The sequence below is a fragment of the Lacerta agilis genome, chromosome 4, assembly GCF_009819535.1.
Source record: "Lacerta agilis isolate rLacAgi1 chromosome 4, rLacAgi1.pri, whole genome shotgun sequence".
Classification (NCBI taxonomy): domain Eukaryota; kingdom Metazoa; phylum Chordata; class Lepidosauria; order Squamata; family Lacertidae; genus Lacerta; species Lacerta agilis.
This window is the reverse complement of record NC_046315.1, coordinates 38,647,770-38,791,948: the sequence shown is the minus strand read 5'-3', so window position 1 is coordinate 38,791,948 and position 144,179 is coordinate 38,647,770. Positions and strand designations below refer to the sequence as shown.

At 42.3% G+C, this 144,179-nt stretch overlaps 5 protein-coding genes across 11 annotated transcripts; 1 reads left to right on the top strand and 4 right to left on the bottom strand.

Annotated features, from left to right (window-relative positions):
• Positions 1–10,054: 10,054 nt before the first annotated feature.
• On the bottom strand, positions 10,055–19,514 carry LOC117045590. Its single transcript, XM_033146791.1, has 6 exons — positions 19,384–19,514; positions 17,932–18,207; positions 14,976–15,230; positions 12,954–13,091; positions 11,283–11,399; positions 10,055–10,521 (listed from the first exon to the last, which is right to left on the bottom strand). The coding sequence occupies exons 1-6, from the start codon at positions 19,442–19,444 to the stop codon at positions 10,337–10,339; spliced, it is 1,032 nt and encodes a 343-aa protein (XP_033002682.1). The 5' UTR covers positions 19,445–19,514; the 3' UTR covers positions 10,055–10,336.
• Positions 19,515–24,595: 5,081 nt separating this feature from the next.
• LOC117045096 lies at positions 24,596–36,791 on the bottom strand. The gene is made up of 5 exons (XM_033145878.1): positions 36,407–36,791; positions 35,701–36,009; positions 31,693–31,782; positions 26,947–27,096; positions 24,596–24,935 (listed from the first exon to the last, which is right to left on the bottom strand). The coding sequence occupies exons 1-5, from the start codon at positions 36,738–36,740 to the stop codon at positions 24,802–24,804; spliced, it is 1,017 nt and encodes a 338-aa protein (XP_033001769.1). The 5' UTR covers positions 36,741–36,791; the 3' UTR covers positions 24,596–24,801.
• Positions 36,792–46,497: 9,706 nt separating this feature from the next.
• On the bottom strand, positions 46,498–84,984 carry ILDR2 (immunoglobulin like domain containing receptor 2). Of its 6 annotated transcripts, XM_033146787.1 has the most exons (11): positions 84,673–84,984; positions 77,728–77,783; positions 75,663–75,995; positions 74,667–74,786; positions 60,501–60,557; positions 58,778–58,924; positions 56,796–56,975; positions 54,002–54,115; positions 51,200–51,410; positions 49,247–49,987; positions 46,498–47,601 (listed from the first exon to the last, which is right to left on the bottom strand). In XM_033146787.1, the coding sequence occupies exons 2-10, from the start codon at positions 77,759–77,761 to the stop codon at positions 49,261–49,263; spliced, it is 1,923 nt and encodes a 640-aa protein (XP_033002678.1). In that variant the 5' UTR covers positions 77,762–77,783; positions 84,673–84,984; the 3' UTR covers positions 46,498–47,601; positions 49,247–49,260. The 6 variants fall into 6 exon arrangements, with proteins under 6 accessions (XP_033002678.1, XP_033002676.1, XP_033002677.1 ...); XM_033146785.1 differs by lacking the exon at positions 77,728–77,783 and having other exon boundaries at positions 84,673–84,983; XM_033146786.1 differs by lacking the exon at positions 77,728–77,783 and having other exon boundaries at positions 49,300–49,987; positions 84,673–84,981.
• Positions 84,985–95,523: 10,539 nt separating this feature from the next.
• On the top strand, positions 95,524–110,216 carry MAEL (maelstrom spermatogenic transposon silencer). Of its 2 annotated transcripts, none has more exons than XM_033146783.1 (11): positions 95,524–95,828; positions 97,762–97,867; positions 100,457–100,612; positions 101,052–101,093; positions 102,221–102,348; positions 102,934–102,988; positions 103,069–103,210; positions 104,197–104,259; positions 105,398–105,530; positions 107,861–107,942; positions 109,539–110,216. In XM_033146783.1, exons 1-11 carry the CDS (start codon positions 95,784–95,786, stop codon positions 109,640–109,642), a joined length of 1,056 nt encoding a protein of 351 aa, XP_033002674.1. In that variant the 5' UTR covers positions 95,524–95,783; the 3' UTR covers positions 109,643–110,216. The 2 variants fall into 2 exon arrangements, with proteins under 2 accessions (XP_033002674.1, XP_033002673.1); XM_033146782.1 differs by having other exon boundaries at positions 95,526–95,779.
• Positions 110,217–118,167: 7,951 nt separating this feature from the next.
• GPA33 (glycoprotein A33) lies at positions 118,168–143,564 on the bottom strand. The gene is made up of 7 exons (XM_033146781.1): positions 143,268–143,564; positions 132,815–132,969; positions 127,109–127,322; positions 125,036–125,200; positions 121,201–121,311; positions 119,860–119,983; positions 118,168–118,346 (listed from the first exon to the last, which is right to left on the bottom strand). The coding sequence occupies exons 1-7, from the start codon at positions 143,305–143,307 to the stop codon at positions 118,205–118,207; spliced, it is 951 nt and encodes a 316-aa protein (XP_033002672.1). The 5' UTR covers positions 143,308–143,564; the 3' UTR covers positions 118,168–118,204.
• Between the last annotated feature and the right edge of the window lie 615 nt (positions 143,565–144,179).

Sequence of the window (144,179 nt, the reverse complement as noted above, 5' to 3'; positions counted from 1 at the left end):
GTTTGCCCTCTCTTCTTTTTTTTTGAAAGAATAAGAAGGGAGATATGAATTACAATCCTCTAAATGGGAAGCATGCATTCTTCAAAGAAGAAGAAAAAAATCAGCCTCAAGATATTGCTACAGAAGAAGGGGAGGTCTGGCTTGTATTCAATTTCCTTCCTTTTTTGCCCCCATGAATAGAACAGAACAGAAGCCACCCTAGCCGTAATGGAAACCATGCTAACTGCCCAAGATACAGCAAATATGCTTTAAGAAAACTACTCCATACATGCTCAGAGGCATGTTTCTTTTCTTCATTATTACTTCACAGATTTCAGGACTCAACCCCAATAGTAAAAACACAAGTCAGGTGGCTACAAATGTACACAAAGGAGACCTTTCATTTTTATTTTGAAAATGTGTGTTGTTGTCTTTTAATATTGTAATTTGCTATCTGTTTCATGTGTCCCAGGACTGATTGTAAATTTCTGACTCCTCAGGATTTCCCACAGCTGTATTATATCCTTAGTTTCCTTGATTTTGAAAACATGTCAGATTTTCAACAGACAATGTTGATGGTGTGAAAATGTATTTACTATTATGGGTTGGATCCAGACCTAGCCATACTTGGAACACATCCATGGAAATCAATGGGAAATGAATTACTCATGATCCAACCCTGTATATTTCTTCCATATAGATGCTGCTTTTCTATTAAGGTAGCCAAGGAAGTTTACTACTTTAAAATACCAAAATGAGAAAGAAGAAGAGAGCATAAAAGCAGCAAATCTCAAAGTTTTCACAGGCTGTTTGATAGTCCCTTTAGGAGCCTTTAATCCCTTGATCTGGATTTTTCTCTTTGGCCTTCCTTCTAGCCGCATGTTTTAAATAGGCTCTTGGGAAGGTATGAGGAGAAACTCCCTTTAAAGTTATTTCTAGCTATTGTTGATCTCCTCAGAAGCTCCTTGATGTAGGCTTCTTCCCTTCTTTCCTAGTGCAAATCATAGAAGGGCATACCTTAAAAATCTGCATTATTACAACAACAGATGAGCCATCAGTTTTGTGAAGGGCCAGCTGTGTGCCATAGAGTGCGTACATCCTTGGGTACCATTTTGATTTTCTGCCTCTGTCTTGGGCTGACCCTGTTGATGTGGCTGCCACCTGCTGTTCAGCATCACTTACACATGCTCAAGCACTCCCAATAAATCCACTACCGGGCAATAGGCCTACCTTTATTGTTGTTGTTGTTGTTCAGTCGTTCAGTCGTGTCCGACTCTTCGTGACCCCATGGACCAGAGCACGCCAGGCACGCCTATCCCTCACTGCCTCTCGCAGTTTGGCCAAACTCATGTTAGTAGCTTCGAGAACACTGTCCAACCATCTCATCCTCTGTCGTCCCCTTCTCCTTGTGCCCTCCATCTTTCCCAACATCAGGGTCTTTTCTAGGGAGTCTTCTCTTCTCATGAGGTGGCCAAAGTACTGGAGCCTCAACTTCAGGATCTGTCCTTCTAGTGAGCACTCAGGGCTGATTTCTACCTTTATTAGGACCACCCAAAACGCCACAGTTCTCCAAAACTAGATGTTATACACAAAGGGGGTGGAAGGTGGCTGTTAAGCAAATTGGACTGGTCTTTGCAGTCATGGGGATCTGCAAAACAAAATTAATTTTTTTAAAAAAAAAAATCCTTCTAGTAGCACCTTAGAGACCAACTAAGTTTGTTCTTGGTATGAGCTTTCGTGTGCATGCACACACTTCTTCAGATACTTCTTCAGATGGGGATCTGCAGTCAGACTTCATGCCATGATGGGAGACTGCAGACTGACTGGATTAGTCTTGGCTAAGTGGTGCTTGCAGGTATCAGGTTACATCCAGGATTCTGGGATGAAGCAGCAGTGGCTGGTTCCTGCCTGGCTGCGTTCCAGATCTGTTTCATGCTGTAAGCAAAACACACAGCTTCCTGGTTAGGCAGAAAGCAGGATTAAGACAAAACGCGCCAGTCTTTATGTTAACAAAGGTGGAGATTAATTTTGAGTGGTGTGCGATAGAAGCAAACTTAAGCCTGAAAAATGCAAACTTCTGCTTCACATTTGAAGAAATAGAATGACAATTTGATTCTACAACACAGCCCTTAATTTCTTTCTTTTTTTAATGTGAAAGTATGTCCCACACTGCTCAGTTGGGCTTAAACACCCTTGTCTGTGTGTTTTATATTGCCTCACTCCAAAGCATTTTCTCACATTATGTACCCTAGTTGTAAAAAATGGCATATTTCCACACTTAAGACCATGAATGGACTGTTATAGTTTGGGGAACCCCACCCCCAAACCCTAGAAATTAATAAATGGTAGGATTTTGATTATTTGGGATATGAAGGGGGAAATACCAGCTGCAGAGGAACTCCTGGGCTAGCCTACATGAAACAACCTGGCATTAAGAAACTACAGGGCCATTGAGGGCCATTCAAAATTCAAAAGAACTGTCCTTCCTCACTGCCCTGAGGTGTGAAGAGAGAAGGTTGGACGGTTGCCAGGATAACTTGGGATGTGACAGGAGGAGTTTGGGGCCTTTAACATGAGGCTTGGAATAGCTGATAAAAGGGGCAGAATGCAGCATCGCTGAAGGCAGGCTAGAACTCCAGTGTTTCAATGCTGGGGAAGAAGAGCCAGAGGTTTCTATGCACATGCATTTCTCCATCAAGGCAAGCAAGATGCAATATCAGGACACATTCCAGCCAGGCAAGAGCAATTGAGGACAGTGTCCGGAACAGATCTGGTGAGAAGTGTAGCCTGGAGAGGAGCATGATGAGAAAACATATTATCCACTAGATGGCACCATTACCATTTCCTTGTAACCACAGATAAAACATGGTTGCGTATAGTGGTTTCAAAGTCAGTTAATCTAAGGACTTGTCTGCACCATTTCAGAATTCACCAGGGACTCAGCTGTACAGCCGGAAATAAAACGTTTTAAGGTTTGTAAAGTGCAATATACAAATGTGACACTAGATGGCAATGGTGAGCTATGACAAATTCAATATATTTTTCAAAGTGTTTTTATTAAAAAAAAAAAACATTTTCACAGTGTTTTCAATGTGTGTGCAGATACCACCCAGGTAGTAAAAGGCAAAAGATTTATATGATCTGAAGAGAAAACAGAGCTTTCTTTTTCTTTTTGAAAAGCAAGGATGTTTGATGCCTAATGGGTTTGGTTACAAATTGTAATACTAAAGGGGATGGGAAGAAAAATGAAACCAAACAAACATTTCACTTTGTAGGTTGCTTGCGCCTTCCTCTTTTTGCGGGAAACACGTGATGTTTGTACTGACCAAGTGACATACTGGTTTATCTGGAGCTAAAATCTGCTTTTCTACTAACCAATAATAACAAAAAAGTTTTCCCCCCTAAATAAATTACATGCCCCTTTGCTGTGTAATGTGCATTTGCCATATCAAGGATTTGGGGTTATCCCATTTTCCCCTGCATCTTATCTCCTCCTCTGTGCTACTTTTCTACACTCCAGAGCACCAACAAGCCCAAAGCCTCATCTTTTCTCCCTGCTTCTTCAATTTGAAAAAGCTTTCCTTATTTCTTTTCCTCCTGTTCCTTAGCTCCCGTTGGTGCGTGCTTATTTGTTGCAAGGCATTTGAAGCAGCAGTGTGCGATGCAGTCTAGTAATAATGAAAAAGCAATATGACGAGTCTCAATAAATAATAATAAAAAAACACACACACTCCTTCTCAGCTCATGAATTTCCCTTCTTTCTGCTGCAAGCAGTACATGGTGGGAGGTTTGGTGTGGGAGTTGTAGTGTGGTTGCTTATACCAATAGTTACAGGTGTTGGTCAGCTGTCGTCGAAACAACAACAAAAAAATTTCCTTCCAGTAGCACCTTAGAGACCAACTAAGTTTGTTGTTGGTATGAGCTTTTGTGTGCATGTGAAAGCTCGTACCAATAACAAACTTAGTTGGTCTCTAAGGTGCTACTGGAAGGAATTTTTTTTATTGCTTATACCAAGTCACTGGCAAGATATTAAAAATAGACAATCTTACACAAGATGCGGAACAAAAGTAAACGCGTGTCGTCCTTGGACAATGATATGTGGGAACAGTGAACAATCTAGATAGCTATGGCAGCGCAAAGGGCTGTGGTGCACAAAACAGATTTGGAAAATGTGAATTTTCAGCTGTGGTGCAGATGAGTCCTAAATTTGCAACCGACACCAGGCTGATAGATGCAAACCAATAGCGTTCCTTCTGACCCCTGTGGACCAAACCACATGGTGTGGATATTTCATCAAAAGCCTCCACAAAAAGAAGGCCCCTTTTTAATATAGACATGCACAAGATTCAGCTGAAGCCTGAGCACTGAATAGAATTTGGCCAGTTTTTTGGAGGGGTGTCCTGGTGTCCCCTAAGCTAGGTTGAGGCAGCCACTGATTGCCTTGGGTCAGGTGGCCCAGAACAATTTGGTGTTGTCAGGGTGAGGGGCATCAGGCAGGCAGGAGAGGCACTGAGCAGGAAGAAGGAGAGGTCAGGCAGGGGAAAGGCAAAACCATGAGAAGACCTAGGAGAGTAGGGACATACCTGACTGGTTGTGCCTTTCACTTAGAACAGTTGTGGTTGAAGGTGAAGGGCAGTGTCTTGGTGACAGAAGTCTGGTGCCCCAAGGAGAAGTCGTAGATTTATGAGCAGGAGGGATGCAATATCTGGAAACCAGCAGAAAATAAAGAGCCTGGAATGTCACTCCATGTTGAAGATTGTCACACCAAGAAGACCAGGGTACCAGCTGAGTGGGTGTGCTGTCTCTGATCACATATGCACACAAGTATGCACATAATTCTATTTGTATGCCAGCTTTCCACAGTTCAAACTATGCTCCAGGCAGCTTACAACATGAAAAAATACATGACTGCAATGTAACAGAAATAGTCAGTATATTAAACAAGTTCTGCATAAATGAAATCTAAATCTAAAATAAAGATACAAAAAATGAGTAGCAATAACCTCCCGCCCCACAATAATAATAAAAAATCCAAACAACACCCCAGCCCAAGAGTGTGTTCAGCTTGTGTAGCTGGAGTCAGTCAGGGCCTCAACCTCCAGGGCTAGGTGGGAAAAGGCATGCAAGGCAGGGAGCAGGTCTTCCAGGACTCACAGCCTAGATGATAAGGGCCAAGGCTTGCTCTAGGATTAGTCCATCAGTTGCAAGCAGCAATCTCCAAGAGGTAGAAGAGAGCTTTCAACTGATTGACTACAAATCAATGTCCCTAGGAATTTCAGGTCACTGCTGTTGCTGATTCAAGGAGAGTGGTATGATTAGCACACCATCAATGTAGATATGAACCACAATCATCATCAGATGGGTCACCAGGACCTTAGTGAAGATCCTGGGTGTGGCCAAGACTGGTATTGGTGTGGTCTACAACTGAACCTCAGGGAGGGGTGATGTCGTTGTAAGAAAATGTCTTACCTGGTACCATTTTCACAAACAATTGAGCAACAGGGCCACGTACTCCTCTTTAAAGAGTGCAGACTTTCATTCCTTTATTACATTAATGCTAGTCAGTGTGAGAATGAGTTAGTCTAAGCCAATCTCTAAGCAGATCTGTTGTTTGCTTTCATGTTGCCCTCCGGCCCATGTTTTACTTATTTTGTTTGTGAGATTCGCCATGTCTGTTAGAAGATGCTCAGAGGCATATGTCAACTAGAAGCAGGAAAGCAATACAGTAGAACAGGAACATTCTGGCTTATGAATGCCCACACACCGGCCTACTCTGGGGCACCAGCAATCATCATGTATTGCCCAGATGAACATACAAAATTGAGCCTGACCTAATAATGTTTGGAACAAGTTCAAAGCAAACAGTTGTTTTATGGAGCCAGAGATGCTGTAAACTCTGTGGAGAGAAGCCAAAGAAGAAAGCCAGTATGAGGACTAGAATGAGATCAGTGCCCAAAAAGGACAGGGCTTAGAATGAGAACCAATAAAGAAATTTTGTGGAAACTTCTGTTTCTCTAAGTTTGCCGCAGTGTTTTGCTGCCCCCTAGTAGCAGATATGTAAAAATGCAGTTCATAAAATAACTTGTTATTTTGATTGCTGCTGGCTGAGCAAAATTATTTACGGTTGACTCTTTTATGTGCACTTACAAAATGCACATAGAGGCTGAAGTAATACAGTCTTTAGAACTTCTGAAAGCCTGTCCATCAGTAACAGTTGTTGTTCCCCCACACACACACCCCTTTTATTTTATCCTTAAGGAATGAGCAGGGCTTTGTGGCAAGCTGGAAATCCAATTTCCTGGGCCAGGGCAGCAAAATAGAACAGGAAGACGGGAGATGCTGGTTTGGTGTAATGGTTAGAGTGGTGGACTAAGAATTCACACTCAGACATGATGCTCACAGGGTGCCCTTAGGCCAGCCACATCTCATAGCCTCACCTCCAGGGCAGAGTTGCCACAAGGATAAAATGGAGGGGCAAGAACCATCTACATTGTATTGAGCTCCTTTGAATAAATTTATTTAATAATCATATAATAAGAAATAGGAGCTTTGGTTAAGTAGAGCTGAGGGAAGTGAGATGGGAGTGACTTGGCATGGTGGGTGCCACATGTACACGGATAAGCTGTCCAGATGGTAGTTTTGCTACTGTAAGGAACAAAACAATGGTCCAAATAACTTTACTTTTCCACATTATGTTTATAAAACAATATTTTTATTAGTTAGGGTACAGCATTATTTTAAAAAACACCATAGCATGAATGCAGATAAAAACATTGCAGCAGAATGAATCTCCCAGCCTTATATTGCTGAGAGAGAGAGAGAGAGAGAGAGAGAGAGAGAGAGAGAGAGAGAGAGAGAGAGAGAGAGAGAATAAAGCAAACTGGCGAGCTGTAGCTGTCAGCAGAATTTCTGAAGCTATTTTATGACTAGGCTGTCTACACGTCTACTCTAGTGCTGTAAACATGCAGCTTCCGACACGTGAAGCAAAGTGGGATTCTAGACGATCCTGTACATTAGACTAGTACGAAGCTCAAGAGGCCTGTCAAGTAACGTGCGCCTAGTCATAGGACAGTCACCACCACAGTCACATCATGGATGGCAGATAAAGACATTAGGGTTATGGACAAGCAGAGTGCAAATTGTACAAAACATCAGCAGATAAGGGGGGGGGGGTACTCTGATGTGCTGCCACCGAGCAATCTTCTCAGAAGGGGTTAGAGGAGGGGGCCTTACATCTTGGCCCCTGGCTTGGGAATCAGTGGTAAAGACATAGTAAACTATTTGGCTGGCACACAAGAAATACTAACCTAGTCCTAGCCTTTTAGTTTAAGTCTTAGAATCTCTTTCAACCTTGGTATCTAATGCAATTTCAGGGCTGTGAATGACATCACCTTCACTAGTGGGTTGGTTGTTGTTTTTTTAAGCCCAATAGTTAACTTAAAGCAATTTCATTTTGTTCTAGATACTGTTGAACTATGTACCCTAGCATGCTCTGCAGGAGGAAAGACCCATACTCCTTTCTCCTAGGAATGAGGACTTTCAAGTCACAAGGCCAAACAGCTTACCAATGACATCCATGCTCATATGACATTCAGACAGCATGGTGTGTTTTTAAAAAGCTTTTTTTATTTTAAGGAAAGCATTGTCCCCAGAATCTAACTGCAAATTCTAAAGACATTTTATGCACAAGGCTTAAAGCAGGGCCTGCATCAGTCACGCTTGTGAATGTAAAGTCTATGATGCCTATTTGTGTCACGTGTGCATCTTTTCTGCATTATCGAACATAGCTATAAATGGCAGAAGAGGCTGGAACACAAAACAGCCTAAAACAATGTGACTTATTGCTTAGTAAACATACCTGGCACACGTGCTGCACATCTAATTTACAAGGCCTATATGAGCCACAAAGATAGGATAAGAAGCCTTGAAATCGTATGTTAGATCTGAATTCTAAAATAGAATAATTCAAAACATTTGTGTAAAAATGGTCTCCTCATCAGATAGCAGTAACTGGATGTTCATGGCTCCTGGCAGTGGCAGTATTGGTAAGAGGGGTTTTCCCCAGTAAATTAGACATGACTCTGAAATTAATTCTAATGCAACTCAGTTCTGGAGCCATAGAGTGGGGTTTAGTCATCAGCATTTAATATTTATAAAAGGGTCTACACTGAACAAGGAGCCGTATGTCAAAACAAACGCATAACAAGTCCCAGCCAGGAATTCATGATCTAATAATAGCTAGTGATGCTTAGAAGCAGAGAGTGGCTTGTTTAGGCAAGGGCTGACTTCTTTTCAAAGGCAATGGAATGTCACCCAAAGTCAGTACTACTGACACTCACAGGCTGCAATCTTATACAAACTTAAAGGTAATGGTAAAGGGACCCCTGACCATTAGGCCCAGTCGCAGATGACTCTGGGGTTGCACGCTCATCTCGCTCTATAGGCCAGGGGAGCCGACATACAGCTTCTGGGTCATGTAGCCAGCATGACTAAGCCACTTCTGGCGAACCAGAGCAGCAAACACCGTTTACCTTCCTGCTGGAGTGGTACCTATTTATCTACTTGCACTTTGACAGGCTTTCAAACTGCTAGGTGGGTAGGAGCTGGGAGCGAGCAACGGGAGCTCACCCCGTCATGGGGATTCAAACCACTGACCTTCTGATTGGCTAGCCCTAGGCTCAGTGGTTTAGACCACAGTGCCACCCACGTACCTTACAAACTTACCTAGTCGTAAACCTCGCTTCTGAGTACACATGAATGGAATTGTAGTGCCATTTTCTTTAGTCTCCACCAATCTCTGAAAAAAGAACATTCTCAGGGCCATCCTGTGCATGTCTATTCAGAAGTAAGTCTCCAATGCCATTTACTTCAAGGAGTGCTGCTACCTCAGTGTATGTTCATATAGGGAGGCATCCTGTGCAGGTGGCACCCTGTATGGACGGCGCATGAGAGCAGAAGCCCATACGGACGCCGTGCCCTCAGCTGCTCTACACCTGGGGGGAGGCAGGGGCCATCTTGTCGCCCCTCCCAGAGTGGCACCTGGGACACTCTGCCCCCTCCGTCCCCCCTTCTTATGCCCCTGATAATGCCCTCTTTAGAAGTTTCTAAAACTTAATCCTAAAACCTATCTGCAGAGTATATGCCCAATTAAAGACAGCAGAGTGGCTTGCAGTGTTTCAGGCAGCAGCAGCAAAGCCTTTCTATCTAACTAAGGGCCCAAAATAGCTGTACCACAAGAAAAGTGCACCTGGAGAATCCCTCAAATTCTCCAGCCTTTCATTTGAAATAAGATGCAAGCACATCCACACAAAGGCAAAATGAAGGCAAGGAAAGAAATGGAACACCTGCTGCAAATTACAAAGAACTGCTTGGAACACTCAAGAAAGCACAATGCGTATGCAGAGAATTATCAAATTGCTTAGGCCAGTAGTCAATTTATGTTGAAAACTCCATCACAAATATGAAAACAAAACGCTGTTTCTGTGCTTCCTATTAGTCACAAACTGTGCACTAGAGCAGCTTCTTCAACCTTGTGCTTCTAGGTGTTGTTGGGACTGCAGCTCCTACCATTCATGACCATTGACTAAGGTGGCTGGGGGTGATGGAAGTTGTAGTCCAACAACATCTGGATATCCAAGGTTGGAGCTGGAACATGTGCTGGGAAGCATTTTTGCACCATTCCTTTCAAAGGGGCATACAGCAGTGGGCACAGGGATCCCTACTTTCTGCTAAATGGCAGCTGGATGGAACAAAAAAGGTTTAGAAATGGAAGCTCGGTTTGTGTCAGAGCTTGCTTCAGAAGGGGATGACGTTGGGCATCTCTTTGGGCCTGTAAACTGGCAAAGGGTCCACTGTCCAAAGAGTGCAACTGACCTCACTTTCCACATTCTCTGTTTTTGTGCCTCATACCGTGATATGATTCCAAACATCCCAGTACAGAACTCAACCCTCTTCCTGGAATGTTTGGGGCATTTCTGGTCCTCATTCCAATATAAAATGTACTTTGGGACTCCTGTATGGTATTTTGCCTGTTGTGTGTCTGTGCCTTGACAGAACCAAAAAAATATGGGGTTTTGAGAAGCCTGAGGATTGTCATAGAGACAGGAAAAATTCATCAGATTGTTTGAAGGTTAAAGGTCTTTCACATAGATCTGTCATATTTAATTCGAAATCTAATTGCTACATGGAGCAAGGATACCACATTGGCCCATGAGGACTATTTTTAGGTGGATTTGTAGATTTGGCTAACTGTAGGCAGGTGTTTTTTAAAGGACATTATTATTATGGAGATAACATCATGGAATGAAGAAACACCAATTCCCTAGACTGTAGGAAAGGTTAAAGGGAACACATCTGATCAAGCATCAATAGGATCAGGGAAACAATCATCCACCGTTTCCAGGGCTTCAGTGTCAACCATGACTTCTCGAAACTCTGTTTCAACATTTTCTTCTGTTTTAGTCTCCAATACCAGCTTAGGTTGAACTGTAGGATTTGGATCCATCTTGTGCTCTGGTTTAAAACTCTCACAGGTCTCAGGACCTTTAAAGGAAGGACAAGTTAGAATGTGCTATAAAAATTTATTGACATAGTCTCAGATCTCAATCTTTACTATAATCTTCAACAAAGTCTTCATTTCAACTTCCCTTTTGCTGTTTTCTTTTTTAATTTTTGATTTATAGATCTATATCCCATCATTTAAACAAAAACCTCCTCACAAAGCAGTACATAATGTGTGTCAGTCAAACAACTAAATAATAATAATCATTATCAAGTAAGAATGTAAGAATGTAAGAAGAACCCGCTGGATCAGACCAAAGGCCCATCTTGTCTAGCATCCTGTTCTCACAGTGGCCAACCAGATGCCTGAGGAAAACCCACAAGCAAGACCCAAGCACAAAAATACTTGTCCCACATCATTTAAAACATAAACACTAAAGCAATACATCCAAGTGAATGGTTGACAAATATATTAAAACAGACATCAGTCCCAGTGAAACCTTATAACTACAGCACAATCACAATAAAACATCTCACAAAACTTCATCAGTCCAATTGAAATCATTATGGAAGAGCCCCAGTGTACAAGCGATTATTGTGGAGGAAGTCTATATGATTCCATTTGGCCATGTGGGGAGCTGCTCTACATGTTACTCTACTGTTTTGTGGAATGGCCACCTCACAAAAACTGTTGCATGTGGCTTTTGGAGGGTCACCATTTCTGCATCCCTAAACTACACAAACACATTTAGTCCCACACAGCTTTGCTCTTTAATAACAACAACGATGACATAACTACCTACCAGGATTGGTGCTGCCAACAAGGGCATCTGTGGTTTCACAGTGGTCTCCATTAGGAGGACTCTTTGGTTCTTCACTGGAAATGGCAGACAGGGTTATCCCCTCATCCTTTTCATCTTCTGTTGGAAAGCATAATGAGAGACTGAAAGGGGGCAAATCAATTAATCAATTAATATGGGTGAGGTGGAGTTTCAGCTTTGTGGGTATTCCTTCACCAATGCTAATTGCTGTCTACTAAACTGTACCCAGCCTCTCCATAAAACAACCAAAGCACGCCCCCCAAAATATTCCATGTACAATTGCATAGTCATTGTCTTCAAAGGTTGTCATGCTTCATAGAGCAAAATAACAGATGCCCTATTTTACATCAGAGGTAGCTAACCTGTGGCCCTCTACATCTCATCCAAGAGAACATTGGTCAGGCAGGCCGAGGCTTTGGGGAGCTAAAGTTCAGCAACATCTGGAGGGTCACAGGATCACTGCTTTCACCTGTGCATTTGTTTAGGATTGAGGAATTGTTCACATGTAACTAAACTGTTGATTAGTTTTATGAGGATGAGTAAAGGGCACTGAGAGAATAAGAATTACAGGCAAAGAGCAGGAGAAAACTACAAAAATGCATATAGTGAATAGTGAGTATAAGCAGTTTAATTCCAACTTGTATTAAGGGCAAGGTCTCCAGATGGTCTCCTGATGCCCCTTTGGAATAAGATCAGTAGGTCTGGATTTTTCCCCATGTGGATTCTCCTAAACTTCAAGAACGAATTGTGGAACAGGTGCCTCTTGTTCTGGTGATGCCAGAATTGAGTTCTTGCCAGAGGCCTAATCATGCAAGGAGACCTACAAAATGTGACACCTTGATGTCAACATCACCATCACCATGATTTGTGGTGCCTGTAGGCAAAACCTATCATTGCAAAGCCTCTGTATCCCTTCTGTTCCCATGGCATATTATGAGATCATTTCTACTTCAACAACCTATGCTAAGAGGAGTGTAAGAAGTTAGGGTGAAGGATTTTGAAGGTAGGCTTGATAAGAAATCTGGAAGATAGATCCCATGGTGCAGTTCTATGATTCTATGTGCCGAAGGAGCTGCATACCTAAAAGATAGGTTAGGGGTCATATGAATAAAATCAGCTAAATGATCCTTGGTCCCTAAAACAAGAATGATGTGGCCTTAAGAGAAATATACCTTTGCAGAAATGCAGTCAAGTGTAAAACCTGAGGGGCAGGCTGGGATATGGGCAAAGGAGCCATGGAAAGTAAATATGAGCTTTATTCTGGCTGGTTGCAAAACCTGCCTAACTTCAGAAATGTCAGTTTTGTCACAGAGTGTAAACAACTGCAGTTATAGGAGGAGTTTAGATTCCTCTATAACAGCCTTTCTCAACCTTGGGTCCCCAGATGTTTTTGGTCTACAACTCCCATCATCCCTAGGTAGTAGGACCAGTGGTCAGGGATGATGTGAGTTGTAGGCCAAAAACGTCTGGGTACCCAAGGTTGAGAAAGGCTGATCTATAATAACCTATTTTTTGATAGAATGTAACTGTGGTTACAGGCCTGTGCATTGCTTATATGAGGAGTAAATGCCACTGGACTTAGTAGATTTCACTTCTACATAAACATGCAATAGGATTACAATGCAAAAAAGAAGATGGGAAACTGCTACTCACCCGCAGGCACTGGAGTGAAATGATGCTTGCTCTTCATGCAGCAGCATGTGATCAGTGAGGCAATAATGGCCAGAAGGAGAGCACCCCCTCCACACGCTACCATAATATACAGGAAGTGCGGGTGCTGCAGCAGATCTCCTGATTGAAAGAAACAACGTTATTCTTAAGCAGTAAAGAAACAGGGGCAACCTAAAGACAGGACTCAGGGTCACCACAATGTTAAAGGTGTCATTGCCTATAATATGCAAGGTGTGTGGGTTTTTTTTTTAATGCAAATAATGTTGGTGGGGAGAAGACCACTGTCAGTTATCAGAATCCTACCAGGCATGGAGAAGTTATGTAAGGATGCTTCTAGACTGCTACTCTTTGGAGGTGGCAAATTCAGGTTGCAGTCACACCCATATCATACATTTAAAGCACATCTAAAGCATATGACTTCCCCACAAAGAATCCTGTGAATAGTAGTTTGTTAAGGGTGCTTTAAATCACTGGTCTTTGGCTGATGGGTTAGGACCCACTAGGTAATGAGCTACCCTTTGATCCTTCACACCTCATTTTACTTGAAATAAAATTTACTTACAAAAGAACATGATTCACTCTGCCTCCCACTTCACTAGATCAAACTTTTTTTAAAAAAAAAACCTCTACTTAAGGCTAGAAACATTCTATTGATACATCATAATACAGTAATCCACTTTGCTGATTCTTGTGGCTGCTGTTACATCTCTCTAGGTCTGTAGAGGTTGGAGAGTGCAGAAACAGTTCCCTGTGACTGAGGGGATTGAACTGCACAGTTACCGCACTATAAATATCAAAGCCACGCACGACTGCTTGCAGTTAGCAGTCTGTGAGCAACCCATTGACTGCAATCCATTCAAAACATTCAGGAGGCAATAGGTACCCAATAAATTGCATTCTTTGTTTGCTCATTTTTATTTCTTCTGCCTGGCCCAGGACACAGACATCAGGAAGCAAAATACATTGCCAAAATGATGAATGATTTACCCTAACCATGAATGTCAGGTAAGGGAGATTTTATTGTGAGCTACTAACATTTCTGGTTATTTTGCAATGCATATCTAGACAAGAATCCCAAGATGGGGCCAAAATGGAAGCTGTGCCTTGGAGCATTCAGCTAATTATGCTGAGGACTGCTGTGTCAGTTGTGGTGCTGGTAATAGAAAGATTATTACATCAGTTTCAGATGTCTCTCGGTGACTTTTTAATGCTGACAGGCCTATGCTGTCTAAAATGTTCCTTCAGCAGCCAGTCATTTTAATGAGTGCTTTGTATTGTCTTTATTTTTATTTTCCTTTTATTTTGTCATACACTACCCTGATGCTTGTGAGATGGCAACGTTGTCTGTGTGTGTATTTCTGGAGTACATATTCAAATACGTTGTAAGATGTATTCAGACATGTTTTTCCCACTTTAACATTTTCATTAAGTTTTTCAATATATATAGGAACAAGAAATAAATAAAAAGTTGCCCCCCCCCCAAAAAAAACATCACAGTCTGGAAGAAAAAAAATAAGAATGCTGTGGAACAAAGTAAATAGTAAACCATCATTTTTCAGAGGGCCTTTCACCAAAACTCTTTAAAATAAGCATGAAAAGGGGAAGAAATACCCTCCCTTGTGTGGCTGTTAACTATTATCTATTAAGGTCCAGAAATTAAATTTAATATCCAAAAGCTTTACAAAATCCCAATATTTGCACATGCAGGTGGGACCAAATGTCCATGTTCTTTCAGATTCATGTATAATATAAAGTCATTCCACATGGCAAAGTAATGGCCACTAGTGATTTGGCCTCCCATTAGCCCCAGTCAACATGGCCAAAAGTCAGGAATGATGGAAGGAGCTGTCCAACAATGTCTGGAGAGCACCCAGTAGGCAGGGGGCTGCTTCATGAATGAAGGAAAACGATTTTGTGTTGGTGAGTCAGAGAGACAGATCTGCTGATATATAAATTCAAATAACATGTTGAACACCCATAAGAAGAAGGTGAAATATAACTTACGATCGTTACCACCATTACATGACAGCTCAATGGAGGAGCTGCTACGAGAGTTTTTCCTATGGCAAGCGAGCTTTCCCTGTACCCCTTTCCCCAAAATAATGCTCTTGCCACCATCTTTCACACAAGCATCAACATCATTTATTCTTCTCCCGTTCCGAGTCCAGTAAACTTCATCATTGACTTGACCATCTGCTTCACAGGACAGATTTGCTGTTCCATCAGGTAGACAATTGATATAAACAGCTGGAGGCTTCTCTGGGCAGTGGAATGAGAACAACAAAACAGAGAGAGAAATGTTACCATGACAGGACAGTGGGAACCATCACCTGAACCTTTCGTTTTTTTCATTTAATCCCCTATTACCTCCTTCAACTATATATAAAACATTCAATGGATCCTAATGGGTTTTTCCTGCTGTTTGCTTCCCGAGAAATTGAAAGCTCTTTGTGGTCCTTGTAAACAGACCTGCTCCTCTACTAAAATTTACCATCTTCTAAATTGGGATTCCAGGAATCTTCGAAAGCAAATCACATGGATTGCAGGTTCCTAACTTTGTTTTTAGGGTCCCAGCCCAAGGGCAGGTAATTAAGGTGAAATCCTGTATTGAAAATACAGCACAGGGGACGAGCAAACTTCAATCCATTGCCTTGCCCATGTCAATCAGACTGCTTCGCCAAACCATCAACTTCATTATGTGTTCACCATCAACTTCATCATGTCAGGAGCCACTAATGGTTGTGTGAAGTTGGTTCATATTAGCTCCAGTCCAAAGAACGTGAGCCCTCTTGTGTCTTGTTGAAATCAAGCATAACGGAAAAAGATGGGGTGGTGTTTTTTGTTGTTGTTTTCTAGATCAGAACAAATATATGGAAAATCTGGGTCACAATCCCATCTAGAAGCTTGGCAAAGGAATATTTATGGCAAAAACATCCCCATACAAAATGTGATTCTCGCAATTCAAGCATGCATTTGAAGTAATGAAGGAATTGGTGTTTCCTTCTCCCTCTTTGGCAAGTTGTATCTTCGCTGTTTAAATCCCACTTATGTGTGTACCCAAAGCACAATTGTCTTTGCTACTACATCAGTTGCAGTTCTGCCTGTTTGCCTTTGGGTGGCACTTAAGAGTAATGTACTTGAATCATAAATGCAAACCTTTCTTATGACACTTTCTTCTGTTTTAACAAACTGATCCGAGCGCGTGCAGAGCCGTCGTGTGCTTTTATTACACTAACCGGAATAAATTAGCTCCCTCCTTTAACCTGTTGTATACCAACCCACATCTTTGAACGAAAGCCTAAACTCCCATTGATCAAACCCTGTTTAAAAGGGATGTGGTAATTGTGATATTTTCCCTATATAACAGCTTTAACATTTTTATTCTTGAAATATACTACCTTGCCTATAGCCTCAAATTTGAATTATGGATGGAAACATTTCCACAGATCATTTTAGGTATCCCAACTGACAAATCAAATGCCCGACAGCCCAGCCCTACTAAGTTCAGGGAAGCGGGGGGGGGGGGGTCTTAGTCCCAGGTAAGGATGTCTAAGATTGCAGCATGAATGTTGGAAAGAGCCTTTGCATCACTGTAGCTGCTTGTCCGTAAAGGGTTTACTTGTTGTGCAGCTGTTAAAAGCCAAGGAGCCTCTGTCCATACAATAGGGAGAACATACCTTCCAACATTCCTCAGATGAAAATAGGGGCATTTCTCATTTGCCCTCCTCGACATCCCATTTTTGGACACCCCCCTGGCAGAGATTTCCTATCAGAAGGAGGGCAAAAGGGAGCCCATGGAGGGGCAATGGGATACTCCCTCACTGCTGCTTGGGACAAGTAATCTACACTAATAAAGTGCAAGTGTCTATGCGTCCAGTCCCTGTGTCCGTGGGATTGCGCTACTGCGCATGTGCCCCACGGACAGCCGTTGGGACTTGGAGCGCAGAGACTTCGGGCGGCCGAGCGAAGCTGTTGAAGCAGCGGGTGTGCGCAGGCATGGACGTACTTCTAAGCGGCAGCGGCCATTACAAGTGGCGGCGGGCGAGCAGTCTGTTTTTAAACATGTTTCACCACATATGTTCTAGCGCCCGTTAATTTAATGGGTTTAATGCACTAGTAGTAGTAGTAGTAGTAATAATAATAATAATAATAATAATAATAATAATTTATTTATATATACCCCTCCCATCTGGCTGTGTTTTCTTAGCCACTTTGGGTGGCTTCCAACAGAATATTAAAATACAATAATATATTAAACATTAAAAGCTTCCCTAAACCAGCTCCTCCTCCTCCTCAAGCTTGATGGCAGCAGCACTGACAGGGGAAATATGGACATTCTGGGATCAAATCAGAAGTCGGGTTGGCTTTCTGAACTCCAGGACTATCCCTGGAAAATCTAGACACTTGGAGGGTATGTGAGAACCTCAGAGGACTTGGGTACTCTGAGGCAGACTGAGGGCAAAGCACATAGCCAATATGTGTGGCCTTCTTCTTCTTCTTCTTCTTCTTCTTCTTCTTCTTCTTCTTCTTTTTATTATTATTATTATGAATATATTCTAGTTATATTACCTGGCTGGAGAACTGCTTTGCAAAATGAAAAGAAGTGCAGATTTTGAAGGATGGCTGTGTTTTGGTTCATGCATTGTTTCAGGAAGTACAGATACAGTGGTACCTCAGGTTACAGACACTTCAGGTTACAGACTCTGCTAACCCAGAAATAGTACCTCGGGTTAAGAACTTTGCTTCAGGATGAGAACAGAAATCGCACAGCGGCGGCAGCGGGAGGCCCCATTAGCTAAAGTGGTACCTCAGGTTAAGAACAGTTTCAGGTTAAGAACGGACCTCCAGAACAAATTAAGATCTTATCCTGAGGTACCACTGTAAAATGCAAACAGGTACTGTATTAGATGCAAATGAAATCAGTTCCCATGAAAACTGATTCAAATTTATCCCTACTTACCACACACTTTGAGCAAGAAAATTTCACTGTCATTTCCAAAAGCAAATGTATATTTCCCCTCATCGTTTTCCGATAAATTCGTCATCTCTACGACCTCGTTCCTCAAGCACAGCCTTTTGTCACAATCATTGCAACAGTCCATCGTAAAATTCTCCGGCTTAGAGCAGTTTGTTTCTTTCATTACTGTGGTGTCACTTAGGTTTTTAATTTTCAAAGGGAAAGAAACATTGCCACCAGTGTCACCAAAAAGCCGTTTGAGGTTCATACAGGTCACACCTGCAACAGTAATAAAAGATTTAAGTAGATTTTTTTAAAAAGCAGTTTATAAACACAATTAAATAAATAAATACATATTGAAAACCAGAGTAAGTCTCATCAAAGAGGTAACACTTTGGTCACAAACAGAAAAAGATGAGGAACCTCTCAGTCGAAGAAAACATCTGAGAATTGTATTCTTCGTTTTTCCCTTTTTAGCTCATAGCTTCATATTATTTGAGTGAAAAGTCAGGGTGGGGGGTGGAATCAACTCAATATTGGTTACTAAGATTGAAAGCCTTAATTCATGAAATAGTGCAATTCATAAATTTATATGAGAGCCGATCCTTTCGGAGGATACTTGCTGAGCCATTGCTGCAAATAAATGACCTACATGTAGCTTTTAATTCAGGTAACATTTAATATATTTTTACAAGAAAGTATGTGGTTTGTCGGTTACATAAGTGTTGTTTTTCATGTAGCTTAAACTGTCACCCATAGTGTGTATGTATTCGAATTCATTACTCATTGGCCTCAAAAAAAAAAATCGTTCAATGACTTTATATGGTCCACAGATTTATACTTATTACACTATAGAATGTTTAGCAATGGAAATAATCACCACCTACTTAGTATTTTTATAACAAAAAGAATCTAAGCAGTGTTTGCAAAACTGGATGAATTCAGACTAGTTACTTTCTCTCGCTACAACTCCCTGTCTCCAAAATCATGCACAGATATTGAAAAGGACTTGGAGTATTGTTTTCAAAAGGATTTTAAACTGGAAATCTATGTACATGGGACTTGGGCCCCTGAATGATTTGGGGATGTTTTCATCTAGTATTCTAAATTATTTGCTCAAGGTCACACCGAGAGACAAGAAAAGGATCCTGGAATCATTGTGTTGACCAATACCCCTCACGAAAAGCCTCGCAACCTCTTATTTCTCTTGCATTTACAAATGCAGTACATCAGGAGACACGGTTGCAATTAGTTTATGAGAAAATCTGTCTTACTTTGGAGTGACTGACCATTTTCATGCTTTGGCGGTTATGACACCAGTATTTCCCCGAGTCCCGTAGACTAGCCTTCCTTTAAAGGAGAGGGGTGGCGGGGGTGAAATCTGAACGAAGAGGGTCATTTCTGCTCACCTAGGCAAAGCAATGCCAATTTGATAAAAGAAAATTCCCCACTTACCATCAGTAATGGTCAGAATCACCAGCACGCATGGCAAGGGAAAAGAAAAGCGGAAGTCCATTTTAAGCACCTTCTTGCATCGTGTGCTGAGAAGACGATCTGGCTTTGCTGTTAAACCAACGTACTAGTCAGGAAATGATGTCAGAAGCAGGAATTTAAAAAAAGAAAAGAAGAAGAGCATATACTGGAGGGATACAAGACTAATGTACAGTCAAAACAAAGCAGAAGGGGGTTTGGTTGACTGACTTCATGCTTTAGCCACATCACCTTGATGATCTATTTCTATGTCCCTGTATGCAGGAACTGGGGTGTGTAAGAATGAGATTCAGAAGGAGAGATGAAATAGTGCTCTAAGCAAGTTCATCAGAGCTAACAGGACAGAGCTAGAATCATAGAATCATAGAGTTGGAAGAGACCACAAGGGCCATCCAGTCCAACCCCCTGCCAAGCAGGAAACACCATCAAAGCATTCCTGACAGATGGCTGTCAAGCCTCTGCTTAAAGACCTCCAAAGAAGGAGACTCCACCACACTCCTTGGTAGCAAATTCCACTGTCGAACAGCTCTTACTGTCAGGAAGTTCTTCCTAATGTTTAGGTGGAATCTTCTTTCTTGTAGTTTGAATCCATTGCTCCGTGTCCGCTTCTCTGGAGCAGCAGAAAACAACCTTTCACCCTCCTCTATATGACATCCTTTTATATATTTGAACATGGCTATCATATCACCCCTTAACCTTCTCTTCTCCAGGCTAAACATACCCAGCTCCCTAAGCCGTTAGCAAGAATCCCAAGCAAATCCTGATATTGTGCCACTTTTTCCTATTCGTTGAAGCCCTTTGTTGACTGATATAAACACGGGAGTGCAAAAGGCAAGGCAACATAAACGATCTAATCCCACTAACAGTAGTCTTAACTTAATCGTACTGAGTTGTATTCAACTACTGTATGTCATACACAGAGGATGCCCACTGAAATCAACTAATTTTTACCCAGAGTTTACCTATTGAAATTAATGGCTATTACTAAGTTAGGACCATTCATTTCAAATGGCTCCACTCTGGGCTGGCGAGGTGAATCCTGCCCAACAGAACAAGCTAGATTCAACCATCTGAAGTGGATTCAGACCAAAAGCTGCAGCACATATCAGTAGTGTTTGTGTGTGTGTAATTACTCTATACTGTATGCTTTGAGCATCAATGATAGCTCAAAGAATTCTGTACTTTTACGGATGGAACCAGCAGGACAAGCCCCAAATGCATGAGGTCTTCTTTCTGATGACAAATATTCAACCATGAATGAACTGTGCTGTATATGAAATTAATCCAAATCTTTGGCCAATTTAGAAAAGATACAAATATGGCGCTCTATGTTAACTCAATTTGGTACAGCAGCAGTATAGTAGTTGTAGCATACATGTCGCTGTGGAAGATTATCCTGTTGCAAATACCTCTGATAATACTTTGCAGATACTCATATATGCCTCAGTTGAGAGGGTCACAGTAATGGCCCATATGTGTGTGTAATGCATGTGTGATTCCCCCACCAAAAAAGTGCACTCTCGCAAGAATGGCCAGGCCCAGCTTCACAGTCAGCATTCTAGAGAATTCTGCCCACCCACCCCCAAAAGCTACCAAACTCTGTCTCTACAGGGCTGGCTGAAGGTCAGGATAACTATTCTGTCTCTACCACACACACATACAGTGGGATGGGGGGAGGGGAACCTCGCTGTGATCTAAGATGTGACAAAAATAGCCTTCTGTGAGAAAGGCAGTGATCTGAAACTTCAGACATCTGCAGGCCAGTGGAGAGAGAGAGAAAAGACATCTGCAATTAAGAAGTCACTCTTGGGTGCACTTGGCCTTTATATATATTTTTAGACGAGTACCGTGCAACTGCAACCTATATGTAGACCCCACCATCCTGCCCTAAGTGAATGCAGTTGATTGGGGAAAGGCTCTATATTGCATCCAATAATAATTCTGGAAAGCAACTGAGGAATGAAGAAGAAACCAGCTCTCACCATTCGGGAAACATCAGATTTAGGCTAATATTTTTTCCTGGTCATTTCCATGTTTTCAATATACATTTTATTCATGTTCCAAGTCAGATGCTAAGTTGGCACTTTCTCTCTCTGAACTTTCACTTTCTCTGTCCTGGTTCTAGACTTGCCTGGTCTTCTTCCTTTAATTTCCTCCCATGGCCCAACATATCAGTCTACATATGTATTTCCACCTTCCTGGGATTGTCTCATCTTGGCATTCTTTCCAGCCTGACTTTTGTCTGGCATCCCTTTGCAATGGAATCAGGGGAAGGACCTTGAGAAGGGGGTGCCGAGTGAGGTGAGCAAGGGCAAGTCTCCAATCCAGATTTGAGGAATACCCATCACCCTCTGGTGAGCTTCCGCTGAAGTGGTAGCAGGCAGCAGTGATGCTCCAAAGATGCTCCAAAACTGTCGTTGTAAGTAAGCGCTGACACTTTGAGCACTGGACCCAGAAGAAAAATTAAGCAGGTTCCAGGGCAGTTGACAGCAATGGGTCCTGCCATGGTGTTGGGGCCCCCAACACTCGCCCAAGGATTCCAGGGACCAGTGCTGACCATGCCTGCAGTGCTTTAGTTATCCTGAATCTGGTGTCCTCCACATATTGTTGGACTACAATTCCCACCAGTCCCAGCCACCCCATGCTGGAGGACACCAAGCTGCTATGGTGCAACACAATCCGCTTACCTCTCTCTTGCAAAACCTTTCTCCTGTCTCACATTTACCATTATCAGCTTGATCATCCAATCAAGTCTATCGCCTCCTCACACACTCCCTTTGGTCTTCCTCAGCCTTGCATGAAATGGTCAAGGTGACACCACTGAGGCAGAGAAACATGAAGGAAGTAGTGTGTGGCCAGTTCATCTCACAGTCTTCCTTGGTCCCTGCTTGACTACCATCCTAAGATATGTATCCTGGGCTTACTCTAGTTATTAGTGAAACCCAGGTCCCCCCCATCCCCACCCCAAAAATACTTCTGAGGCAGTACAATGTATCCATCTGTCAAGTTTTGAGCTCTCTTCTCCACACTATTTTGAGTTCTTGTTTATTCATTCCTTCACTTATTGCATTTATATCCCACATTTTTCTCCAAGGGACTCAAGGTGACAAATATGGTTCTCCTCTCCATTTTATCCCCATGACAACCCTGTGAGGTAGCTTAGGCTGAGAGGCAGCAACTCTCCCAAGGTCATGCAGTGAGCTTCATGGCCGAGTGGGGATGTGAACCCTGGTCTCCTAGGGCCTAGTCCAACCCTCTATCCACTACACCACACTGGCTCTCACAACTGTTAGAGCTCAATACTCAGTTGCCGCAAAAGAAATCTCCACTTTATGAAGCTCTTTCATAGAGAGACGCTTTATAAAAAGGAGTGGGACCTGCCAGATGCAATTCTGTTTGACACTCTGAACAGGACTCAGCAACTGCATTTTGCATCACCTTGTTAACTTTCCTTCTGGGAATCCTGTGTTGTTTCTCACTCTGCTGCTGAAAGGTGGGGTGTTTGGCTGGCAGGTTGCTTGAAAATCTGCATTAGTCTGTCTACCTGGCCAGCCAGATAACAGAAGTCGCTTTTGGGTGGATTCCAGCAAGGGAAGTGAAACAACCATGCTATAACTTTCTTTGAGATTGAAAGTGAGAAGCTACGCTTGATAAGATTTCCCCAGTTGCATTTCATTATTGTGGGCTGACTCTGTCTCACACTCTGCTCTATGGTCACGTTTTGTATGGAAAATTTCTAATTAATTTTGGGAATTGCATTGCGTAGTTTGTCCTCGTTCTTTCATGTTAGTTTGTCTCTATCCACATGATCCATGCCCACAAGCTGTTGTACACATTGAAACTTTCTTTTTTAGTTTGTGACTCAACGTGAGTACACATTGTTTGAAAAGTTGGGCTCAGTGAGAGGGAATGTGCATTGCCTAGTACATCAGAAAGGCATACTCTATATTGACCTTCTTAAAAAAAGGTTATGATTAAAATGAAAAAGGTGGTGAATAACCCAAGGCAGAGAGAGACATTACTTAAACACAAATAAGATTTATTGAGAAAAGAAAAACAGAAATTCGGACTTATAGGAAAATCAAAGAAACGTAAATTATCTGTTTCCTAATGACTTATGCTACAATCCTAACCATTTCTACTCAGACACAAGCCCTATCGAGTTTAATGGGACTTATTCCCAAGTAACTGAGGTTAGTTAGCTTTAACCATGAATTACAATGAGCTACTTAAAAAGTGTAAAATTTCACACAAAGTATTTGGTAACAAATCAGGGGTTGAAAGCTAAGAAGTGCAATCTTTTGGCATCACCATCCAGATAAGCAAGAAGGTTCAAATTAGATTTCCAAGGACAACATTTACAGTTTCAAGATGCCAGTTATTTTGGTTCACCTACCTTTTAATCTGATGCTATTCTGACAGGCAAGTTAGCAGCTTTTACGTTCAATGTGACTATTTATATGGTCCAATGTGGCCTAAGACCACAGTCTGCAACCATAGTTCTATATCTTGGTCATTAATGAATGATTCTGAAACACTTTATACTTATAGGTTTAGTACCTAGCAAGGGGATGTGTGTTCAGTTGTGGTTTAGGCAGGAAGCAGAGTAAAAGCCAGTTGTATACAAATCTATTTTCCATTTGGGCTGAAACTTTTGACGTGAACAAGTCAGCAAGGTTTCCTTTTTTTTAGAAAATAAATTTTGGCTTTTCAATGCATACACATTTAGGAACTAAATTACAATAAAACATGTTCATATGCCATTATATATATGGGAGTTATATCCACTCCAGGCCCATTGCAAAAGCATAGCTTCAGTTTCTGTAGTCTTGGATTAAAAGACTATAGAAACCTGAAGAATGACAAGTCTATCAACTCATACCAACAACAGTTTTAATAATGCATCCCCAATAGACATAGACAAGGATAATTAATGATCAGGGACAATGCAAGAGGGAAAGTTGGATTATACACAATACAAATTAAACATTGCTTATTTTAATCAGGACAATACAGTACAGTTGGGTCTTAACAAATTACTACATATTATTGTATCTATACATAAAACTCACCCCATTTGCTAGCTTTGTAATGAGCAGTTTCTCATCATGATGAAGAGGTAAAATGGCCTTTTATTGTTTCATATTTGCGAGATTAAAATTAGTAATAATGTGGTTTTTTTTTACATAAGCGCACTTTGAAAGCCTCTGCCTAGCTACTAAATGAACTGCATCTTCTGACAAATGAGATAGCATGTTAAAACAGAATTGAGTCTCAGATGATTTCAGAATTCCATTGTCTCTTTTCCCATCATACATGTGTGCTGGGTCACTGGAAGAAATGCATATTTGTTCTCTTAATTCCATTGCATCATCAAACCTCTCACAGAACACAGTCCACAAGATCTGGAAGAACACAGTTGCCATCCCAGCAAACAGAGTTGTCACTCCTCAGTAGACTAGCACTACAACTCCTGACATTCATACACAGTGGTGGTGATAAAGCGTTTTCTTTCTCTGAACAGAAAAATAATATGTATACATCTATAACATATTTCTCACCCTGTGGTCTCCAAACTTTCCCAGCTTTCCTGCATTGCAGGGGGTTGGACTAGATGACCCTGAGTCCCTTCCAACTCTATGATTCTATGAGTTCTCCTAAAACACTAAAGTACTGATCTACCTCTGTCTAAAGGGACCCCTGACCATTAGGTCCAATCGCGGACGAGTCTGGGGTTGCGGCACTCATCTCGCTTTATTGGCCGAGGGAGCTGGCATACAGCTTCCGGGTCATGTGGTCAGCATGACTAAGCCACTTCTGGTGAACCAGAGCAGCACACGGAAACGCTGTTTACCTTCCCGCCAGAGTGGCACCTATTTATCTACTTGCACTTTGACGTGTTTTCGAACTGTTAGGTTGGAAGGAGCAAGGACCGAGCAACGGGAGCTCACCCCGTCACAGGGATTTGAACTGCCAACCTTCTGATCGGCAAACCCTAGGCTCTCCACAGCGCCACCCGTGTCCCATACAACTCCCATAATTCCTGACTGCTGGCTATGCTGATGAGATTTTATGCCCAACAACATCAGAAAGCCACACATTCACCAACCTTGATCTAAAAGAGTTGGTTTTCTCTATACAAGCCTTGCCAGAGCCAGCCCACAGACGCAGTGGGGTTGTGCTTCTGCCTCAGGTGGCAGAAATACAAGAGGTGGCACCCCATCTGCCCCACCACTTCCACCACCACCAAATTTCAATAAGAGAGAGACATTCCAGTGTGCAGTGCTGCTGCTCATTGGGTGAGAGGAGGAATTCCGGTCGTGGTGGAAGTGGTGGAGCAGGAATGGTACAGGGGCGTGGGCAGGGGGGGACAGGAGACTGCACATTCCCATTTCACCTCACGTGGTGAAATGGGATGCGCCACGCCTGGGACTTCCCTGTTTTACCACAACTCCAATTGATATATGTGCAGTGATCATGCTACAAATGCTGGACATTTCTGCTGCTTTCACTGTATAGAGAGAAATTCCACCTAGTCCAGCTTTCTGTTCTCATAGTGTCCAACCAGATGCCTATGAAGGCCCAAGAAAGTGCTGTTGTGCTCAGGCATCAGGTTGCACATTATGGGAACAAAACTTCCAAAAATTACTTTTGTAAGTGTTCCCAAATTTCATGGAGGCTCGATCGCAGTTAAGATCACTTTCAGCATATTTGTTAGAGATTTCAAAGTGCCTACGTGCAGAAATTCAGCTTATCACCTTCTGTAGCAATTACCCAGCTGGCTGTAGCAATTACCAGTTGGCAGAAAGCCAAGATCTGCTCTCTCTCCGGACCCTTAGCAACGACCTGTGATTGGTCAATGAGTTCCTAAAGAATGAGCTCTGTGTGAGAGCTTGTGTGGTGGTGATTGTTAGTGGTGTACTAAAAGTTGAGAGAGAGAGAGAGACAGAGAGGAGAGGTTTTATGTTTTGTTTCTTTTATTTGTAAAGTCTGTACATAGTAACTTATGGATACTAGTTGCTTCAATAAATACTGTATATAGTTATCCAAGTGAGTTGCTGAGTTCCTGTGTTGTGCTGTCCAGTCAATGCTCTACAGCCAGAAGCTTCAAGAAAACCTGCGGTTAACTCTGCTGTGTCCAGGACTACATTATTTCCTGACACTAAATCTTAAGATTTATATTTATATTTCAGACTTAAGCTGCTTTATCTGCTAGTCATTCTCCTTCCTCGGAAACCTGATGTTCTATGAAGATGGCCAGAATAATCAAAGAATCCTCAGCACTTTCACCATCTACAGTTCCCAGGAGGCTGGGGGGGAGGTGTTAAACCAATATAAAACCTAATATGTTTGCAAGATACCAGTAGGTATGTCCTTAGACATTTAGCCAAGCAGCACAACCTCATCTGCCTATTGCCTTATAATTAGAAAAGTCCTCAGGATGCTCAAGAGATGCTCACAGCTAAACTATTTTAGATAAAAATGTGTCCTTCCTGTCTGCAGTGTGGTTCAGTTTTGGTCACTTACCTTGAAAAGTAGAGATATTTAAAAGCATGGGGTTTTCTGTGTTGGGAGCTGCTGCTGCTGCAGTCTCTTTTTCATTCCCAATCGAAAACCATTGACCTTCTTCTGTGGTTTCTATAGCCTGTGGTTTCTGTAACTCTGGACTTGCAGTTGCTGAGCAAGAAAGCAAAAAGCAGAAAGTACAACAACCATGGAAAGTAAATGCTGGGTTAGCACAACATTAACATGTAAGGATGTTGTAACACAGGAACAAACAAAATTTACTAAGTATAGGGGAAACAGGTTTTAGCATGATTACACAAGGTTTCTGTATACTATCGGGCTCACTCCCAGGTACCAGTAAGTAGCCTTTTCTGAAGACCATAAATAGAGGATCCAAAAATCTGCCTTGGGTCCTTACTGGAGAGGGGGGGAAAAGATTAGAAACAATAACAAGATGCTTGGAAAATGTAACTTGTGGGACCTCTTGATAAATACAAAAACATAGTAGCATTTTTTGTGAGCATGTAGCTCAATGTAAGCCATGTCCATAAGAGGACCAAACTAGATAGGACCTGGGAGAAATGTGTGAAGCATTTCCTAACTGAAAAATTTGAATTGCAGGGGTGGGGTGTCCCAAATTTTGTCAAACCAGCTGCAGTGGAAGGAAGCGATCAGTTCCCCCATCACAATCTGCTAAAAACCACCCTCTCGTATCTGCTTTTTCCCCTGTCAGGAAATTTTGAGCCAGTTTTGATTGAGAAAACTACTCAAGATAGTAAAGTGTCTTCTCCCTCCTGCTACTGCTCCAATTACATTTGGAGGCAACAAGGATGCATTAAAGGAAATTGTTGGAAGATACTTGATGTGCCTCCAGCTCAGGTCTAGTTGGACCCTCAGTGTATGTGCTGCACTAGAATAAACCCTTCTGACCACCAACAGTTGCACTGAATAATCTAGAGACAGCAGACATGATATTTGAAGTTCCTTCTCTACGTGTGTGGACTCCCCACCACCACTCTGCCCCAATACCAGCACTATGCATCACTGCATACACCTGTGGTTAAAGACATTATCGTCAACCTCAATGAACACTTTTTATCTCTTTCTATTGCAAGCTAATATCTCACACACGGTCTTATTTCAGCTGGTTTTAAACATTTCTGAGGATGAACAAATCCTTACATCAACTACCCTTGCAGCAATCTTTCTTCAGTATTCTACGTTTTGATTTCTAGTGGCTAACACTGAATACTGTTCAAACTCCTTTACCGAAATTGCTTAGGGCAAATGTCCCAAACAGTTGGAGCACCAGTTGGGAAGGTGTGGAGTGCTAGACTTGGACTAGGGAGAGGTGGGATCAAGTTATTGCCCAGTCTAGGTGGCCTATGAATGCTGCCTGAGCTCCTTGGAAGAAAGGTGGGCTAATGTTTAATGTGAATAATAATAAGGAACAACAACAATTTTAAAAGATAGCAACAAGAAGGAGCAGTTGTCATATCCAATGAAGCCACAGCAGACCCATTAAGATACCAGTTTGCCCATGTCTTAAGATCTTCTGGAGAGATGCTGTTCCAAATACTCTCTTTAATTGAGGTATGCTACCCTTCAAAAGAAAAAGAGGGATTTTTTTTTCCTGCAGTGCCTCCCCAACTTTTGAGTGCCTTCTCAAGGGAGACATGTCTGGATCTGGCATGACAAGCTTTTCAGTACCAGGTGGGCTCTCCTATTTGCTCACACATGTTAGTTTGGGGAGGGAGGGATGGAATGGTTTATTTCTGTTTTTAGCTTTTGAGATATTTGTTTTGTTTTGTTTTGTTTATGTTTTGTTATGCTGATTTGCTGATTTTAAGATGTGTTTATATATTGTCCAAATTAATTATATTCCTATTTTTGGACCTGGCTCTGGAATCTTCTGTTGAAAGACAGTTAAGAAATATTTAAAAGAAACAAAAAAAACAAAAAACTTTAAAATGAGTCATGATTCACTTCCATCTATTGAATTCAGTGGTCTACTCTGAGTCGGCGGCAATCCAATAACAAATAAATAAACAAACAGCGGCTGCAATGTTTCAGTGATTAATTCATTAGACTAATGGATTTTTAAAGTATTTTAATCTACTAAAAGAGTGAATCAGGCAGCATATTTATTTATTTATTTAAATTGGTTCTTTAATGCGAGTTACTTACTAAAACTGTGGGTGGCATATGGGGGGGGGCAGCCTGTGGGCCTAATTAGACCTACCAAGCCTCCTCATTTGACTTGCAAGGCAATTTTTGCCCAGTCAAGCTCACCAGCTCTACGCCCAATTTATATGACATCACATATGGGGCAGTTCAGGACATGGCTGGACTGAAAGAGGGGTTGCAACTGACTGGCCCATCTGCAGAGATGGAGGTGGCTGCCCATGGGAGGGAGAGAAGAATGAAGGGAGGGAAGCACCAACTTGCAGAAAATATGGGGGTGCCCCCTAAATAATGCTCCATAAAGTTGGAGCATATGGGACCAGCAGTGCAATTTTATACATGTCTACTCAGAGGCAAGCCCCACTGAATTCAATAAGTCTTTCCCCCAGCAAGGCCTGTGTAGGATTGCCACCTAAAGTGCATATGGTGAATCAAGTTGCAGTAATTATAGTAATAAACAGCAGTTCAGATAGACGACAGTGCTGCCCAATGAGAAGATATGGCTCATTCACTCGCTGAATTAGCTTTGATTCTCAGAGTAAACCATGACATTACTTTCTGTTCATGATACTGTTATAGATGAGGGAAACCCCCCCACACACACACACCCCCCACCCCCAAAAAACCCTAGAAATTAATAAATGGTAGGATTCTGATGATTTGGAGTATTGAAGGGAAGATTAAGAGGCCTGTGGAAAAGTACAGGCTAAGCTACCTTCCTATCACCTGGGACAGAGGCATTAACATGACAAACGGTGTTGATGACCCATCTAGGAAGGTTCTTGTACCTGGGCAGATAGGCAGAGGTTCCCATGGTAATGGGGTGTGTATCTGAGGTGGCACACAAAGAGAGTCTTTAGAGAAAGGTGTGCTGGGAGGAAGAAGGGGAGAGCAAAGGGGGAGATCCATCTTGGGTAAGCTGTTGGAAGGCTAACTGGGAGAGGTGCCTTGTGCACTCCAGTGCTGCATTGCTGTGGGGAACAACTCCCTCTTGAAATGACTGTGCTGTAAGAGCTGGACTCACTCCATGCAGTCTGAAGATGTAAATATGCAAATAAAACAGATTTCTTAAAGCAGTCTCCACTACATATTCAATTCTCCAGAGGAGCTCAAACCATGATCATCGGTGAATGCCTGAAACCCCCTGGAATCTTGCTACTGGTCGGCAGAGAGTGGGGGTGCTGCCCAACCTTTGTAAGAATATGCACAATTAATAACTTGTTGGAGTGGAGATTAATTTATAAGGAAGGAAAACAGGCAGAACCATCACTTCTTTGAGGTGAGTAGTCTCCAAAAAAACCAAAAATCCTTGCTTCCAGAAGCTAATCTGCAGTGTTTCAGAATGTCCCACTTACTAAGTGGCACTGTTCACATGAGTATTCTGCTTGCTGAACTGTTAAATGCACTTGGTGGCAGCAGAATGTAGTGTATGAATCACTCCATAATGAATAACAAACTAAACTTGGCAAAGATGCACCGGCACGACCTAAATGCAAGCACAGTAAAGAAGCTCTGATAGCTTTCTGGTTTTTTATTTGTCTTTTAACTGGCACATAAAACCGTAAGAACTGCGGAAGAGTCTACCTAGCTCCAATGAAACAGATTTATATTATTGTCTATGTATTCTCTTCCATTTATATCCCATCTTTCATCCACCCTGAATCTAAACATACATGTAGTTGCAGGAAGTCTCCAGTTCAGGAACTGACCAGAACTGAATTTTATATATTAATTTAGGCCTGCTTCACACATCACGCTGACACAAACTATGTGTGAGTGTGGAGGCTCCCAGAGAGGAGATCACAGCCGCTTTGCTTCTCATCAGTTGTTTGGCTTCTGCACCAAACTGGGAGAGCTAAACCATGAGCCTAGGTTTGTACAATACATCAAGCCATACCATGGAGTTGGAAAAGATTTTCCCCTCAGGCACAACTGACCCAAGACATTTCCCTCCCCCAACCCCAGCAGCTGCACTATAACTGTATAATATACATCTGAGAGGCATCCTTTGCAAGAGCTCGTGTATTTGGAAGGTCAAAACTGTTGAATCACACACGGCTTTGTTGGTGGCCTTCAGCAGAAACTTAGGTTGCAGGACAGTGCCAGACTGTGGGAACTGGAAGACCCATGGCCTTCTTCTGTAACATGTGGCTTGGCTCACTTCTCTCAGTTGTCTAGAGCTAAGGATTCCCAGCAGAATTTGCTTCCTTCTTCAGTTCTTTCTGCTTATGTAGTCTAAATTATATAGACCAAAGTTGTATCTCACCTATTGGTCTTTGGGTCCCTTTCTTACACTGTAGTTCTTTGAACCAACCCCTGAGGTATTTCCAAACCAATTTGTTCCAGACCCACACACCTTGATTTGCAATAGAAACATATCACACCAGAACCATCTATGTTTGTTGTCCTCACACAATTACCAGGGAGAAAGGTCACATTCTTACGACTTCCTCCTGTCCTGCCCTCAACTGCAACATACAGAGGTCTCTAGCAGTTGGGACTCTACAATCACAGCTCTAGATCCCATGGAAGCCTAAACACATAGAGATTAGTGTACACTGGTTTGTCAGCTGTAATACTCACGTTGGTCTTGCTTTCTCCTATAAACTACTGCATAGTCAGTCACATTCTTTCTCCAACTTGCATGGCGTTGTATTCTTGTTTTCCAAAGAACTTAAACCATATAAAATAAAAAGTGTGGAAATGGTTTTCAGTGAGAACTAGGGCAGATGGGCTTGATGATAGCATGTATCATGCTGTGTTCCTACAAACTGATACAAGAATTTCCAAAGGTATCTTCACCTCTTAAAATATATCTACAATAACTTATTTTTTTTAATAAGTGCATGCATATACTTGCTTTCAATTCAGTTCATGGGCCTACCTAGTACACTGTGATTCATGTTAGTAAGCAAACAATTCAACAATGCCAGCAATCCCAAAGGGGATCTTCAGTTGAAAATGTCTTACTTTAGACTCAAGGATGTGGCTCTCCCTGGCATGTGCCAGAGGGTGGCGAAGTCTGCATCCTGGCTTCAGCTAGTCACAGTGCAGGGGACTGGAAGTGACACACTGCCCTGATACACTCACGTCAGCCTGATAAAAGACAGGCAGGTCGGTGTGGGAGAGTGTGATAGCTGCAGTAGCAGCAAAACACACACACACACACACACAGAGAGAGAGAGAGAGAGAGAGAGAGAGAGAGAGAGAGAGAGAGGACAAGGAGAAAGGATTATTGGCAAATGCACGGCAATGAAGGGCAGCTAAGAAGCAAGGACGGGGAAAACCTCTGTCCCAGCAAAGCTGCTAGAAAAGAATATTAATTGTGAGTGGGAGATGGGGAAAACAGAGAGGAGAAATCTGCAGCTACAGAGACAAAGCAGAGGCAGATTGAGAGAGCTGTGAGAGAAGAGATGTGAAAGAAAAAGAGACAGCTGAGGTTACAAACTTCAGTGGTGAGCCAAGAAAAGCTGAGGGAAGTTGTATGGGCTGCAGTAATCGGAAACACCCATATGAAACCTAGAGCAAGGAACTATTCCAGGTCTTTGAGGCCTCCCGTGTGTTGGGGGGGGGCACAGGGGGCTCTTACATGGAACAGGAATCCTGACACACAATGTGTTGTTATGTCCAAACCAATAACTGCATTCACTTCAACAAACTACAGTTTAAACTGAGCCAAGATCAGAAACTGCTGTTTCAATAAACCATAGTTTGGCCCTACCCATAATTTGGCCCAATTCAGATGTAACCAATTATGGTCAGCTTAATACAGGAAGCAGATGAAGATCTCTTCCTCTGATGCATGTTGGAGGAGGACAGAGGACAGGAGGATGCTAGAGTCCATGTCTTGAGTAGGCTCACTCCTATTATGCTAAAGACAGTTTAGCAAACAGGTGTTATATGCTGACCTCCATCGTGTGTGTGTGTGTGTGTGTGTGCGTGTGCTTGTGTTTGTGTTTGTGTGTGTTTGAGAGAGAGAGAGAGAGAGATCCCAGTGCTTGGCATTTGTGTAAAAAAAAAAAAAAAGATCAGGCTGCTTATAGATTTTCACCACCATGAGATGAAAAACGTTTCATTGACAAAGTAAAAGAAGGTGTTGCATTAAACAGCCATCTATACCTTTTGAGTGAGTTTCCCCCATTATGGTAAGCAAGGTAAGGCAAGGAAAGATTACCTGACTTCCTCTTCCATTTTCCAACATGATATATACACGAGCCCAATATAACAAGAAACGCTGCAACAAGAGCTCCTTCTAAGATGAAGAAGAATAAACGGGGCCAAGGTATTGTCTTCTGTGGATTTGGTTCTAAAATTAGAAGCAATTGTGAAAATAATTACCTATTTTAACTCACTTCTGACAGGTAGTTTTACAAAGAGCTCTGTTTGCACTTTTAATGACATGTGGCACTGTGTAAAACATTAATATTACCCTGTCAATTTATTTAATCATTTCAATTAACTACCTTGTTCTTAACTTTTTCATCAATTAACCATGTATAATAAATGTTACATGAACTCAACATAGCCTATAACTTGACAGGGGCGGGGGCGGCAGCACACAAAACTATGTATTGTCATACATTGCTTAAAAATCAGCTTCAGTCTTATACAAGCTTTCCTGGGAATAAGCCCCACTGAACTGAATGGGGCTTACCTCTGAGTAAACATGCATAAGGTTCTAGACATATCCTACCAACTCTACCAATTCTAAAATCTTTTCATAAGGAGCAATCTTAGTTAAAACCAAGTGAACTACTGTTGGGCCATCAAACGAGAATCCCCTGAACAAGTCCACAAACGCAAGAGCTACAAGCGCAAATTCTTACCTGAATAACAACAGCTTGTAGATACTGTGTATCCCAAGGTAATACTTTTTTTTTTTTTTTGCATACCTCCAACTGTACATAGACATACATGTCATTTTCAATGCTATACATGACAGTTGCAATGCTATATAAGTCACTTACATTTATACTCATATTGTACTACTTTGACTATGTGGTTAATAAAATATTGAATTCTTGCATTGTGAAAAATGAAGATTATGGTGAAAAGTGAAAAACATGAATTGGAAAAAAAACCTAGAGTTTACAGAACAAAACCAACTTCAGATTTGAAATCAGCATTGAAAGGACCTATAAAACAGTTGAAAAATCTCATGCAACAGAAAATGAAAAAAAAAATTGTTCCCCAGTGTTATCAGACTGAGAAATAGTCTTCGTCTTTAAGTCAAGCCACTAGCCCATCCAGTACAGTACCATCTGCTCTGATTCACAGCAGCTTTTAAGACCTCAGAACAATGCATGCTACTTGAAAGCCTTTTAACAAGGGTCTTTCTGCATGCAGAAGTATGTACTCTACCATGGAACTATGCTTTCTATAATGTGCCTATATTGCACTGTCTTGCACAACTAGAAATTCCCTTTGAAGCTGAAGAAGAGCCTAACAGGTGGATCATGAAGTGGGGATGTGTCTCTGTGCCTTGATCACAAGATGTTTAGCTCACTGTCATATGGAAAGGATTGTATTGCAGGTCTATGCATATGCTAATCTGTAGGCATCCATCTTGGGTGGGGTGCTTTCTTTGTTCCAAGCTACTGAAAGGAATGGATGTGTGAATCTCTGTCTCCAGCAAGCAACCTGAGACCAATGGAGGCTGCAATGGAGGAGAGACAGAGCTTTGATTTCTAGCTCAGAACACAACATATTTGTAATCTAAGATCTTATTGCTTCTGCTGGTAGAAGTGTAAAAAATATGCATCTACCTGAAAGTAATTTTTATTGTTTTAAGTTGTTTGGAATTAAGTTCTATAAGTAAAGCTTCTGAGCCATATTTTGGCCTGGAGAATATTTATTTCAATACAAGAGTCAGTTTTTATTCATCCAGCAAATTACATATATGCAATATTAATCGTCTCAATAGGGTTTCCAGCTGAAACATGACTTGGTTTTCATTCATCAGGTTCTCCCTTGTTACGTGAAGCAACACCAAGCACCTGTAATTCCAGGTGCTTTTTGATACATTGTGTAAGGAGGGGAAAATAATCTCTGCTAAACTATGAATATCATTTTCAATTTTAGCTGCCCATCAACATTTTTGACAGTTTCTTAACAGTGAATGAACCCAATTTCTGTTGTGCCATTTTAAGGGACAGTCTATCACACTGCGGGCACATTCACCACAAAACGTTAGGTACCTGTAGGTTCCGTTGAGTACAACAGAGCAAGTCAGTCCAATTGGCTTAGCATGGCCTAAAGGTACATAATGTTGGCAATGGCATTCATTTTAAAAAATAGTAATGTCCTTCTATTCAGTAAAAGTACCAACCTTCTTTTACTCAGAGGTAAGTCAAAAACAAATAAAAAAATAAAAAAATTCCTTCCAGTAGCACCTTAGAGACCAACTAAGTTTGTGTTATTGTACTTTACTAAAGTATTTGCAGCAGGCTCTTGTCAACCGGAATGTATGAAAGATATACAGTTACAACAAAATTACGGTATAACTGTTCCAGTGGTTGGGTATTGTATAGATGAACCTTGTAAATACTTGATAATCATCTTAGAGCATGAGAATGCCCATCTAATACTCACGTGTAAGTTCCAGTTGAATTGTGTGACTGTACTGATACACACCATCCTTGGTAAACACTTCTGCTGTGTACTGTCCGGTATCTTGCACATGAGTGGGACACAAGCTCAAGCTGCCATTGTTAAGTATAAGACATCTCTTGGTGTCGTCTATACAAGTTGTAATATTCTGGCCGTCCACCTTTCCTATTGTGATATTGCCCTTCTTCCAAATCACATCATGAAGGTGGATTGCTTGTTTCGTGGTCTTCACCTCAAGAAGCATACAATCACCAAGTGTTCTTTTGGTGAGACTAACCTGCAGTTTGGATTCTGAACACAGAGCAAAAATATAGTGGAAATACAATTTACTTCGAGCCTCAAAAATGTGTGCATTAAGTAGATTTGAAAGAATTTTGAAAACTGTTATTTCACTGAATTAAAATATTTCAGTGCATTTCAAATTTTAGCCATGAAACTGAAAGCAAAGTAGTAAATGCAACTCTCAGGGAGCTATTCAATTTAAAAATTATACTAGCACAACGCCTTTTAACTGCACAAGGTAATTTCCCTACCCTCTCCCTTCCCCATGTGCCCTAAATCTGCTCTTAAATATGTTCCTCTAACCCTCCAGCTGTTCTGGCTATTATACAGCTGAATGCTGCAAATGCATGGCACTTATTTTATAGGAATAACACACAGTCCCTTGGAGGGCCTATCTGATACTTACGTGTAAGCAGCAGTTCCTTTCTGTTACTGTATTGAAAGCGTCCATCCTCAGTATATGCTGCCACTGTATAATTCCCAATATCGTCCAACTGAGTGGGACACAAGCTCAAGGTGCCATTGTTATAGATAAAACATCTTTTGCTATGGATTATACAGTTCTGACCATTGATCATCATCCCAATCAAGGCATTGCCTTTCTTCCAAATCACATTGTGAATGTGGATTGCTGGGTTCCTGTTCTCCAGATCAAGGAGAATACAATCACCAAGCGTTCCATTGATGAGACTATCCACTTTGGATCCTAAGCATGTCAATAAGATGCAATGGGAAGACATTTAATTCATCAACACCCAAATTGAACAAAGCATACCAATTCATAAAACTGTGATTTCATGAAATCAAAATGTTCAGATTTCAAGAGGACATCTAAAAATTTCAGACACAAAACACAGCACAGAAGCAAATTCAAATCTCCATAGTAGGACATGGCTGGTAAAATTCATTTCACAGCTGTAATCAACATAATTTCATAAATTTTCAGAAGTGAAATATGACACCTTAAAATACAGAACATCCATTTTTAACGTTGTTATCTGACTTAATACATCCCAGGAATGTTTGTATCCAATATATCTTTTGTTTCTTTCTTTGTTTAAAATCTCACTCTTCAATTATTCCAGAGTGGTTTACAGATTGGTCTTAAAAAAGTAAGGCATCAATAATTGATATCTATTCTTTCATTGTAAGTCGTTGCAGCATCACCAGGTTTTATCCAATTGGATTCAAAGAAACCAGGAGTGGATTGTTCAAAATGGTGGGTGTAGAATGCCCTCTTGAATCCAGTGATTGTGTCACTGGCTGCTTCTTCCAAAGAGCGATTGCATGTTGAAATAGTCAACCAGACTCAAGTTTTTCCAAGCTTACGGATGTGCCAATACGGAGGGACCACCCCCATAAAATGCTGAAATCCCATTAGTATGCAGTGCTGCCCCATGGAGGCTGCAACTGTCATGGTTGGACACAACTACATATCTACATGCTCCAGTTTGTCATGGGAAGCTGGTTGTCTTGAGCATCTGAACATGCCATAAATAAGTTTGACCATGATTCCCCTCTCTCAGTAAAACATGTATAGAAACAGGGGCATGAGCTCTGGCAAATCCTCTTTACCACCTGGTTAGTCACATGATTGTGTGTGCACAGTGGGAGATAGCCAACCACTGTTCCTGCAGTACACTAAATTATTATTTTACATCCATCAGAGTTCTATGATAAAAGAGGTATGCGAAATTTCAGAATGTTAGAAATGGACAAGAGCTGTCTTAGCTAAAGAGACAGGTAAAAATAAATAAGAGGCCATTAAGTCCAACTCCTTTCCACTGCTCATGATTCTCCACACACTAGCGTCCTGACCCCTAAGCTAACAACAAGCAGAGATCACACTCAAAATGGACAAAGAGATAAATATCTAAAATGTTGTTAAACAAGCTATGTACTCTCTGTAACATGTTCCCTTTTCCAGGCAGTCTCACCTGAGTATTGACTTTTGCGTGGAAAATCAGCAGATTCATCCAAAGCCTTATTTGCCGGTATGCCATCACCAAAAACTGGACCAAAAATATAGAAATAATAACATTAAGAAAAGCTGAGTATCAATGGTTCTTTCCACCATATGAATAAATAACTATAAATAATACTACAATCTTAAAGCAGAAATGTATTAGTTTTAGAACATGAACCTGGAAGGCAAAGTTCCTGTTTCCTAGTTGCCTCCTCATGTTGGAGTTGACACAAGGCTTTGGACATGGGCATCTCATGGACCAGTATGAAAGCAAGAATGTTGGATTGGATGAGAGTTTGGTCTGATCCAGCAAGGCTCTCCTGATAGTTTTATGTAACTATTAGAGACCTTACAACCAGCTCCAGATTTTCTTCCATCCCATCACAATGACGGATGTGTGGACTTTAATCATAATTTTTGACAAAAATATGTATCCTCTCATTCTATAAATATCTGTGATGTTTTTTAAAGGCATGTTGTTTTTTAAACATATCTGCAATCTCATTGGCTTCAGTTTCTTTCTGTGATCTAAGCACCGTTTCAAAAAAATACTTTAAGCTTATTGTTTTATCCATTACCTTATCATATTAAAGAGATTTGGAGGACTAATCTTGCCAAATACATTTGACTCCTCTTTTACCGAGGTACTAAATAAGCAATTTCTAACGTAAATAGTAATACTGTGCATTAAGCTTTTTGGAAATTTAATTAAGATTCACCCTTTAAAAATGTATCCCATTCATACACCACTTACAGTTCTGCTTGTTAGATTTACACTGCATTTGATGCTATTACAGCAGACTAAATCTTAGTACTCTGATATACGACAGTCACTGTCTAATCCTACACATAAACAAGACATACCAAGTCACTGACTTCCATGAAATATTTACTTGGCTGTAGTTCATTCACATCCAAGCCAAAAAGAAACTTACCTTGAAGAACAAGTATATAAACCATTGACGGGACAGGAAAAATAGAAAATGCTTGAGAGTTCATTTTGGTACGATACTATAGCAGGTACATGATTAGAAAACAATATCTCTCAGAAACATCCGTACAGTAACAGATCTTCCATAGCATTGTCTAGAGAAGATAAAGGGCTGTTCTATCTTGATTTTAAACTCTTCTTCCTAGGTTCAGTGTAACTTGTCAAAACAGAGAAGCATGGGAGAGTTGGTTCTTCAAAACAGAAACAAGGCGGTTTCAACCACTGTAAGAAATACTCATGCAAATTGTTGGTAAATGTGTTACTCACTTGCCTGCAAAAGAAAAGCTACAGAAATAGTACCTTTTAAGGCAAATACACGTGAGAGCAAAAAATAGAGATCAAAGATAAGAGCTACAAAGAACAGAGAGATGTGGACAACCAGTCCATGATTCAGAGTGGGGAACCTGAGCCAAGTGTTGAGTTGGGGTGTAATATTTAATGAGATTTTAGTAATTAAAGTTACATCCAGCCACAGCAGAGCATTTTTACAGCAAATCCTACTGTATACATGCCTATATAGAAGTAAGCCCCACTGAGTTCAATGAGGGTTATTTCTAGGTAAGTAGATAGAGCATTGATTATATAGATTCAAACTCCAATAATCCAGTGCATTGTACCCAAAACTTGTTGACCAAACTGGAATGGTGATGTGTGAAACAGCAACCATATTGAGATAGCTATAAAATAATGCAATGTACCCAAGAGTAGACTCAAATATTAGTTTTCCAATAAAGTCACTGACTCCGAGCAGACCATTTATTTAATATACTTTGAACTCTTCTTTCCACATAACCAATTTTCAGGCAATGTATTAAAACATATCCTAAAGCCCTATATGGCTTAGGTCCAAGCTATCTGAAATACCACATTCCCTCATATGAAGCTGCCTGGGTTTTGAGATGTTCAGGGGAGGTCCTTCTCTTGGCCCCATCACCCTCATAGGCACACTTGGTGGGAATGGACAAAAGGGCCTTCTCGGTGGCTGCTCCCAGACTCTGGAGATTCTTCCTCCCTGGAGAATATAGACTGACTTCCTCCTTATTGTCCTTCCACCATCAGGCTTTTGGGAATTGACCGCTTTTAACAAAAGAGCTGGTGCCGTGCTGTTTCTATTGCAATTGTTTGTAAATTTTAAACAAGATTTGGTTATTTTAATGTTTAATTGTTTTTTAATGACTGCCCCCCCCAATGTTTCTATGTTTTTAGCGATTTCTTGTTTTTATGTATAAGCTGCCTTGAGTCCTGTCAGGGGGGAAAGGTGGGGTATGTGTAAACAAACAAACAAACAAACAAATATTAAATAAATAAATAGTAGTAGCAGCAGCAGCAGTAATAGTAAACAATTACAAGAAGAGCAGGTTAGACAACCCTATTTAGGAACAAATTCCTTGATGTTCAAATCTTTAAAATACAGAGCAGGCTACATTCTTCCAGCAATAAACTAACCAGTTGCAATCCTGTACCCACGAGAATAAGCGCCACTGAACTCAATGGAACTTATTTCTGAGCAGACATGCAGTGGGTTGCACTGTAAATCTAATACTGTGCAAGTACCAGGGCAAACAGAAAAACCTATGAGAAGAGAATAGGTTAAATTAACCTAGGGATATATGAATGATGGTAAGATATGTTTACATGGTTGTCATCTAGAGGCCAGAAGGCAAAAGTGTGGTTTTTTTTGAGGAAAAGGTTGGCACTGAGCATGCTCAAGGCCTGTGTTCTTGGGAGCGGTTCCAAGATGGATGCCAGAGTAAAAACTGTATAAAATAAACCAAGAAATTAAAGCAGTTTTAGTTCATCTTATCGCTGTATCCAGCATTCACTGTTCTGCCCTGCTCTCCACTTTGGCATACTGCTGTGGCTGCCTCCAGAGAAGCCTTTAGCGCTCCCTGGCTTCCTCTTGGAATTGCCCCACTTCTGCCCAAACTATTGCTGTAGTATTGCTGACGCAATTGTTTCCTGCTTTGTGTTCATATTATTACAAATGCAGCACTTGCATCTTACTGGCAGTGCTTGGAACGAAATCTAATTTAGCTAAAGCTTAATTCTGAGCATCCCCTGGGGAACCAGCAGTAACTCTGTGTGTCTGTTGCAAATGGAACTTTTTTCCTTACTTCGTTACTTGTCGCAAAGAAGTACAGGGCAGGCTGCCATATTTTTCTCAGCCTTGAGGTAGATTCAGGGGTAGATCAGTCTCAGTAGCGAAGTAAACATTGAACATCTTGAATACGCTGGACTAAAGTTGAGCCTAGGGTTGCCTGGTCTGCTTCCAAAAAATAGTGGACAAGCGGGGGGGGGGGGGCCTTAAATTAAATTAAATTATATATTTTCTTACAAACATTTTAACACGTATTAAAATACCATTTCATCATAAAGCTTTTGAATAAAAAAAGTCCACTATTTTGTGAAAAAAATAGTGAACATAATGTGAAAAAAGTGGACTGTCCACTCAAATAGTGGACACCTGGCAACCCTAGTTGAGCCACTAAACACCAGGGACTGAGCTCTTATGCCTCAACACTGGGTGGGGAATCCTCATCCTAATCTCATCTGTCCTACAGAACTGTTAAAAAAATATTGTGTTCACAATATGCACACACATAGCTATGTGTATTGGGGGGCACTTGCTCTTTGCTTTGGGAGGCGAGCAATGGAGGGCTGGCCTTTTTTCTGGGCAGCAACAGCTCCCTGTCTTCTTGTGGCTGTATGGTTCACAATAAAAGGTAAAGGGACCCCTGACCATTAGGTCCAGTCGCGGACGACTCTGGGGTTGCGGCGCTCATCTTGCTTTACTGGCCGAGGGAGCCGGCATACAGCTTCCGGGTCATGTGGGCAGCATGACTAAGTCACTTCTGGCAAACCGGAGCAGCGCATGGAAATGCCGTTTACCTTGCCGCAGAAGTGGTACCTATTTATCTACTTGCACTTTGACATGCTTTCAAACTGTTAGGTTGGCAGGAGTTGGGACCAAATGATGGGAGCTCACCCTATCGCGGGGATTTGAACCGCCAACCTTCTGATCAGGAAGCCCTAGGCTCTGTGGTTTAGACCACAGTGCCACCCGCGTGGTTCACAATACTCAGGATTAAATATGTCTTGATTCTTTATTAGCCAGGAGGTGTTGGTGCAAATAAAATAACTCTTCAGGAGGGAGCCTCTGAATGCAGGAAGGATTGTGCTACTTACCATGATTGAAAATATTTCACCGGCTCCCAATCTGGACAGTACCTACACAAACCAACTGAACTCTTGTGTTGTACCTGTGTGACATCTCTTCAGAGCCAGGATCCAGCCTGTCCACTTGCTCAAGCAGGTCTTGAGGAAACGTCTTGAGGAAACTCAAGCAGGAGCATTGTCCCAGGAGACAACCAGAGTCGAGAGTCTGTATGTTCTGAATGTGGCAAGAGCTTTAAGTTGCAGCATCTAACTTGGTCCTGCACCAGAGGATGCACTCTGGAGAAAAGCTCTTTAAGTGTACTGAGAGCTCACATCTCACTCGGCCCCTGAGAATTCGCACTGGACAGAAACCATATATGTGTCATGAGTGTGGGCATAGCTTCAATCAGAGATCCAATCTTACCAAACACTGGAGAATACATATGGGCTACAAGCCCTGTGCATCTGCTATGTGTGGAAAAATAATCAGTGCCAGCTCCGCCTGTAGCAAAGGATGCATACAGGAGAGAAGCCATAAAAGTATCCAGAATGTGGGAAGAGCTTCAGCCAACCATCTCATGTCGCTCATCACCAATGGATCCAGTGGAAAAAAGCCATAAATGTGTGTGGAGTGTGGGGAAAGCTTTGAGCAGGGCTCAGATCTCATTAACCATAGAAGAACCCACACTAGTGAGAAGCCCTATAGCTGCAACCAGCTATACCTCAGTGGGTATTCCAGCCTCATTAAATACCAGAGAATTCATACAGGATATACACAGGATATACAGAATATACACATTTGTATATGTGTGATGATGCAGGAAATGTTTCTGGTTCCAGCCCAAGCTTCTGCAACATCAGAAACACTATGCTTGACATAATTAAATCTGAATGAGTGGTGGGCAAGGGGTGCTCAGTCAGTATACAAAAACTAGAACTGAAACATAATCTAGACAAGGTAGAGTTGATCATACTGGATAGTCCAAGTACCTATAAAGGGATGAAAATGCCAGTGTTGAATGACTCCTCCACCACCACCAATAGATCGAGTTTGTAGCTTGTGAACATTCCTGGATCTAGGCCTCTTGGGTGGACAAGTCAAGGCAGTTTTATCAGCTCTGACTGATTTACCATCTGTACCTTTTTCTGGGACAGAGGGTCCTGCATACTGTTGGGGGCATGCCCTGCTAATTTCCCAACTGGAGTAACGTGATGTCTTCTATATGTAACTGCCTTTGAAAGCTGTGCAATTAGTTCAGAATACGGCAGCCAGATTGATCTCTGTTGTTAAAACTGCATGTAGCACTCCAGTTCTGCAATATGCTGAGATATGACTGAATATAGCACATCTGTGATCTGAAACATTTCTTGCAGAAGAAAACAGGTGGACTAACACTGGGAAGAAACAGCAGGTCAGGCAGACTCTTCATACTGATCAGCTGTTGTGGGAATACACTCCGTGGGTGCCCTTGCACCTGCAATTATTTGTACCTGTTTGAATGTTAATTATGTGCACTATTTGACGTATACTTCCGAGTAAAAGCGAAAGTGAAAGCAGGATTCAGTAGGCGGCTTGCCACTGAGATCCCTCCGCTTAGACTTTTTGGCTCCAAAGGTTTAAACTTGTTAATGGTCAGTTAATCTGCTTCCCGCCCTTTTCAAGGGCAGCAACAGTGTTCTGATTGGTAAAAGTATTGATCATGACGTTGTCTGTTCGTTGTCAATAAAAGGCTGCGGCTCCCCGTGTTGGAAAGTCAGTCAGTCGGACAGTCGGGATAGTCAGGAACGGGTAGGTTAGAACGAGGGTTGGTTGGGTTGGAAGAACGCGCAGGAGGTAGAAGGATAGATTGCGGAAGAATTGGCGGTAAAGGGTCAGTTAGCTTAGATAGTCTAAAGGATAGATTGCGGAAGAATTGGCGGTAAAAGTTTAGCTAGCTTAGATAGTCTTAGAACGGACAAGGTACAGAGAGAAGTAAAAGCCCACGCGGGTCAGCCAAAGCCATCAAAAGAAACTATGGTCGTCTGTCTCCATTTCGTCTTAGTTTAATTTTTTTCAGTTTATTAGTGCTTTTGTTTGGCCGCAGTTTTGGCCACCTTTTATTTGGGTACTTTGCTTTAGGGAACTATTTAGGAGGTCGCAAGTGCTTGCAGGTACATCTACGAGGCACTCATTCATCCGAACTACTCACGCACCCTTCAGATTCAGCCTGGCAGACAACTTTATTCATGGCGCGGTGTGAGTTAAGCTCCGGAATTACCAGCCGTCCCGTCCGCAGGCTTGGCCGGCGCCCGTGCAAGGACGCACGTGAGACGCTGGCCACAGATCCCCCAGCAACTGGTATCCCATGTGCAGTTGACCTTGTCCTGCACGCGGGAGGCTCCAGCGAAGAATCACCGCAAGCTGTAACAAAAAGCTGGGTTTGTTTCTTCATGCTAATGTGCTAAGTTCTAAAGCTGTGGTGTGGAATACAAAAATGAAGGTGAAGCTCATCCCCAGAGTTGCTCTTGATATTGTAAATAACAGTACGGGGGGGGGGAGAGAAATTGCTTTATAACTACTTAACAAAACTCTTTGAAGTAAAACCATTATTGTTTCCATTTGATAAGAGAATTATGGCTTTGGGACAGAAGGCCTTTTCACTCATGTCTTCTCCTGCAATGTGTAGAGATGGACTGGCATCATCACACCCACTGACTTGCACCTGACCATGAGTTCAGGACCAGTGAGAAAGGCTGCAAACTTCTTAATTTAGGTCTCTCAATCAATTTCTAAAGGTTCTGTGAAAAAGGCTTTCAAGCACCAAGAGAAATAGGGAAGGAGGGCGGGAGGTGGACAAGACCCCTATCCACATCACAAAAACTGGATATCAATGCCCCTTATTTTTCACCTGGGAATTCTTTCTAATACTACCATAGTAGTAATTTAGCTCAACCCTAGGACAAAATGCTTATGCACTGCATTGTCCGGTACTGGCTTTTAAGCCACTCTAGACACATGTAGCAATTTCCCCAGCACTTACACCAATCTTCAGAGCCATGGTTAGCGTTTCTAAGCAACCAATGTCAGGAAAGCGGACATTTTACAGCTGCCTCTCTAAAAAGCAATGAAAAATGCTGGCGTGATCCAAACTATATATTTACTTATAGGAATGCCGTATTGATTTCAGTGCAATTTACTCTTAAGTAAGTAGACTTAGGATTACAACCTGAATACTCTGTCTGTCATGCTAGAAGCAACGTTAAGATGCCTCATGTCCACAAGATGGTGTTGTTATCTCAAGAATGTATTCTAACTGTGTGTGATAGTCAAGGCTACACAGGAAGCAAAAAGCTTCTCGTGGTCACTGGATAGAATATAGCCAACATACCTAAGGCATTTGTTGCAGTATTGGATAAATGCTCACCCCACCCCATGAAACGTCTTTCTTGTGAACATTGTAAGCATAGTGTTGCAATTAACGTGAAATATGATCGCTTGCAACATGGCAGGATCTGCCATACTCCACATATTCTATCAGTTTATGACAAAACTAAATCAACCTGTGGCACAAAAAGAGGACAAGAGCTCAGTCAGGAATAGAAGTGGCAGTGCACAACTGTGTTGTGAGCAGACTCTTCAGGAGCCTGCACAAATAGCCCGGCTATTTTTGTAACAGTAGGTTTTGGCAGGATTGAGAAGCTGCTGGAACAGAAACAAAAAATGCATTTTATATATTTGTTTTAGATATTCTGCCTTCCTTCCACGAGCACGTTCAAAACAGCATACATAGGTTTTAAATGGTAATATCTTATTAAAGCACCGAACAGACCCAGACCTATTTAGCTTCAGCAAGCTTCCTGTATTATGTGCTTCCAGCCTATGCCCTGAGGCTAGAATGATAGCACCAGAAACATAAAATGCAACCAAAGGAACCTCCCATATACTCCCAAACTAAACTGTTGACCAACCTGCCTTTCCTGCCTTTTATTTTAGTCGCTTAAACTAAGGTTGTAGTCCACTAAAAGGGGGTCACAGGTGGGAATATTGGTTTGCAGGAAGCAGACCAAGTGTTCTCAGACAGTGGCGGCCTGCCGGCAGTTCCTAATTTTTAAGTATTCCTTTTCATGCTGCTGCTGGCCTGAGCAATGCCACTTGGGACTGGCCAGCTTCGAGGCAGTATGCAATACCCAGTTCAGTTTTGGCATCACTGCTTCCTCAGAAGTGCTAGAGCCCAGGCAGTGGTTACAGCAGTCAGACACCACGCTCAATTTTGTCTACTTAGCCCAAGCATAAAACAAGTTCTTGAGGATCACATGCCACTTTTGAACTAGATCTGCCTTCCCAGCATTGTGGCAGATTCTTGGGCTATTAATGTTTTAGAAGAACAAAATGTGAACAATGAAGTAACTTTCAAAGCTGGTGTTTCACCCAACCTATTTATTGTTCAAATTTTCTGTTGCTTTATTGAATGGCCACAGCCAATTACCAGAAAAGGAGCAATATTGGTCCTTGTAGATTCAGAAATATAAAAGCAATGGCTATTTTCCCCTCTTTTGCACCCTGATTTTCTCGTTCTAGGTCTGTTGTTGTCTACTAGTTGGCTTTATTAAGGAAAAAAATCATTGTCGAGAGAGTACTGTCAGCAGAACCCAAGCTTGAGCTCTGCTTACGAAAGGATCAATCAGCAGAACTAGCTGAAGCCTTTTATGGCTATAGTTCAACTGTAAGGCAATGCTGATACATCATATCAGACAACAGTGAAATAACATGGCACATTCTCATTACAGCAAAATCTACTAAGTTTCACTTTCAAAACAAAACATTAATCTCACTGGTGGCTCCCATTACTGAATGAGAAGGACGTTAAAAAATAATAATACAGGAACTCCAATATGTTCCTCAATATTACCCTGTCCTCCTTAGTGCAGTGCCCCAGGTCTCAGTTTTGGATCATTTCCAGATAGGTATAGAATTCATTTTGCAGTATTTCTTGAAAATGCTATTTCAAGAAGTCTCAGCATGGGAAGAAAGAGCAAATGGTGGGAGCCCCTTGAACCTATGGCACTTTCCCTGTCAAATCTAGGATGCAGAGCAGTACAAGTGAGAAGTCAGTCATATCGGGGAGGGAATATATATCATACAAGAAAGCAGCTCCCATAATACTGTGGGTTCAAAGATGACTGAGGATAAAAATATGGAGACACCATCTTTGCTGGGAGATCAGAAGATGAGCTTGGCAAAAGAAATCTTCTCCACGTTACATTTCCTTGTCAACTGAGCTTCCCCTTTCCAAGGATGGATGAGAGCAATTGGTTGGAACTAGCTTCTGCACAAGATCTCTATTCACATGATGAAACAGACAAGAGTCTGAATATTATCAGGTGAGAACACACATCTTGGAAGCCTGTGTGACTCAGCAGTATCACTGTTTCTGTTTTCCAAGTCCATTAACACAACTCTTCTACAACAGCATCACACCACGAGGGACATCCTTGTTGGGAACTCATTCTGAGGGGAAAAAGAGAGGCAAATGCTGTGAAACATTAAATTGCATCTCTCATAACATGAAGAAAAAAATGTATCCTCAGCAGGGAACAAAAATTGGGTGCTTGGCTTCTGCTTTCAGAAGCTTTAAGTAGCCTCTTACAGTGGGGCTTCCCTACATACTAACTAGCTTCATGGTGACATTTTTCAGATCTTTCTATCTTTAACCACCTGCCCACCAATCTCACAACCTCAATATGAAGGGGCCAATATGTACGACCTTCTGAAAGCTTGCTGGAAGGCCCCTTGTTTTCATTCCTGGTTCAAACCATGTCCAGGGTAATTGTTCATTTAAGTGCTTCATCATGAGCACAGGGTGCAGTTTCACAAGGCTCTACACAACCTGCTTCAGGAAGGCTTTTAGTGTCATTGTCTATATTCAAAATTAACTGCTAATCCAGATTTCCTTTTGTGCTGCACTTGACATGCACAGGTCCACACTTTAAAGATCTGTGTCCGAGTGGTGGTTTTTTTTGGGGGGGGGGGGTCCCAGTGCTTTCCCTGGGAAAATCCACATTTACCACTGAATTGGAGCAAACAGCAATCTGCAAAAAACTTGATTCCCATTTGCTTCAATTCAGTTGTAAAACATGAGTTGTTCTGGGGAAAGCACTGGGTCTAAAGAAAAACCACTCGGACCTGGACCTGGAAAGCCAGGACCTGTACCTAGAAATGTGGCACAAAAGGAAGTCTGGATGAGTCTAGATAAAAACCAGAAATCTCACCACAAGTACAAGTACAAGCAACTGCTTGTAAGCTGCCAGGTGGCACTTGGACCTTCCTTTCTCCATCACCCAAGCCAACGTAATTGCACTATCTGATCTTCCTCAGATCAATAATTCTCTAATTATACATGTGTGCTCTCAGTACTTCTTTATGGTCAGAACTGCCATGAACGTTCCTCCTTTTACTGAGTGATGAGTGGGCAATTTTCTGACCGATCAGTCACAAATTGCACCAGGCAGCCTTCTAAATTAATTTGGCACATCAGTGGATTATCAGCTAGTGCAAATACACTTTTAACTACTCAACAAGTTATAAGCAACAAGTTATTAAGAAGGAAATATATAGGTCATCAACTTTCCCATCCAACAACACCAGTAGACAGATAGTTAACAACTGTTCCAACTGCTCAAAAAATAAGATGAACAGATGTCACTTCCAAATGTTGTCTAGACTCTGAACTTTGGAAACTTTTAAAAGAACTGCCTTTCTACTCAGGTCACTAGGATGAAATCAAGCACCCGTTGCTTTCACCCGTCATCAGTTACCCAAAATTCATTTACGATTTACTAAAATTAGATTATTTTGCTTCCTTTAGTATTATCAACCCTTAGCCTGATACCTTCTGCTCAAGATATTCCTCTTTGTACTCCTCAGTTCTCTGAATCAAGGCAGATTTTTTATAATGCATTTTGTACTCAGATTCCAAGGCCTAAGACTGAAACATGAAAGCGGCCATGATTTTCAGGCTCCCCCTGCAACAGTTGCGCAAGGAGGGCTGAGATCTTTCCCCAGTTGCAACTTGAGTAACAGAACCAGAGTACAAACACATTGACTACGAAGTGGCCCTAAGTTGCCCCATCAGCCCAGAACCTAGCCACCCTGCCTGGTGATTCTTGCTCAGCCCATTTGGATCAGGAGTGTCAGACATGGCCTCACTGTTTTCTTGGGTTCTTTCTTCCTTTTCTTATCTGAGTTATTCAGGCTAGGTTGCTCTCTGCTTCTGTATGAAGGGCCTCGGCTCAACTCCCTTTCGCTGTATGGCGGCAGAGTGTCTTCCCCTTCCTCTTGCTGTGGAGGTTGTTGTTGTTGTTGCTGCTGCTGCTGCTGCCCTGGTTTGTAAGTGGATGGTGGCGACCAAGCATAGTATGTCCCTCCTCTCTGGCTGGATTGAGAGCTAAACTTGGAAGGCGTCCCGCCATGATCACCACCTTCATCATAGCTTCGCGATTTCCTCTCAAGGGCACTGGTAAGGTAGGAGTGGTCATACTTCTGACTCCCTCCCGGTGTCCGACACACTAGCCTAGGCAAGTGCTTCTCTTCGTGGGGACGTCTCCTGGGTGGGCTATACGTCCAGCCCCGATCCGAATCTGTCAACGGCTCACGGTTTCCTGCCCTCTGCTTGCCATAATACTCATCGGATGAGTTTTCTGGGTGTTGCACTGCACTTCCACGTGCTCCTCTGGATCCTGTTCTCTCAAAGCGCCGGGGCTCCTGAGTGCCTTCTGTCCGACAGACGTGCTGACTGTAGGACTCGGCAAAGGCTGCAAGTTCATCCATGGAGACAGCCGGCACTCCCGTGGAGAAATTCTTCCTTGAGAGCATTTCTGACTTGCATCTCTGCTGGCTGAAAGAGACGGGAAATAGTTCGTGTTTTTTGTTTCAAATCAGTAAGCCAGTCTTGTAACTGGACTTGCCTGCTCACCTAGGGTGAGCAAGCAATAAACTGAAACGAAGCACCTGAATGACATATGCCAGCAGCCTAGTATCCTTCTGCCTAGCAAAGGATATATACAGTATACACACACATATACACATACATACATACACACTCATATATATATACAGTGGTACCTCTAGCTATGAACTTAATTCGTTCCGGAGGTCCGTTCTTAACCTGAAACTGTTCTTAACTAAAGGCGTGCTTTCGCTAACGGGGCCTCTTGTTGCCGCTGTGCTGCCGGCACATGATTTCTGTTCTTATCCTGGGGCAAAGTTCTCAACTCGAGGTAACTCTTCCAGGTTAGCAGAGTTAGTGACCTGAAGCATTTGTAACCTGATGCATTTGTAACTCAAGGTAGCACTGTATATAGAATTGCTATCCCACCCTTTCTCCCAAAGGAGCTTAGGAGAACAAACAATGAAGTTGTAAAAAGAATACAATTAAAATAAAGTAAAACATATTTAAAACATTTAAGAACAATGAAGAATATTTTAAAGCATGTAAAAAATAGTCATATAACCGCACAACAACTAATAATTTCAAGGTTGTTGCTAATAGGATTTTTCACCTGTCAGGTGTTTGGGTGAACAGGCATTTTCAAAAATTTCTCTTCAATGTTTATAATGAGGGTGCGGGAAAAAGAGAGAGAAACCTCACCAGGGAGGGCCTTCCCTGGTTTGTTTTAATTCATGCTGGGAGAAAGTTGGGATAGAAAGAAAATAAATAAAGGAAATTTCCCAAATGGGAAACCACTACTAAGAAGGCCCTGCTGTGGGTCAGCACCAACGAGGCAACACCCAGCGGCGTCAGCATCAACCAGGGCTCCCCGCTGATTGTAGGACATTTTCAGTCACCTTTTATATTAATCACTTCTCTGGACGTAAACACACCTGGGTCCTTCAACCTTTATTCACAGGAATTTTTCTCAAAGCCCCTCACCATCTTTGTCACATTTGACTCTTACTCCCTTCGTCGTCATTCAAGCACCTCCCCCTGCCCCCTCCTAAAAAAAAAATGGACCACAATAATTAGAAAGTAAAAGGAGGGAAATCAGGAAAGCAAAAGGCATTCTCCCTCCCTTCCTTTTCCCCCCCTTCTCCCAGGAGATGCACTCACTTGAGTCTCAAGCTGCCCCTCTCTGCCCTGTAGTCAGAGCATGTCTGTGGCCTAGATGTGCCACCTCCACTGATGACTCCCGCCCAGTATTCTGCATCACCATCCATGTCTCCTGAAGGGGGAAGCGGCTTCCTGCGCACCTGGCGATAAGATTGGCGGAAGTTGGCTTCTTCCTCATGCAAGGAGCTGAGCTCTGAGATGGTATTATTGTCTGGGATGAAAGAAGGCACAGAAATGCTGGAAACCATGGAGATGATAAAAATAACTCAGGAGAGACATTGGGGAAAATAGCAATCTAACACTCGTGGATTGTTGGAGACCCTTCACATACCGGAACAGAATTAATTCATATGAAGGAATTCCTCAAGAAACACTAGATGTTGTATAGAATATCTAAATATTGTATAACAGATCTATCCTTTCTGGATGGATTATTATCTGTAGAATTTTTTCTTTTGTGAAAATAAACATTTTGTGTTTGTGTGTGTGAGAGAGAGAGAGCGCGCTATAAAAATGGTGAGGGGGCTATTGAGTTGTTGGTTTTATTTTTATTATGTATTTGTGTGGTTTTTATATTTTGATTTTATTCTGTGAACCACCCTGAGACCCCCAGGTATGGGCTGGTATATAAATTCAATAAATAAAATAATAATAATAATAATAATAATAATAATAATAATAATAATAATACTTGTCCCTGTTAAATCAACCTTATCAGAAATGTGGATTTAGTTATCAAAAGCAATGCTAAAACTGTTTTTCCTTTACCCCTTTTTATTAAAAAATATAAACATTCAAAAAAAGATCAAAGCAGTGTACATAAAATCATTATCAATGCTACACAGAGAAAATCTGCAATTTAAAAAAAATGAGGATACATGACTAAATTGTATTTTATTTCTGGGTAGGTTTGCTGAAATAAAGGCACTAAAAAGCAGTAATCTAAAACAGTATAGTGAGGGCATCTGCCTAATAGGCGGGCAGTTCAAAAGCATAAGTGCTGCCACAGAACAAGACAGACTACAGAACAAACATTAAATGGCACTTGTAAAAGCACCAATTCAGAAAAACATGAGAAAAATGTGGATCCAAAGAAGGTAAAAAGGGAAAGGGAAAGGACCCCTGGATGGTTAAGTCCAGTCAAAGGCGACTATGGGGTTGTGGAGCCCATCTCGCTTTTCAGGCCAAGGGAGCCAATGTTTGTCCACAGACAGCTTTCCGGGTCATGTGGACAGCGTGACTAAACTGCTACTGGTGCATGGAGGACCGTGACGGGAGCCAGAGTGCACGGAAACGCCGTTTACCTTCCCGTCGCAGCAGTATCTATTTATCTACTCACACTGGTGTGCTTTTGAACTGCTAGATTGGCAGAAGCTGGTATAGAGCAACGGGAGCTCACCCCGTCACACGGATTCGAACCGCCAACCTTCTGATCAGCAAGCCCAATAGGCTCTGTGGTTTAAACCAAAGCGCCACCCGCTCCCTTACAGATCCAAAGAACCACATGGCTAGCTCTATGTGTCAGTGAGAGATGTAGTAGTACTGTATCTCACCATCAATCGTCTTTCATGTAAGAAAGTAAGAAGGTATTGGAAAAGCATTTCTAACTTGGTGTGAGGGTCTGCTGCTCAAAAGGAAAAAGGTACAGGAAATCAACTCCAGCTCCTGACTGCACCCAAGTAGATTTTTTGGGATTCTGAATGCAAAACCAATGTGAACACTGTATTGCTCATAAATATTTCCATATGCATTTTTTTCACAGGTACTCCTCCATAGCAATAAAACATAGGAGAAGCAACCTACTGTGTGTCAGAATTATATGCATTCTGTCTCACTCTTTCTGGAGTGGGAGATAGACTGGCTCTGTGTGATTAACCAAACTTAGCTTTTTAAAATGACGTGCTCTTTCCCTCCCATTGCCTAACCCACTGAACATAGTGACATCTGGATCCTAGGCATCCCAATCTGGAGGAAACCTTTTTATAGTATTTCTTGTGGGTGGAAATGGCAGCATGTTCAGTGATGACTGCTTGAGTACACCATGTAATTTTTTAGTTTTTTCCCTCAGAGCTGTGATTAAAGTCATTCCTTGAGTCTGTCAAGTGATTGAGGCAGCTTGTGTATTTCTGACAGCCAGGACCAAGTGGCACTAATGGGCTGAATCTATTGAATGTGTATGCTAAAAATAGAGGGCAGCATTTTTATCTGTATTTTTTTAAATACCGGTAAAAAAATCTGTATTAGACGTATCTGAATGGACTTGATGAGTCAGTGACTTGGACCACCTCAGTATGTAGCAATTTATTTCCTGTTCTCTTTTGCTAGAAATGATGGATGTGTACAGACATACATAATGTGGTGGTGAGCCCTATGTGGAAATGCACTCAATGTGTTTATCTCTCCCAGACTGAACTCAGAAGAAACCATTTCTGTGTCTTTACAGCAGAAGGCAATTGTTCACAGTGCTGGTTGGTGGAAACTGATGGCATTACTAACTCACCTTCCATCTCTTTCCTGAAGCACTTTTTTCAATATTTTAAAAACTGTTTCCAATTTAAAAAAAAAATGGCAGGGAGGGAGATGAATGTGCATGTGATGCAATTAAGAAAGGTGGATGTCTTGCTGAAGAAACATGTTATTTCGCATCCTGTTAGTAGCCCAGTCTTCACCAAATAGTTTATATCAGTGCGATCACCATTATAGGTTAAGGGGACAGGCGAGTTTGCATTAACATTCCATTCTATTTTGAATGAAACAACGTTGGGTTTTACTAGAAATAGCTGAACAAATTCCATCTCTTACATCTCTCTCGCATCCTCCTCGCTGGGTCGAACTGAGCCAGTTCTTTCTCGACATAGTACAGCACCTTCATAGAATCTCTCTCTTTGTCAGCCTGGATTCGGTAGCCTTTCCGCACTGTTGGAGAAGTAGTAAATAACTGGTCAGTATGTATTCTTTCCAAAAAAATAACTTTCAAGTCCTCCTAAAGAATCAAATCAGGATGCCTAACTAGTTCCTGATTGCAGGGGAGAACAGAATCTTATGTGTTCGTTAACTCAAAAGCCACAGGTAAATTCACGAACAGTTAGACACTTCCAAACCCTGAAAGATTTCAGTGGAAGAGTCAACGCATTCTTCTCTGGCACTGAAATAAGTGGACCTTTAAAATATGGAACTATAAAGTGTGGGATCATGCCTAATTTGAATAACAGCAGTGAATGCCAGTTTCCTCAAACATTGTGTTTATTGCCTCTTGCCAACAAGAGTGTCTATGATGTGGTGTTTCTTCTAATATGAAAGTTTTTTTTTATTACAATAAAACTTTATTCATCTTATCCGTTTATGAAACTTTTTAACTGCTAGTGACCTTGATGGAAATTAGAGTGGCATTATACAGTCGTCATCTCTTGTAGTCCCAGAGGTTATTTTGGCCTTTGGATATCTATTTGGGTAGCTTGCATAATTTCTGTAATTGACAGGGAAATTAGCCATGCCACCCCCACCCCTATTGCAGCTGTGTAGTAGGAAAAATATATATCCTATTTTGTAGAATGTAGATATTAATATCAGAGTGAGTTTAGATCTTTTGACTTATTCCAAACCATTAAGGAAGACACTCCTAAAATAAAAAAATGAGCTTAATGGGGCTTACTCCCAAGTAAGTGCAATATATTTGCAGCCTTAAAGAAATGTCTAGTGTGGTCAGCAGTGGCGTAGCTAGCCTCTGCGCTGCTGGGGGCGGTGGCAGCACAGAGGCACCCCCCCTGGGGGAGGGGCACGACGCGTGCGTCGTGACGTCATCATGACGTCACGGTGCATGTGTATGCAGAAAGGGGGAATTTCCCCCTTTCCTCGCCCCCCCCCAGCGGTTTTTTTCGGCGGGGGGTGGTCAGCTAGGAGGGGGTGACAGGCGTGACACCCCCTCCTCGCTGGTCGGGCCCCCCCCGCCGGAAAAAGCGGCGGAAAGGGGAAAAAGAAGCAGAGCAAGCGCTTGAATGCGCCTGTTCTGCTTCCTTTCCCCGCCCCCCCCCCCAGCGGTTTTTTTCGGCGGGGGGTGGTGGCCAGCGAGGAGGGGGTGACAAGTTTAACACCCCCCCTCGCTGGTCGCCCCCCCCCCGCTGAAAAATAGCCGCTGGAAGGGGGAAAAGGCGACATGCCCCCTATTCGGGTCCGCCCGGCGGGGCGGGGTGGCAGGAGGCGGCCAAAATGTCGCCCCCCTCCCCTTGACCTAGGGGTGGCCCGCCCCCCCTTGCGACGCCCCTGGTGGTCAGTAAAGTTATTGTGAGTCATTCAGTCAGCATTTGATTCCATTAGCTATTCCATATAAATCAGAGATGATTATAGTAACCCAAGCAACAGTATTTATAACAATTGCCCATGCCTGGCACCTGAGAAGTGAGAGGGTGGGAAGGATTTAGCCATGCTTTATAATGTATGCAACCAATTTAAAGTAGTTTCAGAGAAGCAGACCCAACACCATGTCTAATAACAATGAAATGAAAAATGCAATGGGTTGTTTGTCTGTTTTTCAAAGTATGTGTCATCTGAGCATCCTAGTTCAGTACAGCCATTTCTGTGCAGTGACATTTAAAGCGCGCACACACACACACACACACAACTGTGGTCTAACATGTTGGGTTGTTTATGATACTTTTCAGTTCAATATAATTCTGCTTTTGGTCAAATGCTGATTTATCACTCCTGAATCTGCTCCAGATCTTTTCGCTAATAATGAAAGAATGTTTTAACAGTTCCCCTTAACTCATCCATTCTTATTTTGAGTGGAGGAGAGCAGAAATGCACAGATTATTTGAACCCTCTTTCCAATGACTTTTCCAATGATCCCTCAAAAGGTCAGTACACTAGTACAAGGGCACAGGAGTTTTATTGCTAGCATTTGGTCATCAATTGCTTTTTCAGGAATGTCATCTCAGTGCAGTACTGTTATTACCAATTAGATTCTTCCTTCCGAAATGCCACATGCAGTTCCAAGAGCTAGCAGTACAAGCATTTGATCCTAAAGTATTGCACAGGACTGTTGATAAAGAACACCTGCCATTTTCTTTGGCTGCCTATCTCTCTCTTAATCACAGATCAGTACTGATTCAAAGGCATGTGTGACATAATCTACCCTGAACCAAAAGCACATGGAAATATGCACTGAGCATGCTGCCACCACAGTGAACACTTGAAATGGGGCATGGTTTTCTTCTAAAAAAAAATCCAGGCAAAATACGTGGTGGAAAAAATATAAAATGCCATGAATTTTTGCTCATGAGTGGTAGAGATAAAGCAGAGGAGCAAAAAGAATTTGTGTTTTTACTTTGCATGATTATGCAAACTTGCACATTTCTTAATTTTGAAATACAACTGTCCATCAAAAAACAAAGACGTTTGTACCTTATTTTTCAGGAAAAATCACCCTTTCCTAATCTTGAAACTTTCCCAGTTAGAATGAGGATATCCCTTGGTTTTGTTAATTTAATTACATGTGAATACACTTGTATACATTTTCCTCCTGTTCTGCTTCATTATATTCATTTGAATATAATCTGCTGTTATATTCTGACAAAGACCCAGAAAGCATCCAGATTACCACTTTGTCCTCCTGTGCTGGATTCACTTGCTGCCAAGGGAGGAAGGTGTGACTTCTCCATCAGGACAGCATGAGATGGGACTCCAGTCGCAGAGTGGACAGAGGGGATATAATAAGGCCCAGGGATTGATGTAACGGTTGAAGGGTATCCAGCCTTCGCAGCCTTTCCTGCTTCATACACTGGAAAAAAGGTAATAATTAAAAATGAAGCATTCACCCTGTAGTGCTTCCCATTTAACAGTTTGTAACCGCTCTTGATTTTAGCAGCAGAAATTGCAACAGCCAATTGATTCTTCCAAGGTCTTTTAAATGTGATGATACTGAACCCATTTTAAACAAACAAGCTCAGCAAGTGTCATCAGAAATGTTTTCATGTTTCAGAGATACTATGGTCTATGTATCTTCAGCAGCAAAATCAGGTTCAGGTCATAACAAGACTTTCTATCAGGTATATTTCTGCAAAATAATCAGAGGACTTGTTTATTTAAAAAGGGGATTAATTAAAAATAATTAAACCACCAAGTAAACAAATGCAGAACCTAAATGAAATTTGAGGGAAATTGCCCAGAAGCCTAATTAGCAAAGAGCATTCACCATGTAAATAGATTCTGTTTAATTTATCTTATAGCGTCATAGCAGTTCACCTTTAATACTATTGGAAGCCTAAAGCATATATTAAAAGCCTGCAACTAGTTGGCCAAAGATTCCAACTTATATCAGAATGCGATTTGGCTTCTCACAGCAGACACAGATGTGCACTGAGCATTCGTGCGACTGATATTTCTTTCCACACAGTCACCCTGATCCAGCAAGATCTGTGTGTGGAAGAAAGCTTCTGTGCATGCAACCAGATGGATTTAAGATGCACACCTGGCTGCTCATTTACATCTGCATTGCTATGGACATCCAGTCACCATTCAGCTGACTGGTCCATCTTTAGATTTATTTAACGTTCATTTGGCTTCTGCTGTTGACTGAAGTCACTGACAAACATCAAGGAGACATCAAAATTCATCAGTAATTATGCAGTCACTTTAAAAAAACAACAACAACCACCTTTTCAAAGTTAACAGTAAAAACAATGGGTTGATTCCATTGCTGGCTTTTGAAAATCCCCCTATCTACTGTATCTCTCCACACTATTTTCCTTCTGTTCAGAGGGTTTAACAAACCCTCATGAGGTGTTTCCCAGAAGGAAAAGGCAGCTGCAGTAGAAGATAAGACAAAAATCGAGTGCCCCAGTTTGCACAAGTGTATTTGCATACTACTGATGGAAAGCCACCATTGGATGCAAGAGACCCAAGGAAGCTGCCTTATACAGAGTCGAACCATTGGTCCATCTAGTTCAGTATTGTCTACACTAACTGACAGCAGCTCTATAGGATTTAAGAAAGGGTTCTTTCCCAGTCCTACCTGGGCATGCCAGAGTTTGAACCTGGGTCATTTTGCATGCAAAGCAGATGCTCTACTATAGAGCTACAGCCCAACCCTATACAGATACATACTCCTCTCATCCAAACCACTGAAAGCCTGAACAAATAGATGGGCCTTAATGTGTTTTTCAAAAGGCTAGCAGGAAGGAATACTGATAATCCTCTTTCCAAGGGGCTGTTCAAAGGGTGTTTTAAAACTTCATAAGAACTAGCTGCTCAACTCCACCCAGAGCCCACAAGTTGAACATAGCTGCAGCTGGATTAGAGCCAATCTATTTTGCAGTCACCCCATGGATGATTGACATCCATATGAAACTCTGCTCTGTGAAAGGTCAACAAATACACGTTTGGCTTCTCAGCTCCCAAGGCAATTGGTCAGCCTGATTTTAATGAGCAACAATACTTCAGGGCTAGCAGCTGGATCCTTCAGTTCCGTGAGAAGCACAGGAGGAGAAATATCATTTTAGCAATGAATACAGCAAGGAAGATGGTGTATCTACACAAAAAAGTGCTTCACAATTTGGCCCACATTGTGAACAAGTCACTCACATGCCCGTGGACAGCAGCAGGTATCTGGGCAGCAGGGGCAGCGGACGTAGCAACAGCAGCTATGGGGGCAGCACTGGCACCAGCAGATCCCAACCAGGAGGAAGAAGAGGAAAACCCCCAGGATCACCAAGCCCACAAACACCCACTCTAGAAAGAGAGAGACACAAATGTGTCAAAATGTTAGGACCGTTAGCCAGTTAAGACTATTTAGATGAATTCACATGTGTGTGTGTGTGTGTGTGTGTGTGTTTACAAAAATCTTGGAATGTACTAAAGGACATGTAAATCAATTGAATTTGATAAATGAAAACATCTATTAATGCTTAGAAGGAAAGGCCACCTTCAATATTTTTCACTCCATACAGGCAACGCCCTATTTATGCACGCTCAATAAGTACGCAACCACGCACAAACGCATCATACCGAACCTGGAAATGACCCAAAAACGTCACGAAAACATCACCAAAAGTGCAGAATGGGGCTCCCTCACTCCCTCATATAAAACTGTCTCGGCCCCTAGGAGTCAGCACCTATGCTATGATCTATGTTGTTGTTGTTCGGTCGTTCAGTCGTGTCCAACTTCGTGACCCCATGGACCAGAGCACGCCAGGCACGCCTATTCTTCACTGCCTCCCGCAGTTTGGCCAAACTCATGTTAGTAGCTTCGAGAACACTGTCCAACCATCTCATCCTCTATCGTCCCCTTCTCCTTGTGCCCTCCATCTTTCCCAACATCATGGTCTTTTCCAGGGAGTCTTCTCTTCTCATGAGGTGGCCAAAGTACTGGAGCCTCAACTTCAGGATTGCTTCTATTATACCTAATGTTTACCTGGAGACCCAAATAAAGCTTTAATTATCCAAAGATGGTACTGCTCCAAGAAAAGAAAAGTGCTTTTGCCCATCTCTCATAGCAAAAGCCAAAAAAGCAATGGGTAGGCACAGACAGCAATCTACTAAGTGGTAAATGGTGGTGATTTTAAGAAAATAACAGCTCCTCCATATAGCGCTGTCTTGTGTTCAGTTGTATGTGCATGTTAGGATTTTCCTGGTAGTAGCAGTCTCCAACTACACCAACATAGGGATACACACAACAGCTTTATATAAACAACACTGGAGTATCCATTGCAGCAGTAGATTGAATAATACCCTAAATCTATCTTGCCTGTAGGGTTTTTAAAACATCAACCCACAAATACTACCAAACCGCCTATCCATGTATGTCTGCATGCCATAGGGTAGTTTTAGCTGTGGGACACTACTGAACAAAAAACTTAATTTCTTACTAAAGCTGCTTCTAGACTGTCACTAATTTGTGGGTAGAATGCAACATAGCAATTGTTTGATGCAACATCATACAACCTCCCCGCAAACAAATCAGAGAGAATACTCAATAAACAGCGGACATCATAGAATCTCCCCGCAAACTTTGTGAAAACAAATCTGGATGAATGCTCGATGGACAGGTTGGTATGGAAGTAACCCAGGTGAATGGTCCCATGAGTAACAACAAAGTCACCATTGTCTTTGCATGCTACGTGTCACTTGCTAAAACCCTGGTTGTTCTCCCCGATTGCTAGTTGCAAGCAGTTGCAAGCAGTTATGGAAAAGATGGGGAATCAAGGGCATATGCACAAACAAGGAGCAGATGAATGCACAAGATGCTGTGGTTGAATGGGAAGATAAAGTAGAAGAAGAATGGATAAAGTGTTAGATGACGGAGTACCTGGCATAATCTCCACAGCAAAACTGGGCAAGAGATCAGCAAGCAGCCCTGTCCTGCCTAGAAAAGACAGAGGAGGGGGAAGAAGGAGAGAGGTTAGTGCTGGAAAATCACTCCCTTGCCTCAGCATGAAGCCTGCTCTTGTGTTATGATGAGGTCTCTATGCTAGGGATGGGGGAGATATTTGATTCAGTTTCACATTTGGAAGTGAATTCACACTTTCCAAAACAATACAAGAACAAACCCACAGCCATCCTGCAAAATTCGCATTATTCCAAATTTTGCAAAGGAGTTTGCCAGCCAAGTAACGTGTAAAAAAAAATATGTACCTGCAGGAGTAAAGTGTGCATAAAAATGCATATAATAGTGAAAATAACATACAAAATTTATTCTGTTAGAGAAAACTACTACCAAAAAGGGTATATTGGGTGAGATTATGTACAAAAATATTATTAAGAGAAATTCACACTAAAATGCTGGTGAATTTTCATGAGGACATTCTTTTTTTAAAAAAATGTTGTAAACTGATATGTAAATGTGGAGAACTGAATTTAAGATTAGAAAAATGAGAAACTAGTATGATTCATGAGTGCTTTCTCCCCTTTCTTATTTCTCAGTGAAATGTTCAGGAATGGATGCAGTACCGTTTCTGCACATCTTTAAATTGATACTGATTTTAAATAGGTAAAGGGTAGATATATGCAATAGCTGCAGGATACATATTACACCATTTAGCTTCATGCATGTATATGTCTCTTAATGAAACAAGACAAAAATAATCATTTTGGCCTAGACTTTCAGTATATATGGCCTATTCCTTTCGAGACTTTATTATAGGTAGCAGTCATAAATTCTGCATTGAGCCTGCATAGATTGCCTCCAGTTGACATGGAAACAACCTGGCTCAGCAGTGCTTTACAGAAAGGAAAGGCTTGACATTGTAAAACAGTGCTGTCTGCGTACTCCACATTTGTGCTAGTAGCAACTTGGGTCATCCCAACCTTGATTGCCTCTGGTACTTTTAGAGATGTCGGGGGGGGGGTGACCCAGAGTTGCAGGGAGTTGGGGATAAGGTCTCCTAAAGAAAACTGATATTCCTAAAATTAGCATTGTAATCTGGATTTTTTTTTGTTGCAGCTAAAGCACTGATAAGATCTCAGTTAAAATGGAAAATGCAAAGAGCTGAATTATTTCCACCATCAATCCTGGCTCTTGTGAATACCCCAGCTATACAAAACATTGGCCCAATTTCAACGAAAACATAATTTTATCAGCATGGTAAGTGGTAACCCGTACAGAGTTTAACATTTTCACCTTCTACATTTTGTTACAGCTCTTGGTTAAATGGTTGCAATCGAACATTTTCATATCCAATTCAAGAGCCACCTCATTAGCATGATTAGATATCATCCTGAGACCTGCAGGTTTCTTAATTGGTCAAAAAGTAAATCTCCACAAGGAGCCATCCCAGTGTCAAAATAATCCACAAAATTACTGTGGATGACCTACAGTAGGATGTTCAGACAGAAATGTGTATGGATTAAGTTTCTTGGCACTCAGAAGCTCCACAAGTGCACCATGAAATGGCAAGAAAAGGAGAGTCATCTTGAATACAATGTTATGTTGCAACTTGCTCTTAGTAGACTTACCCTGTAATCCTAATGCATCTTCATTTAGCAGTGCCATTGGATTCAATGGGACTTAATCCCAGGTACAGTAATTCGATTACAGTCCAAATAGTCATTTTGCTCTACTGTATTTACCCGGTATTTAGAATCCATTCATGAGAAAGGGCAACATTTTATCTTCAGGAAGTTATAGGCCACTGGCTACAGGATTCTAGATACAAACTCTGTCTCCACATCAGTCAGCCAGTTCTGCATTAAGCAAAATTTAGACTAAGATCACCAACTAGAATTCAATTCTTTCCTACTTCTAGTTTTCCCTATTGAATAAAAAAGAGGGCTACACTTATTAAGACTACAGTATATGTTTCTGGTCCCCTGACCATGAGGCTGTTGTCAAAGCAACAATAAAAGCACTCTAAAGTCTAGTAATGCTTTGCTACCTGTTGCATTTAATAAAAGCTGCTGTTATATCATCAATCATGAGTGGCTCTTGGAGCCATAGTGGAACGTAAAACTGATTCTGCAGATAATGTGCTCACATTTCCTTATAACAATAATTGTTTCTATCACCAATAGTTTTCTTGAAACTATCTTTGGGCTGAACTATATGTTACACACATAACAAAAGGCCAGTAGCTCATTTTCCTAGAGAAAAGCAGTTTGCACTGGAGAAGCAACAGCACAGGGAAGGGATCTTTAACTTTCAGAGTGCTTCTTCCTGCTCTCTTTTCTACTGCTATCCCTACAAGGTCCCATGATTTAAGACATCTGGTGAGGATACGAGCACGGTTATGCTGGAAAAGGGTGCTACTCTTTCACAGTGTAGTGTGGGAATACACTCCGTGGGTATCTTTGAACCCGCGATTATTTGTATTAAGTTAATGTCAATTATGTGCACTATTTAACGTATTCTTCCGAGTAGAAGTGAAAGTGAAAGCAGGGCTCAGTAGGCGTCTTGCCACTGAGATCCCTCCGCTTAGACTTTTTGGTTCCAAAGGTTTAAACTTGTTAATGATCGGTTAATCTGCTTCCCGCCTTTTTTTAGGGCAGCAACAGCGTTCTGATTGGTAAAAGTATTGATCATGACGTTGCTCTTTGGTTGTCAATAAAAGGCTGCGGCTCCCCGTTTTAGGCGGAAGTCAGAGTTAGGGTTTGGATGATTCAGATGTAGATAGTTGGGGTTTTGGGGAACGGGTTGGTTGGGTTGGTTGGGTTGGAAGCGCGTGCAGGAGGTAGAGAGGTTAGCCTTGCGGAAGAATTGGCGGTAAAGGCTTAGATAGCTTTAGTTTATAGATTGCGGAAGAATTGGTGGTTCAGAGTCAGCTAGCCTAGATAGTCTTAGAACAGTTGAGGCATAGAGAAAAGTAATAGCCTATGCGGGTCAGCCAAAGCCATCTAAAGAAACAGTGGTTGTCTGTCTTTATTTCGTCTTAATTTAATTTTTCGTAGTCTATTGGCGCTTTTGCCTGGCCGTAGTTTTGGCCACCTTTTATTTGGGTATGTTACTTAAGGGAACAACTTAGGAGGTCGCAAGTGCTTGCAGGTACATTTACGAGGCACTTTTTATCCGAACTACTCACGCACCCTTCAGATTTAGCCTGGCGGACAACGGCGCGGTGTGAGTTTAAGCTCCGGAATTATCAGCCGTCCCGTTTGCAGGCTTGGCCGGCGCCCGTGCAGGAACGCATGTGAGGCGCTGGCCGCAGATCCCCAGCAACTGGAATCCCGTGTGCAGTTGACCCTGTCCTGCACGCGGGAGGCTCCAGCAAAGAATCCCCGCAGTGTAGCATTTTCTTGATCTAACTGTGCCCCTCCAAAGTTCCTATTTTCCTTTGTGTGGGTAAACATATGAAAGGTACCGATCAGGAAAATGGCATGGGCAAAAGGCTACAAAACAATATGGCAGTCCTGATTCAATTCTGCCCTTCCCTTTAAAGAGAAACTAAACATTGGGAGATCCCATCACAAATCTCCCACATTTCATCTAGTTCAACCCTGGACGTAACACTGTACCTATTCCTTCATACACATTTAAAACAGCAACTGCACTAAACACTAGTCTCAGTTGCATGTACTGTATGTTTATGACTTTCAGTCACAAAAACGCAAATATGTAGGTAGAGAAAACTTCTAAACCAGTCTTTTCTGACCTGGTGCCCTCCATTTTTTTTTTTTTTTTACTGCTAACCCTGTTGTCCCTGACCATTGACCATTTTGGCTGGGGCTGATAGTTGTGGGCCAAAAATATCAGAGGGTACTAGGTAGGAGAAGCCTGCAGATACCTGGAGTGTGGGGTCATGTTTTCTAGTTGGGAATTGTTTGAGGCCAAGTGTGAATGCCTAAAGATCTGGAGAACTGAACATCCCAAGCACTCTCAAACTGTGATCTGGCCTCCAAAACAAAACAGATGTGGTAGCCAACCTACCAACCCCTGTGTTCCAGCACATCCTATCAAAACAGTCAGATCGGCCTCGATTGCCAGGGACCATGCTGCACCCTCCACACTCCCACAGAACGGTTTACAGCCAGATTCCAGAATACAGCATACACTTCAGACAAAACACACACACCCGCCCAAAGACTGTGTGTGTTTTGTTCTCGCCTCACAGATTTCTTCTCGCCCTTCCCTCCTGCCCACCACCCTGTCTAATGCGAAGAATTCAATCTCTAAAGGAATTCACTAAGCTCTCTCCTTAGGGGCCAGTTCAAAGCACGGGGGGGGGGGGGTGAGGTGGAGGCAGGGCAGAGGCCATGCCTAGATCTGAACCCAATGACTGTGATATTCCAACAGAAATTAAACAGCACTAAATAACTGTGCCATCAGCCACCTTTCAGCATTTTGATTCCCCCCTCCTTTTACACAAGCTGCATTAATTCAATGATAACCGCTCTTCCCAATGCTGCGTAATTCCGCCCCCCTTCAGAGAACCTCCCCCTGATCCTAGTTTTTAATACCGGCTGTTAAGTAGGCTGCTGAAAAACACTACAGCTGACCCAGCCGCTCTTGTTCATACCAGTGGTAACCACAGCAACGGTAGGGGGGAGGTAACACATGGGCTTGTCATGAATGCTCGCTAATTGAAGGCCAACTTTCCTCCCACAGGGATGAGCAACAAGTGAACCAAAAATATATAATGAACGAGGACAAAAGAACACACTGGGTGAAGAAGGAAGATGTCTGAATACCTCTTGGAGATTTTCAGGCAGAAAATTGAGACATTTTGCACAGTTAGAAATTTGATAATCCAGACACAAGGCAGATGTGACACAAAAAACGTTATTTTTATGGGACTATATGGGGGGGGGTAGAATAGAAATTTGAAGGGTACAGTCAACAAATACACAAGGGCTGCTAGGATGCAGCTGTAATATTCTTAAAGGTTTTGGTTTTAGCAATCTGCTTGAGGAAACACACAAGTCTATTCCACTGCCAACATTCAGTTGCTGTTTACTTCCTAACCACAGTGATGCATAATGAGAGCATGAGCATTCAGGCTTCTAGCCAAGGGGCCACCAACATTTTTGGGTACGTCCAGGGGTACATTTGCAAAATGGGGAGTCTGTCGTGGGTATCACACGCGCATTGCAACCAAGCACACACTGAAACCTAATCTATTGGCTGCAACAGAATGCCTCTTTTAAATCTAATTTCAGCAGGCAAAGGAGACCCTATGGGCACCAGGAAAGGCCTCTGCAGGTGCAGGTTTAGCCACAGGTGCCACAGTGACAACCACTGCTCTAGCCACCAAAGTTGCTTCTGATCCTTTCCCCTGAAATTGCCATCCGTTGTACACTCACTTTTTCATGGGACACCTGCGTTGCATGATTGCTTGCCCACTGCATTCCAGAACAAAAATGAGAGGAAATCCGTAATTAAGATATCTCTCTCTCTCTCTCTCTCTCTCTCTCTCTCTCTTCTTCCCCTGCCCAAAAACTGTGTGTGAGAAAAGAAACTGACATTGGTGCAATTAAAAGAAGCTTGGGGTGATTGTACCTTACTCCAAAAGAGGCAGTCAAACCCTCCCCTCATGACCATTTTCTTTAAGAAATAACTTCCTCAGGTTAAACGGTGACCTAAGCAAACCTTCGTTCCTGTACAAAGGTAAGCAAGGACATTTATTCACCTATTATTGTAATTGTACACTGGGAATAGATCTGAGTCTGGCACTTAGTGGAGGTGCCAAACTCAATTCAAAATCAAAAGCAGGGGAGTACAAAGGAGGAACAAGCTGGCAGTGGAAAATAGCATATTAAGCGATCCAGATAACAGATCATCCATCTTGGCTTCCTGTTTATTATTGCTATTTCTTGCTGGAAAGGGAACTGCAGACATTTGATAAATCAATTGCAACAGTAGCATAGATTTCAGTGTGCCCCCCCCCATAAACGTATTTTTATCGGTGTGGGCTCCAAGCCCTCCTGTTTTCATGTGTCAGTAACTCATAGCAACTATCCTCCTGCTAGGCTGACTAGATGGCCCAGTTTATTAGGATTGTCCCAGATGGTTATTTCCAAATGGCAAATTTGTCCTTGTTACAATAATAAAAAGAAAATCTAGGACATGCTGTCATTGTCTCTATTCCCGCTGCACTGCTGATTATACCTTTTGTATAAGTACATCCAGCAGCTGCCTCTCCGCCGTTTCCCTAAATGCACCTGCTGCCTCTTAAACCATCAACGGAAGTTTGAGCCAGACACATAATCAAGTTGCAAGGAGTGGGCAGCAAAGTCTACAGAGAAGTAGCAGGCACTGATTTGGCATAGCATGTACAAAGAAGAGAAAAGAGCAGATACAGTGAAGTGAGTTACAGTGTTAAAGCAAAGATATACTGATCCAAATAGCAGGGGAATAAATCAGAAGGGCAAACTCAAATATGGGGATGGATGAAGAGAAGTTGTACAATTTTGACAAAGGAAAAATAAACAAATGAGACAAGAGGTAAGTAGGTTGTGGAAAAAGGGAAACATCCTATGAGACAAGACACACACAAAATGTTGAAAAATCACCATGGATGGTCAATGTGAGGGGGTGAAAACACGCAAATGTATACACAGTAAAATAGCAAGTGCAGCTAAGCACAGAATAGGAATTTATGATAACATTGTTTTTGGACATATCGGATTACGGCAGTCTGGTTCCGCAACTCTCTAATGGGAAAAAGGAACTATTGTTCTTCTAGCGATGGCAACGTGTGGCTATTTGGCAGAACCGTAGCACTCGTTGGGCCTCGACATTTAGACATGATCCCATAACAGCATAAAAAGCTGTGGAGAGGAAACACATCTCTTGTAAATCAGAGGGGCATCCAGGAAGCCACTGAGAGATTTATTGGGAGAGTGTGACCATGTAATGAATTCCTCTTTCCTCCCTTTGCTAGAAATAAACTTCTCCTTTTCTGCCTATCCCTCTCTTTCTTGTTTTGTCAATCAAGGGAGGAACAGCAGCAGCTATTTGCAGAGATCAAAGTTTTAACAGGCAACAGAGACCGCCAAGCAGGCTGTTACCATAGAAACCTTAGTAACGGAGGCCTTTGAATTGTGCCGGTATCCTTTGTTAGCTGCATGTGGCCGAGGCTGGCGAGTGAGAAGGAATGATGGGGAAATCTTTGGACAACAAGCACCACTTCTAAATAGTATTAATGGAAGGGGGAGTAGGACTGGGCAGAGGAGACTCAAAGGCTGCTAACAGTGCCATGTGGGCTTGAGGCAGAAAGACTGGGGGGGGGGAGTTACAGCACACTGAAGCTGCAGGTGGGAACTAGCACTCCATCAGAAACAGGCATTCACAGATCATGGCAAAAATAAATAAGGAGTTACTTTGTTCTACCCCTTTCATATTACTACTGTGTGTGCTATTCTGTTAAGTTTTACCCAGAGCAGGTCCATTGAAATTAATCAACATGGTAAAGTTATGTCCATTAATTTTAATACCACCCAATGAATACCACCCACTGTTTGCTTACTGATTTGTTTATAGGTGTCAAGCCTGCAGCAGGATAATGGGACCTTAGCCCCTCATATAAAGCAGAGATTTAGGCTGTGTGTCACACCATGCTCTTGCCAAAGAGCCAGAGTCCTTTGTTCTGAATTGGTCAAGCTAATGAAACTCTGAGAGACACATGACAAGTCTCCCAATGGCTTTTTATTGTTACTGAAATGCAATAGGGGTCAGGGATTAGGTATCTGACTGGAGAAGAAGCAGGGGAAGGAGTGCCTAACCCTTTCCCCTCCCTCAGGCCATTTTCTCTATAGACTACATTTGCACTTTCCGTCATCATGCTGCTGAACAAATAAACAGCAAAGAAGAGAGCAAGCAGGCAGGTGGCCCAGGAAGCCTTTCCATGCACTTCCTGCCAGATTGGGGCAGGAAGAGGGAGGGCAGACAGGACCGGTGCTAGGGTTTCTTGCACCCTAGGCAGACCACCTTCTGGCGCCCCCCACCGCCCGCCCCCCACCAAGGCCTGCTTTAGCGGGAGCCGGGGGTGGTGGAGAGGCAAGCAGCAGTTTCTCCGCTGTAGCGGAGAAGCTGCTGCTTGCCCATCCCACCCCCCACCCCCGCCAAAGCCTGCTTTAGCGGGAGCCGGGGGATGTAGGGGGCAAGCAGCACCTCTCCACTACAGCGGAGAAGCTGCTGCTAGCCTGTCCTGCCCCCCTGCCCAAGCCTGGCCAGCGCCCCCTCCATTTTGGCACCCTAGGCAATTGCCTAGTTCGTCTTAATGGACGCGCCGGCCCTGCAGACAGACACCACAGGCTGGCAGGGTGAGCAAACAGACAAGTGGAGCAGACAGGCTGGTGGCCCAGGAAGTCCTTCCCAGATTCCTCCTATTGTTGCCATCACCACTGTTGTGTGGAGGGGAGGGGAATGAAGGGAAGAAAGTTGCTCTTCACTTTGTCCTGCCGCCATCACCACCCTGTCAACTTTCTCCCCTTCATTTCCCCCCCCACACACACACAGTGGCAACAGCAACAGAAGGAAAGAAGGGATGGGGTTAGGGAGCTGCGAGAGGCTGAGAGGGTTTTTGGTAGCAAGCTGTGTGAGAGGGGGTTCAGGGCCAACTATGAGGCAGGTGTTGGCACTAGGTATGTTTGCGAGCAACAGAAGCAGCGTCAGAAGTCCCTAGTGCAAGTGAAAGAAGGGACAGGGAGAAGCCATGCAAACAGGCCATGCCATGAGGAGAAACCCTCTTTGCATACATCCTTCCTGCTTGAACAGCTCCTTTATCAGTGGGTGTGTGGTGGTGCCACTTCTGAATGGCAGACAAACTCAGCTCCCATCCACAGTGGCTGCCTGCCATCTTAACTTCTCTCAAGTGCAATGCCTGTCCCTGGCCTATTGAGATTGGACAGCCAAGTTCAGCTTCCATTCAAGAGCAGCTGGGTTGGGCCAATGAAGGACCCTACTGAGCCCCTGGGGCCCTCAGCCAATGTCTGACCTGGCTGGCTGTTGGTGCTATGCCTGCGATTCATCACTAATCTCCCAGTCAGGATCAACATGAAGCAATAATATGGGCAGGACCTGCAAACAGGGCACTTTTAATTATAGGTACGGGAGCCCCCAAAAGCTTCAATAGCACTTTGCCTGTTCACACTAGAACAGCTGGTGCTGCAATTACATGTTGTTGCAAAAAGGGAAAGAAGCCCACCACCACAAATCAAGTCTGAAAGAAATACGGGAGGGTAGACAACAAAGAAAATATTTGACTGCATTTATTTAGCAACATCATCTGGAATTCTCTATAAAAAGTAAGTGGGTAGAGGATAGCAGTTCCACAGAAAATAGTCAGCGTAGAAGCGACCTCAGACGTTATTCATTGCAGCTGCTTGAAATGCAATTTCTTCACCCAATCTTACTTCCTCTGTCTGATCATACTCAGACCACCACTACTGATTTGGCAAGCACAGGATCAGATAATAGGCCTATAACTCTGAGGGAGCAGGCAACAAGGGTGTCTGCTGTGAAGGCTTCTTCCCCAAACTACCACTTCCTCCACACAAGTCTTCACTTATGCTTTGATGACAGGGGATAGGACAAGATATCCACTCTCTAGAGAGTGCCAGTTGCTAATCTGTAGTTTAGCATTTCAGTAGACTATGTTGTGGGATAACAGCATCCCACAACATATCAAAGATACCAACACCTGTTTTAATCACAAGTAGTTGCTGAGATATGATTGGCAGCTTTTCAGCAAAACAATATAAAATCAGTGGTTCTTTTAACTATCATATCTTTATCATATTTTAAGTAGAAAATCACTTGAAGGATTCCTCTAACGTTCGCATCCATATCACCTTGTCTAATGCATTTTTGCTGAGGCAGAAGAAACTGACATAAAGTAGCATGTCATCGCACAGGGCTCTCACCTCGCGTAGAGTCAGACTTTCCTCTCCACAGAGGCTTTTCACCCACTCTGCTTGCAGCTATTTTATTCTATCCTATTCTGTCAAATATCTAAAGGGTTGTCACATGGAAGATGGAGCGTGTTTGTTTTCTCCAGCTCTGGAGGCTAGGACCCAAACCAATGGATTCAAAGTTACAAGGAGATTCTGGATAAATATCAGGAAGAACATTCTGACAGTACAAGCTCTTCAACGGTGGAGCAGGCTTCCATGAGAGGTAGTTGGGCTCTCTTTCCTTGGAGGTTTTTAAGCAGAAGTTGGATGGAGATCTGTCATGTATGATTTAGTTGAAATTCCTGCATTGCAGGGGGTTGGACTAGATGACCCTCCGTGTCCTTTCCAACTCTGTGACTGTAAATGTATCCCATCAACACATACACAGACAGGAGGCATGAACTGATAAAGTAAGAAGGTGTATTTCCATAGCTGGTGTTGACAAAAATGATCCTTTCTGAAATCTGATGGTGGGGAATCTTCTCATTTCTTGTCCTGGGGGGAGGGAGGGAGAGAGATATTCTGCCCACCTCCAAACTGTTAGTATTTTGCAGGAGGGATTTAAATGACATGCTAGAAATCTAGGTTTCTGCAATTAAAATGGATTAAAGCATCCTGTCACAACATATCCACTTGATAAAAAGAAAAACAAGACTGGAATAGGAAAGTGACAGGGAAATGTACTTAATTGTGTCAGTTGTTTGATTAATTAACAAGAAGATGTACAGTATAACCACCACACGCAAGCAGTGTGATGCCAGTGAGCAACTTTTTGATAAAGTTTTGGTTTTCTACAAATGCGCTTATGAAAAATCTTGTGAAACTGCATGCTCACTTTTATATATCTGAATCAGAATATACCGTATGCGTTTCCTGCCTCAATCGGAAAGATTCAGATGTTGCTCTGTCTGTTATTTTCTACTTCTACAGTTTTAAGAAATATTGCACAGAATGAGCAAATAAAACTTTTGAAATAAAACTGTCAACAGAGGCTAGTGAAGTAGGAATGAATTAAGTTATCTTAGTTATGTAGGATGACCCCTAAACATCTATTTGCTCTTAAATAACCCATATTTCATGATTTTCAAGAGCTTTGCTCTTGCTGCATAAAAAGCTACCCTTCTTACATAAGTCCAGGGGATAAGGCAGCCCCCAAGGTGTTTCATAATTTATAGGCAGCCCCTAATCCCTTTCCTGTTCTAGTTTTGCATTCCCCCTCTAAGGGAATAAGCCTCCCATCTGAATATCAGCAAACAGAAAAACAAAAGCCTCTCACTCTGACTCTCCAGGAACTGAGATATTTTATCTAAGCCTTTTTTTACTGTTCATTAATAGTGAGATGGGGTTTAAATGTCCCAAGAAGCTACAGAACCTTGAACAAATGGTCGTTTCTAAGTGTTTGTTTTCTCCTTTGAATGATGAGAAGAATGCTAAGCTATGGCAATGAAATACTACGGGGTGTGCAAAAACAAAAAAAAAATGCATTTTTATAATTTATTATGCACACACACAAGAATATAAGTAGTATATGTTCCTGGTCTTGGATCAGACCAAGTTGGAGCCAATCATTTGCTTCTGAGAAGCCCAAAGCAGGGCATAGAGACCCCTGATGCTGCCCTCCCCTATAACAACTGGTGTTTAGACTGCTTCTGAAGTGGAAATTCCAATTATACACAATCGTATGCATGTTTACTTAGAAATAAGCCCAACTGAATTTAGTTGTACTTGGCCCCGGGACTGCAGTCTTAGCCATTATGACTAACATCCTTTGACTCACTCCTACTACACTGATATTTATGTAATCCCATCTAAAACCAAGGCAATTACCACACTTTATATACATTGTGTGTGATATGCCCTACATCTTCTGCCAACTGATTTCATTGAGCAACCTCAGGTTTTAGGATTGTGAGAGCAGAAGCAGGGGGGAACCTCCTATCAACTAACATGGCCAATTTGGGATTTCTGGGGGGCACCTGTGCAAATGGGTACAAAGAGCATACATGCTAAATGAATATGCTTGAGGAGGGAGTCAGCATTGGCGCGGGAGGTTTTGTCTCATCAGGGGTGCCAGAAACAGGAAACTTTCAATAAATAGGAAAGCCCTCAGAGGCCTAGCCAGCTTATTATTTTGGAGTATGGGATCCTTCTCTCTGTCTCTCTCTCTCTCTCTCTCTCTCTCTCTCTCTCTCTCTCTCTCAGTAGAGTCCAAGACTTTGTTCATCACAGGGTATCACTAAGTGACACAAATATAATCTCTCTTCATCTTCATAATCTCCCAGATAACCCCTCAAGTACCTCAACTAGTTTCCCCTCTTTCCTGAACTCCAGTGTGGCTCAGCACCAGGCTGAACCTGGCCATTCTTCCTTCCTTCTGAATATAGCAGGGCCTCTTTGAACCTTGCCTTTGCCTTCTCTGAGACATGCTCCTACTCTTCCTCTTTTGCTGCTCTCCTTTTCCCCTGCTGGCCACCCAGTGGGACGAACGGAAGAGCATCAGATGTCCAAATACCACAGCACCTCAGGTCCACCCATGTTTACATCCAGTTATTTCTGACCTCCCACATGATGATTTAAAATAGAGTTGAGCCAAAATTATCTGTAGACGTTTTAACAGTAGTCTGTGAAGTGGATCTGATGGAGACTGGGGAATCCAAAAGTTAACCTTCTGCTCATGGAACAGAAGGACTCCTTGCAGCAGAAGGTGACCTTTGGGTCCTACAAGTGACTTGTGGCTGATAGAACCAATATATGACATCCACGGTGAATCTCCTGAAAACATCTGGGAACTGATCAGGCACCACTGAAGTTGAATTTGCACAGTTCATGCTGTAGAGCTTTGCCCCAAAGTTCCCTTCTGCTGCTTCCAGGGCTGCCATTTTGCATCGTAGTTTGAAGAAAATGGCAATAGGATACCTGGCAAACCATTTACACCAATCCCACCATTTCAGGGGGGGGTGCTGTTGTTTTTTAATATTTTTTTCTGAACAACTGTTACTTCTCTGCCCAATTTTTCTAAGAATTTTAGACAGCTGTCTAAATTTTGAAAACAATGCAAAGGCTGTGTTTTTAACTTGTAGGCTATATTAATGAAATTCATTGTGCATGTTGACACTGCAGCGTACTGGATTTAGTGTAAAAGTATTTTTAATTATGCACTTATTGTTTTTGTTTTAATGTGAGCCATCTGGAGTTTCAAAGAGAAAAGGATTCAATCATTTAAGTAAACACTGATCTTGGAATACTGCTTCAGTGGAAATTTAGGAGGAAAGAATCTGGCACTCTCCATCCTTTGTTACATGTTGCCTTACAAAAGTGTGTAGTGATTGCAAAACAATACTGGCTTGTATCTCTTTAGATCAGCTTCACTCTGACACAAAGCAACGATGCAAGGAACAGAAAGAACAGAGAAGGACACCCAGGAAATGTTGCAAATCTTTTCACGTATAGACTTTTTGTTGTTGTTCAGTCGTTCAGTCGTGTCCGACTCTTCGTGACCCCATGGACCAGAGCACGCCAGGCACGCCTATCCTTCACTGCCTCCCGCAGTTTGGCCAAACTCATGTTAGTAGCTTCGAGAATACTGTCCAACCATCTCATCCTTTGTCGTCCCCTTCTCCTTGTGCCCTCCATCTTTCCCAACATCAGGGTCTTTTCCAGGGAGTCTTCTCTTCTCATGAGGTGGCCAAAGTACTGGAGCCTAATAGACTAATACCATGCATTTAAAAACGTATAGACTAATACCATGCATTTAAAAACAATTCCCAGAGTTGTTCACCAATAACTCTCACTTCCAAAGAACTCTGACAATTGTAGCTCTACAAGGGACATAAGGGATCTCCCAACAACTCTCAGCACCCTTAACAAACTTCCCAGGACTCTTTGGTAGGAACCATGACTGTTATAGTGGTATAACAGTGCTTTAAATCTATGGCAGGAATAGACAAACTCGGCCCTCCAGATGTTTTGGGACTACAACTCCCATCCATCCCTGACCACTGGTGTGATGGGAGTTGTAGTCCCAAAACATCTGGAGGGCCGAGTTTGCCTAAGCCTGATCTATGACGTGGATGTGACCTTAGATAAGTACATAGAAATTAGTAGAGAAGTAGGCTATGTTGAATGGAAGTAAGCTGAGAACATAGCTCACCCAGAACAAGCAGCTCCACTGACTCTTCCGTCTTGCCCTCCACATCATCAGGTGTGATAATGAGGCAGTAGTACAACCCACTGTCTCCCCACATCAGTTTTCCAATGTGGAGGTCTGCATCTGAAAAACAATATAAGAGAAATAGTAGAGTCAGAAACACAGAGAAAAGGTGAGGGACTAAAAACAAGGCTTTCACTAACAGTTGTTATTGGCAGGAGTGCATTTTTCTTCCGTAGAGAAATAAGCACACTCCAGTGAGCCACTGTGCACTCCAGAGAGTCAGCAAACTGCTGGACAGTGATTTGGATCCAGGAGACCAAATTCCTATTTATTGAGGAACACACCAGATTGTCTTTTCCACGATGAAAGTAGGACACACATAAACCTATCTCACAAAGACATTTGTTCCCATGTGCTTCAACACGGAAGCAAGGCATAGCCCCACTCACATCACAGGCTCCTGCCCCAATCCACATATACAACACAAACATCTATAGGGAGGGGGCCTTCACATATAGCTGTACATGCAATGGCTTCTTTGGAATCTAGGATCTGGGTGGTCAGAGTTCCAAATCACAAGAAAACCTTCTTGCAGTGCAAAGTGATTGTGAATAATTTTTACTTCTGTAGGAAGGGACATACACCTCAACAACACGCACGAACAAAAAGATCTTCTATTTTACCAAGGTTTTTACAACTTAATTTTTGCTTATTGTTTTACACTGCCATGAGATGTTTTTACATCTAAGATCTCTCTGCCTTGTTAGTTTTTATGTTTTACTGAAATCCGTACTTTAACCGTTTCGCAGGTTTTTTAAATGTAAACTGCCCTGGGAATATGACTGAAGAGTGGAATATATATGCCTATAATAAATAGTATTAAATAAGCGCACTGATCCTCATAAGGGAGATCCAAAACACTGGTGGAATTTTCTACCATTCATAATAGCCAAAGAAGTGTTCCCATAACTAATAAACTGCTAGGCAGGCAGTTACCATGGAGAATGGTGACATCTCTTCCCTTGTAGAATTCTCCAACTGTGACCGAAGGGCCCTGCTTGGAAGCCACAATGCGGACTGTTCTTCTGCTGTCCACGCAGTCCAAGTATGGATCCCATTCCAGGTTCCTCTTGCTCACAGCCTGTAAGCCTGCAGAGACCACTCCCAGAGCTTCTCCCATGCGGTCTTGGCAATATGATTTGAACTTCCACTGCACCACAGCTGGTTGTGTGGAGGAAGTTGAAAAGTGGCATCGAAGCACAACAGACTGAAAGAGCATGGCCACCTTTTTCTTTTCCGGCACCATGACCTGAAGCCCTTCAGTCACAGCTACAAGACAAAAAGTATGAACGTTATGGAATTGTGAGGTATCAACCATCTGTTCAGTGCTTCTGATCAAGACAGAATGTTATACATGAGATTGCCATCTGCTTTTGGTGCTAAGAAGAAAATGTGCTGGAGAAATACTGGCAGCAAGGCAATGGTGCTATTTAATGCATCAAAACAATACTGAGCTGGTTCAGACGTCAAGGTAAACTGCAGTTTGTCATGACAGGAACAAGCTACAGCAAAACCTGGCCTCACATGCTCTCCAATTCACCTCTGGTGCAGCCACAGGATGATCAAAAGCTTTCACTAGGGATGGTTAAAAATGTCGCTTTTAATTTCTGGTTATCATCTTTCCAATCTTACTGTAAATTCAGTTCTCCATGTGAGTTTGCATTTTTTTTATGCCCACATGAAAATTCACCAGCATTTTAGTGCAAATTTATCCTAAGGTATGAATTTTTGCACGGCAATTTTCCCTAATACAGTGAATTTTTTTCTTATTTTCACTTATATATGCATATATATTTTTACACCCCCTTCCCTAGTATATGTATTTTGGACACTTTTGTTGGCTGAAGAACTGCCTTGCAGTTCAGACTTTGATTTTGCTAAACTTCCGAGGTTGATATAAATAGCTATGCTGGAAAAACTTACAGATTTCTTATGGGGAAAGGTATTACAAGCTTCAAAGGAACTAAAAAGTCTGGTCCATACACTATTTCCAAAGTAGTTAACGTGTAGGTAGTTTATTCTCACTTAAATAAATGGGATAAAATGCTGAAGCCTTTGAATAATAATGAAAATTGTGTGGAATCGGGTTAGAAATGAAGCTAATCAATAAAAAAAATAGTCTAAACCTAACTCTGCAGACTTGGGGAAATTTCACACCCCGGATTGTGTTCAATCTTAATCCTACTGAGTGAACCCACTTAAACTGATAAACACAACTAGTTTAGCTCCATTAATTGCAAGGGGTCTCTGCTGAGTAGAACTTTTTTGGGATAATACCCTTTATATTTAATCCTAGCATAACTAGCTGCTGAATATCATAGCATATTTATTTGCTTATATTTATATTCTGCCTCTTAATTTCAGAGATCCCCAAAGATAAAGAATATTAAAAAAAGAAAGAAAAAGAAATCTCCATACAACCACAAAACCCAATTAATGTTTTAAAAGTGGCAGCAGTGTCAAACCACATTGAAAACTGAAATAGGGGTGGGGGCAGGTGCTGTCAAAACTGCTACTAATAGCCTGTGAATTAACCAAAAATCATCCAGGTGGAAGGATGAGAGGAAGGGAGAAAGGAACAAGTTGTTCAGCCATTAGCAATCAGTGGAAATAAACATTTGTGATAATCTAACAATACATTTTCTCCAAGTGATAGAACAGCTGCATTCGATGCTGGCACAGTAGACCCCAAAGATGGTGTATGAAAATTAATTACATGCATGGAACTCCATCAATACCGTCTGCATTATCCCTCTTTATTATAGGGCAAATTTTGCTGGTTGAAAGACAGTGTGTTGCTCTTAAATACATCTAAGGGAACAGCTGGACAATGCAAGCAATATCACTAGAGCCACCCCCACATGAATCTGCACCATTGGCAAAGCTATGGCTTTAAAAGCATCTAAGGCACCACTAATGTATACATGACTTTTCACAAATGAGCCCACTGTTCCTGAAATATTTACAAGTCTAAATAAGGCAACGCAAAGAACAAGCTCACAGTTCAGAAGAAGAAAGGTGAGATTCCTCCTCATGGTGAGAAGGGATGAGGAATTGCTTGCAGAGATTGTAGGAGTAGATTTGAAATAAAGAAAGAAAAACCAATTATAATATTAGTATGAACAGAGTGTGTTCAGGAACTGACAAAATACAGGAGGGAAGTTAATACAAAAAGTAGAAGAACTGGGGAACTGATGTGAGCAAAGAAAACAAGAAGCTCAAGTGAAGATTCAGCGGGCTTAAAAAGTTTTTAAATGTCATGTTCATGTTAGTCTCTTCACAGGCTAACCTTTCATTTACTGATGACTACTACCTACATTCACTGAATTCCTGAGGTGAACAAACATATAATGGAAGCTTCAAAACACCAGACTCTAACATGATAATTGTAATAATCAGAGGAGAACCTGACTGCATGCATCCACTCTAAACAGATGGAGCGAAGAGGAATTAAATTTAGGAAAAAATAAGTTGTTGGCTTTGGCAACAGCAGTTTCTGTGCAATGGAGATAACAGAAATCAGTGCGTAGGACAGGAGCAAGAGTAAAATGCACATTAGTCATAGCTTTTTGAGCCCTTATTTTGCCCATAGAACCGTTGCCCTGCTTTTAATGAGGCTGTACAAGTTTATATTGAGAACGTCCAACTCCTAGAGATCCCAAAATCAGAAAACTAAAAAGCAAGGCCTGCACCTGATAGCAATGACATGAAGCACCAAACCTTATTTGTATGTTATGTTAGGGTGTCTTTTTTCACTGGGGAGCAATTACTTTAGACTAGTGGTGTTCAACTGGCGTGCCTTGAATGATGGTTAGGGGAGCCACGGGCAACACTGGTCTCCATCCCTCTTTTCTCCCCTCCCCCATGCCCTCTCGTGTCTTTGCCACCCAAAGGTTTGTGTGGTTGTTTGTTGCAGCGGCCCTGACTACAAGCTCCCAAGACCAATGGTGTCTTTGGGGCTGGCCAGGGGGTGCCAATTGCCAGGAGCTGAAGCAGCCTTGGAGTGAGTAAGCTAGCAAGTGGGTCGGCATGAGGAGGCACCTCTCTTTGGGGCAGGAGGGTAGCTGCCCGGATGACTCCTAAGGAAAGAGAAGGGGAGAGGAGGCTGAGGGAACACTCCACAAGGGAGGGTGTTTGTAAAGGGATGAGGGGCTGCCAGCTCTGCAAGCAAGAGGCAATATAACTGGGATTCTCAGCCTTGGAGCATGTTTCTCCACAAGGGAGCCACAGGAAGAATGTAGTTGGTCAAAGGAGCCTTTCAAAAAGGTTGGAAACCTCTGCTTTAGACTGATGAGCTATCTGTAAGCTAGAACAGGCCTACCACTCTAGACAAGGATAATCATTTTGAATGGGCTATGGACTCAAGATGGTGTACTGGGAAAGCTGAGACCTACAGATGACAATACATGGTGTTGTTAATTTTTCTGCTGGAACTTTCCTGCAATAGGTGGCTCAGAAATGTTAGTTTTGCCTATCTAATCTGCTTCTTGACTTCCCCAGCTGAGAATTATTTTTGAAGAAAGACAGAGCTAAATTTTGCAAGTGTTGGTCTCTGTTTGAAACAAACACTTTAGGCCCTGCCTGCAGACAATGCAGCATGTGATATGTTGTAGATGGAAACTAGAACCTTGCAGGAATGCACAGAGGTGAATTAGTTTCTGGTTTAAGGTGGTGCTTATATGTCCCTTGCATGACTGAACTGTACAGGATTATCCAGAGAGCAGCAAATTGGGCAACAACCCTGGGATCTGTCCCCCACATACCAGTGGCCACTGCTGACAGCCCCACTGCCTGGCCAGCCCTGCCACCTTCTGCCCACACAACAAAGCTCTCTACTTCCATCCTTCCTAGAACAAGACATGGAGAGAGTAGATGAGAGGCACAGAGCCTCATTGGTACTGTCACTGCCAAAGGGGCAGCAAAAACAAGAACAAACACCAGGAAGAGGACACAAACCTCATGCAAGGGGGCAGAGGGGAGATTAAGGTTGGGACAGAGAGAGTGTGCTTTGCCCTAGCCCCTACAAATCCCAAAGGGCAGTCCTGTTACTGCAAACCCAGGAAAAGAACCTCCTGCATGAAGTGTTCCAGGCTTAAGTTAATGGGGAAGAGGAAATTACTGAATGGAATTGTGAAATTTCTCAAAAGCTTTCTTCCTATATGAGTGCAAACACTGAAAATGTTCTCAGTAGAAGCTCTGTAGAGGAGCTGATGGTAGGAAGCCTTATTCTAAACCAGCCATTAAAATGTTGGCAATATTGTGGTATTACTGATCTAAATCAAGGCTCCTGTGGTGTTTCTGCATAGATTTACTCCTGCACTTCCATAGGAAATTTATTCAGTACTTTGGGGGAATTCCTCAGTGGGGCCCAAGGATAATGGCAAGGCATATAAAAAGTGGTGTTGGAAAGCTGGCTCTCAGGCTCCCATATGTCATATGACTTGTTCATGATGACCACGATGAAAGATTCTTTATAAGTCAGCATTGTTTTTGAGGCTGTAGGCAGCATTATCTTCTGCAGGGCCTGAGAACATACAGCAGGTGAGGCTTGCAGACATTCTCAGCCTGATGAAATAACTCCATAGAGAAATGCACTCTGGTGTTACAATCACCAGGAGGGGTCCATGCACAATTTGTGAAATGACTCTTTAGTTTCTCTGTTGCTTACCTCAACTTTCTCTGCCTCCCCCTTCCCACAATTTATCTTCTCTGTTTTCATATCATGTCCCTCTATTGCCTTCTTCAGCTTCACTGTACTAGTTGTGGGTTTTGACAACTTTCAAGTAGAGTAGCCATATAAAATATCATTTACACAAATTGTCCCCCATCACATTTTATAAATGGATTTATATTTTAATCTTTCATCAATGTTTTGGGTCAAATGCACACTTTACAGTGCTGAAAAATTCATAAACTATCTGTGTCAATCTTCTACATTCCTATGTTCCAGGTATTCCTCAATCATGATAAAGTGTGAATTGCCCTGCTGCATAGCAGGGACCCCATTCCTGAACCTAGTGAAAAATAGTATGTTTTATTCTTAGAATCATAGAATCATAGAATCATAGAGTTGGAAGAGACCACAAGGGCCATCCAGTCCAACCCCCTGCCAAGCAGGAAACACCATCAAAGCATTCCTGACAGATGGCTGTCAAGCCTCTGCTTAAAGACCTCCAAAGAAGGAGACTCCACCACACTCCTTGGTAGCAAATTCCACTGCCGAACAGCTCTCACTGTCAGGAAGTTCTTCCTAATGTTTAGGTGGAATCTTCTTTCTTGTAGTTTGAATCCATTGCCCCGTGTCCGCTTCTCTGGAGCAGCAGAAAACAACCTTTCTCCCTCCTCTATATGACATCCTTTTATATATTTGAACATGGCTATCATATCACCCCTTAACCTTCTCTTCTCCAGGCTAAACATACCCAGCTCCCTAAGCCGTTCCTCATAAGGCATCGTTTCCAGGCCTTTGACCATTTTGGTTGCCTTCTTCTAGACACGTTCCAGCTTGTCAGTATCCTTCTTGAACTGTGGTGCCCAGAACTGGACACAGTATTCCAGGTGAGGTCTGAGCAGAGCAGAATATAGTAGTACTATTACCTCCCTTAATCTAGACGCTATACTCCTATTGATGCAGCCCAGAATTGCATTGGCTTTTTTAGCTGCTGCATCACACTGTTGACTCATGTCAAGTTTGTGGTCTACCAAGACTCCTAGATCCTTTTCACATGTACTGCTCTACTTACAGCTTTTGAGAATAATTCTACTCCTTTTGAAATGACTGAGATAATATTTTAAATAAAATAAAGCTGTCAATTAATTACAGACCCCAATAACCTATTTGCAACTATATCATTTTACTGAAAAAGGAAAGCTCTTAGGGATGGTGTACAAAAAATTATGTGCAAATAGTATCATGCTTAACACCATTCCCTCAGGTTTTTTTGTTTTTATTTGCTGTCCCAGGACACATCTGACCCCAAAGCTGACTTGATGCAGTAAATGTTTCTTATCACCAAGGGTTTAAAAAGACTCATTCACTTACTAACTGTGTGAACAACATCACGTCTAGTTTGGTTCCAATACTGAAATGAAAGATAACATTAGAGACCACATGCAAGAAAAGTCTCCCTCCCAGTAACATAGAAAGCTGCCTTAAACCGAATCAGACCCTCCGGTTCATCTAGTTCAATACTGTCTACATTGAATGTCAGCATCTCTCCAGGGTTTCAGGAATGAAGCCTTTCCCAGCCCTACCTGAAGATGCCAGGGACTTCTGCGTACAAGGCACAAACCCTCTCCCCAAACGACCTCTCTGCAGAAGCAGCAAGGTAGGCAACGTTATATAGTATGCCTGAGTCAGAGAATTGTAGAGTTGGAAGGGACCACAAGAGTCATCTAGTCCAACCCCCTGCAATGCAGGAATCTTTTACCCAATGTGGGGCTTGAACTGACGGCCCAGAGATTAAGAGTTCCATGCTCTACCAGCTGAGCTATCCCAGTCCAGTTTTGTTCATCCACAGAAAAGCCATAAACCCACCTCCTTCCCACCTTTCTTAATAGGGTGCAAGAAAGAACCATTCTTACAATGGGTTACTGGCTGTTGTCCATACAAAAGTGAGTAGAAACAGTCAAATCCCTCAAGCCTGCTTCCTGTGCTTCTTCCCATAACCCCACTTGTGCAAATTCAATACTGCAAAGCGGCAATTCCTAGAATCTGCTGTAGCTTAGCACCTAGGCAACTTCCTCCTCAATACCTTGTAAAAATGAACTGATGGCACTCATAGAAATACTCATCTGACACATATTCCTGGGATTTCCCTCCCCTCTCCCCATTCATACATTAGCAGAGGATTATCTGAGGGCATCTTCATACAGGGCACCATTTCTGCATGGCTGAAGGAAAGCAACTGTGTATGTTTGCATACACCGCCATGTGTGAAAATTATGCAAGTATCTATTTTACTGTAGGTAACCATAAATATGGAAGTCTCTGAACGCTGCTTTGAATACAATAATTTTCCACAGAAAACAACTTGGAGAAAGAGATATGTGAGAAGCAAAGCTAGCTGCTGCCAAAATAACCTTACAGGAAATAGCAGCAATGAACTCTTTTTTTCTGAGGAAGTTTTCCTGACCAAAGTAAGCAACTACTTTTCCATGAAGAAAGAGGAAATGACACTCTTTTCCCCTGAGCAAGCAGAACTGCTAATCCAACCGATACAATCTGTGCTTTCCAATGGCAAAAACGTCATCTTAGCCTTTTCACTTGCTAGACCTCAGCACGCACATACACAACCTCTGGGGCTGGCCTGCTCTCCCAAAATTTCAATAGACATGATGGGCATTAACAGTCAGGAAGACTGAGCATTTCCTTGTGACCAAAGAGAGGCTGAAGGACCCACATGAGTGCCACCACCATAACCTGCTAGTCAGCACACAGACAGCCCCATCATCACCAGTAACTTCTGCCTGATTTTTGCAGGAAGCAAAAATGGCATCCTGACTCCAGCCAGCCTAGTTCATGCATGTCCTGTGCAATGACAGGGACAGGATCCATGGTGACTAGTGAGCTACTCAGTGCTTGCTATAGTGTCCCAATTCTTGGTATCCCTTGGTGCAGGCTATCCTTGTGGTCTGAAAACTCAAGCAAGGCCTCTTTGGCTCCAGCTGGCATGCTGACGTTGCAGCAATCCAGAAATGGGATGGCTGGGTTACTGAGCTGCAGTAGCTCAGGAAAGGGAAGGTGTGGGAGTGAGCCCAGAATGGTTAGTAAACCAGGAAACTGCAGGCCCAGAATGATGGAGATAAAGGATTTGGGCTCTGTTTTCAGCAGGCAGATATGCTAGAAGGGAAGAAACAGGAAACTCTTCTACATAGGGCACGTTTAGGATTCAGACCAGGGTGGGTAGTGAGATTGGGGAGGGGGTGTTAGCAAGCTCAAGGGGGTGGATAGCCAAGTAGCTCCCTAGACTAGAAACCTCAGTTGAACAAATTCTCTGCAAGCAACTCTGCTGGGGGGAATGGTGGCCTGGGACCCTCCATGGCCTAGAACTGCCCCCCCTCCCAAAAAAAAACTAGAAAAATGAGCATCATAAGTTGAGGGTTGCTTGGATGGTGACATTTGGATTTTTTTTTCTACACACAAACCTAGCTGCAGAAGTGGTCCTGGGGGCATGTTTGGCACATGTAGCCAGAGACGAGATTTCTATCGCTTGATGGGAAAGTTGCCCGTTTAACCCTGTCAATAGACTTAGAATCTATGGGAAAAGAGAAGAACACCCCCTCCAAAAAAATAATAATGCATGTGTATGAGTGAAATTGGGACATTAATCAGAGTTAGTGATTCAGAACCGAAGACAGTAGTAATGACTCTGCCTTAATTATCAGTATGTCTGTGTAGGACATCTGCAGGCAGAGAGCTTTGCCTATGGTAGGAGCCCACAAAAACCTGCATCGTACCTTGAAAATTCCAGTGCCTCAATACATTTCCAAAAGATGTTTTGCCCACATCCAACTAACTCCAAAGAAATCCAGGGGTGGCACCCTGGGGGGGGGGGGGAGAGCAACGTTAAAAACCCACACCCAGACTGAGCTCGCCTGCTTCTGAATCAGATCAGGACGAAAGAGATTCGGGAGGAAAAGCGGGGTCAGGGGGGGTAAAGTAAAGATCATTTTTCCCCTTTAGAAAAAGATACGCTGTGGGGGTGTGGAGCAGTTTAGTGCCTACAACACCTATAACGGGCACCTCAATCAAACATGCTGTTTACTATTTGTTCGACATTTCTAACCCCCCCCCCTCCCTTCCATGCCTCCCACTTGCTGAACAAGCTTGAAACCTGCTGCAACACGACACACACAGAGGGGGGGGAGGGAGAGGGAGAGGGACAGAAGGCAGGCAACTCCTTTGGGAATCCAAAAAGTTATTGATCCCCATGGAATCCCTTACCTGTTACCCACAGGAAAGCAGTCCAGCCTAGTAAGACTCCATCCATCTTCGTGGTCTGTCCCTCCAGAAAGGAAAAGGAAAGGAAGGCGAGAGAGGGGGAGAAACTTGAGCCAGGAAAGTAAATGAGGCTCCCCGCTACGAAGCGGCTGGCACCTCAAGTGTTCTTTCCCGTTATCTGCGGGTCTTCCGCCACATAACTCAGCGTGTGAATAGACAGAGAGTTCTGAATGGGAGCTACCACTCTGCTGGGGGAGGGGGGCTGCACTGCCCTCCTTCGGGAATTCTGCTTCCTACGTCGTAATTTTTGCATCTCAGGCAAGACGGTGGCGGGGAAATCGCAGTTAGACAGCTGTAGTCCTCAAGCCAAGCTCGGATTGACAATGCTCTGAAAACTTCCAAGGTTTTATGTCTCCTCCTCCCCCCCTGCAACCAGAATTCCGAGGCTGCAGGAGTTTCTATATCACATGGCTGCCCATTGAAGCTGTCCAGGAACTGGAGAGAGTTCATCACACTGGACAGTCTTCGTGTTTAAGGACTAAGTGGAGTAACTGAGAGACTAGTGAGAACAAGCAGCCGGATATAAGGATGTGTACCAATGAAGCTGAGGGGAAAGAAGGGGCATGTGGTCCCAAACCTGAAAAGGGATCGTCCTAGGCATGCAGAGAAAACACATATAAATGCTCAGCACCGGTTGCATTAATCCTTTGTTGCCCACCAGCATTACGCTTTCCATTTTTAAGTTCGGAATAGGGTAGTTGCTTTGGAAGACAATAATCAGGCATCCGCACAATATGACCAGTCCAACGAAGTTGATGTTGAAGAATCATTGCTTCAACACTGGTGATCTTTGCTTCTTCCAGTACACTGATATTAGTTCGCTTGTCTTCCCGAGTGATGTGTAAAAATTTTCGGAGACACAGTTGAACAGTGCAGGCTTTTATCCCCCTGTTCTGTCTTATCTTATCTCTTACCCCCCCCCCCAATCTCATTTCACTGAAGCTAATGGCAAAATCTCTGTTTTATTGAAAAAAATTAGCAGGAGTGGTTTTGGTATGCATTCAGATAACTATTTATATATCAATGGTTTTATATTTTGTTGTTGTTTAATAATAATAATAATTATTATTATTTGTACCCCGCCCATCTGGCTGGATTTCCCCAGCCACTCTGGGCGGCTTCCAACAGAAATCAAATACAAAAATATCAAACATTAAAAACTTCCCTAAAAAGGGCTGCCTTCAGGTTTTTTCTGAATGTCAGGTAGTTGTTTATTTCCTTGACATTATTTCCTAGTCGTGTCCAACTCTTCATGACCCCATGGACCAGAGCACGCAAGGCACTCCTGTCTTCCACTGCCTCCCAGTTTGGTCAGGCTCATGTTGGTAGCTTTGAGAACACTGTCCAACGACCATCTCATCATCTGTCGTCCCCTTCTCCTTGTGCCCTCAGTCTTTCCCAACATCAGGGTCTTTTCCAGGGAGTCTTCTCTTCTCATGAGGTGGCCAAAGTATTGGAGCCTCAGCTTCAGGATCTGTCCTTCCAGTGAGCACTCAGGGCTGATTTCCATCAGAATGGATAGGTTTGATTTTATATTTACACAATTCTAAAGAAGAGAGTGCACAAATATAAAATATGTATGATTTGAACTTTCTGGACTATTCAAGCAGTGATCAAGCCACACGAAAATCTTGCACAGAACATCTCTCCCATTCTAAATGGTATTGCACTTATCAACTACAAAAAAGGAATGTCAATAGTTACCTCAGCCTAAAAGTCTGAGTTAAATTGAATTTTTTCCTGGCACAAACAGGTACTACCACCGGGGCCGTCTCATCATAGGGGCTGGGTGGCGCAGTGCACCAGGGCGCCAAGCCCCCCAGGGGCGCCCCCGCAAGCCCGCCGGCATACCAGGCGCCCCCTCCCCAACCCGCGCCCGCCCCCACGGGCCGGCGGGCTGGCGCTCGCGCACCGGTGGGCGAGTTGGAAACCGGCTGCCCTCCGGAGCCCCAGCTGGAGCGCTGGGAAGGGCGCGCAAAGCCCCACGCCACTCCAGCGCCACGCCCCTCATCCCCTGCTCGCCTGCCTCCCTCCCGCGCTGGCCGCCCCTCGGGGGATGAGGGGTGTGGCGCTGGAGCGGCGCGGGGCTTTGCGTTCCCTTCCCAGCGCTCCAGCTGGGGCTCCGGAGGGCGGCTGGCTTGCAGCGCCACGCCCCTCATCCCCCGCTCACCCACCCCCCCTCCCGAGGGGCGGCCAGCGCGGGAGGGAGGTGGGCGGAGAGGCAGCCTACCGGGGGCGCCGAGGGATCATCGCACCAGGGCGGCCGATCCCCTTAAGACGGCCCTGACTACCACTAAAAATTAAATTATCAGGCTTGGATCCAGCCTTAAAATAATAGAATTGTAGAGTTGGAAGGGACCACAAGGATCATCTAGTCCAACACCCTGCAGTCCAGGAATCTTTCACCCAATGTGGAGCTTGAGCTCACAACCCTGAGATTAAGACTCTCGTGCTCTACCAACTGCTATTTGATCATACTTAAGTTGCTAACTTAATTCCTTTGATTTCAATGGGTTTACTTGATCCATGATTAAGTCTGGATTCAACCCACAGAAAATTTCTGGCTCACTGAATAACAATTAAATGATATATAGGGGGGTTGCTAAATCATATGTTACTTAAAGCTGCTGTAGCCATGCATTTTACTAAAGGGCTTCAACCATAGATTTTTGCCTTCCTTGCTCTTCCCCAAATCACCACCCTTTTCTGCCTTCATTCCCCCTCTGCTGGCAGAACAGAGATACACCCACAAAGCTTCTACGACTAAAACATATTTCTATAACAATGTATTTATAAGAAAAGAGTCAAAGAAGTGGTCCATTGATGGTCTATGTCTAACTTGTTTTGGATCTAAGCCATGTGGGATAAAATCCCATCTTAGTAATGGATTGTTTATGTGGCCTGCCTTGAGTTCAGCCTCCATTCCTTCCCTATAAAAGGTGTGCAACTGTGACCTACCTTGTGGATTTGCTCTGAGGATGCACAAGGTATAAACTATGAAAGATTTTCCATGAATTGTTAATCATAATATCTGCAAATGCTCAACATGAAAGTGCTGTATTAAACTTTCATCTTTTGTAGCATCTGTCAAGTAAGTGATGGAATGAGACAGCTGTCACCATAGAAGAAAAAGAGTAACAGAAATCAGTCAGCTAATTAAGCAGTTGATTTCAAACCTAGGGAGGGAATAATGGAACTGATGCTGCTCAGTAGATAACTGTATTAAGTAAATCCTTTGTTATATATTTATACAGCACTTAATATAACTGATCTCTAAGCAGTTTACAGGTGAAAAATACAAAAAATAAACACATCAAAGTAGCACACAATTAAAATAATAATTAAAATTTCATAGTAAAATACCAATAGGCAAAAACTGATCGACATGTGATCAATTTTTTTTGTAGAGTCAGGGAAAGCTTCTCTAAACAGAAAGGTTTTCAGTTGCCTCTTGAAATCACAGTTAAAATCTCCCCGATTTCCCAAGAGTATGTATTTCAGATATTAGGTGCCACAACATAGAAGACCCTCTTTCATGATGACACAGACACCTCACTGATTTCAGTATAGTTAGCAGGACCTCCTCTGAAGATTGTAGGGATCTGCTGGCACAAAGGCACAAATCATTAGGCTACAGCTTACGTTTTCAAATCAGATGGAAGCTGGTTTGAGAAAAAGTCCAGCAATCAACAGGATTTCTCAAGAAGCTACAGGATACATGGATTGTGGCTAACGTCATGTGTACTTGGCTTCAGACAGTGGGTGTTGGCACTGGAGCCAGAGTAAACAGTAATGTGTATGCAGCCTAAAGCTAAACTCTGCTGTTCTCCAAACACTTCAGCCTTGCCCTTTTTTGCCATTCCTCCCAGAACCATTTTATGCCTTCAACTACAAATTCCACTATGTAGTTCACCTACCACAATACCAAATGTATGCAACCCCTTCACTTTCTCAGCAGAGGCATGAATCATGGCACCACAGTAACACATTTCATGATAAGAATAGAGTTAGACTGATTTGTACCAGCTAAGGACTGATTCCTAATTTAAAGCATAAAATATTATCTGTGAAGTTCTGTATCGAACAGAGTCAAGTCTTCACCACACAAAGATACGGAATTAGATATTCCCTTTTTCTGCTTATTTCAACTATTTGTTAAACAGCAAAATCTAACTTGTAGCTCCTTGTTGGAACAAGTCTGCAGATGCTTTCTCAAATTATAAACACAAGTATTTGGTTAATGTTTTCTGTATTTATTTTTGCCCTCCTGTACTGGCAAGCAAACTTGGCAGAGACCACCTTTCTCAAAAATAAAGTTTGACTCATCGCTCAGGAAAGATATTCTCAATTCAAGGAAGTGGTATTGTTCTGTGTGCAATGCTGATTTATTCTCACTTTAAAATACCCCTGTGTTCTGAGTTTATTATTAGTTAGGATCTTTGTGCTAAGCACAACAAACAAATTAATTCTCCCAGCAGCAAACCACAGAACAGAATAGACCTTTGGCCTCCTTCTCCTCCTTTCTGACATTCATGCTGATTGCTCAGCTTAAAAATTAATTTGAAAACCAGAGTTCCATAAGCTTCCCTATGGAGGTATGAACCTGTCATTTTTGTGGGGAACAGAACAAGCACCTTCCTGACAAACCATTTCCCCCAGTCCTGTTGTTTTGTTTCCTGACTTAGGTCAGGAAGTGGAGTGCTAACCTGTCTCATAGCTCTACTTCCCAGCCAACAGCTGTCATCACCTGTTTATTTGTATGTCTGTTTATCTGTATACTTGTGTGCCTTCCTATGGTTTGAAAAAGCATTTGAATGGGCCAATGGAAGAGCAATATATATTGCATACTTTTTGCTTCTGTGTGGCCCCATTCTGTGGACCTTCAGTGATATTGCAGAACAGAAATTCTTTTCTGTTGATCTGATAGGACTCTGTCCCAAGACGAGGGTGAAATCTACCAGACAAACACTCTTGTGTTTGTACTGTCTCAGTTATACTCCAGGCAGCTCAAACAATATTTTTCTTAAATTAGGGAGGGTTTAAGTGTTTTCTCCCTCTTTGCAATGATATATTTCTTCTTCTTTTTAACTTTCAGTAGGGGGGGGGAATGTTGTAAAACCTCTATCTCAGTTACGGGCCAATTATTTAGTAATGCACGTATAATCCACTATTGGGCCAAGAAGAACAGTTTTGCATTATTCAGCACAAGCCTGCATTGTATAATGTAGTTTAATTTTGAATCTCTCTGACCCCATCCCAGTCACCAATTGCAGTTCTTAACTGACTTTATAGGGTTTATATTTGGCTGATACAGGAAAGGGCATGATTGTCCTGGTGTGTAACATATTCCAATTAGACACTGATACTTTTTAGTAAACAAATTTATTTTAGTCCAATAAAATACATAAATCAACTGTTGGAGATACCTTAATCTAGCCCAGGGGTAGGCAACCCAAGGCCTGTGGGCCGGATGCGGCCCAATCACCTTCTCAGTCCGGCCCGCGGACGGTCCAGGAATCAGTGTGTTTTTACATGAGTAGAATGTGTCCTTTTATTTAAAATGCATCTCTGGGTTATTTGTGGGGCCTGCCATGTGTTTTTACATGCGTAGAATGTGTGCTTTTATTTAAAGTGCATCTCTGGGTTATTTGTGGGGCATAGGAATTCGTTCATTTTTTTCTTCAAAATATAGTCCGGCCCAACACATGGTCTGAGGGACGGTGGACTGGCTCACAGCTGGAAAAGGTTGCTGACCCCTGCTCTAGCCTTTGCCAACCTGGTGTCCTTCAGATGTTTTGGACTACAACTTCCATCAGGCCCAGCTAGTACTGTTGAGGTGGCCAAGACTAATGGAAGTTGTAGTCCAAACCTTCTGGAGGCCACCAAGCTAGTGAAGGTTGTCTTAGAATGAGTTGAGAAGAATACCACACTAAATTCAATACCAAAACAAAACTGGGACTTCTATGAACAAATGGTTTTGAACTGGTGAGGCCCTTTTTGTAATAGTGTCCTAGTAATCTGCAAGAGCAAGAGTAATACAATGCTATCAAAGTGATGCTGCAGACCATAAAAGCTGCTCTTCTGCCTAGTTATTCTTCCTTTCCTACTAATTTACCAGCTTTAATCTTTATCACTAATTTCTTCTCACTATAGCCATCTCTCTCCCTCCCCCCCCACCTCTCTCAACATGCTGCTGACTCCTGACATCTTTACATGGACACCCTATATCTGCATAATCAGGCTTCCATATAAGCTGTCTCCATATGTTGCACTTTCCTTTTCTAAAGTTCCCCCATGGCAGGAAGCTAAAAAGAAGGATGCAAGGCATCTAAGAATGCCATTCAAAACGTGGGGGAATGATGGCACAGGGTGGCCCAGCATCAACACTTCACCTGCATGTCTGCAAATATTAGGAGCATAGGGGCACAAACAACTTGTCTTAGGCTACGCTATGTCAGGTATAAGAAAATGGCAGCTTGAGCTGCAAGAAAATGGTAGGGTATACATCCCCTTACTTAAAATCTTCCCCTTGAATCTTTATTTGATTCACTATTTCTTTGTCTTCGTCTGCACATCCCTACAGCTCACACTCTGGATTTACCTTGTAGCAATTTCCATAGAAACAGTGATTTCTATAGCTTTCTGAGACGTGAGGCAGCATTCAACAAATTGTTGCTGCTAAATTGCTTCATTATATTTGCTAAAGGCCAGCATGTCACAAAAAGCACCATTTAATACTGCAGTGACTTCATATTGTTCAGTTTCTTTAAGACTGCCACACACTATAAAAGCTTTCCTCTGCTAGCACTCCACATTGGAATCTTTCTTTCATCACTATCACATTCACAACAAATTGCTGCTGAAGCACTTACTTACTTACTTTGCTTCATGACAAATATTTTTGTTCTTGGCTGAATCTAGTCAATTTATAGTCTGCAGCCTTTCCTTTCCATAAGGCTCAGGAAAGTGGGTACAATCTATCTGTATGTGTTCATGTGTGCCTGCATGTCTTTTTCCTTCAGGGTTCTTAACATGCTGCTGAGGTAATGAGTTGTAGAGGTGCTTCTGAATAAGGACAGCTTAATACTGACTACCATGTACTGGTGCAATCCAGAGCTCAGTGGTAGCCATTCTGCGAGCATGGATAGCATCCTTCTCCTGGCAGAGATGCACAGCCTGATAATATTTTCAGAACAGCTGCCGCTGTTACTGAGGGCACAGCAAGCTTTCAAATTTAGGTTATCTATTTTAACACCACAATATACAGGATAGGGTTGTAAGTGTTCAATCTCTGCTCCTATCATCATAATATCTGGTTTTGTTATACTTGTATTGATAAGGCACCATCAATGTACACTGCACTTTACAGACCTATTAACAGTACCGGTAGATCTTGTCTCCAGAATATTGCATTCTAAAGATAAGCAATATAGGGTATAATGGGAAACAGTAGAGAAAGAGAAGAGAAGAAGGGATGTGTTGGAATAATAAGGGATAAACTTGAGCAAATACAGCCCACTATGCATACTTGGACTTCATTTAATTTAGGGGTGAGTCCTACTGTGCCCAGTTCAAATGGGAAACTGCAGAGATATGCATTGGGGGCACTATGTATGACAATTACATTGGCAAATGATGAGGAACTAAGGAAACTAATCTGTAACATACCTAACATAGGTTTTGCATGATGGCCAAAAACATCCTTAGTAAGTGACTCATACCTAGTCTTGCCTCTGTTGTACTTTGTTCTACATAACAGCTTTGTATGATGCCATTACATTGCACCTAACAATTATGGCTTCAGCTTGCACTTTTCTGATGCGCTGAGGCAACTAGCAATGCTAATGCACAACAAGAGATTCTGCAGCATTGGTACAGCATGAGCCCAACGTGTTATCATTCACCATAAAAAAACTGCTGGAAATTCTGACTACGGTGTTCACTATGCAAACCCCATCTATGTTGTATGGGTACTGGGTTACAGATAAAAATAAAAACAAGAAAGAGTCAGACTAACAGATGTATCGCTGCATAAATTTGCATTGACCTAGACTTCCTCCTCACCAGAGACATGAAAGGTTACTTTCGGATATATATATAGACACACACACAAGGCTAAAGAACAAAAGGGATGAGTATAACTAATGAATCCAAACAGTCCTGAGATTCAAGAGTCTGGAGCATTTATGTGCAGAGCCAAAACAACAAAATGACCAATATCTATACAGAGTCCCAGTTAAAAGCAAACTGAATACAGTATATTCAAGTTGGAGTGTCTGTTACTGTTGAATTGTGGTTCAAACAAAAGATAAGATCCTGACAGCTTTTTCTTTCTTAAAAGTAGCCATGGTATCCCCAGTTTGGATCAGGGATTCAAATATTCCCTCCCTGAAGCTAATAGCCAAAGAATAGGAAAATCTTCCCCACACCGTGGCCGATTGCAGCTTCAGGAGGGCAGCAATAAACATTATTTGCATGGGGGCAAATAACTAAACTCCTGTTCTGGTATCTAAATGTTCTTGAACCACAATCTAACAGACAGCTATTTAGTTTAATCCAGCATAGAGAAGAACTGATAGGAAAAGCTTGTCCAGTTAAAAGTACAAGGAGCCCTCTCACAAAACAGGGTTGCGATTTGGAAATATACTTTGCAGGTTCAAACCCAATGAGCCAAGATGACTTTGAAATAAGAAAGGGTGGGAGGTTACCCTCCAATACCAATAATACATTCCAAGGACTGTGAATGCATCAGCACAAATGTGTACCTCTCTCCTTTTTTTTTGTATGTTTAATCTTTATTTGGATGGGGGTGTATTCTACTTTTCATTTGACCTCCCCCCCCCCCATTTGCCAGTTTCATAATACGTTTTTTCGATCAAAATAAATGTATAGCGGGGCATGCCGGGTCAAACTTAGCAAACCAATAAGGTGAACTTGAAGAATTCGACGACTCGCTTGGAGAAATTCAAAACAGCCGAACCTTTGAGGAGCAAACAGGCTCCGAGGCACCGTTTGTGGGTGTAGGCCTCAGATCAAGACTTGCTTATTAGAAAAGCATTTCACCCCACAGCCCCATGAAAACACTCTGCAACTTCCATGCGAATTAATCTCAAAGACTTGAAAAAAGAAGAAAGCGCTTGGCTCTGCTTCGGGTCACTTTAATTATTATTATTATTATTTATCATTCTCATTCCCCTCAGCGAATCCCGGCTTTCCCCCGCCGCCAGCCGCGCGCACGTGGAGGCTCCGTCGTCCGTGCGGCGGGGCCCAAAGGGCGGCGCGCCGTTCGGCCTCTCCTTTATAAGAGGGGATAAAAGGGAAGGAGGCGGACGCGCTGCTCCTCTCTACTTCGGCCGTTTTCCACGAGCGCGATGCCTAACCGCAAAGGCGCGCGCAACGCTTATTATTTCTTCGTGCTGGAGAAGCTGCCGGAGCTGAAGCGGCGAGGCCTGGCCGTGACGGGCGTGCGGGATGCCATCCCGTACTGCTCCGACGACTGGGCGGTGAGCGGGGCGAGGCGAGGCGGTCGTCCTCTCTCTCGCCCTTCTTGGTCGGCGCGGGGAGCCATGTTAGACCCTACATGGAATTGGATAACCTGTTTTTGATTCTCAAGGAGGGAGGGAAACAAGTTGTCGATAGTGGTTATAAGCTGTTTAGGGAATTTAACTCCACCCCGCCCCACCCCCCACACACATACACACCCCAGCTGAAGAATGAATGCTGTAAACTACTTTAAAAAAACAAACAAATGTGAGGTTAACATTTTCATTAATTAATGAGAGCCAGTGTGGTGTAGTGGTTAAGAGCGGCAGACTCGTAATCTGGGGAACCGGGTTCGTGTCTCCACTCCTCCACATGCAGCTGCTGGGTGACCTTGGGCTAGTCACACTTCTCTGAAGTCTCTCAGCCCCACTCACCCCACAGAGTGTTTGTTGTGGGGGAGGAAGGGAAAGGAGAATGTTAGCCGCTTTGAGACTCCTTCGGGTAGTGAAAAGCGGGATATCAAATCCAAACTCTTCTTCTGTTCACCTCACTTTTCCTATCAAACGGTGGCTTAGAATGACCAACTAAAAAAAAAAAGTTTGATGCTGACTTTAGTGGAGCCTTTAACTGCTATTGTAGTGATGGGGCGTGACTGGCTACCCTACCACTTAGGTTTGGTTTCAGCCCTCCTTTTTAAAAAAAATAAGTCTGCTTGTAAAGAAATGGTGGACTCTTGTAAGGTGCATTCCCCAAATGGGTCTTTTTTCCACTGCCAGTCATATGCACAAAGAGGCATCTGCCAAGGTTTGAAAAAGTAGTCATGCCATGCTATTCACAATAATCCAAAAGGTGAAAGATTGGAGAAACTAGAAAGATGACTAAAGTCAATGTTTAAGAAATACACAGACTGCAGGTTGCTGATACATAGGTTGCAGACTTCACAAATCCTCCCTTAAAAGTAGTGTTACTTAACTGTGGCTTTGAATTCTTGGTATGTGAACAGGGTTTACACCCTTTAGGTACAACAGACTTGTTTCATGTTATGCTGCAAGCACCCTGGGATATATCCAACTAAGTTGTACTCAGATTAGACTGTTTGGAAACAATGGATTGACATTTCTTAACTCTGTTGTCCAAGTCTGCTCTGAGTATGGCTAATATCGAATAGCACTCATTTACTGGTGAGTGAACCACATTGAATTCTGCAAGCGTAGGGCTTGCCTCTAGACAAGGATGCAAAGTTCTGAGTGGTGGGAAAGTGCTGAGCACAATCCACCCAAAGTTAATAACTTTTTTAACGTTAGGTTGACTTCTATGAGAGTTAAGATTGTTCTTAACTTTCCCAGTGAAATTACTGAGGCTTAAAAGCATTAACTGACTGCACCGTGTTCAGTATCTTGGTGTTGTAGTGATGGGGGGAATTGCCTTAATTATGGTGGAGAAATAATGGCAAGCCCTTATGTTACACTGGTTTTACTTCAAGATGCTAACTGAGGAACAAAAAGAAAAGTATGCGGAAATGGCTCGTCAGCGGAAAGCTAAGAAATCAGAAGTAGCAACAAAAGAGGTGAATGAATGAATCTGGAATAGGGAAAATCAGTTTTATATTTTCAGAGGCAAATTAGTAATTATATATAGTATAAATTGGAAGAGAATCCTATTATTCATAGTTCTGGGGAACAAAAGAAAAGTAACTGATGTATTTGAAAGAAGGTTCTGGGTGAGCTGGTCAGTCACAGGTGTTGTATAGTTGTGCTTATAATGAGCCCTTCCAAACAAGCCAGGTAGGTTTTTATGTTGCAGCTGTTCCTGAAATAGGAGGACTGAATCCTTTGACAAAGTTCACGTCCACACTCTACATTTGAGACACATGAGTTCCACCAAGGAATCCTGAAAATTATAGCTCTGGGATTATAGCCCAGGATTCTTCGGCAGAAATAAATGTGTGGTGTGGATGTGACCTAATAAGCAAACATAACAATAGAATGCAGGGATCAAAGTTTATAATTCAAAAATGTGAGCCTTAAAACTGGTGATTATGTTGTATGTTACTTTTTCTTCCTTCTTGTAAAAATAGATGGGAAGTCTGAATGGTAAGCTTTCTAGTCTTGAAAATTGTGAGTTAATATTTGAATTACCGGTAGATATATCAGTGTAACTGAGTTTCAAATATAGATAATCCGCAAGAAGATTGTTTTTAGCATACCGGTAGGATAGCATTTGTTTGCACAACTGAAATCTGCTTGCAAAATAGGACTTCCACTTGTTCTTCCCAGTCCCCCCACAAAATCTGCTCTGGAAAGGCCCAAAATCCAGAGCAGATTTGCACTACACTAACTCCCACCCATAGGTTACAATGGAAGGTCTATAGGTGAAGTCAGTGCTTTTTTCTTAAAAATGTTTAGGGGTACTCTCATTTTGACTCAAGAAAATCACCATTTTATAGTTCAAATTGGGGGAAATAAATACAGTAAATGGACAGAAGCACAAAGATTCACAAAATGTTTAGGGGTCTGCATCCCCCCAGAAAAAAGTACTGGGTTGAGGTTTCATCCCATCCTACTTGAGAATATATAAGGTTGCTGCTAGGATTGTGTCAAGGTGCCATTTTTGTGAGGGGAAAACTTCATTAGTATTCCATTGTGGTAATTTAGACCCCTGCCGCTATAGGGGTTGGTGTGGCTGCACATCACCTATGTGAAAGTGGGAGTTCATACAGATGTCACCTCGGTATAAGCCCAGTAATGAGGTGACTGCATGGGGGGGGGTATTTTATGTGATCTGGCTCAGTTTGCAGGTTCTATTGGGCCAAGAAGGGGAAAGATTAGTCTTAGCAGTTTTAATTGGATACTACTGCACAGTGGTACTTCGACTTACGAAAGTAATCCATTCCGAAGGCGCGCTCGTAAGTTGAAATCTTCATAAGTCGAAGGTGCCATCTCGGAACGGGGAAAATATTCATATGTCAAAAACCGCATTCAAAACTTCGTAAGTCGAGGTATCGTGTCGCCGCTTTCCCTTCGTAAGTCGAAAATTTTGGAAACGGCGGCCATTTTTTCACTTCCGGGGGTCATTCGGAAGTTGAAAAATACGGAAGTTGAGTTGCTCGTAAGTCGAGGTACCATTGTAGTTGCTTTCCCTTCGTTCATATATGATCAACTGATGGATTGTCAAAACAAAATAAAAAATAACCAGCTAAGTTTGTTCTTGGTATGAGCTTTCGTGTGCATGCACACTTCAGATACACTGAAACAGAAGTCACCAGACCCTTATATATAGTGAGAGAGTGGGGAGGGGTATTACTCAGAAGGGTGGTGGGAATGGGTGATTGGCTGATAGGTGTGGAAAACCTGTTGACGACTGTTAACGACTGCAATTGGTCATACAGGAAAAAGCAAGGGGTGAGATGGCTAAAAATAGCTTTGTCATGTATAATGAGATAAGAATCCATTGTCTTTGAGATCTTGTATAGAATGTCCTGGGAGATTGAAGTGTTTTCCTACTGGTTTCTGATATCAGATTTATGTCCATTGTCTACACTTTTCGTAGCCGCCCAGGCAAGTCCCACCACCTCTTCCCACATTTCCTTCCGCACAAACTGAGAAGAGATTTTCTGCTGCAAACCCCATTGGTCCACCTGGGAAGAGTGATAAAGGTAAATGATAGTTATATTAGTTCACCTGATCTGCCCAACCTCAGTGTGTTCATTCTGACTGGAGACTGTGCTAGCAGGTCTGCTTTTTGTTGCTCCCAGGAAATTGAGTGGTAATTGTGGGGGCAAGATATAAGTTGATTACTTTCCTCAAGAGCCGCCTGTTTCCATATGAACCTACTTGGATCCTGAGATCATCTTCTAAGGTCCCTCTTTGTCCTCTCCACAAGTCTGGAGGGTGGCAACACAAGAGTGAGCCTTTTCTGCAGTCGTTCCCTGTTTATTGAATGCTCTCACCATGGTTCAGCTGGCACCTTTATTATATACCTTTAGGCGCCAGGCAAAAATGTTCCTCTTCAACCAGGCCTTTGGCTAATCAATATCTGATACCCTTTTAAATGTGGTGGGGTTTTTTTTGGGGGGGGGGTTATTGGTTAGTTCTTATTTTTATTATGTATTTTGTGTTTTTTATATTGTAATTTTATGTTGTGAACTGCTCAGATCCATGAATGAAGGGTGGTATGCAGATTCAGTTTTTAATTTTATTATTAATATTATAATCAGGAGTGTGGAAGTGGGGGAATTGGTCACCAACTCAGGGGAGGCGAGAATGACTTATAATTACAATCTATTATTTATATGCCACCCATCTGACTGGGTTACCCCAGCCACTCTGGGTGGCTTCCAACAAATTATAAAACCACAGTAATACATACACTAAAAACTTCCTTATACAGGGCTGCCTTCAGCTGTCTTCTAAAAGTCAGGTAGTTGTTTATTTCCTTGACATCTGATGGGAGGGCTTTCCATAGAGTGGTGTGACTAGAGAGAAGGCCCTCTGCCTGGTTCTCTGTAACCTCACTTCTCGCAATGAGGGAACTGCCAGAAGGCCCTCGGAGCTGGATGTCAGTGTCCAGGCTGAATGATGGGGGTGGAGACATAGCTTCAGGTATACAGGCCCAAAGCCTGAGCGCAGGACAGAGTTCAAATAAGGAGGAGGTGAAAGTACTGAACCTAGTAGAATAGAGGCAGCGGGTGATAGAGCATTGGGAGTGGGGACTCGAAATAAGAAACTAAAGCTGCTGCAGGATTTGATGTTGAAACAAGGAGTTATTGAAGCCCAATGTAATCCTTAAGAGTTGTTGTCTATATGCCTTGATCAAAAAGTTCATTGGAATATTCAGGAGCAGCATTTTGTGTCCATGACATTTTGGTCCTTCTGATGCTTATGGTACAAGCAATTTGCTTTGGTCTGATGGTTATGGTGACCCATGAAGTATCTAGTGGAGCTCTTAACATGGGCAGGTAGTTCTAGTTCTCCCAGATATTCCAACTGCTTATGCAGTGTTTTTGAGTGACACTCAATTGCAGCATATTTGTGACTGGCTCATCATTTTACAAGTAATGTTGCAGTTACTGGCACATAGTGCTGCTTTTAAATCATCTGTTCTTCCCTCTCCAAATGTATAAAACATCCAAAATCTCCTGGTGACTTCTCTGGTAATGCCTGCATGGCTGTCTGCAAGGCACTTTTTTGGTAGTGATTTGTAAGCCACTTTGGAGAACTTCTTTTACTGCAGAGCAGGATAAAACGTCATTCAGTAACTAAGGAAGTACAGTAGCTGAAAGTTTGCTAAGTAGGTTTAGAAGGATTCACTGCCTGTGACCAGCCACCAGTTGATAGGTAAAGATGGTGTGATTTTGGTTTTTTGTACTTTTGCAAACCCAGGCTTTCCTCAAGCCTGTGATATACTTCCCCTACCTAGTACATGGGTGGTGCAATGTGAGATGCGTAGGGATCCATACAGAATAAATTTAACAGAATGAGTTTTCTAGTATTACATAGGCTTCACTGACACATTTAAAGCATTAGATCTAAGATGACACTTTCCAATTCTCTTGGTGTCAGCAGTGGCTTTGTGAGTTCTGAGGTTGTGTCTCAACATCCCTGACAAGTTTCCGGAATATTTTTAGGCTCAGCTCAGGGAAAATGTAGTCTCTGGTCTATTTTGAGATGGCCTCCTTAGTTACTCAACTGCCAAAAAAATACGTAATTAAACAGATAATGTCTACTACATTGTGGGGAGCGGACCACTATTGACCACCTTTTCAATGTAGACACTGTCTCATCTGAGGTTTCTTAACCACTTTTGTATTATAAAGAATGATATTAGCCTTGGTTTTATGATCTGAGATTGCTGCATTGTTATAAGCAGACTGTTGTGGCTGTAGCAGGTTGGGGATGGAACACCACATGACAATTCAAAACTTGGCTACATTACCTCTTTAAATCCCGTTTCCCCCCTCAAAGACACTAGTTTGCTACAGGTTGTGAGAGATAAACTACAGTGCCCAGAATTCTTTGAGAGGGGAAATATGCTTCAAAGTTACAATGTGTATGCAGTCCTTGTCCGGTTGAGGGCTGCCCGGAAATTGGAGTTGCAGGTAAGTGACTTAGTTTCATGAATATTTTTTCAGTGATATAGGTGTACATTTTACTCCAACTATTTTACTTTTTTGTTATAGTAATAATAACAATAATAATAAACAAATACTCTCCACTAATATTCTTAATACAAAATCTTGTTTCAGTTGTACTTGAAACCACATTCTTCTACCTGAATATCTTCAGCCATGGAGTTCTGCCCCCTCATTGCAAACAACGTTTCCTTCCTTGCGAAATTGGATGTGTGAAGTATTCACTAAAAGATGGCATAATTGCAGAGTTTCATCACTTTGTAGATCCTGGTGAGGTTTTGGAATCAGAAAAGATGAAATTTGTCTTTCATCTGTGCAGGGGTGGGGTGGGGGGAGAAGATATGCAGGATTCTGTTTGTCCACGACAGTTTATTTGTATGCATTCTTGCACTATTTTGTCCACTTCATATAGTGGACAAAATCCACATTGATAGCATTACTTAATGAAGAAATGAAACTTAACTGGAAACATTCCTTGTGTCAGCAGAAAACATGAACTGACCAAATCAATATGTTCGTGTGTTCTGCATTTTTCATCTCTGTGTTATGAAAGGAACATTATAAAGAAATAAAAATTGTACTTCTAGACGAGTATTTGGACACTGATTTATTCTGTAGGAAAGCAGAAAATGGTGTATTATAACCATGAAATCCTACAAACAGCTTAGTATTACATAATAAAGCCTGGGTTCTTTTTGTTCATTTGCAGGAGAGGTTCCAAGGGGATTTCGCTTTCATTGCCAGGCAGCAAGTAGGTATTGGGCAAGAGATGTGGAACCTATGGATTGGCAGCATTTTTATGACCCACATATAGTCAGTCTTCCAATTATTTTTGAATCATTTTAAAGAACTGGGTTCTTATGCCAGATATCCTATGGCATTTTATTTGTATCTTGTTTGTTTTTATTTATACAAAATATGTTTATATCACCCTCATAAAATATCAGAACAATATACAATAGTATAAAAACACAAACTATTAAAAGAAGGACAAAGCAATATTTAAAAGGACTGGCTACTCAATAAAAATTTTAAAGAACAATTTTAAACAACTGTATGGGCCTGTTTCCGTAACAGCTTAGTATGTCTTCCCAAGTAACATGTTGAAGTTATGCTTTTAACCAGACTCATACTCATGCATTCATTTAGGTTTCAGTCTTTCACTTGTGTTTCCAGATAATAATGGTTAGACATTGCATACATCACCTTACCCAAATCTTTGGTGATGGAGGATGAAATTAAAGTATTCAGACTGCAGTGTTAGTGGTGGTTGCTGTCTGGTTTGCCCTAATCTCTGGTTCAGTGATATTTTACACATAGTGGTTCAGTTCTTGAATATTAGGCAGTATATTACCTGCCTTGGGACTGCTGGTGAATGGCAGGCTATAAACGCATGTAAATAAATAGGATCCTTGGGTAATCATTTACCTTTCTAAAACCTAAAACAATGTGTTTGGTTTTTCTATGCATTGTTTATTAATGTATTTCTTACCCCTGACTAAAATGTTGAATAGAACATTGTTGAATAGAACATTCTATTGTTAAATAGAACATCTTTCAAATCCAGCATTGTCACCTTTTAAGCTAGTGAAGTTCAACCATTGACAGGCCTTGACTGACCTGCACTTGCTTCAACTAGACATCTTGGGTCTAACAATCTTCCTTTACATTGGTGATAAACCCTATCTCACAGGGTTGTTGCAATGATAAAATACTTTAATAAAACACAGACAAGTTCTTGAATTATATATTTAGGTGTTTTTAGTGAAACTGATATATTAATCCTGCAAACTGTAACTAAAGTTAAAAGTACAAATGCATGTGAAGTGAGATGTTTCTTCCAAAAAGCCCTGATATGGCACTTTGATTTTCTCTTAGGTGATGCTACACATAGGATTCCCCTATCTGGCTTTGAGCTTGCAACTGCAAATTACTCCATTGTGTTACGTGAGCTCTACTCATTTATTCAGCCACGGTGGGGCACCTGGCCACCTGTGTATTGTAAGGTATAATATAACATTTTTAGACTTAAATTGCTCTCTGCTTTTCAGAAGAAGTCAGAACAAAAATCTCTACCCACATGCTTCAGTTAGCCTTTTCCCTGGTTAGCTATGGGGTGTGTGTATATAAAAATACAGGTGACCTCACCTCAAGTATGGTTGGAGTACACCAGTGTTTTAACTTTCACTTTTAAGCTGTCCAGTGACAATCTCCATAGCATAAAGGCTTCACATAAAGATTTCCAGTTTTGCAGCCTTTCCTTTAGGGTATTTCGTGGGTACAAAGTGGTGTCTACATTCAACCTAAAAGGGTGTATAGTTGTATTCCTGAATTGTTGCTTCTCCAAGGTAGACCAAATACCTATGGACAATTATTTTGGCTTTGGTCAGATTATGTATCAAACAGCTGTAGACAGGAAATTTTCCTGTTTCGGTGTTGGAGCAGATACCCTTATAAAGAATAACATACCGGTAGCTTTCTTGCATATCAGGAAACCTTAGCCATAGTGGTCTTATAATAAGTATATATAGTATAGTTTATTAATTCTGTTTATTTGATTGTATAATGTATACTTAAAACTTCTTTTGCAGTCTTCTGACCAGTTTAGGGTCAACTGGTGCCTGCAGCATATGGCTAGAGAAGCGGGTAAGAAAATTTTACAACAGGAAATAAGTTAATATTTAGATACAGTCTCTGCTGCTCCTAAAACTTACTTTTTCTAATAGGCACAGTTAATAATCTGGAGAGTCTCTGTGTGGAAGACCTTGTTGTGGAGCTGTATTATCAGAAGCTTCAAAAGGAGCCTTCTAAGGCATGGGTGTGTAACTCCCTGGATGCCTCCATGTGGGATTACTCCAGCAATACTAGGTATAGTATATAGCTCTAAAAATCATAATAACTGCTGTACCGACCTGAACCACAGTGACTTGACTGCTATGAGGTGGGAGTCTGTTATGGCTTAGTGTCTGGGGCAACCCAGTCAGATGGGTGGGGTACAAATAAATTATTATTTTTAGGGTGCTATAAGTGTGCGTGTTGAATGCTAATTTAAAGCCTTGCACTCATTTCAGAGATGAGTTTGAGACACTAAACTAAGGTTTAGACTCATTGAAATTGATTAACATGCTTGTGTTAGGTTTATTACCGTAATTTCAATAGGTCTGCTCTTGAGTAAAATTTGGTTGAAAACCACCCATAGAGCTATTTTGAATTATTTAGTAGTTTTTAAAGTCTAAACAGCCAGATTTTTCTACAATGAAGGTGGGTATCATTGAATGACAGGTAGGTAGCCGTGTTGGTCTGCCATAGTAAAAAAAAAAAAAAAAAATCCTTCCAGTAGCACCTTAGAGACCAACTAAGTTTGTTCTTGGTATGAGCTTTCGTGTGCATGCACATTTCTTCAGATACATCTATTTTGTTTTGATCATTGAATGAGTTATTACTCCCATTTGCTTCTATAGGCCAAGCAGGATTATGCAAGTTTCAACTGGCACCCTGTATGGGATAGTGCCTCTACATGTTCTAGTCCTGCCTAGCTTTGAGCAGCAGGTCTCAGAGTTCTACCAAATGTTTCACTTTGCCTATTTCTATTCTCTCCCGCCATGGAAGAAAAAGCTGTTGAACATTCTTCACTACTCTCTTCCACAACCCCCCTGGATTGTCCTCTTAAAGCACTTTATCTTGTGATAGTGGGTTGGGAAAATTAATGTTTCTGTCTTCAAGTTTCTAATGCCAAACAGTGGAGTAGATGAAAAAAAATAGTAAGTTGTTTGTCCTAGAACTTGAAAACGTCTTACTGTTGAAGCATATATTTGAAACTCGACATTCATGATGGAAGTATTATTTATACTTAGGTGCAAGTGGCATGAAGAAAACGATGTAGTGTTCTGTGCTCTTGCTACTTGCAAGAAAATTGCGTGAGTATGAAAATACAGTGAATATGTTAGAATGTTTTTGCATCTTGGAAAATATTTTGGACATTAGTTTCATATACAATATCTCGGGTCATCTTGTCTCTTTTTCAAATATAACCTGTTGGTTCTTTTGGATATTCTTTAGTAGGCATTTTGTCGGCTGCACTTGAATGAAGGAGCAACTGATGTGATATTGTGGCACTTCTGCTATTATAGGAGGAAAGGAATTTTAAAGATCCAAATAAAGTAAAATCTATTTCTTTCTGATTAAGTTTTCCAAGTGTCACTTACTAGACAGTGACACTTGGGGAAAACTTCAGGTTTGCATTGTCACCAAACAGGTCTCTGAATTTTGAGTACCAGTATTTTTCATGAGGAAGATTTTTTTCATAGAATCATAGTTGGAAGAGACCACAAGGGCCATCCAGTCCAACCCCCTGCCAAGCAGGAAACACCATCAAAGCATTCCTGACAGATGGCTGTCAAGCCTCTGCTTAAAGACCTCCAAAGAAGGAGACTCCACCACACTCCTTGGTAGCAAATTCCACTGCCGAACAGCTCTCACTGTTTTACCTTGCATTTGCAAACTTTGTTGTGGTTTATATATTTTGGAGGAGGATGTGCCATACATATGCAGAGACCAGTTTTAACACACACACAAATACACACCTAGTTCATCCCAACTGGTTGCCCAAGGCCTTAAATACAAGGGGCTTGACAAGTAACTTCTTGTCTCTCAGGCAACTCAAAAGATCTTCCCCTTTCTCCTGTTTCTGATAGGCTGAAACCTGCAGTTTAATAACCTGGGCCTCACTTGTAAGTAGTTCTTTGGGAGGTTATAGTCTTTGCTCATGGCAGAGGGGTACTTTAGGTCCCAGTTTCTGTAGGCTCCTGCTGCTATTTTCTTGGAATAAGTTGCTAGGAACAACTTTGTATCGCCTCCTGGCTGATTTTCCTTCTTTAGCTCACCCAAGTTGGTTGCCCCCTCACAGTTCAACCACTGCCTCGTATCTCAAATCATGTCCCTCTATCCATGGTCTTGGTGCAGTATATTGTCAGTAGTATGTAGTTTTTTATATTTCTGTTCAGCTTGCGGAAATGATAACGCATCTTCATGTTGGTGTTTTCCTGTCCAATATAGATACTGTATCAGCAATTCCTTAGCCAATATGTATTGTGTCCAGCTGACTGCATCTCACTTACCCTTGTGTGAGAAGGACTCCCAAAACACAGCAAATCCTAAAATGGTGGTTCTGGATGCTGGACGTTTCCAGGTCAGCCTTGTTCATTTAGCAGATTTGGTCTTCTATATCGTATCGCTAACATTTCTGGAGTGTACTTGGAAATGTAGGATGAAATCATGATATATGCTCAAAAATAATGATATACCATATTTTTCGGTCCATAAGACGCTCCGTACCATAAGACGCAGGGGGAAACCAGGGAAAAGGGGAGAAACCAGGGAAAAAAATACATTTTCTGGTTTTCCTCCTCCTGGGAGGGGGGAGCGAAGGAGACAGCAGCGGCGGAGGGACTGGGAGAGGAACATGCCACAGGCCTCCCCTGCCTCCCCCACCTTGCCAACACCGGCAAAGTGTTCGGAGAAAGGGGAAGCCCAGTAGCGATGCTGTAGGGCTTCCTGTTTCTCCCCCCCCCCCACTTTCGCTGATGTCGGGGGAGGTTTAAAGATATAAAGACAGCTGGGGAGAAGGAGTGAACACTCACCGCTTCTCCCCAGCTCCCTTTAAAAAAAGCAGGGATGAGCCGCTCTGAAGGGGCGTCACGCACCCCTTCAGAGGGCTCATCCCCGCTTACTTTGAAGGGAGCTGGGGACGAGGGGTGAACGCTTCAAAGCAAGCGGGGTGAACACAGCCCTGCCGCCGATCCCAAAAGCAGCAGCATCCCCGCTGCTTTCTCCACCACCCCACGCCCGGCACCAATCGGTGGCGGGAGCGGGGTGGAGAAAGCGGGGATCCTGCTTTCTCCACCACTCCACGCCCCACCGCCGATCCCAAAAGCCTGCTTTTGGGATCAGTGGGCGGCGCGGAGGATCCAGCAACATCTCCGCTGCCACCTCCTGCCGAACTCGGCAGGGGGTGGGAGATGCAGTGGGGAGCGAAGCGGATGTTGTTGGATCCTCCTGCAGCCTCCGTTCACAGAAACAAGCATGTTTCTGCAAATGGAGGTGTGGGGAGGATCCAGCAATATCTCCGCTGCCGCCTCCCGCCAAATGCGGCGGGGGTGGGGGGAGTCAGCGGGAGCGAAGATTTCGCTCCATAAGACACACCAACATTTTTCCTTCCTTTTTAGGAAGGAAAAAGTGCGTCCTTTGGAGTGAAAAATACGGTTTTTACAAACACTTTGATTTGACCAATATGTCTGTTTAATTATGTTCAGAATATTAATAAATTCATCAATAGGCACATTAGGCAGATATTCCTTATCCACTATATCAATCTTTTTTTTTTAAATTTTTTATTATTTTCTACTTTAAACAACAAATACATCAAACAAATAAACAAAAACAATTAACACAAGATAGAACAAAAAAAAACACATCAAACACATTAAAACAACATAAAAGTAACAAAATGAAACCTATACATACCTAAACAGGAACACCAAAACAAAATCATTGTTTAATTCTAATTCCAATCTTCTTTGGGGGGACTTCCCCCGTTCTCTCAACTGCGTTCAATATCAATATACTTTGGTAACTTTGTAACTATTTTCTTAACATTCACCACTATTCTTAATGATCATAAAGATACTAACTAACCGTATATAATTCATTACTTACACAACATATCCTTAGACATTTCTAAATATTTTAAACCATTCATAACAATACTTCTTGTGTACTATTTTCATCTAACATCAACTAGCTAAAGCCATTTAAACAAGCCAGTTCTGCTTCAAATATCTAACTTTTCACGATTTTTTAGATAGTCCTTAAATTTCTTCCAATCCTGTTGCACCTTCTCCTCCCTCTGGTCTCGGAGTCTCGCGGTCAGTTCAGAGAGTTCCATAAAGTCCATTAGCTTCATCTGCCATTCTTCCACTGTCGGGATCTCTTCACCTTTCCAGTTTCTTGCAAGTAAAATTCTAGCAGCTGTTGTGGCATACATAAAAAACACTCTATCCTGACTGGGTATCTCATGATTGGTCATGCTCAAAAGGCAGGCCTCTGGTTTCTTACTAAAAGTAATTTTCATTACCTTCTTAAGTTCATTGTAAATCTTCTCCCAGAAAGCCTTAACCTTGTCCACCACATGTGATAAAAGGTACCTTCCATATTTTTACATTTCCAACACATATTACTTGTTACATGATATATCTTGGCTAACTTCACTGGTGTCAAATACCATCTATAAATCATTTTCATAATATTTTCTCTTAGTACATTACAAGCAGTAAATTTAATACCTTCCTTCCACAACTTCTCCCAGTCATCCATCATAATATTATATCCAACATCTTTTGCCCAATGTATCCACTATATCAATCTTTTCTTTGTATACAAGGATGTCCTAAAAACTGGTGAATGAGTCAGTGAAAGAATATCTCTGAATGTGTGGGTGATCTTGTCTTTTTTGCATTACAGAAAATGAGGGCTGCTGAGCGCCCTGGAAATGAAAGGTACTACCGATCTCTTAATGAGGAGCTAGGTGCTGCCTCTTGTACTGGTGAGTGATTATCTATGTTGGAAAATGAAACGTAATGAAAATATCTGCATAAAGGAAATGTAATGAAGCTCGTGGTATGTTTAAATAGTCACAGAATTTCTCTGCAGTGATAGTGGCTAAAATTTTAAGAAGGCATTCTTCTTGAATGAGTTTCTCCTCCACCCATGTTACATACAACTTTCTGTATTTTTCCGTGTATAAGAAGCCCCCCTGTATAAGACACCCCCTATTTTTGGTGACTCTGATTTAAGAAAATGGGGGAAGGTCTATCTGTATAAGATGCCCCCAAATTTTGGACATTATTTTTTAGGGAAAAAACCTAGTCTTATATACAGAAAAATACGGTACTTTTATCATTTATATATTGACCTTTGTCCGTAGACCTCATGGCAGGTTCTGCATTGATTTTATTTAGTTGAATATTAAAATCACTTAAACAATCAAGTTACCTTCCTTGATAACAAGCATATTATGCATAAAGGGGCTGACAAAAGTTAGCATCTAAAACTTCGTAGGTTTGGCACCAAATGTATTTCCAAGGGAAGTGAATTTCAAAACGGGGGTATTAAAACTAAGAAGGCTTGCTGTCAAGTTACTAGGAGATCTCAAGTTACAGACTAGAGGAGGAAGATAGTCTTTCAGGTAACTGGGTCCTAGGTATTAAAATGCTTAGTCTGTGAAGACTTAAGATGTTGAATTAGACTCAGTAGCTAATTGGCACCCAATGCCAATGCTTGAAGTCTGGTGTTACATGGTCCCAAGACCTTGTTGATCACCACAGCAGTTGCAACTTTAAAACTTTCCTCCTTCAAACTCATCAGTAGAGAAGCAAGGCTATCTACCCCCATCTTCACACACACACCCAATTTTACCTGTTTAATTCTATAGTCTGTGCCATCTGAATACTTGCTGAATGCCATAGTGCACATTAAGTGCTCAATTTGTGGCAGCAAACTTCCTCCATTATGACCAACCACCATGACATCCTGTGGTCACAACTGCTGTCTTTTCTTCCTAAAGCAAGGAGCACAAGGTAGACAACTGCTTCCATTGCCAGAGGCCTATGAGATGAGCATTCCAAAACAGGTCCACAAGTGCCAGCTAAGCAGTTGCACTCAATATTTCTGTTACAGACCTCACCCATTTCTGTTACAGACCTCTCTGCAGTGCTGCAGCTTCAAGAAGTGGTTGCTTGTACTATGGCAATCTCCTTTAGCCACATGAAAACACCACCCACCTTGGCTTAACCCACCTTTGTATCAATCTTGGCTTTAGCACTGAAGATGGAGATTACTAGGTGTGGATCACTGCGCCAAGACTATTTTGATAAAATAAAATGTGGCTCTTGTGATTTTTTTCAGTTCTCCATGATTATAAAGGCCTCAGTTGAAAGCAAGGCTTTGCATGGAAGGGAGAGCAAAACCTTGTGATTCCACCTCCCCTACCAGTTTTATAGAATGCCACTTAAACAGTTGTGACTCTCCTGTGAGCTTATTTTTCGAAATTTGATAGAAAATATCTAGCTGTTGAGTGTAAATTAAGATTTAATTCTTGTGACTTTTGTGTTATATATTGACACATGCATTGTTTGCTTAGGTCAGCATCCTTCAGGAGTGAAAACAGCAGGTGAAACAACTACTAGGCGTGGAAGAGGAATAGCCTGGTTTCTGGAAAGCGTCTCAAAGCAGTCCAGCAGTTAAGACATTTGCAGTACAGTGCCTCCCATTCAGAACTGCTCTGCATATAATGATTCCCACCATCTTTGGGAATATAAATACTTTATATTTCCTTATTCTGTCATGTGTTAAATATTACCTTTAATGAAAAAAGCCATTCTAATCCCATTGCAAGGGGAAAAATTTAAGTTTTTAAAATAACAAACGTTATTGTGAGTTATGAATATTATTTTTGTATGTAGGAATATTTAGTAGAAACTTGAAATAATGAAGTCAGTAGGATAAGAGATTAGATAATGAAACCAGAAGGGCAACTTTGTGAAATGATGTCTGGATTTTTAAGTTCTGTTGTGGCTTTTCTTGAGAGCAAAGCCTATTTACACCTACTGGTGCCTTACTGAAGTAAACCTTTGCTAAGGAACCAGTTGCAATTATGTTTTTTTTAATAAGCTATTCTAGGATTTGGTATGGTACCAATTACATATTGTTTTTGTCAGAGGGGCAAGGTTTTGGTATAAAGCCCTTAAATTAGCCAACAATAGAAGCAACATACATTTTTTGGTAAAACTTGCAATCCGGTAATATCTCCCCCATAAAAAGGGGGGGGGGGAACCACCTATGAAGTTCTATAAAGGTACCACAATGATGTATCTTTTTCCTCTCTTTGGTGTTATACATACATTCAGTCATTTAGTACAAAAAGCTTCTAAATCTTAACCATGATAGACCAGGTTGTGTGTTTAATTAAACACTTCTTTCCAATTTGATTTGGCATGTTCTGTCTGTATTTTGTGGTTCCAAATGTAGTATCGTATTGTCATGTGCAGAAAAGGAAAACTCAAATGCTAAAGTTATTTAAACTGAGATGAAAACAAATTTTAAATTGAGATTGTATTGTTTGAAGGACAGTCATGCACTGAAGAAACTAGAATATGGATCTGTAAAGGTAACTTAGAGAAAATTAGATGTATGAAATGCATCCTTGCTTCCTTGCTGTGAAAAGGAATATGCTATTGGTCCAGTGGGAGTGGACATCAAATCCTCTCCCTCTGACCCCCATCCCAATTGCAGATACTGCAATTTCTGATGTCAGATTTGTGCCCTTTCGTTTGCATAGAAACCAGGCTGCTGTGTGTAAAAGGTGGTAGGACATTGTTGCTATAAAAATCACATTGGAAAATGGACAGGTGAATGAACCCCTGTTAATTGTAGAATAAATTAAGTTGTGTTGCAGAGTTGGCATCTGGATCTGTCACAGGGTCAGGTTTCTGGATCTGTACCTTTTCTGGCTTCTTGCTGGAGATGAGGAGCAGTTTTAGGTTAGGGGGCCATCTGTAAGCCAGTACAGGCCTGCTTCCAAGGCCGATGAGAGGGTGAGATGTAGATCATTGGTGATACATTTCAGTGATTTCAGCTGTGAACTACAAGCCACAACAAGCAGTGGTCTGCCCTTTTCTGTTCTGCATCTGTCCTGTAGACCAGGCATGGAGAGCCTTTGGCCTTCTAGAAGTTGTTGAACTACAACTCATGGTCATGCCTGCTGAGGCTGATGGGATTTGTAGTTCAACATCTGAAGGGCCAAACCTTCCCCACCCTTGCTGTAGACAACCATTGCTGGATACTAATTTGGCCTTGTTCAGCTGCTGCTGGCTTTTTCCACTTCTCATGGATATTGTACTTAGAGGACTGCCTGTTATAAATTCTTTAGTTCTCACTGTCAAAGTCCGAACAGATGCAGTTGCTTCTGTAACTTCTTAAGGTCACAGTTCTTGCAACCCGGTCCATTCCTTGCTGCAGTGAGGTTTCCAATGCATTAAACTGTTTTGGACTAAAGTGGGTGCTGCAGTGCACTCATGGGTACAGAAATTTGCCTTATAGATCATGGTATTCTACTACTTTTATATCTGCAGCACTTGAAGACAGAGTCTCAGGTATGTACAGGTGATGCTCAAAAAATTAGAATATCATGGAAAAGTACATTTATTTCAGGAATTCAACTTAAAAGGTGAAACTAACATATGAGATAGACTCATGACATGCAAAGCGAGAGATGTCAAGCCTTCATTCGTTATAATTGTGATGATTATGGCATACAGCTGATGAAAACCCCAAATTCACAATCTCAGAAAATTAGAATATTAAATGAAATCAACAAAACAAGGATTGCAAATAGAACAATATTGGAGCATGCGTATGTACTCAGTACTTGGTTTGGGCCACTTTTGCATCAATTATTGCCTCAACTAGTGCTTTAAGCCCGTTAAAATAACAGGCGCTAGAACATATGTGGTCAAACATTTGTAAAAACCGGGGGGGGGGGGGGGAAGTGGACAACCATGCAGTCGGGCTTATCTCAGGTTTTTTTTTCTAATAACGCGAGAGCCACATGATGCAGCCAGCTCTGCGCATAGCGTCCCTGTTGCCCTAGCAACATCGGGAACACGCACAGAGTTGACCTACTTTTGTGAGAAGACCTGCATTCTTCAAAAGTGACCCAATGGTTTGCTGTACCACTTCTTGTAGCAGTGCTGCTGCTGCTGCCACTACCTGGAAACAACTGGCTTGGGTTAGCTGGGAGGAAGGAAAACTTAGCTGCCACTGTTTTCTTGTGACTTTCTAGTATCAGTAGTGGGTGGGGGTGATATATGAAGCAGGCCTCTGTATAGTCTCGATATTTAGCCCTATCACAACTTGTATGAAATGCTGGGTTTGAGTATCTTCTCAACTATCTGATAAAGAGCTTCGGGGAAAATGCTTAGTGTGCCAGCTATGCCCATTCTTGGAGATGTCTGATCTGGCCACAGTGGCACATGCCTTAGTTACACCCCATTTAGATCATAGTAATGTCCCCTAAATGGGGCTGCCTTTGAAAAGTGCTCAGAAACTTCAGTTGGCTCAAAGAGCTTCAGCCAGGCTGTTGACTGGCGCTCATAGAGAACACACTACTCCCTTGTTACAATAGCTGTACTGGCTACCAGTCTGTTTTGTCAAAGTACTGGTTTTGACCTATAAAGCCCTGTATGTATGGCTTAGGTCCAAGCTATCTAAAGAAAACTGGGAGAGGGTTTTCACAGTGGCTGCTCCCTAGAGAGGTAGACTGGCTCCCTCCAGGCAAAGACTCTTATTCCAGGAGGTCTTTGAGAATTGATTGTTTTTAAAGTGGTCTTGATAGTGTGCTGTACTGGGAGGTGTGTGTGTGTGTGTGTGTGTGTGTGTAACCTGCAATTTAATAAGTTTTTTTACATTTTAAAAAAATTCCATATATAGCTTAATTACTTTTTTTAAAAAAAACTTTAAATGTTTTAAGCTATGTGTATCTTATATCTGTATTTGGTTTACTTTTTGTGACCTGCTTTGAGTCCCAGTTCTAGGGGAAAGGTGCAGAATGAATGAATGAGTGCACACTTCTTGATTTCAGGATGCAAAGTTGATGGAGCTGTAGTTTGTATCTTTAATAGTACATACACTGTTTAATTTTTAGGGAACTTTGTCTGGAAATCTTTCCCTAATGCCCCGTGTGTGATGAGGTAAATGAGTCCTTTATGTGTTTTTATACAGCTGTGGCACAAATTAAGTCCTTGGGCATAAGGCCTAAGACCTAAAACGACTCAACTGGCCTGTGAACTAGTCTACGTTGTGTGATTATCAGCAGCCAAATGTATAAATAAGCTGGGTCCATGTGCACCTGAAAGCAATTACAGGCAGCATCTTTGCAAACGAGGGAATTTTATTCCTAGCTGATAGCTGAGTGTGACAAACATAGAGCTAACTAGCTTGTCATCTGAAGGAAGAGTCTTCTATGCAGCATGACAGCTGGAAACTTATTGAGAGGAGATCTGAGGAGGAAACTTTGGAAAGTGCTCATTTAGACTTGATTCAGTGGCGCTTGCTTGCCTGCCTGCAAAGTATTGTCTGCGATATCCATGAAGCCCTGATATCCTGATAATACCCAAGCAGCTAATGAGAGTCACTTTATAAACTTCTTTAAAGGAGAACAAAGAATGCTATTATTAACTTAACCTTGTATTATCTCTGTTCCCTCACTTCTCCCAAGCTCTGACTTAAACCCTCGCAAACTATTGTAATTGCCACTTTCAGGCAATTCCACACCCCCAGGACAGCAGGTGAAGCCAGGATGTGAGTTTCTTCCAGATCTCCTTTTAGTGGAGCAGCATGTAGTACCAATTCTCCTGGTTTATTGTTGTGTGCATTTGTATGATCATCAAAGTTGTCTGCCTCAGAAAGTTCAAAGAAACAAGCACAATGTATTTGGGCTGCAATAGAAACCTATTCCAGGCCAGAAACACACACACATCCTATCTTGGGGTTGTCCATTTGTGAGGTGAACGCTTCAAAAATTCTGCAGATAATTGTTTGGATTCTTGTTTAATTTGTTTAGGATTCTTGCTTAGTTTATATCCTAACAGGAAACACTTCTGTTGTTCTCTTTTGAGAACTTGGGAGGGTCTCCAGAAGCAGGAAGTGTGCGTGTCCTGTTTAGAGAGAGCTTCCTTAGTGTAAAAATTAACCTTCCATATCTCATCAGACACTGCCAGTATGACTAAGCTTCCTGGATTTTGTTAGCTAAGGTTGTGCATGAAATGCGGGTGTGCAGGTACTAGATACCAACACTACGCAATGGTGAAAAGGGGCAGAAGGTGTTGATTTTAAAAAAGTGACTGTGGTGAAATATATGACAACTGCATTAAATTTGGGTCTACCCTCTGAACTGGCAGCTTTCCAACTTGAATTCTCCATTGGCGTGTCTGCAGCACTGGAAATTACTGTATACCAGGTAGGGATATTGACCATGGTCATGTGATGAACTGTAAACCATAACTGTCCCAGGGCTCAATGTTACAAGTGAAGGTACATTCCAAACCCATGTAGTAGCAGCTCCTAAATAAATAAAGTAGCAGGAATGGTCAGGCTTTCATTCCTTTTACTGCCTAATGTCATCATAAAGGATTTTAAAGTTAGTAAGGGCAGCATCCCCCCCTTTGGTATTATCAGGGAACTGTCCCCGGCTCAGCGCAAGGTGGTGGAAGGGCTCTCGGGAGGCTACATGGAGCCCCGGCCCCACCTGACTAGCAGCACCTTCTCCAGCGGGGGAAACAGCGACGTCTCCAGTAGGGAGGGGCATGCAGCTCTGAGGCTTGAGAGCAGAGGCTCTGGGGATGTTGGAGAGACCCTGCACCCCACTCGCTCAGCGGGCGAGGAGGGAGACACGCCATTTCCGTCGCCCCAAGTGCGCAGAGGGGTGAAACGCAAGGAAGGGAGGCGGAGACTGGGGGTGCCGAAATTCTTAAGTTGGGGTCACAACCGGAAGGGGCCATTCCCGGATTCTGCGAGCGATTGATGGAGACATGGAATTTGTAGCTCTGCACTGTACATAGTATGCACAATAAACCTGTAAAAAGACAGGCTGGACTCTTGCCTCGTTACTTGCGAGCAACCACCACACGGACTTTATAGGTATGATTATGTAAGTCTGTTTTCTGAACTAGCGCTTGGAGCAGACAACAAAGCTTGTAATCTTTCTTAGCGACGGCAGTTCCTAAGCATCCTTTGTTGAAATGAAATTAATGTTTCAGTGCCCCGTTGTGAGGTCTGCTCTTAATTTGTATTTGGCAGTTAGGAAAAAGAGCATAAATTTACTAACTTATTTGAATAATTAAGATAGCAGCTTTTTGCAGAATTGAGGTATTTAGTCAAGGGCATGAATAGTGAAGGACTACAGGGAACGCATTGCAAAGCAAGCTGTATGTTGAGAACAGAGATCTGTGGTAGATGCCAAAATCTAACCACCCTCCCTCCCACCCACCCTTTCCAATCCTGACTCATTGCATCTTATTTCAAATTAGGTTAGTTGTTGATCAGATACTGCTTGATACACATCTAACCTCTTTCACTTCAACTGTTCCTTGCCTAGGCCCCAGCTCTGTGTGGCCTACAATTTATAGTCACAGTGCACTCTGTTGTCTGCAGTATGTTGGTGGGACTGGGAGCTTTCCCTGTGCTGTACCCGGTGTGTACTAAAAGAAGACGACTTCTTGCTTTGGGAATTAAGTACTCAAAGCACCAGAAGTACTGGCATGTTCTTAAAGCTTTGCTGAATTTTCCCTCCTTGGCATCCAAAAAAACCCACTTGTCACTGAAAAATAGGGTGACTATATTTCAAATATGTGATTTTCAGGATTTTAAAATCTGCTAGAGGATGCACTAGTAAGCTAGATTCTACATTATCCGGTATGGCTGCAACTATATAGGCATGTTAATATAATGTAGACAGAGGGACAAGTACTGGACTAGAATGGGGTGGAAAGAAGAAGAAGAAGAAGAAGAAGAAGAAGAGTTTGGATTTGATATCCCGCTTTTTACTACCCGAAGGAGTCTCAAAGCGGCTAACATTCTCCTTTCCCTTCCTCCCCCACAACAAACACTCTGTGAGGTGAGTGGGGCTGAGAGACTTCAGAGAAGTGTGACTAGCCCAAGGTCACCCAGCAGCTGCATGTGGAGGAGTGCAGACACGAACCCGGTTCCCCAGATTACGAGTCTGCCGCTCCTAACCACTACACCAAACTGCCGCTTAATTCAGTGTACCGTATATCGCGGCGTACAAGACGACTTTTTAATCCTGAAACATCTTCTCTAAAGTTGGGGGTCGTCTTGTACGCCGGCAACATCATGCGACGCTACGTGGAGTTCCGCCCCTCCGCTGGCTGCATGCGTGCGCCGTCTCAGCGTGCGTGCGTGCGTGTGCCGTCTCAGCCGCCATGGAGCCTCTCCCCGTCGCTCCAGCCGCCGCCGCTGCCTCAGCCGCCATGGAGGCCATTCTGGGCGTGGGCGGCAAGCGCGGAGCGCTCCTCTGCAGCTAGAGGGGAAGCTCTCCCCACCGCTTCAGCCGCCGCCATGGAGCGTGGAGGCCATTCTGGGCGTGGGCGGCAAGCGCGGAGGGCTCCTGTGCGGTGAGAGAGGAGGCTCTCCCCGCCGCTCCAGCCGCCACCGCCACCTCAGCCACCATGGAGCCCGGGCTGGGTGAGTATACCCCAAACTGTTTTTCACCTTGAAAAGTTGGGGGGTCGTCTTATACGCCCAGTCGCCTTGTACGCCGCAATATACGGTAATTACTGTTTCAGTTTGAGTTCAGCTATGATAGCCAATGCTTAGAGTAGTGATGAAGTGTCACTTTATTTTAAAAATGCAAATTCAAAACAGCAAATTTCAAAGAAAATGGATCATTAATAACCCATGTATTAAAGATTTTCCAAGCAGCTGAAAATTAACCCCCCCCCCCAGTGATTTTTTTTTAAAAAAAATTGTTAGCAGTTTACAGTAGAACCTTGGCTTACGTTACCCTTGGGTAACATAAACTTTGGGTTGCGAAAGTGGCAAACCAAGAAGTATTTTTCCAGGTTTTGCCACATGCGCAGAAGCGCTCTACGTGCCACGTCCATGCGCAGAACAGTCACCTCTGGTTGCGGAAACCTTGGGATCCGACCGGAGCTCCAGAACAGATCCCATCCACAACCGGAGATACCACTGTAGTTGCACTAGCAATGACAATGCTTGTAGCAAGGAATTTATATATTTTAAAAAATACATTCCAAAAGCAGGGAAAGTCTGATCCTTTCCTAACATGTGGGATGACTGCTTGTGTTAGCCATTAAGAGTGCAGAGCCATTTTAAAACAATAGAGATGGGGGCATGTCTATGCATTGGCCAAGAGATGTGCATGACAGTCGTATCAAACTCCATAAAGCACAAACAATAATGCACTGACAGGGGAATCAGCAGCTTTTGGTCTGAATATTGAGGAAACTAATGTTCTGATAATAGCAACAGTTATAATGGGTGTTATGTAGATCCTACACAACAAATAAGTAACAACTAGTGTCTTAAACTGCTCATCTAAAGGCTCTAGGTTCCTTTTCTTTTTTCTTGCATCACAGTGGCCTACTTAGTGAAAAGTGAAATAAAAGATATCCCTGTTTTCCTATATACTGGATAGTGTCAGTTCACAATAATTCAAATCGCAGCACATGAAAACTTGAATGGAGCGTGTATGTCAATTTGACAATATAACAGTTGTCCTGGAGTCCCCCGTCCTTTTCCATTGTACAGTGTCTCCGATGGGCAAATTGGAAAGGAGCTTATGAGTAGATATGCACTAAATGCATATGAGGAAACAAGTTAGATTTTGCCTCCACAAACTTGCTGCCTATGTTGTCTTGGAAAGCCACATGAGTTAAGGTGAAAGAGAAATATTTAATATTACAGTGGTGCCCCGCTAGACGAAAATAATTCGTCCCGCGAAAATTTTCGTCTAGCGGGGTTTTCGTCTTGCGGAGCGGCAATGGGAGCCGCGCTCCGCAAAACGAAAAAAAAAAAAAAAAAGACGAAATTTTTTCGTCTTGCGAGGCAGCCCCATAGACTTTTTCGTCTAGCGGGGCAGCCTCCCGCTAGACGAATGCTTTCGTCTAGCGAGTTTTTCGTCTAGCGAAGCATTCGTCTAGCGGGGTACCACTGTAATAGTCTTTTTTCCCCCTTCTCAAATGGAAATGCTCCTCTCTGGGCCACAGCTTCTTAAACCTCCGGAGACACTCTGGAAATGGGTGGCTGTACTGGGTAGTGCCTGTCTTCCTCTTCCTCCTCCTCGTCCTGAATCTCCTCTTCAGCAGGTCCCCGTATTTTTACATCGGGTGGTTGATCGCCATTTTCTGTCTCCCTAATAGTTTGGTGCAGAAGAAGGTGAATTTTCAGTTACCTGTATTTAATTTTAACTGATGACTCAATATTATAGGAAAGAGATGGGGAGTGCAAGCCTGTTGGTTCTCCTTGACCTCTCAGTGGCTTTTGACACTGTCAATTATGGCATCGTCCTGGAGGGGCCCAAGGAAGTGGGAGTTGAAGATACCATATTAGAGTTGTTCTGGTCCTACCTCCAGAATTGCTACCAGAAAGTAATACTAGGAAATTACTACTCGGCCCCATGGCTTTTGAGGTTTCATGAGTCTCCCTGTGGAGATCTGTGTGCTACCACCATCATGTTATGCTTTGCCCATGTATGTAAAAATAGTAATTCATGCACAAACCTGAAAGTGAGGAGTGAATTGGTTCTTGTTAACAACTTCAGAGACAGTTGTTTAATAGTTCAGTTTGGCAAAGAGGTGTCTCTGACCTACTGGGTAAATTTCCATTTGCTTAAGCTTTCCAGAGCCCCCTCACATATGTTGTTTGTTATGCATACTAAAAGGAGGAGTAGCACAATGTAAATGCTAGACACCTTAACATTAAGTCGTGCTACAAATCTATTTCTGAAGTCAATCTCAAAATATCCTTGTGGGTTTCCGAGCCAGCTTTATTTTATTTACTCTCACAATTGCCTAATCTCACAGGAATAACCTCCATTTGGAGAATTAATATGGTATAAATCTCCATTTGCAACATTTTCACAGCATAATTTCAAAAATGGTAATATAAAGTTGGGGCTTGCTATTATGAAGCAGGAATTCACGAAGAAATGGTAAAGCCACGTGCATTTAAACCTAATGGTTTATGTAGCTACCCTCAATGTTATAGTTGGTGGACCAAAAGAAAGTGTGTTTCAAACATCTCCCTGGTAGCAGGTAGGGATGGACATCTTGAACTGGTCCATTTTTCTTGCACATAAGTAGATCAGCAATTCCACTCCCATCTCAAGTATGTATGAATATTTAAAGGGGAAATCACACCCCTCCCCCAAAATCTGCACACTTTCAGCAGTTTGAAATTGCTTTGGAAGTATTTACCAAGGGGTCCAAGGCCTTTCCTCATTCTTTTGTTCAAACCACAGCTTTCCAAGCTGTGTGTTGCAACACATTACTGTGTCGGCTGCAGTGTGTAGATGTGTCACACAAACACTCCCCACACTCCTCCTGGGGCTGAAAGGGGTTAGTTCAACCTCCAGTTTGCTGGTAAAATGAATTACTGTGTCGCGAAATGATGCATGTCCAGAAAGTGCGTCACCAACTTGAAAAGTTTGGCAAGCTCTGGTTTAAACCATTTCTACCTGCTGCTAGCAGCTAGAAAGCTGAGCACTTGCTGTGCTTGTTGGGGAAATGTTGAGTACAAAGCTATTGGAAGTGGCAGTAACAGGGACATTGTAGGGGGGTGGAGAGAGACGGCTGCTCCATAGGTGCATATGTATTTTCTCCATGCTGCTTTCATTCCACCCCCACCTTCTAATGAAAGGCACTCACGTCATTTCATAGTCTTTGTCCTTCCCATTCCTGCAGCAACAACAGTAAGCCACAACAGCAATAATAATGATAACAGCAACAAGCCCACCAATGACTCCACCAAGTAGGGCAAAATTCATGGATGCTGTAAAAGAAAATACTAGCATTAGTCACCTCATAGTTGAGAAACAAAATCTCTTCCTTTGGGGAAGAGCTCTTACTACTGTTCTCCCTCTATCCTGAGGGTGGCTCTGGCTAAATATACCAGTAATATGACAAATGAGCAACTTGTGAATGACAAGCCAGGAAAGGGGCTCACCTAGGTTGGATTAGATGGTTTCTGTAGAACAGGATTAGGGAAACTGTGACCCTCTAGCTGCTGTTGGGGTCAAATGAATAAAACAGAGTTATGTGAAAATGATCACTCAAAATTCCACACACCCCAAGGAAAATTATCTAACACTTTCTCAGTGGTTCGCTATGGCAGTAGGGTAGTTTACTACTTAATGGGGGGGGGGTCAGCACGTTGGAAATGGCAGCTGTCACCAAGAACAATAATGGGGGAGAATAGTCAGAAAAAAATGCAGGGGGGGGGCTTTTCTAGGGGGTGACAGAAATTTTTAAAGAATTTTTTTTCTCAGAAAAAGGACTGCTCTAGTTAAAAGCAGAATAAAAAGGAAGGAACTTGCCTTTCATCTAATAAACATGCTGATAAAATGGCACTGATAGAGAAAGCCGGTCTTTTTTAAAAAATCATTTTTTAATTCCCTGAAATTAATTTTTTCTTAAATTCTATTGTATTAATATTTGAATAATTTAAAATAGGTAGGAAGATGCAAGTTAAAAGTTCGCTTTAAAAGAAACACGGCTAAAATGTCACTTGGTTAGAAAAGTGATAAATAATAAAGGAGGTGTGTGAGGTATAGATGAATGACAACAGACTTGCTTGATCCATATGCTATTACACACATCAAAACCAGGCCTCTTAGGGAAAATAGCTGAGTTTTTGTGATCTACCAATGTGCTGTTTTGGCTTGTTTTCAAAAAGAGGAAGAACCTACAGGAAATAGGGGAATGATTTGATGGTGCCATGTAGATACTCCCTAAAAAGTGAGCAAACGAAGCATGGCTATTAGATAGCAAATACCTACCTGTAGGGTGGAAACACACTCGGAGCCATACGTCATCACAAAGCCTTGGGCTTATTCTCGACAGCAGCCACATCTAAGCTTTGCAACTAAGCAAAGTGAGACTAGTTCTTAAAATGGGATGTGGGGTTTTTTAGGGATTTAAATGCTTTGCCCATCAGACTACAATAACCATGCTTTCTTTCCCCCCTATCATTGCATATTACAATCTTACGTGGTGTGACATTAACAGTGATGTTGCATAAACTCTCTCCAGCAGAGTTTTTGGAAAGGCAGATATAGTAGCCAGTGGTGTCTGTAGAGATGTTCTTCAGCATAAGCACTCCTGATGCAAAAGAGAAGATGCAAAGAGTCATCATTATTTAGCAAGTGCAAATAGAATCAGTGTCTTCAGCCATATTGCGGTTTTAAATCCACCTTACGTGAGGAGTCTTACAGACCCTGGATGATGGTTTCATAGTGACCAGAGCATTGCCCAGGAGCCTCAGCTCTGGAAAGGATCGATTGCAGAGAAGATGCAGGCAAGCCACACGTGTGGTTTTGCTTACTGCATTTGTCACCATGTGTTCCCAAATGCAGTCCCTTATTCTGTTTTAGCAGACCAGTCAGTACAGGCGGTCATTGCTCCAATTTTATTCCTCCAACAATCCATGAGATGGGTTAAAATGAAAGAGATTGACTGACTCACTATTGAAGAGGAATTAGAATCCAGTTTGGTGCACAATGCTGGCTTTCTGATAATGCCTGTGACTGAGTTAGCAGTTCCACATTTCACACCACATAGAAACTAGGTGGTTTGTCGGAACAACATGAAACCCCGTTTGTTCCGTGCTTTCATGTGACTGTACCACAATTTTCAATGTTTTATGTACTTTTCCCATGCAATTTGCATTAATCCTAACATGGATACAGATACCGTGTTTCTCCTAAAATAAGACACCGTCTTATATATTTTTTTGCTCAACAAAACACAGTATGGCTTATTTTCAGGGGATGCCTTATTTTAACCACGTTGCATCGGTACGCTGCATAGCCACGCCTCCCCAGGCTGTTTTAATGGGAGGTACCACATCACTATGGCTTATTTTCGGGGTATGACTTATTTTGGGGGAACGGCTTATATTTCGCAAATGCATAGAAATCCTGCTATGGCTTATTTTATGGCTATGTCTTATTTTAGGAGAAACAGGGTACATTAAAGAATATGCCAGGCCTATCCTCTGCCCTCCATTACGGGCTCCAATTGCAGCAATAACTTGACTCCGCTCTTTAAGTTGCACTTTTCTGATCTTTCTTTGTAGATTTCTTGACTGACAATTTAATATATAAAAATATGGACCAGAGCTAAATCTTGATTCTGAAGCAAAATGAGAAGAAAACAATAAACTAACCAATACCCCTAGAGATGGGGATTATGTCAGTATTTACAGTGCCTGACTGGGATCCTATTTTCTGGTGTAGTGATGCCACCTATGGGCAAAACTGGTGAACGAGCACATTTTGCACACATTTTCTTTGCAAATGATTTTGAGCTATTTTAAGGGCTTACTTAGACAATCAAAAGGTAGCATGTTTTTTGGGGGTGCAATCTGCATCCACAAAGGCTAGCTGAAGAACTATTGAGGAAAAATATGTAGGCTACCTAAAGCAGAGTACAGAATGAGATCAACAAAGCTTTTAAAAATATCAAAGGCAGCTAAATTACATATATATATATATATATAATCTCCAGCAAGATGCCTAAAATGCCAATAGACTGTGAATTCCAAAGCAGTGGTTTCACCACACTACCATCACCTCCCCATAAATGCACAACAAACATTACATGGTACACATAAAAGTGTCAGCAGTTGAGTAGGCCCGCATGGGCAAGGTGACCCCTCAACCAAACTGGTCGCTGGCTGTTATGGGCTTTATGTACTAATTGGGAAATTTTGAACTTGACCAAGTTACAAACAAGTAGACTGTGTAGATCTTTGAGGAATAGTATTACATGAGAACAAGATCTCGCTTCTGGTCCCCAATCATAGAGCCACACCCTGCACCAACAACAGTTTCCCAATCAGGAGCAAGCGAAGCCTTACGTAGTGTGTTGCAGTAATCCAGTCTTGAAGTTACCAATACCTGGACTACTGTGGCCAGGCCATCCCAATCATGGAACAGGCAGCTGTCATATTTTAATTGAATTACAATTGTTCAATTGTTTAGTAGGTTTTAGCTTTATTTACAATTTTATTTGCACACCACTTGGCTCTTTAAGTGGTTCAAAAATCATCTAAATAAATAAATAAATACCAGCTAAAGATGGTAAAATGCACCCCTTGCTCCCAAGACCACTAAACCTCCAGGGACAAACCTGGATCCAGGAACATGCCTAGCCTTGCTCCTTCAGAAGAAATGCAGCCCTCTTCAGAGCAGGCAGTTGGCCAGTTTCTCATGCACCAGAACCATGGGTCCATAGGGCCTCACATGAATGCAAAGGAAGCAAGGTCATGCTCCCCTTGTCCCATTCTTGATGATGATCATCCATCAGGCTGACCAAGGCTGATTCAGTTCCGTGGCCAGGTCTGAACTCGGACTGGAACTCTATAATCTGCACCATTCAAGAATGACTGTAGGTGCCCTACCATAACCCTCTCAGCCACATTTCCTAAAAAGTGGGCATTGGCAAACTGGTCAGTAGTTAGTCCAAAGCAACAGATGGGGACAAGGCTTCATTATGAGTAGCTGCAAGAACCACCCCCTCAAGCAATGAAGCATTAACCATGTTCCCGACCCAACAAGTCTGCTACATTTAATAAACCAAGAGGGACAGAGATCAAGGGGGAACAAGAGGGTAGCAAGTATGCTGCTGGCATCATTAGGCTGCATAAATTTCAAGTTATCTCACAGCAACTCAAAGGGTAGTGGCATTGGACACTTCAGCCAGCACTACATTGGCGCTGGAATCGGCATCCCAACAGGAGATGGTTAGGTTTGTGCAATGCTGTTCAACATCAAATGCAAACAAATGTTTGTGGTTTCACGTTAAGAAAACAGTAAGATATGCAAAGTGCAGTGTCGTCCTCTATTTCAATAGTGATATAATCTGTTCCAAGACAGATGGGTGTGCTGCAACCTCCCACGTACCCAGCCTAACACATGTAGGCTTAAAAAGTCTGGATCTCTTAATTGCTATACAGGAAACCTGGTTGTGTCAGTGCCACATGGGAGAGCTTGGAACAGGCGCATCAGAGAACTGGAGAGGCCAGAGCATGATAGAGTCCTCCTTACCATCACTTGGCAGCAGGAGGAGAGAGAAGCAACTAGATTACCCATTAATTACAAGCCCCACTGTGTAATGGCCTCATGGTGAACAATTGTCTGTGTTCACCCTACATTAATTAATGTATGTTTTCAAAGTAATGATTTTAATCATTGTGAGAGAAGAACCAGGCAGTGAGTGATTCTGGATTCATTGCAACTGAGCTAAGCACTAATTTTCAAGGTCTGTTGGTAGAATTAGGGACCTGCCTCTTGCTGAAATGAAGGTCACAAGAGTGCCACTTTTGCCTTGTCGAATCCAGAATTTATTACAGTAAACTCCCAATTTATGTGGGGGTTACGTTCCAAGGCACCACACATTTAAGTGAAATTGTGTATATTTAAAGCACCATTGAAAAAGCCTGCAATTACCCCATTTCACCCCCACCCTGTTCCACTCCTTTTTGTGATGTTTTTGAGTCAATTCTGGGTTCAGTGCATGTGTGTGCAGTCGCACACATCAGATGTGCCTAAAATGGTTGCTGCCTGTAATCTGAATGAAATCAGGGATGAAGAAAATGGCAGAGATGACCAGCGAGAGAAGGAAAACATGAGAATGGACAAGGGAAGATCACATCTACACTGTGCTTGCTTGCTACATGACTAGATAACACTTTAAGGACTAAATTAAAATGATGGTTTTTAATTCCTATTTTTACATTAATAGACTTCAAAATATTTGCATGCATTTAAAAACTGAATACAGAAAATTGATTTTCACAAAGTACCGACATCTCGCTGCATACCTGGTGTTACTGTTCCTACGAGTGCTCGTTGTTTGTTTTCTGGATTGTAGCTTTGCCAGGAATATTCAGGTTTGGGGGATCCTTCGATAGAATTGCAGGTCAAGTTAATGTTTTGTCCGTATTCTGTGGTCCCTATAATTTTGCAGTCTGGCTTGGATGGAGGCACTAGATAGATAGGGGGAAAGAATAACCTGAGCAAATTCAGCAACATAAGAATGGAAACTGTTGTGTTGGGGAGAGCCTAAAACATGTTCGGTCTTCAGATCCCATCACCAGCAGTAATACATCTGACCTTCACAAACAACAGTGACCCGTTACAGTTTTATCCCAAAATCTGCACATCTTCACAATTTTCTTTAGGCACATAAGCTGACTGGGTGGGGGCAATAGGTTAGCACAGGAGTCAGCAACCTTTTTCAGCTGTGGGCCGGTCCACTGTCCCTCAGACCATGTGGTGGGCCAGACTATTTTTGGGAGGGGGGGAGATGAACAAATTCCTATGCCCCACAAATAACCCAGAGATGCATTTTAAATAAAAGCACACATTCTACTCATGTAAAAACACCAGGCAGGTCCCACAAATAAACCAGAGGTGCATTTTAAATGAAAGGACACATTCTACTCATGCAAAAACACGCTGATTCCCGGACCATCCGTGGGCCAGATTGAGAAGGCAATTGGGCCGCATCTGGCCTGCAGGCCTTAGGTTGCCTAACCCTGGCTTTGCAGAAGTGCACATGCTCTGTAGAAGGTATCAAGTTCATACCTCAACTACTCCAATTTAAGGATCAGTAGCAAGTCATGGGGAATATTAAAATTATTATTTATTGAATTTATACTGTGCCCTTCATCCAGTGATCACGGGTCATTTTGCAACAAGATGAAATTTGACATTTGAATTCCTGGAGAACTGCTGCCAGAACATGGGGGTAGTGTTATCTGCTATAAAATAACTTCCTAACTTCCTCACTTCTTCATATTTCCATTGAGTAAAAACTTGGTTAAAATATATGTCTGTCATCACCATTCTCTCCATTAGTACAGTGGAACCTCGGTTTTCGAACATAATCTGTTCCGGAAGACTGTTTGACTTCCGAAACATTTGAAAACCGACAACACAATACATAAGCCTCAATATAATAGGGAAACTCAAAACAGAAGCCGTGTGGCATGTTCGGCTTCCGAAAATCGTTCGAAAACCAAAGCTGTTACTTTTGGGTTTTCGACATTCGAAAGCCGAAACGTTCAACTTCTGAGACGATCAAAAACCAAAGTTCCACTGTCATGAATACCAACAGTGTTATTTTTATAGAAAAAGAGGTGCCAGAACTCCCCCTTGTTCCCTTACAATGGCAATGGTACCCACCTGAGAGGTGCCAGAACTGAGTTCTGGTGAGTTCCAGATGGGGAAAAAAAGCTGTGTGAGTACCATGTCTCTCTGCCCACCTAACAGTTTGAAAGCACATCAAAGTGCAAGTAGATAAATAGGTGCTGCTCCAGCGGGAAGGTAAACGGCGTTTCTGTGCGCTGCTCTGGTTCGCCAGAAGCGGCTTAGTCATGCTGGCCACATGACCCGGAAGCTGTACGCCGGCTCCCTCAGCCAGTAACATGAGATGAGTGCCGCAACCCCAGAGTCGGACACGACTGGACCTAATGGTCAGGGGACCCTTTACCTTTTACCATGTCTCTAAGATCATCTATGGCAGGTATCTTCAACCTTTTCAGACCTAGGATCCATTTTTAACCCAAACATGCATTTGGGGACCCATTTCTTTAGCCTTTTACCATATATTTGCATGGTGGCAGTGCTCCTACCATGACTCACCTTGGATTAGGCTACAGTCCACTAGTGGGTCCTGATCTACCAGCTGAAGACCAGTGATCTATGGCACAAACACTACATGATAGCATCATCTAGAACAAATGTGCATGGCTGCCTTATGTTGCAGTGGAGCACAGTTTTAGCAATCCAAGTACTCCCTGATCATTGCAAGCAGCACTTCCTGCTTGCTGTGAGCTGCTACTGAACTAAGGTGTGAGACTGGTATGTATACAAAGGGCATAATGCCTTACCAAGGACCAAAAGTTCCATTCTTGATTGTCTCGAGGGAAGATCAGCACGAATACGGACTGAGCATTCATAGGTACCATTGTCATTCAAGGTCGCTTGACTGAGGATGATGCCAATGTCACGATTATTTGTATTGCCAGAAAAGTTCACCCGACCTTTATAAGCATCGGTAATCCATATTCCACCATCATGAAGATACTGGTTAATAATTTCTACCTAACAATGACAGAAGAGTCAATTTAAAAGACTTAATTATTGTGACAAATCTTTTGTTTGTCACTATAGTATTTCTAACCATAAAATGAACAAACAAAACACAAGAAGACCCAACCTATCCCTGTCTCCTGAATTGTCTCATTGCTGAGGCAATTCAGTAGTAAAAAAATAATAATCAAAAAATGCATTATAGTAGGGGAAGAAATCACTTTTGCATGCAGAAATTAAATCTTTCTCTCTCTCTGAAGCCAGAAGCCTCAGGTTTTTTTTTACTTCCATGTTCTCTCACCGGGCGCAACAATGGGAACCCGTAGGGGCAAATAAGGCTCCATAACGTGGTGCGTTGGCCGGGAACCCTTCGCTGTTCCCCGGGATTGAGAAAACAGGGAGTCCGAGGCGTCGCTGCACAGCAGAAAAGGCTCTCCTGGTCTGGCGTTTGCTGGCCCCAAGCGCGCTTCCTGCCTGTTTGTGGGAAGGGACTGGCTCACCCCAGGGGGAGAGCCAAACTGCACCGTGGCGACGGGAGAAAGAGAAAGCGGCCGCAAGGGGGGAAGGGAAGTAAGATCTGCAGAGGACAGGTAAGCTCCACAGGGGGAGCAGCTTCCCAGGGAAGGGGAAGCGCAGGATGCGATCGATCTTGCAGCGGCCGTGTGCCGTAGAGGGCCGCCGCTAAAATCCGGTAGTGTGCAAGTGGATTTGCCACCGGAGCCTGGCCGTGAGCCATAGAGGGCCGCCAGGAGCCTGGCCGTGAGCCGTAGAGGGCCGCCAGGAAGGAGCCAGCAGAGAGCAAAAGAGTGCCGTTGGCTGTGGGGAAAAGAAGGGGGGTGCCCTCTCGGAGGAGAGAGAAGGGGGTTAAGAATTTTTCAGAGAGAGAAGGGGGTTAAGAATTTTTCTGTGATTTTACTCTGTGTATGGGAATGGTATGGGGACGCTCCAGTGGATGTATTGAGTGAATGAGACGCAGGAACTCAGTGTCCCTAGCGAAGCGGAGAGTGTGTGCATGAAAAAGTCTGGTTAGGTGGAAGGAGTGTCCCAGGTTGAACCTGAGCTTGCTGAGATGGGGAATTGGAATTTTTGTTGCTGTGTAAAAATTTATGACTTGTAATAATTTTATGATTTTTCCTTCACTATGTGTGTGTTGTATGAGATCTGTGTTTGCAGTGATTGTGCAGTGTGATTTTTGTGAGTTTGTCTGTATCTGTAGTGCCTGTGTGTGTGTGTGTGTGTTGGTCCCTGCTTGAGGCTTGCATTCATTCTGGAAAGGTGGGGCAGAAAGCAGCCCTAAAATGTGTGTTCCCAAACTCTGTGTTCCCAAAATTGTTTCATTTCTTGCTGCATTGCCAATGAAGTCTGGGAAGTCTGTTTTTTTTCTTGTATATGTGGCTGCACAATTTGTATTTGTTGTTTTGTTTTGTTGTCCCTTCAAGGAATCTGTTTGAACCCCAGGGTTTGGTGAGTGTGTTTTGGAAATTGTTTGTGTGCCAAGGTATGTCCCTTCAATAGAATGGGCTGTAAAAGTATTTCTCTGCAATGTTAAGGTGAATGTAAAAGTGTGTCTGAAGCATTGAAAGGAGGGCTGCTCTTGCAATCAGGAATGTTTGTTAGTTTGTTTTTAAAGCTGGTACAGTCTTATTTTGTTTCTTAATTGACCTTTGGTAAAGCAATGAGAGTGGGGAGATGGACAGAAACAGAGAGAAGCCTTAGTTTAAACAGCAAGGATTTTTCTCTTTGCAGCAGTGAATCTTGCAAAGGAAGGAAATTTGCCTCCCACAAAGGGGGGGAAAGGTGATTATGTCTTTAGAAAAGAGAAGATTATGTCTTCTGAACAGTTTGATTGTTTCCAACAGAAGTTGATTAGAGAGAAAAAGTTTTATTTTATATCCCAGGTTTTAAGTTTTTCAGGGAAGGTTTTGAAACAGAAGAAATGGCTTCTTGGCAGAAAGTTATTTGGGAATGTAGATGTAGGTTTGTGGGATGTAGAATGAAGGAGAAGAGAATGTTGAAGTAGAATGGGAAGGGGCTCATGGTTAGCAACTGACAGTGTAGCCCTGACAGTGTAAGTTAGGATTTGGAGTAAGTTTGAACCTCAGGAGGAAAAGGGGGCAGAAATTTTGGAATGATTGGAAGAAAAATTGATGATAAAGTGAAGGTATACATATCACAGAATCATAGAATCATAGAGTTGGAAGGGACCCCAAGGGTCATCTAGTCCAACCCCCTGCCCAGCAGGAAACAATATTGAAGGCAATACACCACCCTCCATGCCAAGGTTGCAGAGCACATCTAGGGGGGTGAATCCATTGTCCAAACCATGGAGAGGACCGCCAGGTTGTTGCCATGGAAGCGAGAGACAATGAGAGAGGCCTGAAGATGGCTCTGCTTCAGAGGTGGTAGATATATAGTAAGCCCTTCAAAGATTGTTTTAAAAAAGACAGGAGCTTTTCCCTATTGCCCTGTCCATAATTCGTTGTTACCTAAAAGAAACCTGAAAATTGTCACTATTTGAATGAGCACATCAAGGGTTCAACTCCATTGTCCTAATGAAACACCGTTGTGAGGAGTTAGCAATTTTGCTAAGCTGGCCGCCATGTGTGAGATGATGAGAGTGACCAATCGATGGCTCTGAAGCGAGATAAATAGGCCAAGTTCTATTCTGTCTGACAACCCAACTCTGTCAGAATTTGTTCCCTACTGCCCTGTTTCCACCTTAAGTCCTCCTGAGGGTCAAAAATAGGTTGGTGGTGGTAAGTTAATTCTTGGACACAAGGTCCTGATAGGCTTGGTGAGGTGGTAAGTAGAAAATTAGGTACTGAGGATCAATGGCTGGTGCTTGTTTGCAGGAAACAGAAGAGGAGGGAAAGTTAGTCTCTGATATGGCTGTTGGAACTGGTAATATAATTGGGATGGAGAAATGGAACATTAGAAAAGAGAAGACAGTAAGGAGAAAATAGCTATACCCAAACACCCTAGATCATTTGTACAATGTTATATTGGAAAAGATTAGTTGCTATGTAAAAGTTTCTTAAAAGGAGAATGTTCTGAAGGATGTCAAGATAGTAAGAATTGCAATAGCTCTAGTAGTGTGTTTGAAAGTGATGTTGGAGAAATGGATTTTATTTGGGGGGGAAATTGTATCTTTCTGTTCCCTGACATTAGCAGAGTTTTATGCTAAATTGGTCTGAAATTGTGGTGATGCTAATGATGATAGTGTGTATGATTGTATTGTGTATTTGTTTATATTTGTGTGTATTCTAAGTTTAGAGTGTTTGCATGAATTGGAAAAATGAACTGAATTATTATTCTGGGCCAAAGAAGTAGACCAAGGAGCTATGGGATAATTATTGCGGAAGAATATTGTATTTCGAGGAGATAGTGATCTGGCATGGTCAGTAATATCTTGTGAGTGTATGGGAGGCTGTCCTTATTTGATTGGGTTATTCTAGCTTGCCTCCAACAGGGAGGAGGACTGAGGTGTGATCAATATCGATACCTGTGAGGTTAATCTGTGAGGCAAAAGAAAGGCTGGAGGGGCCCAAGACACCACCCTCCAAGGGCAGATATAATCTCTGTAACTATCTCCTATTCTTTTAGCAGGTGCCCTAATGCCATGTAGCTTTGCTATGCTAGTTTTATCCCTATGCAGAGACTCTGAAACCTAAGTGGCATAGATCCTACAGTCTTTATGACAACACTGCCAGTGGTGAAAGTGGCTGGTGTCCGCCTCCTCATGTAGAGACAGGACCTGCCACAATGTGCTGAAACATCCCTTGAAGCTGAAGATCCAGGGAAGCAACAAAGGCCAAGAAGCAACAAACCTGCTGCCAATGCACAGGGGAGGGGCCATTGACCCTGTGCACGCCAATAGAAGAAAGGGAAGGAAAAGAACACTGAATGGGAGGACTGAATGATCATATTGCCTTAATTTGTGTTGACCAGTTACCAGATAATGTGACCAGTTGAACAGTTTCTGTAATTAGTGTTAGGAATATTCGAAGTAAAAGATCCTTAGTTGTATTTGTTGTATCTGTTGGTATTGTATCCCCCATTGTTATTTTGCTACTATGCCTTTGTATTTTCTGTTTAATGCAATGCATGCATATGGTGATTTATAAAGTTGTGTCATGGATTCTTCAGCTCATTGCCCTTGCTAGAGAATATCAGTCATTTCCCAGGGACGCGCTGGAGAAAGAATTCCAGCGGTCCGAAGAAGAGGAGGGAATGGAAGGAGTTAATTAGCTAACCTATATATATTTACCTGAATGTATTGTTAGTCCAGTGAATGTATTAAGTATAAAAGTGCCCCTGTTAAGCTTTTCTGTATGAAACTGCTCTGTAAAGCTGTGAACTTTGATCTGCATTGTACTTCTCTCTGGCAAGCTTTGCCTTACTAAGTGTCTGGAGATAAGAACAGTAGACCTTACGCAGAGAGTACTGTAGCTGTCCTTCATTGAGAGGAACTGTTGTCTAGGTCAAGAGATAGGATGGCCTTGCTGGAGTGCGCATGAACCAACTCTGGCTAAATGTCATTTGCCTTATATGTACAACAGGAAATGTTCCTTATATGGACAAGAGGAAGTTTTCCGAAGGTGGGGGGAATGAGTTGGAAAACTGTATAAGAACTGCTGGTAAACTGACTAACTTTTGTACTTGCTTGGCTATCTAAACACCCAGGTACCTCTGCATGCAGAAATTAAATCTTTCTCTCTCTCTGAAGCCAGAAGCCTCAGGTTTTTTTTTACTTCCATGTTCTCTCACCGGGCGCAACAATGGGAACCCGTAGGGGCAAATAAGGCTCCAGTACCTTGGTTTGCAACCATTTTGGATTACAACCACGTCAAACCCGGAAGTGCATGTCCCTTTTTTTGGATTACAGCCCTTTTTTTTTTTTGAGGCCCCATTGGCGAAAGCACGCCTTGGGTTACAACCCGTTTTGACTTACAATTGGACCTCTGGAACGGATTATGGTTGTAAACCAAGGTACCACTGTAGTAGGCAATGCTCCCAGTGCACAATATTCTTATTCAATGAGACTTGCCTCCATGTAGCCGTGCACAGACCTGGGGTACTGGACATTTAGTTGGGAGTTAACCTCGCTGAACACAGACAGACTTGCTTTTGAACCATCTGAACCAGTACTGCTCATCCAGCTCACATTGAATTAAACTGGATAGGCCCTAGGGGATATGTGCCCCCATCTGGAACCACCAGTTGCTATGCATGACTAACTGCCTCTGTCAAGTGCTGGATCGAAGCCAAAGTGACAGCCTGATGTTATGTGTCACAAGACTAAAGATCTGGAATTAAAACAAAATTCAGGCTACCATCTGGCCCCATCCTCTTGCAGCCCAAGACCAAGGGAACCCTTGAAAGGTTGCTCACTGACAGAGGTCAAAGAGGCTCCTCTGGTGTTTTGGCACACCTGTTTCTTCACAGAGTGCCATTTTCTCCCAGACACTCATGCATATCATATGCCTTGCACCATGGCTGCCCACCTCATTTGGCATTTTCATCCAGGCAACAACATCCCCGTCAGCTGGATTAACAACAGAGCTTTCGTAGGTACATGGTAGAGTGATATTTTCTCCTTTTTTCACTTGCACATGCTTCTGAGGTGTGTTTACGGAGAGGGCGTGAACAGCTGCCACAACTAAAAAGAGAAAGAGAGGTCAGAAGGTCCACTGTTATCTTTGTCGGTTTGACTGGAAAGCCAGCATGCATAAGTTAGGACGCCCTGCTAAGATATCACACACATCTGCATTGTGTCTGATATTGTTTCTGCCTTCTGTAAGAAACTCGCTTTATCGCCTGCTCTAGGACAGGGTTGGAGAAACTTTTTCCAACCCAAAGGCTGCATCCCCTTAAGACATAGGTAGGTAGGGCAATCAATGTGACCTTTGTACAGTAGGTTACCTTCCAGCTGCATGAAAACCAGAGCTTTCTATGTCCACACCCACATTCCTCCATCCGGGCAAGCAAGAAGCATTAGTTCTTTCCAGGATTAATAGACTACAGATGATCACAAAGTGGTTTGCAGGACAATCAGTAAAACAATTACTAAAATAATAGTAGTCTGTGCATATCAGATCAGTTTATACAGTAAAACGTAACACGGGGTGAGAAAGGATCTGGCAGAGCATCTGCGACTTCATATCTTATTTGTCCTGCCCCCCCCCCGGCTTCCATGAGGCTGAGTTCAATGACTCATTCGGGGATGTAGAAGGAAGTATCTACAAGGGGACAAGGTCCTTTGAACGTTAAGTTTTTATTGTCACCACACCCAGCTGACACATAAAGCAGTTCCACTTTTTTTGTCTGCATCTGCAGCTAGTACGAAAAGGGATGGCAGGTGGGGGGTTCCATCCATTGTCCCCCCATAATTCAGTTTGCACACAAAACCTATTGACGGTAAGAGCAGCTTGACAACACAACCAATTGTCAAGGGCAGAGTGGACTACCTCCCTGAAGGTCTTGAAACACATGCTTAACCACCACGTACCTCTGAATTTTCTGCAACGAGTAAGTGATTAAGCTAGATGACCCATAAGGCTCCCTACAACTCTATGATTCTATTTGCATATTATCCTATATCTTACATCCCTGAGGCACCTGTCCAACTTCCTGTACAGTCCTTCTATCTGGAAAGAGCTAGCTTGCTGTTGGTGGCCAGGACTCTCAGATCTTCTCTCAGCTCTTGAGCAGCAGGGAGCAAAGAAACACCAACAGCAAGCTAGCCCACAAGGCTTTTGTTTCTTGCAGTGTACATTATTATGTTCTGAGGTAACTCAATTGTGCTGGAGAAACCGGTTCCTCCAGGGTGGGTTCATAATCGGGTCATAAGACCAGGATTCAGAGAGAAAGGCAGAAAAAGTGAGAGCGCCCAACCCTTTTAGAGAAACTGCAGAGAAATGTCTCACTCAGAAAATTCCACCCCCCGCACACTGAAATTTAAGTTGAGGGGAGTGTTTCTATAAAAATTCATATACGCCAAGAACCTATCAGAAAGCTGTATTTGTTCTGTAACCAAGGTAACCTGGGAACCCCATCTGATGGGGGATTTAGCTGAGCTAAAAAGAAGGGGCTCAGGGACTAAGGAATGACTCCCAGTGTTTTTATTTAAAGCACATTTAAAAGACACCCCCCAAAAAAGAATCCTGGGGAAATGTAGTTTACCCCTCACAGAACTACAATTCCAAATACCCTTAAATTACAGTTCCCAGAATTCTTTGGTTTAAATGTCTATGGCACTGGAATTTTCTCAAGTCTAGAGACCAGAAATTAAAACAAAACTAAGGCTACAATCCTGTGTTCACATACAGGAAGCCAGTCCCATAAAACACACTTAAACTAATTCCTTTGTGAGCAAACATACATACATTGTCACCCTAAGCCATTTTGCCACATGAAATAAGACAATCAGCCGCTGGCAACAGGGGCTGAAGCACGGTGGAAGCACTTGGCAAGGAGGCACACTCAGAGTGAGCTTGGACAGCCAGCAGGGGAGAGCCCAGCCCAGTTCCTCTCCAAATCTGCTGCCCGAGACAAGTGTCTAATGCAGGGGTAGGCAACCTAAGGCCCGTGGGCCAGATGCGGCCCAATCGCCTTCTCAATCCAGCCCATGGACAGTCTGGGAATCAGTGTGTTTTTACATGAGTAGAATGTGTCCTTTTATTTAAAATGCATCTTTGGGTTATTTGTGGGGCCTGCCTGCTGTTTTTACATGAGTAGAATGTGTGCTTTTATTAAAAATGCATCTCTGTGTTATTTGTGGGGCATAGGAATTCGTTCATTTCCCCCCCAAAATATAGTCTGGCCCACCACATGGTCTGAGGGACGGTGGACTAGTCCACGGCTGAGAAAGGTTGCTGACCCCTGGTCTAATGATAGGGCTGGCCCTGCTTCCATAGGATCCAAATCCCAATACAACACCGAGGATATGTAAATCATGGTGGGAGAGCCATAAGCAGTATGTGGAATCTGGGGAGTACCCGGTTTAAGGTAGCAGGTGATAAGAAAGGCCACTGCTAGAGACCCTGGGGAACTGCTGATGGCCCATCACAATTTTTTCTGGGATAGATGGACAAATATTCTGTCCTGGTTTACGGCCACTTCCAGTGTTTTTCCTGTGCTGTGAATAGGGATGTAGGAGAAATCAGATTCATTTCTCATTTAAAGGCAAGCTTATCTAATTCACACTTTCTGAATGCAAACCAAACACAGCATCTTTTTAAAAAGTAATGGGTACAAAAATGCATACACATACACACACATATATGTATGTATGTATATATATACATACACAGAGAGAGAGAGACAAATGCATATATTAGCGAAAATATAAAAATGAATTCTATTAGAAGAAATTGCTTTGCAACGAAGGGTATATATTAGGCAAAATTGCATAAAATGTGTGCAATTGGAGAAATTTAAACTAAATGCAGATGTGTTTTCTTGAGGACTTTAAAAAAAACAAACTTCAGACTGATGTGGAAATGTGGAGCACTGATTGCAAAAATGAAAAACTGAGAGAAACCAAAACTGACCAATTGCTAGGCATGAAGGCCTCACCTTCTGGTATCCCCCCCCCCAAGCATTCTGCTTGACTTGGGGTAGCTTATTTTCAGGGAGAGAGAAAAGCTTTCCTTGGCAGAGCCATGAAGGGCTAGCTTTAGACATCCATGGTTGCATTGGCAAAATATTAAAATGTTGTTGAGCTCTCCATCCTCAACTTGTCAGTAACTGAGAGCTTTCTGAGCTGCCTTCCCCCACTAAGCTCAGAATGCGAGTAGCTTAGGGCTCCAGCATGTAACTTGCATTCCTACCTGGCAACTGTGACACCCTCTCCAAAGGGCTATTTATTTAGCAGTGGGAATCTTTTTGGCACTTTATTTGTTCGCCATTCTTTTAGGCCACCCTTGATTAATTACATAGGAATTGCAGGGCAGTTTGCAGCATACATATAAAACAACGTAGTATATCAGATAACCACACGATTTTGGTTATCCTATCGAGATGGGAAAATGGAAAAAATCTATGGAAAACAGATTTAAAATTCACCGCGTGCTATCTGATAAAAGAAAACTTTATGAAAATGTACCTGACCTCAAGCAAATTAGCCAAAATAAATAAAAATAACAGTAATAAGTGTTGGAGATGTAAACAAAATGAAGGAACCTTATTCCACATGTGGTGGACATGTCCCCAAATGTAAAAATTTTGGGACATGATTTATGAAGAACTAAAGAAAATGCTAAAACATACATTTTTAAAGAAAGCTGAAGCTTTCCTATTAGGCATTTTAACGATAAGCATCCCAAATGAATATAAAAGAGTGTTTCTTTACGCGACAACAGCAGCTAGCAAAATACTGGAAAAGTGAGTTAATACCAACAAAAGATGAGTGGCAATTGAAGTTGTGTGAGTACCGGTACCTCAAACTAGCCAAAATGACAGAACTAATAAGAAACCACTCAGGCGACAAGGTAAAAAAGGAATGGGTTTGCTTCAAAAACTACTTGACTAAATATGGTTTCAAGAATAATACTTGGTTGTGCTTAGATTAATTTCACAGATATAATGGAAAAAATGATTTAAATAAAGGAATCAGAAAGAAAGTGACTGTAGAAATAAAAGTAGAAATATTAATGTAATTTATTTCTGGGAGCCTTTTGTATAGAATATTCAAATTATGGTTTGTATCCTTTGAACAATTGTGTGTGTGTGTTTAATTCTTTTTTCTCTTATTTGTATTTTTTCTTTTATTTTTCTCTTTTTTACTTTCCTTTTTGTGTATTCTGGTGTAACTTTTAATTTATTCTTTTCTCTAACTTTCAAAAATGCAATAAAAATTATATTTAAAAAACTAACAACATAGTATATCAGATAATACAACACAGTGGAATATTTAAACCAGGAAAAAAACAGGCAATTCAGAATATACTAGGAGCTGAAGGCACCCAGTGAGATTTATCCAGTGCCATTTTTCTAGAAAAAGAGGTGCTGGAACTCACCATGAACGCCTTGTTCTCTTATAATGGCAATGATCCCCACCTGAGAGGTGCCAGAACTCAGTTCCGTCAAATTCTGGCTGAAAAAAGTCCTGAATTTATCCAAAAGCCTAAGAGAACAAGTGTGTTTTAACCATCCATTGGAACTACACTAAAGTAGTGGGAGGTTATTCTAGTCAGGGTGCCACTACAGAGAAGGCCCTTACACATCACTTGGGAAGACAGGCGAACTAATATCAGTGTACTGGATGAAGCAAAGATCACCAGTGTTGAAGCAATTGATTATTCAACATCAACTTCGTTGGACTGGTCATGTGCAGATGCCTGATTATTGTCTTCCAAAGCAACTACTCTATTCCGAACTTAAAAATGGATAGCGTAATGCTGGTGGTCAACAAATCCACACCGTGATCAACTCCCGCCCGGGAACCAATGTCCCCACTGTAGAACGACATGTGGGTCCAGAATTGGCCTCCACAGTCACTTACGGACTCATTGTTAAAACTGTGTTTATGGAAGACAATCTTACTCGGCTACGAGTGATCGAAGAAGAAGAAGAAGAAGACCACACTGGAAGGAACAACAAGGAAGCAAAAGCCTACAAAAGCAGAGTCTTGCAGTAATAAGTCCAAGCAGTCATCACAAGTGCACTCAACAGTTTGGAGTGGCAACAGTGAAGTTGGCAGCCTTTAATGAAGTCATGCATTTGACATAGATGATGAGGTACCGGTCATTGCCAGAAGCAACTTTTGTTGAGGTGCTTTGGAAAGCCTGGGCTGCCCTGTGTTTTGTGAAACAGTTTTCTAATCAGATTTCTGTACCTAGTTTGCTTGGCAACAGGCAGGCAATGGGTTAATTTCCTAGGTGCCTTTTCTTTTATCTGTTCTGTTGCGCTGACATTCCCTGACTGGCTTGTAATCCAGTTTCAACATAGGAAGATCCTTGAGAACAAAGCATAATCGCTGCATTTTTCTCTGGGCTTTGACAACTCCCTGTTTTGTTCCATCCTGGCATGCTTCCTTCTGCATCCATTGTATTTCTTTCTCTTTTCTTCCTGTGATGTTCATCACATCACTAACTGTCAATGCTTTAAAAAAAAACACAACAACCCTCCGTTGAACAAGCAAGTTAAAAGAGGCTAAAAATATGAAATAAATCGGTTTTGGAAACTGATCAAATCGTTTTAAGACCAGCAAATGCAGAGACAGGACTTCAACAAAATTCCACAAATATGGGGGCTGGAGAGCAGAGGTGGGGGTGCCCTATACAATTAAAAGCTTAAAATATTAAATTTATTTTTATAAATTCCCATGGATGGGTCTAGGGCAGGCATAGGCAAACTCCGGCCCTCCAGATGTTTTGAGACTACCTTTCCCATCACCCCTGACCACTGGTCCTGTTAGCTAGGGATGATGGGAATTGTAGTTCCAAAACATATGGAGGGCTGGAGTTTGCCTATGCCTGGTCTAGGGATACCCAGGAAGCAGAGGACTGAAAAAGGCATTATAGACAAATAAAAGTAACGGCGCTCCAATATAATTCTTTTAAAAAGAAAAACAGCTTTTGGGAGGGGAGAGCAGGAAAGATGGGGTGCTTAACCCTTTCCCTGCCTGCTTTATCTCTACTACAAATCCTCCCCACATAGACTTCCTTATCCTGTCAGATGGGTGGGATACAATAAATAAAAAATATTATAACTATTATGTCTAGAACAGGGCTTCAGGTCATTTTTTTTTCTATTGAGGGTGACATTCCATTGGGGATATTCTTTTGGTCGCTACATGCTGGTGGGAGGTAAGAGGAGCCAAAAGGCGGGTGGTGAGAGACAAAAATGAGTAAAGTTTACTGCAGGATTGTATGGATCGTTTGCTCCCAGTGAGAAGCGGTCCAGAAAGCAAGAGTAGCTTCACCTGCAGCATTCAGAGAGCCCTGTGAAATGTGTGTGCCTGCTATAGTCTCCCCTATATGTCCCCTATATCTCCTTGCCCTTCCTATTTCTCTGTTCAAAATCCCCTCCTCCCAGAGCTGTTTTTCTTTTGAAAGAAGGTCTTCACAACTCTGTTAAATATGGTACCTTTGCACAAAATGCAAGTTTTTGACTATGATTGGGCAAGTGGAAGCATGCTCATACACGTTTGAGGATCAGCAGGATGATATGAGAGAGAGTGCTAGAAGTGTGTACCAGTCACAAACAGATGTCTTTCATGACAACTTTAAACAGAAACTTTGTACTAATTTAAATATTTTTTTCCTGTAATGCTAGAAGGAAATCCATCATCAAGAGAGAATTGATAGACAGTCAGAAATCATGTGCCAGGAATCCAGGGAGGCATGTCCGTTCAGGGCTGTTCTTTCTGCTCCCACTCTCCATCAGCTCTCTATCTGGCCCTTGGGATTCTCCCCAAACCATACCCCCCTTCCCAGCCACATCCCCTCTCATCAGACCACAACCCTTCTTTGTACCCTCCTTGAGTTCTCTCGTCTGGCTGAAACTGGGACAATTGATTATTGTTTGCCTGAATAAGCAAGAGCAGGTGTGTGGGAATGTGCATAGAAACTAGCCTACTGTACAAAGGTAACTTTCACATTTGCTGCAGTTACCACTTTGGCCTCTGCCTCTGCCCACCACTGGCCTGTGGCTCTGGGAAGACTGCCCAGAAGGAACTGTGATATTTGGGCTGAAAATAGTTCCCCACCCCTGGCATGGGACCTACAATGGAGGACCCTACAAAAGGCAGGGCCCTTGATCACACAGAGAATAGCCTGTATCATACACAGAAAGCTATTGCACGGGTGTCTGGAGAGGCAGAGGCAGCAGGTACGGTCCAACTTCTCCTCATTGTACACTGTTCATTGTACAGTTTCTGGGTGGATGGGGCCACGTTGCTGTTGTGTAAGCATATGAACTTTGCTTTGTTTGCTTACGACATTTTTATGCTGCCCTTCCTGCAAGGAGATCAGAGCAGCATGCATGAATTCCTGCCCTACATTTTGTTGCTTCAACAACACTATAAGGCAGGTTATGATGAGAAGGGTTGACTCGCCAAAGGTCAATTGGCATGCTTCAGGGGATTTATGCCAGCTAGCCCCTGTGTCAAACATCCAAACTGTGTAAGCTGCCTATTTGACTCTTTCAAATCATCAGTTCGACAGTTTTAGTATCAGAGTTCAATGAGTAGTTTTCAAAAGTTGCAACAGAATGCAGAAATACTTCAGCCATATCCTACCCCCACCCCAGTTGTTAAAAGTCAAACAGAAGGAAAATGTTTAAAAAATGAAAATGTGATTAAGTTTGGGGGAACGATGGTGTTTTACCACTTGATAGCTGATTATCACAAGTTTCTCACATTGAGGTTATGGTGTTTGCTCCAATTATCACTTAACTAAAGGGTTCATGATCTACTTCTGTCTTTCATTCTAGGTAAATCCACTCTTCGTGTCTTAAGAAGGTGCCCAACAGGCACAAATTCCACAGTTAACATGGAGTTCATTTATTATGAAAGGTGTACCTGAAGAATTCTAAATGATCACAGTTTCTCTGTAACTTACGTTGTACTGTATGTCTTCATCCACAGATGGTGAGGCAAGCATTTAAGCAAGAGTGCTCAAATATGCAAGCGCTCTGTTTGAATCAATGGAAGCAAAATCAATGCAAGCATATAACCTACCTTTGTTCTGCCCCCTCCCCTCCCCACCCATCTGAACCAATCCACAAAGCAAAAAACAACAACAAAAATCCTACTTGGGAAGGAGATGGTGGCAGGACCTCACTCCCATCCCTGTGACATGAGAAATATATTTTTCTACCAGGGGCCGTATATTCCAGGATCTTTGGGAGGAAAAGATGCCCCATGCATTGCTGCTAGCTAGTCCATTGCCTCTACTACAATCATCTCCCCTTTCCCCAAGATAAGGGTTTTTTCTGCCTTAGGGAAGAGGAATGGAGTATGTTTTCAGCAGTGGCAGGCATTCCCATCAACTTGATCTCCCCCTGCCCAGAGAACCTGGGACTTGGCTAGAGTTCCCAGAATCTTTGGAAGGAAATGATGCATTGCTTGATGTATGGCACATTTCTTCACACTGGGAACCTGGAACTTGACTCCAAGAGGACAAGAGATAGTGCATCAACAATTGATACATGGGACATCTTTTCCTATTAGGAATCCTGGGACTTGTAGTCAAGTTCTAGGTCCCAAATGAGAAAAGGTGCTCCGCAAATCATTGGTGCTCAATGCCTGCAACAATATCTCCACTTTCTTCACCTTTCCTAACACAGGTTGTCTTGCCTTGGGGAAGCAAGAGGTGATGAGAAAGGTGGGTCCTTGATGGAAAAGGTGACAAATGATGTGCTGAGATTCCTTGCCCCCTCCCACTGTGGACCGTCAGCTGCATTGATGGGAGTGCCACTTAATCCTCAAGGTAAAGGCTTGCACCCTGGGTAATTAAGATTAGCAGAGGGAAAGTTCTTGTAGTGTTCCAGTCAAGCACTGGAAAAAGCTGAGCACTTCTAGGGTGAGCCAGTTGGTTGCTCATCCCTAGTGAGGAGGGCCAGAATTCATCCCACAGTTAAATGCACTTTAGGTGCTCCTTGCCACACTTCCTATCATCTGAGTTTCGTCACCCCCTATGGCAGAACAAGTCTTTATGGGTTTCTCGTAAACATGAGGTCATTATGGGTTTCTCATAAACATGGGGTACATGTTTTTTGCATGGGAATAAAAGAAGATACTGTAGTGTATGCTATGTCCCCTCACTGCACAAACATCAGTAGCAGATTGCACAGAAAAGTGCTGTTCAGGTCATAGCCCAAGTCCCGCCAAGGTATCTAATCCTGAATGAAATGAGAATATGAAACACTGTCCCATCCATCACTTTTTCTTTTCTCTCTCTCTTTAATGCTGATCACTTTTGTGACAAATAGCCACACAAAGAGGTGTGAGCTTGCGTCCTTTATTACTGTGGATTCTTTTTAATCTATTCTACTAGGGATCAGGGAAGGGAGAAACAATGCATAGTGTAGTGGTTAAAAGAGTAGACTATGAGTCAGAAACCCAGCCCCTCCCCTCAAATCTCATCTCCATCATAAATCCGGTAGATATCCACCTGTGGCAAGCTAGAAATGGACCATAGTAGTGCAGCAAATGTACAACAAGGACATTGGCATCTCTGAATAAAGCATCTCATGTACTGATTTTGAAGCCTTAGAGATCCACTATGAATTAGAGCAATACAGTACTGGGCTAGGTGGACCAATGTCCTTACTCTGTATAAGGCAGCTTCATATGCTTAGGATTTCTCCACTTAACCTAAGTGGAGAGACTTCATTCATTTAAGAAAACCATTTCAGAATGTTCCTTTCCTCATGTCAATGCACTGCAAACAACTTAGGATAATTAAAATATTGGCAGAGCAATGTGCCAGGGTAGCCTTCCTGCTTCTGTGTTTCTTTTTTAATCTAATGCTAGATGAACAGTCTGGCATTGCTGTTGCATTCTGGTAGCCCACAACATTAAGGAAATAATTTAAATGAAACATTAAAAAGTCAACATTTATAAACTGGTATGGTCCTAGGTCCTGTGCTGCTTAACCCTGGAAATATCACAAAGGTACCCATAACACTGCTTCTTCATCCACATTCTACGCAGCTGTTGCAAAATACATAGAGGCGCCAATGGGGAAAAAATAACATTTTCTCAACAGCAACAAAGAATTGTATAAGTACAGGGTCAGTGCAGTATCCCAGTAACAGAAAGACTTTATGGGAGACACCGAAATCCTGCACAACAGATTGGTATTTACTATACATTTGTTGGACTGCAAGGCCTGAGATTTGTACAATGAAATATCCATGGGCACCAAATATCTACTGACAGAGTCACCCTTCTCCCTGTCCATCGCACTAGCATACCACTGGTAGGCAAAAAGTACTACCGGTACTCACCTGCACTGAGTATAAACCATGTTACTTCCTTGTTCGCCATTATGGTGTGCTTTTTCCCCTCACCCAAGCAAATATCCAGGTAACGAAAGATTAATCTGAAGTTTGAGGGAAGGACAACCTGCCTTCCTGTTGTAGCTTGGACTGTCTCCCCTCTTCTGTGCTGTTTGTGCTGTTTCTGCTTCCTTCCCCTTTCACCCTTGCTCACCTTCCCACCCCTTCAAACTAGGAGGGCAGGCTGTGTTCTTATCTTTTCCCTTTCAAGCTGAAGGAAACTACCCTGCCTGTTTAATTCACCCTATCCGCACCTAAGCAAACAACCTATCATTCCTGATCCCTTCTGACAGACGGGTACACAAAAGAAGCAATAACGTATCACAAACGCCCAGGTGAAAGTGCTCGTGCAAGTACTATGAGAAAAATATTGTGGTAAGAGGAGCACACTGGTGCTGCTGCAGGCACTACAATTTTTATGGTGATTATTCAAGACATTAGCCATTAAAGACATCAAGACTAGGTGTTATCTGTGGCAGCCTAGCCTAATTTCTATTCATTCTGCTAACCTGACAGATGTGCTACAATATTTTGTTTATTCAGCACTGTTTTCATGTTGTGTGCTGTTAAAACACTTTCCACTTTCTCCACCCACTGTGCTGCAATTTATTGTCTAGGGTACATTTATAGCTAAAGCTCAGAAAATCACTATTCTGTTTCTGGCGTCCTGGCTTTTCTTAATTTTCCTCAGACACCACCTGTAGTTGCCTGAAACAGGGGCCAAAGGGTTGTGTTACCTCTCACAAACCCTTGAGATATCACTCTGTTGTTGTTATCATATATTTCTGCTTCACTCACATACAAGAGTACCAGAAATGTGGCCCTTTCACAATACATAGAAAGTTGAACTTTGGCACAAGT

Coding starts and splice junctions, on each gene's coding strand:
- GPA33 (XM_033146781.1), bottom strand. CDS start 143,307: ATGGCGAACAAGGAAGTAACATGGTTTATACTCAGTGCAG. Junction 132,970..143,267: donor ATGGTTTATACTCAGTGCAG/GTGAGTACCGGT, acceptor TTCTCTTTTTAG/TTGTGGCAGCTGTTCACGCC. Junction 118,347..119,859: donor GACAAAGACTATGAAATGAC/GTGAGTGCCTTT, acceptor CCAAACTATTAG/GGAGACAGAAAATGGCGATC.
- ILDR2 (XM_033146785.1), bottom strand. CDS start 84,718: ATGGATGGAGTCTTACTAGGCTGGACTGCTTTCCTGTGGGTAACAG. Junction 74,787..75,662: donor AGATGTCACCATTCTCCATG/GTAACTGCCTGC, acceptor ATTGTTTTTCAG/ATGCAGACCTCCACATTGGA. Junction 56,976..58,777: donor CTGCTGCTGTCCACGGGCAT/GTGAGTGACTTG, acceptor CCTTTTTTCCAG/TGTATGAAGCAGGAAAGGCT.
- LOC117045096 (XM_033145878.1), bottom strand. CDS start 36,740: ATGTCTTCCCATTGCATCTTATTGACATGCTTAGGATCCAAAGTGGAT. Junction 36,010..36,406: donor AAAGGAACTGCTGCTTACAC/GTAAGTATCAGA, acceptor CTCTGTGTTCAG/AATCCAAACTGCAGGTTAGT. Junction 31,783..35,700: donor AATTCAACTGGAACTTACAC/GTGAGTATTAGA, acceptor ATATGGTTTAAG/TTCTTTGGAAAACAAGAATA.
- LOC117045590 (XM_033146791.1), bottom strand. CDS start 19,444: ATGGACTTCCGCTTTTCTTTTCCCTTGCCATGCGTGCTGGTGATTCTG. Junction 15,231..17,931: donor TTTCTTGCTCAAAGTGTGTG/GTAAGTAGGGAT, acceptor TCCACTGCCCAG/AGAAGCCTCCAGCTGTTTAT. Junction 13,092..14,975: donor ATGTAATGGTGGTAACGATC/GTAAGTTATATT, acceptor TCTTTCAATCAG/GAGATCTGCTGCAGCACCCG.
- MAEL (XM_033146782.1), top strand. CDS start 95,672: ATGTTACACTGGTTTTACTTCAAGATGCTAACTGAGGAACAAAAAGAA. Junction 95,780..97,761: donor CAGAAGTAGCAACAAAAGAG/GTGAATGAATGA, acceptor CACTTTTCGTAG/CCGCCCAGGCAAGTCCCACC. Junction 102,349..102,933: donor GGCCACCTGTGTATTGTAAG/GTATAATATAAC, acceptor CTTCTTTTGCAG/TCTTCTGACCAGTTTAGGGT.